Below are 144179 nucleotides of genomic sequence, written 5' to 3'. Positions count from 1 at the left end.
TAAGCAACCTTATTGAGAAGAATGTGGTAATTGCAGGGGACTTTAACACCCCACTTACAGAAATGGATAGATCATCTAGACACACGGTCAATCAAGAAACAAGGGCCCTGAATGAGACATTGGATCAGATGGACTTGACAGATCTATTTAGAACTCTGCATCCCAAAGCAACAGAATATACTTTCTTCTCGAGTGCACATGGAACATTCTCCAAGATAGATCATATACTGGGTCACAAAACAGCCCTTCATAAGTTTACAAGAATTGAAATTATACCATGCTTATTTTCAGACCACAATGCTATGAAGCTTGAAATCAACCACAGAAAAAAGTCTGGAAAACCTCCAAAAGCATGGAGGTTAAAGAACACCCTACTAACGAATGAGTGGGTCAACCAGGCAATTAGAGAAGAAATTAAAAAATATATGGAAACAAACGAAAATGAAAATACAACAATCCAAACGCTTTGGGACGCAGCGAAGGCAGTCCTGAGAGGAAAATACATTGCAATCCAGGCCTATCTCAAGAAACAAGAAAAATCCCAAATACGAAATCTAACAGCACACCTAAAGGAACTAGAAGCAGAACAGCAAAGGCAGCCTAAGCCCAGCAGAAGAAGAGAAATAATAAAGATCAGAGCAGAAATAAACAATATAGAAACTAAAAAAACTGTAGAGCAGATCAACGAAACCAAGAGTTGGTTTTTTGAAAAAATAAACAAAATTGACAAACCTCTAGCCAGGCTTCTGAAAAAGAAAAGGGAGATGACCCAAATAGATAAAATCATGAATGAAAATGGAATTATTACAACCAATCCCTCAGAGATACAAACAATTATCAGGGAATACTATGAAAAATTATATGCCAACAAATTGGACAACCTGGAAGAAATGGACAAATTCCTGAACACCCACACTCTTCCAAAACTCAATCAGGAGGAAATAGAAAGCTTGAACAGACCCATAACCAGCAAAGAAATTGAATCCGTTATAAAAAATCTCCCAACAAATAAGAGTCCAGGACCAGATGGCTTCCCAGGGGAGTTCTACCAGACGTTTAAAGCAGAGATAATACCTATCCTTCTCAAGCTATTCCAAGAAATAGAAAGGGAAGGAAAACTTCCAGACTCATTCTATGAAGCCAGTATTACTTTGATTCCTAAACCAGACAGAGACCCAGTAAAAAAAGAGAACTACAGGCCAATATCCCTGATTAATATGGATGCAAAAATTCTCAATAAGATACTAGCAAGTCGAATTCAACGGCATATAAAAAGAATTATTCACCATGATCAAGTGGGATTCATTCCTGGGATGCAGGGCTGGTTCAACATTCGCAAATCAATCAACGTGATACATCACATTAACAAAAAAAAAGAGAAGAACCATATGATCCTGTCAATCGATGCAGAAAAGGTCTTCGACAAAATCCAGCACCCTTTCTTAATAAAAACCCTTGAGAAAGTCGGGATAGAAGGAACATACTTAAAGATCATAAAAGCTATTTTGAAAAGCCCACAGCTAACATCATCCTCAATGGGGAAAAACAGAGCTTTTTCCCTGAGATCAGGAACACGACAAGGATGCCCACTCTCACCGCTGCTGTTTAACATAGTGCTGGAAGTTCTAGCATCAGCAATCAGACAACAAAAGGAAATCAAAGGCATCAAAATTGGCAAAGATGAAGTCAAGCTTTCGCTTTTTGCAGATGACATGATATTATACATGGAAAATCCGATAGACTCCACCAAAAGTCTGCTAGAACTGATACAGGAATTCAGCAAAGTTGCAGGATACAAAATCAATGTACAGAAATCAGTTGCATTCTTATACACTAACAATGAAGCAACAGAAAGACAAATAAAGAAACTGATCCCATTCACAATTGCACCAAGAAGCATAAAATACCTAGGAATAAATCTAACCAAAGATGTAAAGGATCTGTATGCTGAAAACTATAGAAAGCTTATGAAGGAAATTGAAGAAGATTTAAAGAAATGGAAAGACATTCCCTGCTCATGGATTGGGAGAATAAATATTGTCAAAATGTCAATACTACCCAAAGCTATCTACACATTCAATGCAATCCCAATCAAAATTGCACCAGCATTCTTCTCGAAACTAGAACAAGCAATCCTAAAATTCATATGGAACCACAAAAGGCCCCGAATAGCCAAAGGAATTTTGAAGAAGAAGACCAAAGCAGGAGGCATCACAATCCCAGACTTTAGCCTCTACTACAAAGCTGTCATCATCAAGACAGCATGGTATTGGCACCAAAACAGACACATAGACCAATGGAATAGAATAGAAACCCCAGAACTAGACCCACAAACGTATGGCCAACTCATCTTTGACAAAGCAGGAAAGAACATCCAATGGAAAAAAGACAGCCTCTTTAACAAATGGTGCTGGGAGAACTGGACAGCAACATGCAGAAGGTTGAAACTAGACCACTTTCTCACACCATTCACAAAAATAAACTCAAAATGGATAAAGGACCTAAATGTGAGACAGGAAACCATCAAAACCTTAGAGGAGAAAGCAGGAAAAGACCTCTCTGACCTCAGCCGTAGCAATCTCTTACTCGACACATCCCCAAAGGCAAGGGAATTAAAAGCAAAAGTGAATTACTGGGACCTTATGAAGATAAAAAGCTTCTGCACAGCAAAGGAAACAACCAACAAAACTAAAAGGCAACCAACAGAATGGGAAAAGATATTCGCAAATGACATATCGGACAAAGGGCTAGTATCCAAAATCTATAAAGAGCTCACCAAACTCCACACCCGAAAAACAAATAACCCAGTGAAGAAATGGGCAGAAAACATGAATAGACACTTCTCTAAAGAAGACATCCGGATGGCTAACAGGCACATGAAAAGATGTTCAGCGTCGCTCCTTATCAGGGAAATACAAATCAAAACCACACTCAGGTATCACCTCACGCCAGTCAGAGTGGCCAAAATGAACAAATCAGGAGACTATAGATGCTGGAGAGGATGTGGAGAAACGGGAACCCTCTTGCACTGTTGGTGGGAATCCAAATTGGTGCAGCCGCTCTGGAAAGCAGTGTGGAGGTTCCTCAGAAAATTGAAAATAGACCTACCCTATGACCCAGCAATAGCACTGCTAGGAATTTATCCAAGGGATACAGGAGCACTGATGCATAGGGCCACTTGTACCCCAATGTTCATAGCAGCACTCTCAACAATAGCCAAATTATGGAAAGAGCCTAAATGTCCATCAACTGATGAATGGATAAAGAAATTGTGGTTTATATACACAATGGAATATTACGTGGCAATGAGAAAAAATGAAATATGGCCTTTTATAGCAACGTGGATGGAACTGGAGAGTGTGATGCTAAGTGAAATAAGGCATACAGAGAAAGACAGATACCATATGGTTTCACTCTTATGTGGATCCTGAGAAACTTAATAGGAACCCATGGGGGAGGGGAAGGAAAAAAAAAAAGAGGTTAGAATGGGAGAGAGCCAAAGCATAAGAGACTGTTAAAAACTGAGAACAAACTGAGGGTAGGGAGGGTAGGGTGGGTGATGGGTATTGAGGAGGGCACCTTTTGGGATGAGCACTGGGTGTTGTATGGAAACCAATTTGTCAATAAATTTCATAAAAAAATAAATAAATAAATAAACATTCAAAAAATTAAAAAAAAAATAAAATAAAGAAACTGAAAAAAAAAAAATAAACATTAAAAAAAATTATAGCAACAATTAGATACTACTACGCCCTTATCAGGATGGTCAAATCTGGAAAGCTGACAATACTAAATGCTGACAAGGATGCAAAGCAACAGGAAATCTCATTCTGCTGGTTGGAAAGCAAAATGGTGCAGCCACTTTGGAAGACACTTCAGAGGTTTTTTGCTTAAAAAAAACTGAACATAACTCTCACCATACTATCTACCAGTTGTGCTCTTTGGTTTTTACCCAAAAGATTTGAAAATGTATGTCAACACAAAATCCAGATGAAGATGTGTATAGTAGCTTTATTTTTAACTGCCAAAACTTAGAAGAAATCCAGAGATCCTTCAGTAGGGGAATGAATAAAGTGTGATATATCAGACAGTAGAATATTATTCAGCATTAAAAGTAAATACGCTATCAAGCCATGAAAAGACATGAAGGAACCTTAAATGCATATTACCAAGTGAAAAAAGCCACTATGAAAAGGCTATATATGGTATGATTTCCAGTATATGATATTCTGTAAAAGGCAAAACTATAAAAACAGCGAAAAATTCAATGGTTACCAAGGTTTGGTGAGATGAATAGGAGACAGAATGAATAGAAGAAGTACAGAGGATTCTTAGGGCAAAGAAAAACATGATACTGTAATGTTCAATGGACTTACATTTATACAAAACCATAGAATGTATAAAATCAAGAATGAACCTTAATGTAACTATGAACTGTGTGTGATAATGACATGTCAATGTAGGTTCATTACTGTTACAAATGTACCCTCTTGTGGGTAATGTTGATAATGGGGAAGATTATGCATGTGTGGTGGGTAGGGTGTATTTGCAAAATACCTGTAATTTTTTTTTCAATTTTGCTGCATACCTAAAATGGTTTTAAAAAATATTCCTTTAAAGAACACACCTATTTAATCTCTTATATTTCCAGAGGTCAGAAGTCTGAAATGTGTTTCATCATGGGGATAAAATCAAGGTGTTTTCAATACTGATTCCTTCTGGATATTCCAGGAGAAATTTGTTTCTTGACTTCTCTAGTTTCTAGAGACTACCCTTATTCCTTGCACTGTGGCTGAATCACTCCAACTCTGCCTCCGTCATCACGTTGCCTTCTTCTCTGACTCCAACTTTTCCTGCATCCATTTTGTATAGACACTTATGATTACACTGGACCCACTAGGCTCGTAGAGGATTATCTCCCCTATCTCAAGATCTTCTACTTAAACACATCTGCAAAGTCCTTCTTAATATAAGGTAACATTCACAGATTCCAGGGATTGAGACATTGGCATACTTGGGAACCCATTATTCTAAATACTAAAAACATTTTTTTAAAGTTAATGAAATAAATAAAGCACTACTAAACAAATTTGTCCAAATGATTGAGCTTTGGCATCATATTTTCCAGACTGACTCTTCTTGCTTCATAGACAAGCATCTCTTTTTATGGTGTTCACATTTAATTCAAAATAAGTCACAAAGAAAGCAGTAGGAATTACTGCAATAGCAGATGGAGAATAGTGAAAAACTATGTTACATATCATGCATCCAGATAGGAACGGATGACAGTGGAAGTCTGCTCTGTTTTCAGGTTGCTGGTTCACTGCCCCTACTTGTGTGGTAAATCACTCGGCTCCCAAATGTTACATTGGGTTTTTGGAGGAGCCACATACAAATAAGAGTAAAATATAGTTGACTTCTGGCAACTTCATGGTAAATATGGTTGGGGTGAAATGAAATTGGAAGCATGGAATAACATTTAGGATGAGAATAGAGAGTAATTTGAACTGACTTCTGTAAATCAATCATATGAGGTAATTAATTTAGACTGTTTGTTTCTAATAGTTACGTAGCATTATGTCTTCATATGTGCTACTTCTGATTTTAAAGTCTGAGACGGCTGTAGAAATTTTTTTCTAAGACATTTTGGCAATATTTATTTTTTTAACTTAAACTCATGTGAGTTTAATTCACCATTAAAAATAATAATTATTTTAGGTTTTATTGCTATAGGGAAATTTTCTAGGAGGTTTGGAATGCATCCTCTAAGTTATTTTGTGACACCAACATTAAAATGTCAAAGTCATTGATAAAATGTCAATATCTGCATCAGCAATAAAGCTCCCAGAGATCAAATTTTAATTTAGAAAATTGATCAATGTTATATCTCCTTAATAACTTGAGATCCATATGCATTTACTTCCAGCTTTAAAAACTAAAATTGTATTACCCAACATGAATATTTTCTTTTTGTAAGATGAAATAATAAAAGCACTCCTAGAATTATAGCTGTGGCTTCTTTATGAGATTAGACATTTAAGATTAAAAAAAAAAGGTTTTACAATACAGGATTTTTACGGGGTTCCTGGGTCACTCAGTAGGTTAAGCATCTGACTTCGGCTCAGGTCACGATCTTGCAGTTCATGAGTGCAAACCCTGCATCTGGCTCTGTGCTGACAGCTCAGAGCCTGGTGCCTGCTTCAGGTTCTGTTTCCCTCTCTCTCTGCCCCTCCCCTGCTCACACTCTGTTTCTCTCTCTTTTAAAAATAAATAAACATTAAAAAAATCTAAAAAAAATAAGATTCAGGTTTTTTTCTCTTTAAAACATTCTGCTCCCGTCAGAAAATAATGTTTTTATTTCATATTTCTCTTATCAGCCCAGACTAATTATAGTAATATGCTCTACACTATTATAGTAAATTACTGGAAGTAGCAGCTCTTCAATCTTTTCAACTTCTGTTTTGTGTTGGATGAACTCTCAAAGTTAAAGATCTATTACAAAAGTGGTCATATTATGTATGTATGTATGTATAAATGTATGTATGTATACACAAATCAAACAAAGGGAAAAAGGTATTAATGGAGAAATAGTGTTAACTATTTTTGATACTAATGTCATTTGGATATGCTGATCCTCTCAAACATTAGAGGTGTAACACAGAGAAGAAAGAATACACAACAGATTTGACCCTTATTTCAATTTCATAAATCCATTAGCTATCATTTTCTGGTAAGTTACACATGGATGGTTGACTTGGGGGAAAAAAAATCTAGGTTTGGAAATTAATATGACTGGGTCATAACTCAAGTACTGCCTCTCACTATGTTACCCTAGCTAAGATTTCAAACATTTTTGACACGAAGATGTAGAGAAAAGGGAACTCTCTTGCACTTTGGTGGGAATGTAAATTAGTACAGCCACTGTGGAAAACAGTATGGAGGTTCTTCAAAAAATTAAAAATAGAAATATCATACAATCCAATAATCCCACTAATGGGTATTTAACAAAGAAAACAAAAACATTAATTTGAAGAGACATATGCACCTGTATGTTTATTTCAGACTTATTTACAATAGCCAAGATATGAAATAAGTTTCCAGGACTAGAAATGAGTCCTAAAGAATGTGCCCTCATAACAAGGAGTTTTTGTTTTCTTTATTCTTTTATTATATCTTTATGAGAAGATAGATGTTTGCTGACCCTATTGTAGTAATCATTTCACAATATATATATAAATCACACCATCACACTATACACTTTAAACTTATTTAATAATGTATGTCAATTATTTCTCAATAGAACTTGGGGGGGGGGAGAATGTGGAGTTGTTATCTCATGGAATAGACAGGGTGTTTTAATTAAAAAAAAAACAGAATGTGTAAATAAACCCTCTGTCTTCCATACAAGCTATAACTATTATTTAAAATTTTCCTTCCATATTAAGTGTATTATGGTAATATGTGCCTCTCAGTGTGTCTACACATTGGACAAAATACAGGCATAAAGGTGCTTTCTAGTGGAAAACCCCATACAGAATAATTGGGAGAATCCCTATGAAATGACTTTTACTTTTGATTTATTGATAGTGGTTATACAGAATTCTTCTCAGCTATATTATATTTCATTCACCATCTTACCACAGCATTTTAATGTCACCCACTAAGTCTTGGTTTCTGCATCTGAAAAATAAGATTTGTTTGAATGGTGACAGCAGTTTCTCTAAGATTCAGTATCTTGTGAATCTACTTTAAATCCACAAAAGAGAGGTCCTGCACTTCTCTTTCCATGTAACAGGATTTGTTTTGGGTCTCTTCTGCAGCATTCTAGGCAACTGACATGACTATAATAATGTAAAACCATGGATTGAACAACCCCCTAGGATGTATTTGAGTATGTGTCATTTGATTGCCCACAAGACAACTTTGATAACTGTTTTAAAACAGGCTGTTTCTTCCTTCCTTCCTTTCTTCCTCCTTCCTTCCTTCCTTTGAAAGAGCAAGGAATCACAAGCAGGGAGGGATGGAGTGGGAGAGAGAAAGACAGAGAGAAAGAAAGAGAGAGAGAGAATATCTCAATCAAGCCCCTGCTTAGCCCAGAGCCCAAAGCAGGGCTCAATCTCACAGCCATAAGGTCATGACCTGAGCCAAAATCAAGAGCAAGACATTTAACCAACTGAGTCACCCAGGTGTCCCCAGGCTGTTTCTAGTCAAAGGCCTTGTCCTCTATTTTCATCTTCCAGCAACTGCAAGGAAATTTTTGTGTCAATGAATTTTGTTGCATTCATGGCCCCACAAAATGGTTCTTTGAATTTATACAAGTGATTAGCAGAGCAAAGTCTGTATACCAACATCCTATATGATCTATTTAATGACCTATATGAGGAAGGAAGGAAAGAAAGAAGGATGAAAAAGGAAACGGGGGAGGAAGAGGGGGGACTGATGAGCAAAGATATGAGTTTAGCAAAAGTTGGTTTCATTTCTGAATGCTTGCATACATTTTAGAAGTAGCATCAGTTATGTTGAATTTTAAATATTTAAATATGGCTCAACAGGAAACATTTATTAACACACCCCCTTAATATATCCCAACTTGGCTATTTTAACCATTAATTGATTTTTTGAAAGCTGTATTTGCATAGATTTGTTGAATCAACATATCTTAAGTCAAAATTAATAAGCTAAATGGATTCATTATATTTGGGCAAGGTCCAATTAAACATTTCTGGATGGGAGAAACTCTCCCCAAACTAATAGGATTTATAGAAGATTTTAACATTAATGTGTATTTTGGTCTATTTTCAATAAAGAGCTATAACTAGAATTCAGAGGCCTAATACATGTATACCACTTTTATTTCTAATATACTATGATATGTTCAATTAGACAATAGTGTAGCTTCTAACATCATCTTTAACCAACTCAATTAGTCTTCTTCCAATCCACTATTAAACATTTGTTAGACAATGGAAAAACAAAGCTTTTTTTGACAAAGCTTCAGGTTGAGTTGGAAAGATAATACAGATAAGGAGTTTCATATATGGACAGAATGTTTTGCCTGTTAATCAAATATCTTGTAAATGGTTATTAATTCTTGACCAGGTATCCTCACTGCAGAATTATTCATTCTAATTTGCTCCGTTGTAACATAACACAAACTGCTTATATGCTCACATTAAAATACATTTGTAATTTATAAGCCAAATGCACACATCTTGATCCCACCCACCCAAGCATTGTTCAAGCTTAAATCATACAGATGCCTGTACTTTTTTCTCAATGTCCAAGAGATTTACCAGTGAAGTGAGAGGCCCTGAGATCTGTCTTCAGATCCAGAGTTCAAGACTATGCTAAGAATTTAAGAATGTGCATCATTTAATGTGGCAAAGCAATAGAATTTCTTAGCCTCTTTGCTGTTTCAAATAAAGAGACATCTTTCAGTGTTTCTTCACAGACCATTTGTCATAAAAATAATAATAACTATACAGTCGAGAAGCATGCAACAATTTTTCCAGGTGATCAAAATTAACATCTCCAGTGAGGGACAGATATTCCTCATGTGCTCTTAAAAGAAATACCCCAAGAAAGATACACTGTCACTGAGGTGCTATTATAGCTGGGAATTCACAACTTAAATGTAATTGTGAGGAAACATCAAATAAAACTAAAATGAGGAGCATTCAAATAGTAGTAGTAGTAGTAATAATAATAATAATAATAATAAACTACTATATCCTGCAAAAACTGTCAATGTCTTAAAGACAAAAAATAGCATTAGTTTTCAGTGTTAGTTGTCTACACTGAAAAAGCCTAAAGAGAGGGACAATTAATTCAGTATTTCACCTTTGACTGGCTCCTGTACTAAGGATTAAGAAACATTATAAATAAACTTCTAATTAAAAAAATAAATTAGAATGATAAACTGGATAAAAGTATTGCATCAATCTTAAATTTACTGAGGGATAACTGCACTGTGTTAACATCAGAGAATATTCTTACTTATAAGAAATGTCCATGAAGGTGTTTATTGGTAAAGGATCGTGATAGATGCAAGTGACTCTCAAAAGGTTAAGTAAACACATGCAAACACACACACACACACACACACACACACACACACACACACACACACACCCCATGCAGGGAATCAGAAAGACTGAATGAGAGAGTTGAAGAATAAAAGAGAAATGGTAGAGCAAATGGGGCAAAATGTTAAGAATACATGAAACTGGGTAAAGGATATCAGTGTTCTTTGTACTATTCTTATTCTTGCATCTTTTCTGTAATTTAAAAATCATTTAATAAAAAAATCTTTAAAAATTAAAAATAATAAAAATCTTAAGACTTATTTATTAAAGGTACACATAGGGCTTTGCTGAAATTTTTAAAATAATAATTAAAGAAAAAGCCACTGAGCTGTTGAAACAGAACTCAGAATGAAATAAGTGAGATATTCTATATGTTCAAAATTATGCTTGAGAATTAAATATATGTCACAGGAAGTAATTGCACTTTCCTCACCACCACCACTCCTCCACACACAAATCGCTAACCTCTTGTTAGAGATGAAGAAGGTAATATATGGGAAGTTTACCTAACTATCTACACAACTATGTTAAGATGAAGGCCAGGATTTAAAAACATTCTTTTGAGTAATTATAACTCATGATTTATACTCTACAGAGTGATTTTTTTCACTAAAATACAGTATACACACAGAAAAGTGCATAAAACATAAGTGTAAATCTCAGTTAATTTCCTTTAAGTGAATGGCCCAAGTCATCAACCCCCAGATTAGAGATCAAAGGAATACTATCAGCTTCCCAGAAGCCTCCAGTCTCTCTCACCAAAGGAAACTACTACTCTGATTCATTGAAATTACTTTTGCTTGCCTTTGAACATGCTATAAATTATATCATGATACATCAACTCTTTTGTTTCTGTCTTCTTTGCTCAGCTTTTGTGAAATGTAATTATGGTGGTGTTTCTTGATGTAATTTATTCATTTTTGTTTTTGTGCAGTATTTCTTTGTGACTGTACCACCATATATCTATCCATTTTGTTGTTGATGGGTACTTTGATAGTTATAAGTAATACAGAGGGTTTTTCTGGTAAACACATATATGTGTTTTGGTAAGGATCATGCCTAGAACTAGAGTAGGCAGGATAGTTAGCTTGGACAGATACTACTCAATGATTTTCCAAAGTGCATGTATCAATTTATACTCCCTCAGCAGAGGAAAGTTCTAGTTGCTCTAAAATCCTTATCCTTGCTGACACTTAGAACTGTCTCTCTTTTTCATTTTATTTTAGTTATATGAATAGGTATGTAGTGGGATTGCACTGAGATTTTATAGGTTATATAGATTTATATAAATTATACATTTATATAGATTACATGTATATATTTTATAGATTATAGAAGGTTAAGTGCATTCTCATATATTAATTAACCATTTAGATATCCTGAGGTAATTTTTAATGTTTTCACCCATATTTTGTTTAATCTTTGTTTTACTGAGTAAGAAGAGTAGAACTCATATTATGTATATGAGTCTTTACAGAAATATGTATTGTAAGTATCTTCTATTATGTTGTTTTCCTTTTCTCTCCCTTAAAGATATAATTTTAATGAATACAAGAATGAATTACCTCTGATTTATCCATCTGTTCCTTTATGGCTACTGAATTTGTGTCCTATTATGTGCCAATTCCCAAGACCATGAAATATCCTCCCTTTTTTTTTCCTTCTAAAATTGGTAATTCTTTTACCTCTAGGTCTATAGGCCACATGTAAATGGTTTTGGGAAATGGTGTGAAGTAAGGGAATGATTTCTCAGAACCGACTCCATTTTTACTCATTTTACTATTAGGACTCCATCTGATTTCTCCTCTGCATCAGTCTGTCCTATTAACATATTTCTTTCCAGCCTGGGTCATAGTGCAGCACAGGTCAAGCTTATCAACATCCTTTGAATATCAAGGGGTAGAAAATGTGAACCATAGCAAAAATGACACCTCCCTGCCTACGCCTAAAGTATAGAAAGAAAATGTTACAGCCTCTGGGTTGGGGCAATATTTTCTCCAAGACAAATTTAAACTTTGGACATAAAGTTAGTTTGAACCAAGGAATATAAATATGCATTGAATCAGATAGCAAGCCTGGGAGCTGAATAATGAGGTCAGAAAGAGGTTTGCAACAATAATGAGAATATAAATTCAAGAAATGCAGACTATTTGAAGGCAGTACTTGAGGCCCTCTCGGTGACTTTTGTGTAGAGTTTAATTTGACATAGTTATCTTTCATTCCAAGCATGGGTGTTACTCTGATATGGTTGGTTAGGCTTGTAATCAGACAAATTCCTGTGCTAAAATGGACACTTACTCTTCCTCCTTTATTGAAAATTTTGCAGTCTGTTCATTTACTGTCTACTTACACAGCATGCCTTCATCTAATAATTAATAGTTTCAGCTTTAAATTTTGCCTTTCTTAATACAATTAACATTACATTACTCCCTTCTTATTCAAACAATCCAAGTTCTTTATGCATGGACACAACATCTATTTATCTTTTCACTTAATGCACAGCCCCACAGACTCCAAATTCATGACTTGTCTAGAGTTTTAAATGAAGGTAAAAGTATGAGTATAGGTAAACGGAGTTGCCTTTTACCACCTCAACTCCCCTAAGCTCAAAGCAAGAATTCTTTTTCCCTGATTTTTTTTAGCCTCCTGAGTTCTTCTAAGGAGTCTCTTTATTAAATATTTTACATCCTTATTTCACTTCTCTGCTGCCTGAAAGCCAGAAGGAGCTCATAATCACATAAATGATTTCGGAGTAACATTAAATACCTACAAACTCTTCTTTTTTATCAAAAGTTGTTTAAACCAATGAACTTGTTCTGGTGATAGTAAAATACAACTTAAAGGGGCTCCTGGGTGGTTCAGTCGGTTAAGGTGCCAACTTCAGCTCATGTCATGATCTCACAGCTCCTGCGTTCAAGCCCTGCTTTAGGCTCTGTGCTGACAGCTCAGAGCCTGGAGCCTGCTTCCAATTCTGTGTCTCCACCTCTACCTCTCCCTTGCTTGCGCTCTGTCTCTGTCTCTCAAAAAAAAACGTTACAAAAAACATATAAAATACAACTTAAACACAAGACTTAAGCCTGTGTGAAAGCTCATATTTAGAGTGCTTTGAACTTCAAAATAAGCCTAAGCTCTGAAATAGTTTCTGCTCTTGGCCAGCAATAAATGTGTTAATTATTTATTTACTTAACTTATTTAGCAATATTTATGCAGCACATATATGCCATGTTCTTGACTAGGGATTTTACAAATTAACTAATTAAATCTCCTTAATAAATTAGCCTATGAAGTAGATACTTTTATGATTCACATTTTATAAACAAGGGAACTGAACTGATAGTCAAAAATTAAATAACTTTGCCCTTGGTTGTGCATGTGGAAAATGGTGTTCTGACCCAGAAAGTCTGCCTCCACAGTTCATGCCCTTAAATGGCTAGACTGATTTTAAAGAGGTCCATATTGCAGATTAAGGGACTCACTCTTCAAATAGACTTCATCCTTGCCTTGCTTTGACCTTTGGTGCCTTTTCTCTTATTTTAGGTCCAATTTTTTTTGAAAAGATTTATTTTTGCCTTGCTCCCTCTGATTGTTCTGACCCGTTCTATAATCTATCCTAGAAATTGAGTCTTACATTGTCTTTTTTTGTTTTTTTTTTCTACTGTCCCAATTAGGAAATTTAAAGACTTCTGTTTTCAGGTCATTCTTGTTTCCTCCTTTCTCTTTCCCAAAATACTAATTCACACATGGATGATCCTTCCTATGCTTACACTTCTCTGATCCTTGAACTCATCTTCAATAATCATATCATCCACGCTGCTTCAGATATAGCCCTGCACTTGGCATTATCAATACTAAAAATTGGTTTGTCACCTTAATTTTATACTTTCTATTCTGTCACTAGTGTCACTCTTATTTTTACCTTCTACCTTTAGGATCCTGATATCAACAACCCATGACTCCATCTGAATGATTTTTATAGTCCCTCATGTCCTTGATGTCCTCAATTTCATCTTTTATTAGCTCAAAATCCATGATAAATCATATTAATCACTCCATTACCTGTACCTTGAACATTTTTCCCCTCGCAACAAATCCAACTTTCTTGCCAAAACCACATTTTTATTAAATCCGGGAGGTTTTTACTCCATTCTTGTACCAAGATAGATACATGTGCAGAGGAAGAAAAAACAAAAAGAAAACACCTTGATTGGTCTCACTTTAAATTCAAGACCATAAGCCGCAAGATGGTGCTTTATTGCTACCACATGTTCATATTATATGTATCCAGTTCCTTCACTCTCCCACCTATATGAATATGTGTATATGTGTGTGCATGTATATATGTAATTAACTCCAGAAAAAGTTCATAATATATTGTTAAATGAAGAAAGCAGGCCACTCAGCTAAATAAGAAATTGTATTTGATGGGGGGGGGGGGTCATTTTCCTTGGTGTAAGAAATAAAGTTATTTTACCTTCTGCTTTCCTGAGTTTCCTTTTTAAGACATATACAGCAATTATTTGTTAATAATATGCACATAAAGAGATATATTTTAAAAGAAGTAACCAAATATCTCAAACTACTGATAATAAAATATGTAGAACTAAAGAAAATCACCCAAAGATTACCACTCTCAGAAACTGAATGGCTTGAGAGAAATAAAAATCTCAAAAGAATATTACAAATCTCTGGCCTATTAAAAAGATACACAAACTCTACAGGGGGGTATTTACTAAATATCAACTGGTGTCTCTGCTTACTAGGCAAGTACCACAGTTAACTGCAGCCTGCATCTCAGCTCTACCTTCTATAATGTAAGAGGTAACTGCTTACTCGGATTAGAGGGGTTTTGACAGAAACAGTAAATCATTTAATGTTGCTCTGATCTGAAAAATACAAAGGGAAAATGTTAAAACAGGATAAAACAGAGACTTTCAGACAATGGGCTCTCATCTTATCCTCATGACTTTAAATTAGCCCCCAAAGACTTCTTCCTGCTTCTCTAGACCTTTAAATTCTGAAAAAAAATCAAGATTTATGAATGTGTTTATGTCTAATAATGAGGTGAGGCATAATTTTCTCCTGAAACATTCCTTCAAATTTTATCAAAGACTTGCAATGACCATTTTGATCATGTTTTTCTTTCTTCTCCCCTTTTTCTCTATATACTCCCTGAATTCTAAAAACACTATTGTGTTTTGTTTTGTTTTGCCATGGAGAAAGCAATCCAATAGCTATGCGTGCGCGTGCACACACACACACACACACACACACACACACACACGATAAAACACTGGACTCATACTATTATGTTTTAGAAATATTTGTATTTTAAAGAAGTTATAGAAATTCTAAAGTGGGGAAAAACTTGAAATTTCAGTTACTTTGGAACAAAGCTCTATCTCCAAGTATAAGTTTATGTTCTGAGCATTTTGCTTCTTAATATCAACAAGAGGTTGAGAACTGTAGATTTTTGGTAATCCAGAAATGAAATGTTCTGTATCCAATGCGTCTATTTGTTTACTTCATTATAGAATAAGCTGAATCAAAGTTATTACATCTTATTTGTAAACTACCACAGTTTTTTTTTTCAACGTTTATTTATTTTTGGGACAGAGAGAGACAGAGCATGAACGAGGGAGGGGCAGAGAGAAAGGGAGACACAGAATCGGAAACAGGCTCCAGGCTCTGAGCCATCAGCCCAGAGCCTGATGTGGGGCTCTAACTCACGGACCGCGAGATTGTGACCTGGCTGAAGTCGGAAGCTTAACCGACTGCGCCACCCAGGCGCCCCAAACTACCACAGTTTGAACCACGTGAACTTCAATGTTCTTAAGATGTTTTCATTTGGAAGTTGATTTATCCCCACACTATCTCTCCTTATATTATACCTCAAATAGGGTAGCCAATCATTCTGGTTTCTTAGAGTGTTCCAGGAACATGGGAATCTCAATGTTAAAACAGAAAGTCTCAGGCAAAAGGAGACAGTCCCAGGTAAACTGGGATAAATTGGATACCCTCATTTTCTGCTTGGAATAATATATCTGAATACAAGATTAGTCTATTAGCTTTAAAGGCCACACAAAGACAGTAATAAAGAAGAAAACAATAATGAAGGCAATTCTGCCTGGGGCTACTCTCTGACACAGCCCCAACAAAGGGCATTATTTGATGATCTTCTTTATTGGGATATTTTGTTCTCCACCAAAAAAAAAAAAAAATCAGAAGTTTGGGAATCATTTCTCATATCCCTAGTTGCTTGCTCTGGATTTTTCTCTGAGGATTTATACCAACCTTTTCTGAATCTGTACTTTTAATGTACACCTCAGCTGATCATGTGATATCACAGGACAAAATAAATAATCAAGAGTCTATGCTTTGGAGACACACAGACCTGGGAATGAATCCTGGAACAGCCATTTTCAAATATGATTCTAGATAAGTGATTCCACCTACTAAAACTTTAGTTCCCTCCCCTTTTAATTTGTTTTTCTATGAGAAGACAGAAAAGCATATAAAATTCCTAAAACATGAAGCGTTCCTAGTAAAAGGCAACTTTCATTACAAAGTTCGTTTTTATTACATAAATTAAATTTAAAAAAATAATGGCCAAATTTATATTATTTATTTATAGCTTCAAGATGTACACATAACGACTCATCTCAGATTTAATGAAGACATCAGGGCTTCCCATTTTAATGTAAAAATTTAACAATGCAGACTTAGGTGTCAAAGGGAGACAATTGTGGCAAAGCAGTGGGCTTGCCATTCATAAGCCTTATAAAGTACCTATCCGTAAAAAGGTTTGTGTAATTATATAGGTCAAGTAGTCCTAGGGTCATGAAGTCACTTTTAGAAACTGTGACTCACAAAAGTGATTCCCAATGATGGATGGCATTGGAATAATTATTTTGCCAATTTTCATGTCTATCACTCACACCATATTTGGCTTGTTTCATAAATCTTCTCTTTAATTCCCCTAATTTGACCCACTGGTTGATCTACTTTCCTGGCTTCCAACCTTCTTACCTCAATTAGTTCATTTTCCCTCCTGACCCAGTATTACTTTGACACTATGGTGACTGATTAGCCTAGTGATAGCCAAATGCCCCCGTTTTAGCCTCGTTGATCTCTCTCTCTCTCTCTCTCTCTCTCTCTCTCTCTCTCATTTTCTCTCTTTGTCTCTCATACACACACATACACATGCACATGTGCACTTTTTAGTGCCCTCATAGATATTACTGACCAAGCTTGGCCTGGTCCCTAGACTATTCAGGAACAAAGTTATCCTAATGACTGCTTCATTTCAGCTTTCTCTATGTCTTTCTAAATATATCTCATTGTTATAGTCCCACCTCACTATTTCCTGGCAATCTACCCCAACAAGAATGTATATCACATTTAAACTGCTATTAAAGAGAGTATTTAAAATATTAAATCACTGCATTGTTAATTAGGTACTTCTTCTACGCCTGTAAGTATTCATAGTGCTAAAGATTCTAAATTATATAGGCTACAGTTAATTTGAAATACGACTTATAGTCATGATCTTTCATGACCAAAATCACTAAAACTTTTTGCAATAGCTTTAAACCCTATAAGATGAATTACTTTATGATCAATTTTAATCACAGAAAAAGAAACCCATCGTGTTCATCTTGTGACCTACAGTCTTAATGTTGAAACAGTTTCTAATATTGTCCTGAAGCAACTCATTCATTTCCCAACATAATGTTCTTAGTCATGAAAAGAATGTGTTGGCAGAAGATGTACAGTGGTCTGCAATTCAACTGACTCTTCAATTTCACTTTTGAAAACCATTCACTTTTGGCTGTGAGCTATTTTGTGTATGAAGACCCTGACTGCTCAATTAACATGCACTCTTAGCCAATTTAGCCCTGAGCACTTTTCAATAATTCATAATTCCTTAAATGTGCAAATCCCTTGTCTATGTTTAAGAGGGTAATTTGTGACTATCACTACATTAAAATCACACGTTTGCTTATTACAGAAAAACTTTCAAACAACCATGTCTCATTATGATCAACTGAACATTATTATTTTTTAATTTGTAATAATCATTTCACAAATAATAGTTGCTCCTTTAAACTTACTGTGATGATATTTGTTAAAGTATCTACCTTCTTATGTTGCACAGCAGGAAATGAGACCAATGAATAGCAGTTATCATATTACTTAATACAGTCATGTTCATATAAGCAATGGTTTAGGGGTGAATGAATGATAGAGAAGGATGAATAATTTATTGTATCAAACAATCAGTTTTTCAGAAAAGAAGTTCGAAACTCTTAGGGTAAAATGGTGAGTAGTGGAGCTGCTGCCTACTTATGTTCCCTATTTGAAGATTTCCTTAAGAATATAAAAGATCTGATAAAAAATTCCAAGCCAAACATTAAGGCAATTGCAAAGTACATCAAAGATTTTTTTTAAAATTTTTTCCTCTTCAACTTTTCTGTATAATCTTTTGTGAAATTCTGTCCAGACTTTGTAGTTGCTTTTATACTAAATTATATGCATATAAGCCAGCTAATGCTTTTTCAATATTATTAATTTCTCCTTAACTTCTCGATTAATATGGAGGATTCATTTGTGGCTAGGACTCCTATTTCTATCAGAGAATAGCAATGCTTAAAAAAGCTAATAATATGTGACTATAAACATTTAAATTTTGATATAACTTAATCTATTCTGAAAAAAATATATAAATAATAGATTGCAATTAAATATTGGCAATGCATATGGCCAATAATTAGTGAATGATTGTAAGTTTAATAAAGAGATTGGGAAATTCATTAGGAAAAAAAAGACCAAAAAAGCACAACAGAAAAATAGGCAGAAAAGATATAAACAGGCAGTCACTAACGTAAAGAGAAAAATAACCACTAAAAGCTGTTCAAATTGTCTAGAAGCTAGGGAAATGCAAAGTGAATTAAAAGTCAGATGCCACTACCCATTATCTTATTGGCCAAAAATGATAATAAAAGCAGTAATAGGTTCATTGTTTCTGGAGACTACAGAGGAAAAAACTATATTTTTATTCAGTGCTAGTAAAATTCACATTAAGTATATTTTTAAAACTCTGTATTACATTATGGGCATAACTATTAGAATAGTTTTTACTTTGGGGAATTCCATAGGAAAAAAAAAAAAGAATGTAATAAGCATGTAGACTGTAGCATTGTCGAAGGGGGAGAACTCTAAAAACCTGAATGTTAAACATCAACAAGGGAAACAATAAATTATGCTAGAGCCAAACATGAATTACCACATAATCATTAAAACTAGTGAGTTAGAGCTTTAGCAGTTAACTGAAAGAGATTTCTAGAATGAGCCAAAAAATAGCATTATAACATGTTACGAATAATACTAACAAGATTGTCATGGAAAATTATGTTTTATTTCTGAGTATGTGGAAGTTGTGAATGTGGAAGTTCAAGAGATAGGAGAGAAGGAAGAGAGATGTAAGAATTAATAAATAAAAGCTAATAAACATTGTAGTGCTTGAAATAAAAAGATCATGAGTAATGTGACCTTATTCACGTGAAGTTATACATTTGACTATGTACTGGTGCATATACATATGCATTAAAGAATGAGTAGCGGATAAATGATACCCATGTTTATCTCAATCACTGAAATTTCCAGTGAAGTTTTACTTTCTTCCTTAATTTTCTGCATTGTTTTGAACTTTTATTATGATTAACATGTGTCATTCATATAATGAGAAAAAAATTGGAGTGCCTGGGTAGCTCAGTTGGTTAAGCATCTGACTATTAATTTCAGCTCAGGTCATGATCTCATGAACCGTGAGTGAGATGGAGCCCCACGTGGGGCTCTGCACTGACAACATGGAGCCTACGTGGGATTCTCTCTCTATTTCTCTCTCTCTTTTTCTCTCTTTCCCTTCATCCCACCCACTCTCAAAATACACTTAAAAAAAAAAGCTATTTTAATTTTATGAAAATATTGTTTGTTTCAAAGGCAACACTTCTTTTTGAATAACTCTGTGTTTGATTTGATCACAAAGGATGCATTCGGCAATTAGATGTGCAAACATAATTATATAGATGTAGAAACTATACCAAAATCTTAGTCTGACTCATAATTGTCTTTTTTTTTTTCTTTAAATGATGGTGAAGAGCTGAGTGCCCTCCAGAATGAAGAAAAACTCACTTCCATTTAACATCTCTTCCCTTAAAGATCAGCTACTTAACTTGATGTTTGATGTTCTGAGCAATATGCATACCTATGTAGTACTTTGGACTTGTTGTAAGTTTATGTATATATTTTTTTCTTTGAGCTTAATTGAGACCAAAAACTGAGGAATTTGGCCAAACCCCAAGTAGATAATTTAGTTCATTTTCATTTGAAAGTTAGTTCCCTTCCTGGCTGGAGTGCAAATTCCTGAGAATAGTAAACAGGTCTAAAGCAGCACTTAAGGAAAATGCCTTTTTAAAGAACAGAAAGAACAGTCTGGCAAGCCGGTCCATTTTTCCAAAAGGATCCTATGGAACCTAAGGAGTGATTAATTTGAAGGAGTAAGCAAAAATGTCCAGAGAGCAATTGTAGCCCCTTCTATTTTCTCAGCATTTTTCTTTTCTTATTGGTCTGAAGTCATTTTCACCTAAGGCAATAATAGTCATATTTCTTCCCATTCTTGGTGCCGGATACTGGGGCAGGTATTTGGTATTTGGTAGACATTAAATATACATCTATCACATGGAGTCATTTAGCCAAATTCATCCTTTGTTTCTGTAGGTTCTATTGTTTTAAAATACACGAGGATATCTGTTTGCAATTATTTTGTTAAATGTCACCACTTTGCTATCCTTGGGTTTGGATCAGGATAGGTTATATATATGGCAAACATATGGAGTGTATATGGAAATTTGAATGAGACAAATCGGCAGGCACAACACTATTCTCTTTTCCACCATCAAATAAGATATATTTGGCATATGGTGGACACCTCACATAGAATCATTTTCGATAACTTTGGGAAGTTCAAACAGATGGTAATTTTGATATTAAAGGGTAGTAGAACATGCCATTCCCACATCTGCCACTCTAGAATACTAACTGTTTCGAGTTAAAGGCACTGAAAAAACAGCAAATGCAAGAAAAACACTCTGACCTTCCTTCTTTTTCTTAAAAGCAGATGAAATTCCTATGTGAAAAACATCCATCCTATAGAAGGAAAGTAACATTCTTATCATGAAGTATGAGCAGTTAAGACCGAGAGAATTCTGTACAAACAGACCTTTGTGAAATGATTCTTATTTTTTGTTAATGCCCCCACATAGTTCAGTTATTTTTCCATAATGGCCTGTCTCTCTTCAATCTAATGAAAAAACCTATAGGTTTCACCATTCCTAGGGTCCTCCTTTCTTTATGAGGGCTCCTGTGTCAGGAACATCGTATAGGAATGTGTATATTTTCTGTTTATCTGTCTTATGTCAGTTTAATTCTCAGACCCAAATGAAAACTGCAAAGAGGGAAGAGGTAAAATTGTGCTTCCCCTACAATATCATAATGGAAATTGTGATAACCTGAATTTAAATCCAGCTACTTTTGGATAATGTCAGATGAAACAGGTGTGCCAATATTCCTTGAAAATAAATGGGTGCACCATAATTCAACACTAGCATTTGTGTTATCTAAATAGTTTTGTGCAGAAGAACCAACTCCAATTCCCAGTGTCAATCAGTTCTCTTTTCTAAGGCTTTAATGAAGATGTTAAATAACACCTGACTTCATAGCAACCCCAGCAGCACTGATTCCGCCTCATATTCTTTGACATTTTATCATGGTGATTGATTTATTCACTGCCCTCTAGTCTTTTTCTATAGCCTGGCAAGTTATTTTTCCCGCTTCAACAACATGTTCCAAATAAGCCCTTTCAAATTAATTTGTGGAAATCAAATTTCATGAAACATGTTTACTAAAGGTCACATATATAAAATGTTCTAGAATTCTTTCCTCTACTAATTTGGACTTCTACTGAGAAAAACTGGGTTATGATGATTTCTGCATAAAACAGACATGTGGCTTGTTGCTACACATTTAACTAGGCTCTATTTTACTATCTTCCAAATATTAGAACATCATATATACTAAAAGCTAATTTCAAAACATGTCATGTCCTTGGGGTTTTATGAAAATCTACCTTATATTTACTCTAATACCTGTGATATTAATAATATATGTAAATTTTCCAAGTAAATTTGGAAAGTCACCTAATGTTTTTTTGTTTTCATTTAAAATGGAAAAGAGGGGGGGCGCCTGGGTGGCGCAGTCGGTTAAGCGTCCGACTTCAGCCAGGTCACGATCTCGCACTCCGTGAGTTCGAGCCCCGCGTCAGGCTCTGGGCTGATGGCTCGGAGCCTGGAGCCTGCTTCCGATTCTGTGTCTCCCTCTCTCTCTGCCCCTCGCCCGTTCATGCTCTGTCTCTCTCTGTCCCAAAAATAAATAAACGTTGAAAAAAAAATTTAAAAAAAAATGGAAAAGAGGGGGCGCCTGGGTGGCTCAGTCCGTTAAGTGGCCGACCTCGGCTCAGGTCATGATCTCGTGGTCCGTGAGTTTGAGCCCCGCGTCGGGCTCTGTGCTGATAGCTCAGAGCCTGGAGCCTGTTTCAGATTCTGTTTCTCCCCCTCTCTAACCCTCCCCCATTCATGCTCTGTCTCTCTGTCTCAAACATAAATAAACGTTAAAAAAATAAAAAAAAATAAAAAAAAATAAAATGGAAAAGAGTGGATCATCTAAAGGTCACACTTAATATACCTGTCATTGCAGTTTGAATGCATTGTTTTTGTTTTTTTGTTTTAGATTCATTTGCTTTAATAATTCAAGGAAGATGTACTTGTTGGCCATCCAGAGGTGCCCTAGGTAAAGAGACACTGTCATTTGTTGGATTTCTCTATGTGTATAGTTTTTTTAGGACTTGAAGGAAAACTACACTTGTTGGGTATATCAGTCCCTTAGGTTAAACAAACAAACAAACAAACAATCTGAAGGACAATGTCAATTACATATAAAAAAAATACATATTATATGGGAGGTAGGTTTTGGAATGACTTCATCACCACTTACTTACTTTATTAACCACCCCCCCATTAATGCAGAAGATAACTTATTGGAGGTTAATTCAAAATTCAACAAGTAGACAGTAAGCTCTCAGTGTGAGCAGGCTTACTTTCAGAAACAAAATGCCTGGATAGGAAAATCAAGCACACTGATTTTGGGAAAAGGTAAGCTTGAGTTACAGTATTGTTCAGGGATTCCTAGGTAGTCAGATGACAGATGGACTGCAACCAGGAAATAACAGAGACCTGGAAGTGGATGACAGGGTAGTTTCTATGTAATTTTCTGTAAGGTTGATCAGAGCTTGTTTAACATAGCATAAAGTGAAGGGAAGTCAAGCCGAACATCAGGAAAGGCAGTGATATGGGTGCAAAAAAATGCAGATTTTAATATGAGGATCTAACTTTGACTCCCAAATTTACCATTTATATTACTCATGACACTTGGCCATTCTGAGCTTCCCTTCTTCAAAAGAAACAGAGAGATGGTAAAATCTCACTCACAAGGTGAGAATGAAGATTAAGTTGAACAATACACATGAAAAGTTCATGTAACTGATGCTAGTTCCTTAGAGCAAATGCAAATGTTGATTATAATCATATTTGCCTGAATAATTTAAGAAAAGGGCCGTTATTCTTTTTTTACAGTATCTGGAATAAGCTTCTTCTTGAATTACTCAAGATAGATATATACACAGATGTGTGTGTATATTTATGTTTTTCTCAATTCAAATATAAGTATATAATAGCTTAAAAACTGGCTTTAAGATTTGCATATAATTTTCTTTAACCCTCTTTCCATAGCTAGTGGTTTTCCAGAAAACCCCAGAGACTTGCATTCCCTGATTTTCATTTAACTCTTTTTGCTGACCTGCCATTCACACTTGAGTTTTACTTCCAGCGCCCAGACCAAGTTTGGACCATTGATCCAAAAGCACCTCAAAAGCACCAACTCAGCAAGGAGTGAGTAGTGTGTAGTGCGTTTGAATGAAATTGGGCTGCATTTAAAATCTACTTTAAAATTGTAACATTGGATATATGTGTTCTTCAAAATCTTTCAGCTATTGCTAGGATGATAATTTCTCTTTGAGCAAATTTTTCTCTAACAACTCTTAACCTACCACCACTCTAGCATGTGGCTTGATTCCCTTACATCTCCCTTCAAGAGAAAAAGAAATGTCTTAGGATCTCATGCTTTAGCATCTCATGTTTACCACTGAACCATGCCTTAGGATCTCATATTTACCATTGAAACTGGCACCATCACCACCAACAAGACTGAACCAGGAAACATGTATATGAATTACTTGAGCTAATGGTACTTTAGTTAGTTGTGAGTATAAATATCCTTTATTTAACTTTGGTACTTAAAATTATTAATCATGTGTTTTATGTACAAGACTGATAATACTTGCTTTGATCCTTGTTCTTTACTCTTCACAAATTTGTTAATTCTTGAGAAATAAAATATTAATCATGTTGTTTTATCTATATCCAGTTCATCTCCTCTGAATATTTTCAATATTCAAAGTCACCTCCAAGGATAATAATGAATGCCCTTTAAGAGTTAGTCAAAGAGGAGTGCCTGAGTGGCTCTGTTGGTTAAGTGTCTGACTTTGGCTCAGGTCATGATCTCATGGTTTGTGAGTTCAACCCTACATCAGACACTGTGCTGATAGCTCAGAGCCTGGAGCCTGCTTCAGATTCTGTCTCTGTCTCTGTCTCTGTCTCTCTCTCCACCCCTCCCCAACTTGTGCTCTATCTCTCAAAAATAAAATAAACATTAAAAAAAATTAATTAAAAAATAGTCAAATGAATTGGCCTTAGTGTATAGAATCCCTAGAAAAGGTCCTCTAAGAATCTGAAAATCAAGTAAAGTCATTTTATATAACAATATATTAGAGCCATCTTACTACAAGGAGACATTTGTTTTCTTGTTTGTTTCTTGCTCTTGTTAGTTTCATAATCTTATAACTTCTGATCATAAAGAATTTTCTTCTTCATAAAATTCTTTCACCAGTATATAGTCATTGTCTCGCTACTTGCTTTTCTTAGGCTAAAAATTTATGGTACAGTGGTTTTAGTTATGTCCTTTATTGTTTTCTCTGTGTACATATTTATAAAGTTGATATATGCAATGATTGTTATTTTTATCATACTAAATTCATATCTCAATCTATCATCTATCTCTATATTTATGTATTTTGTTGTAAAGCGGGCACAAGTTTACTGAATTCCTACTGCAACCATCAATAATAAGTTGGTTTATTTAAATAACTTTGAGACATAGTGCTATGTGAGCTTGAAAGTATACTGTATTCATACTCACCCGAACTAACTTTCCTCTTTGCACCTTAGTGTAATGAGTAGTAAAAAGAGCTTTGTGGTCCTACTTCAGTTCCTGCCTTAATCATTGACGAGCCATATAACTTTTGACAGTTTACTTAATCCAACAAAGCTCAAAATCATAATATCTACATTGAAGACTTGAGGCTGTGGGGCACCTGGTGCTGACAACTTAGTTTCCGTTGCATGCTTTCTTATCCATCCTTACTCCTTGACCTCATTTGGCTCTTCCTTTCCTTTCCCTACCACGTTTTCAACTTCTATTCTTCTATTCTTCTATTCTTGAGAATTTTCTCAAGATCACTCCTTCTATATAGTCTACCTTGATAACCCAAACCATCTGAAAAGTGCTTGCTGAAACTCATGCTCTGCCTAAATCTTGATTCCAAAATAGGATTTAGTGTCTTCATTGTTCCATATGTGTGAATTCCTTCTTCACAGTAAGATATATTTACTCACTAAAGTCAGATAATCTGTTGATACAGGCTTGTCATAGATGTCTTTACAATGGTAAACTTATGTAAAGGGAAATATGTTAACATACTAAAAATATTACAGTAAGTGTTTTTCCTTGTTTTTGATTGTACTTATAATGAAAGTATGCCAGAATGGCATCACTCAATGTTACACGATGAAACTCATTAATACTGCTCACCAAAAAGTTGTGTCAGATCACTGGCCCAAGTATATGGAATATTTCTTAAATCTGAAACAGCTTTGCAAATACATATCATTTTGTTCATCAGACTGACTTGAGAAAAATAAATTATGTCATAGGGCATATGTCTTCCCCAAATTAAAGGACAGCTCAATGTACTGGATAGCAATAATCATAAACCTTGTAGATTTTGAAGTATTATATGATCCCTTGAAATTATGGCAGTCTGGTCCACCACCTGCCAGTCAAATAACTATATCATGACATATGGTAAACTCCAGAGACAAAATAAACATGATAATTGAGATAATTATTCCAACGTTTCTCTTACACAAAAGCATGACAAAATTACTATTGCAAAAATTAAACTTGTTAAGCCTGAACTTGAACCATTGACTTTGAGTACTTAAACGAACCAGTTCCCCTGTGCTCAACTTTCAAGTCTATGCAGCATCACACAGATAATTTTATATGCAAAGAAATGATGAATTTTGATCATTATTGGGATAAATTATCCCAATTACTTAATGTTTCTTCCTCACCATTCAATTATTATCATTATTATTATTTTCCACTGGCACAAAGTAAAATTTACTAAAATGCAACCTGGATCATGTTTAAATTCCTAGGGAACGACTTGCTGCCTAACTAACCCTTATAAGTAATTATCTCCAAATTTTTTGCAACTTACCTTTATAAACATAACTCCCATCTTAATTTATACCAAACAGACCAGTCCTGCTCTGAACACTCACAACATTCTGTATCTTTCCTTTTTCTACAATTTTAAACCACAGAATATACACTGCATTAGTTAGGTCTGAATGAGTATCTTCTCTAGTAAATAGCAGGTTCCTTAGTATTTATGTTCTTCAATACAATGGCCAAAAGCAAGCCTTACATAAAGAAAGTCTAGGTGTGGTCCAGGCTTTAAGCTAACAAGTGTTTCATTCACAGATTCCCGGTGTTTCTAGGAGCTATTTGCTTATACTGATCAGCAATAGAATTTGTTGTTGTTGTGTGTTACTTCAGGGGTGAAATAACCACAGTAAAGTTTGACAGAGAGAGTGCAACTGTCTTGAGAAATGAAGAAGATAGCAAACATCTTGTGAGATCAGAAAGCAGTTGTTCAAGAGCGCGAGAACATACAAATGCTCAAAGGCAATTGCTGTTTGCTGAAAGCTGAGTTTCAGTGTTCTAAGGTAGAAACTAAATGTAAGGAAACCACGGTGGATTCTGCCCCTCTACCCATAGGAAGACCAGACTCTGTGGAAAACCAGACTTTTGATTTAAAATGACTATTTTCCCAAATTGAACCTCTGTTCTAGTCAGCTGTTCTCCCCTACTTCCCAAAAAAGCACATATTTCTACACTTTTATTAGTTTTCATTTTCCTTTGGAATCTCATCTCTGTCCCTTCCTACAATCAAATGTCACTCATACTTCAGGCTCAGCTCCAGCCTGAACTTTATAACAAGCTTTCCTTTAAAATCTTTTTCAGCTTATAATCATCAACCCTTACTCATTATTGTTTCAAGAATATTCTATTTAATTGCATTGGTCTTTGAATTGTTCATTTTGAATAGGTTCCATGTTTCTCTCCAGTTAGGCCTTCAGATAATTTAGAGAATGGTTTTGCTATCACAGTGCTCATGTGGCAAGTCAGTGCTCCATAATGCTTCAGATAGAGTGCAAAACCTACATTAAATTGTCCTTGTTGAACCCTGGATCCATGAAATGCTAGCCTGCAATATGAAGCTGGACAGGGTTTTATTCTTTCTGCACCTCATCTGCACAGTGAAGATAATGTTACCTTACTTGTAGGTTTCTGCAAATATTGCATAAGTTATTCCAGATAAACATTTAAACGGTGCTTGGCATATAGTAAGAAAGGTCTAAATGTTAGCTATTCTTATTAAATATTGATTTTGCATATATTATTTTACCTATAAACAAAGTTAACTGCTGTCATTGCACACAGAGGGAAAAATACATGCTGTGCAAGAACTTACATAACTGAAGGGACAACCTAAAGAATCACAAATTCTGGAAAGGAATGTGTGGCTTACTTTTTACATTTGTTAACAGTACAAAGAAGTTTGTAGTGTAAAGAGGAGATCAGACAGAATGGGCTCAAGTATCAGCTTTGTTAATGACTTTTTGTCCAGAGAAGCAACCTGTGGAGAATTTCAATAATACACAGAAGTAGATGGAATAGTACAATAACTCCCATCTACGAAATTGAACTCATGTTTAACTTCTGTTTAGCTTTTTTAGTCTATGAAATAATACCCATCATGGAAAGTGCTAGATAACAGTACGTTAAAAATTAGAGGACTACAACCTGGGTAAAAAAAGAGCCAAAGACCTTATAGGTGCAACCCACAAAAGATAAACAGATGAAAAATAAGGATATGAAAAGATGTTCCACATCAAATGTCATCAAGCAAATGCAAATTAAAACAGCAATGAGATATTACTACATACTTAACAGAATAGCTAAAATCCAGAACACTGAATACATCAAATGTTAGCAAGGATGTAGAGCAACAGAAATCCTTATGTATTACTAGTGGGAATGTAGAATGGTAGAGCCACTTTGGAAGATGGTTTGGCATTTTCTTACAAAATTAAAGATACTCTTATCATATGATCAAACAAATATTCTTCTTTGTATTTACTCAAAGGAATGGAAAATTTATGTCCATACAGAAACCTGCACACGGATATTTATAGTGGCTTTATTTGTAACTGCTAAAACTTGGAAGAAGCTAAGATGCCCTGCAGAAAGTGAACATGCAAATAAAGTGTAATATATCCAGAAAAAGGAATATTATTCATTGCTAAAAAGAAATGAGTAATCAAGTCTTGAAAAGAGATGGAAGCACCATAAATGCACATTACTAAGTGATCAAAACCAATCTAAAAAAGCTACATACTACATGGTTCCAACTATGTGACATTCTGGAAAAAGTAAAACTATGGAGACAATAATAGCAGTGGTTGCCAGGGGTTGGGGAAGAGGAAGAATGAATAATTAGAGCACAAGGGATTTTAGGGCAGTAAAAATACTCTGTTTGATACCATAATAATGGATGCATCCTATTAAACATTTGTCTAAACCATCAGAAAATACAACACTAACAGTAAACCATAATGTAAACTGGGACTGGAGGTGATTATGATGTATATCAGTGTAGGATCAGTGTCGGTTCATCAGTTGTAGCAAATGTACCACTCTGGTGGAGGAGGATGGGGGAGGCTATATATGTGTGGTCACAGGGGAGATACATGATAAATATATATCATATATAAATATATATATGATATATATACTTATATATATTATATATATAAATATATATGATATGTATATATACTTATATATATACTTATATATATAAATATATATATGATTATATTGTATATACATATATATGTATATACATATATGTATATATGTATATGTATGTATATACATATATACGTATATATGTATATATATGTATGTATATATATGTATGTATGTATATATGTATGTATATATGTATATATGTATATATGTATATACATATATGTATATACATATGTGTATATACATATATACATATGTATATACACACATATATATGTATATATACACATATGCATATATACATATGTATACACATATGCATATATACATATGCATATATGCATGTATGTATATATGCATGTATGTATATATGTATGTATGTATATATGTATGTATATATGTATATATATGTATATACATATATGAATATACACACATATATACACACATGTATATTTGTATATATGTATGTATATATGTATGTATATATGTATATGTATGTATATACATATATGTATATGTATGTATATATATGTATGTATATATGTAGATGTGTGTATATACATATATGTATATATGTATGTATATATATGTATGTATATATGTATATATGTATGTATATATATGTATATACATATATATGTATATGTATGTATACATGTATATACATATATGTATGTATCTATGTATATACATATATACATATATGTACATATATATGTATATACATACATAAAAATATATATGATATATATGTATATACATATGTATATGTGTATATATGATATATATGATATACTTATATATATATATATGATATATATACTTTTCTCAATTTTTCTATATACCTAAAATTGCTCTAAAAACCAAACTTAATAGAAAACGAAACTGGATGACTATATGGATTTAGAGCAAAGTCTGGAGCAAGTCTCTTAAAATAGAATCCTCAAAGTATCATACACCTCCATTGGGTAGAATGATTCAGCCATTATTTGTTTTTGGAGAAAAGGGGAAAAGATAAACCAGTTAAGAAGAGTAAATGATGCAGATAAAAATATCTGCATCGTTTTCTAGTTTCAAGTTTCATTCTTTTCAATCTTTTATACCTTCTGCATTTCCAGCTACAATCTTTACCAAGAAAATATTTGAGTGAAATTGTGACCTCGAAATTCATAATATTTTGGCTAGATCAAGGCATAAAAATGAGCTCAGAAAATGTAAAATATTTTTAAGCATGAAAATTATAGATGTCCTTTGGTATCAAAATATTTAATTAGCTAGAACTCCCCATTCTTTGATCATTTTCACTCAAGAAATAGTTACAAACATTCTAACATTTCAAGTGGCTCCTGTGCCCTTGAAAAGTGAATCTATGTTTGCAATGATAAATTTCATGGAGTCAAATATGGATCATAAAATTTAATGTCTAGATTAGTATTTATGATATGTAAAATGTTATTCATAATTGTTATTTAATTGTATATTAGAATAATATTTTGAATACCTTGTTTTAAACTTAAAACATGTTCAAATATCTTGTTTTATTATCTTATAAGATATTATAATAACATGGCCTGTTTATTTTTGCCTTTTTAAATGTTGCTATCAGAAAATTTAAAACGATCTGTGTATCTCACGTAGCATTTCTATTGGGTGGTGTTGCCCTAAATATGATGCAATATAATTGCAAATAGGATGTGCTACTTTCTCTTCTTACCCTTCTTGCTGGGGTTTTTCTACTAGAGATAAATTTTCCTTGGTTTTCCAAAGCAAATAATTTGTCCACGAAAGCCTTATGACATCATACCCAACGAGTGGCTGAAATAGCCAGTTTACTTAAAGCCACCAAAGGCAGGCACATCAGGTATATTTTTAATTCAGAACCTTGATATTTTAGGAGCAGACTTTAATTATTGTTGAGATTCAATATGATGAAAAATTGGGTGCTGGTCTTTTCCTTCTGCATTAGTTCCCTCCCTCTGGAAGCCAACCTACCTCCCTTTTGAGGTATCCAGTATCTCAAAGATCACCTCTCAGTAATGTCCACTTTAAGGCATTCAATTTAGGCAGGAGGTTAAAGATCACAGTGTCTAATGAGACATTCAAAAGTGTGATTTAAAAAAAACACCTCCATTTATTTGGAGTATATTCATACATTTATTCCTTTAACAGCAGTAGAATCCATTCTGCCCCTAATTCTTTTCTTCCCAACTGGAATTTTAAGTGGAAATCCAGTATGTAAAAAATCAGACAAAAGTGGAACTTTGAAGAGGCTCTACAGAAGTGCTGAAAAATTAAAAAGCCCCCACTCACTCGGTGTCCTTTTCAGCTGCTGAAAGGGCCCCTGGGACACCACGTGGGAAATGGGGAAAACGTTTTATTAAAAACAGGTCTTAATGTGTGAGGATTTTGGATTCAAAGTCAGTCTTGGCCACAGACTAGCTACGCAAATTTAGTCTGCCACCACAACTATCATAGGCTTTCATCATGTATAAAACAGAATATATATATTTATTTCCTGGAATATGTAAATCACTGTTCTTATTTGAGCTTATTATATACCTTGACCTAACCTGTTCCCCTTTATATTTGTCAATCTCTTCACTAGTGTCTCTAGTGTTACCAGAATAATCTATCTAAAAAAAAAAATCAAACTTAGCAGAGTAATAAGACCATCTATGAGCTATTCCTTACCTCCCATTAGTTCCCATGGCTTCCTGCTTTGCACTGTTTGCTCTAATAATATTGAACAGAGTGGTAAACGTTTCATACCTCAGTGTTTTATCTCAAGCCATTTCCTTTACCCACAACACCACTGACTTTCCATATATGTGCAACTATTGAAATATGATGTAGAATAAGTTACCTTCATCAGAAACAATTTTTTTGTAAATAAATGAAACAAATGGATCAAAAGCTCACTCAAGGTGATTTCAGATATGGATGATTTATTTTAGGATGTAGTAGTGTTTCACAAACCTGAGGGGGAGGAAAAAAGTCTAACTGAAATTCATCAAAGCTTATTTCTCACTCTTTTTTTTTTTTACTGTGCCTGTCATTTTTTTTTTCTGTTCTTTTTTCTGATTTCAAAAAGCCCATCATATTGTCAATAGCTCCTGGGCCTACAATGACACAGAGGCCCTGCTATTAACTTTTTAGGTCTCTTTGGGTCCCAACTCAAAAAGACAAAATCTGTTTTGGCTAGCTGGGCTAAGGCATCCATTCGTTGTTTTTGCTGATAAAGTAGGAAAATTCTCTACATATGGAATTTTACTAGCATGTGAAAAATCACTAGCATGTCTAGTATATTATGCCGTCATTACAGAAAAGAGTAATGGCTTAAATATCGATTATGGGTATCGCTCTCCACTAATCGTGGATCTGCTCATTAGAACCTTGGAAACATACACAATTCATAATCAGTATTGTAAATGTGTAAGCACTTTAATTATTGTGACAGCCTCACGCTTAATAAATAACACTGAAGTTAAAAACAAACAAAACAAACAAACATAAGTAACTACTGTATCCAGAAATGGGCAAGTAGCTATTATACGTGCGTTCAATCTGTAAAACAACATGAACAGATAGTCCGACGGCATTTTCAGGTAAACAAAATGAGATTCAGAGAAGTTAAATACTTTCTCCAGGTACTCACATTTAGTAGACAGCACAGCTGGAAGTCAAACATCAATCTGACTGTAAGATCTGTGCTTTCTCTGAATGGTGGAATTGGTCTCCTTGTCAGCAAGGGAGGAGAACAGCCTGGGATCTGTATCAGCATGACTGTTCTACAATGTTACATCCCTGGAGATTTAAGAAAAATAAAATGACAATAATAATACAGAATAGTAAACATTTACATAGTGCTTACCACTTGCCAGGCAATGTTCTAAGCATTTTAAATCTATAAACTCATTTAATCTCCAAATAAGTCAATAAGCCAGCCTCCATTACTGTCCCCTGAGAGGGAAACTAAATCAACTCATAGTGAATCACAGCCAAGAAATGGAAAATCATATTAAATATCCAAGTAATCCACAGGCCAGATGGTCTTAACTGTTAACATTTTTTTAATATATTATGAAATATAAAGTTGTGTCCATCAGCCAAAGTGATGTCAGTGGCATCCACAACCATGGGAGTAGAGAATAAGAGTACTTAAGAGACATATTAGCATTGCTATTCTAAAAGTTCTCCTCCCCTGCCCCCCAAAGAATGTTTTCTTTCTGCCACAAAGATCTATTGGTGTAAGTATAAAGATAACTGTAAAGGTAGATTTGTCACTCAATTTTAGCTTCATGTCAATAAACATTCAAATCATATAATTAACCCCCCTTGCTTAGATTCTGTGTTCACCTGGCAAGTTTTAATTACATTGCATTTTTCCTTTCAGATTTCTCAGCACTAAGAGATTATGATGTTAAGAGAGTTAAATGCTCTCAGAAGTTCTATTTACAATTTCAGATTAACAAATTATCATTAGCCCGGTACAACAATAATGTCAATTGGTTAATGGAATTCTCATTCTTCAAGTATTGTGAAATTGGACTTTAATATTCCAATGACAGAGACTGGTCACAGTACTTTATGAGAGACACTTCACCCAAAGACCTCCTTAGCAGTGTGAGAAATTTCACCAGATGCCTTACACTATCACTACACTACACTACACTACATTACCACTACCATATTTGAGTCATTGTCCTTGGTACTAGAACGAATCACTAAACTTTGCCCAACATTCTTCAGAAATCTTACGTGCTCTCATTGCTCCTTCCAAGTTTCCATTGTCATTTTAATGACTGCAAACCCTCAATAACAAATATCACAGCCATTAAAATAAGACCTTTTCTCTCTTGAAATCAGCCTTCCTATCATTCTAGCATGCCATTTTGAAATTAGACTTCTTGAAATATTCATCGGCCCCTTATCCTTTAACTCCCTATTTCCATTATGATAAAATATAAAAGCTTACACAGTAGGTATCCAATCACTAAACCTAGTGTGCAGACCACAGCTTGCAACTCTGAATCTGTGTATATTTTAGTAAAACAGAATATTTTTATTATTCTCTTAGTTCACACAAAAAAATAGAGAGAAAATATAAAGGAAATAAACAATTTTCTGTGATGCCAATACTTAGGCAAAAAAGACTTCTATTTTTTTTAATGATACTGAACTTTTAATCTTATTAATGGTTTGTATTTATCTCTTGGCAATTTTATCTTCAGACCCTTTACTCATTTTATCTTGAGCTGTAAATTTTTATTGATTTATAAAATTGCTTTATATACTAAATATATTATGTTTCCCATATACGTGACATCATTTTACCAGTATAACAATCTTTTTTAATATGTAGATTTTATATATACATATATAAGTTAACTTTAAGATATAATTAATGTTATACACACACACACACACACTTTATATATGTACATACAGTTTCAAGAGCACTGGATCTGAAAACAAAATTTCTGAGTTCAAATCCTCACTTCTCCTTTTATTATTTGAAGGTCCTTAATCATCAATATTGACTTGTGAAAAGATTAAATGAATTTACATATGTTAAACCTTTAGAAGAATGCCTGGTACAGGGGTGCAGGTGGCTCAGTTAGTTAAGTATCCAATCTTGATTTCAGCTCAGGTCATGATCTCAAGGTTTTGAGATTGACCTCTGCATCAAGGCGTGTGCTGAGCAAGGAGCCTGTTTGAAATCCTCTCCCTCCCTTTCCCTCTGCCCCTTCCCTGCTTGCCCGTGCATGCACACATGTGTGCTCTCTCTGTAAATAAATAAATAAATAAATAAATAAATAAATAAATAAATAAATAAATAAGAAGAATGCTTGGTATAATGTAAAGATTCAGTCAATGCTACTGTTACCATGATAATAAAGATTATAACAAGGACAATTAATGGCAATGGTGATTGTAGTAGAGGTAATGATAATGGTGTTAATGATATTCTAAAAATCAACAACTGGTTTTTACTATAATTTAAATTAAAAAAAATTAACATTCATTTATTTTTGAGGGAGAGAGAGACAGAGTATGAGCAGGTGAGGAGCAGAGAGAGAGGGAGACAGAATCCGAAGATGCCTCCAGGATCTGAACTGTCAGCACAGAGCCTGATGAGGGCTTGAACTCAAGAACCGTAAGATCATGACCTGAGCCGAAGTCGAACACTTGACTGAGCCACCCAGGCATTGCAATCTTTTAAAAAATTTGCTCAAGTCAATATTCTTTCAATGTGACGTTTCAATTACTTGGGAGCAGAAATTCATTATTCATGTCATTGAAAATGCCTAAAATAGTTTCTTCCATTGAATAGGTAATTGTAATAATGGTAATAAAATGAAATATTAAGGTTTTATGCACTATTCATTATGCAAAATGTTTTGTACACATTAGGCTATTTAAGTATCAAAAACAACCCAATGAAGTAAGTATAATCATTCTCCCAGTTTTAGAGATCAAGATGTTAAGACACCAAATATTTAAGTAACTTGGCTAAACTCCATGAACTACTTAGTGGCAAAACTCTATAGAGTCTAAGCCTTTAACCAGAATAATACTATCTCTTGGTAAAGAAGCATTTGAAAGTTGCTTAGCTGATCTTCTATTTTGTATATAGTAATCTATTTTATTAACATGGATGACTATTAAAGTATATAGAATACACACACACACACATACACACACGCACACACACACACATGTTGTTTATTATTGTTAACAATTTCAACTGGTTAAATAAATTTTCTTACTGCTCTCCAAGATACAGATTTTAAAGAAAATAAATCAATTTTCATTACTACAGATTTTTTTTTGCTTCTATCAAATGAATACCTGCAGTTCTAATACTTTTAAAAAGAAAATAAAGAACATCATGGCTAATCAAGTGATCTACTGATTACATAATGACATCAGTGATCCAGAGGTGCCTAGGTGGCTCAGTAGGTTGGGCGCCTGATTCTTGGTTTTAGCTCAGGTCATGATCTCCTGGTTCATAGGATTGAGCCCCGCATCAGGCTCTGCACCAACAGCATGGGGCCTATGTGGGATTCTCTCTGTCTCTCTCTCCTCCTCCCCCACTCACACACATGTGTGTACTCCCTCTCAAAAATAAATAAACATCTTTTTTAAGTTTTTTTAAATGTTTATTTTTGAGAGAGAGAGAGACAGAGTGTGAACAGGGGAGGAACAGAGACATAGGGAGACACAGAATCAGAAACAGGCTCCAGGTTCCAAGCAGAGAGCCTGACACGGGGCTTGAACTCACAAACCGCAAGATCATGACCTGGGCAGAAGTCCGACGCTCAACTGACTGAGCCACCCAGGCACCCCCAAAATAAATAAACATCTGAAAAAAGTGTCAAAAAAAAAGGACATCAGTGATCCAAATATAGAATACTTAATCCAAGTTTAGTTTTGTTTTGCTTTTTCCTTTTAACTAAAGTAATAAAATTCACCCTGGCATTGATGTATCTTGCCCATGTGAACAAAAGACTCCACTTACCAGATACTGAAGAGATGTGTGCCACAAATGTTTCAGTGAGAAGAGAAACTAATTATTCCAGCAATTTACACAGCAACAATTTCACACACACACACACACACACACACACACACACACACACACACAAAACAAAACAAAAAACATTGGAAATTTTGTTTCCTAAATTACTCTTAAAGCCCTGCTTCTGTCTACAGTGTATCTAAATATTATTTATCCTTTCATGGTTCCTCAATCTTCCATGATGCTTTTCATAAGTAGGGCTAAACACACCTAGACAACTTCACTTTATAAATCTGTAACCTTTCTCTACTTTCCTATTTACCTTGTTCCGAGAATTCAGATAAAGTTTTCTAGTTCATTAAGGGATTTATTTTTCTTTTGTTATTTAACATTTATTGAGTATCTACTTTTTTGCCATTTAAGTATAATTGGCATAAAATATCCTATTACTTTCAGACATACATCATAGTGATTTGTTAGTTTTATTCAATATTATTAAATAATCTCCACAAGAAGTCTAGTTACCATCTGTCACCATACAAAGTTATTACAATATTACTGATTTTATCCCCTATTCTATATATATGTCCCTGTGGCTTATTTATTTTATAACTGGAAGTCTGTACCTACTAATCTTCTTCACCTATTTTGCCCATCTTACAACCCCTACCTACCCTTTCTGGTAGCTAACAATTTGTGGTATCTATGAGTCTGTTTCTATATTGTTTTACTTGTTTTGTTGTTTTATTTTTTTAGATTCCACATAGAACTGAAAACATAGTTATCTGCCTTTCTCTGCCTGACTTAATTTACTTAGCGTTATATCCTTTAAGTCTATCCATGTTGTTGTAAGTGGCAAGATTCCATTATTTCTTATGGTTGAGTAATATTTCATTGCACATATATACCACCTTTCTCTATCCATTCATCTATTGATGAACACTTAGATTGCTTCCATATTTTGGCTATTGTAAATAATTGTTCATCTATCTCCTCAAATTGGTGATTTTGTTTTCCTCAGATAAAAGCCCAGAAATGGAGTTAATGGATCATATGGTAGTTCTATGTTAGCTTTTTGAGGAACTACCTACTGTTTTCCATAGTGACTATACCAAGTTACATTTCCACCAACAGTGTATGAGGAGTTCCCTTTCTCCACATCCTGGCGAACAGTTGCTATTTCCTGTCTTTTTGATAACAGCCATTCTAACAGGTATGAGGTAAAATTTCATTGTGGTTTAGAGTTGTATTTCCCTAATGATTAACAATGTTGAGCATCTTTTCTTGTGCCTGTTGGCCATTGTATATCTTCTTTGGAAAAAGTTCTATTCAAGTCCTTTACCCATTTTTAAGTGGGTTGGTTTTTTGATACTAAGTTGTGTAACTGCTTTATATATTTAGAATATTAACATTTTATTGAATATATGCCTCTCCTATTCAGTAGGTTGCCTATTCCTGTTTTTGATAGCTTCTTACATGGTGCATATTTTTTATTTGATGCAATTCCACTTGTTTATTTTGGCTTTGTTGCCCTTGCCTGAGGAGACTGATTTATATATATATATATATATATATATATATATATATATATATATATTGCTAAGACTATGTCAAAGAGCTTACCACATACATGCTAAACGATTTGTTTATAATGTTCTTTCAGCTTATAGTGGGTTGAATAATATCTACCAAAATTTCACGTGTCTCCAGAGCCTAAAATGTGACCTCATATAAAAATAGGATACTGCAGGGCCACCTAGGTGGCTCAGTCAGTTAAGCGTCCGACTTCAGCTCAGGTCATGATCTAATAGTTCATGAGTTTGAGCCCCACATCCACCTCTGTGCTGACAGCTCAGAGCCTGGAGTCTGCTTCAGATTCTGTGTTTCCCTCTCCTCTGCCCTTCCCCTGCTCACGCTTTGTCTCTCAACAATGAGTAAACATTAAAAAATAAACAAATAAAAAATAGGATTCTGAAAATATAATATAAAGCAGAGGTAGAAGACATACAGAGGAAGAGATCTTGTGGAGATGGAGACAGACATGGCCACGAGCCAAGGAACTCCAAGGATTGCCAGAAAATACGAGAATCTGAGCGAGAGGCATAGAAAAAAATCTCTCACCATGTTCCCAGAAGGAACTAACCTTGATGACACTGACTTGTGTCAGTCAATTCTCGTAGTCTCCAGAATTGTGAGGAAAAAAAAAAGAAAGAAAGAAAAATGTGTATTGCTTTAAGCTACCCAGTTTGTGGTAATTCATAAAGGCAGTACCAGGAAATTAACCCACTGATAATTTTTCATGTTCCTTTATGAAAATGTTCCCTTCCTGGAGTTAATAATTGAACCCAGAATAATTGAATAATAGAATATCTAGCTGTTTTCAGCTTTAAGGTTATCAGTTTATGCTGAGACTTAGTTGATTTTTGTTCTATTGCTCTTTGAAATGTTCAAATGAGTGACATGATAATGGAGCTATGCCTCATATTTTTCTTTTCATTTTGCATATTAATTCACTTATTTATAGCTTAAAGATAATCACAAAATGTGAGGGACATAACTATAATCAAAACTGCCACTCCTGAAGGCTATCTTAAGGCGTTAAGGAGTCTATCAATGATTTTTTTTTTCAATTAATCCAGACTTTCTTTTTTCTCACTACTGGATTATATTCTAATCATTTTCATAATAAATTACAAATACTTTAGAAATAGGCTCTGGGGCACCTGGGTGGCTGAGTTGATTAAGCATCCGACTTCAGACCAGGTCATCATCTCATGGTTCCTGGGTCCGAGTCCCATGTCAGGCTCTGCAATGACAGCTCAGAACCTGGAGCCTACTTTGGATTCTGTGTCTCCCTCTTTCTCTGCCCCTCCCCTGCTTACATTCTGTTTTTCTCCATCTCTCAAAAATAAATAAACATTAAAAAATTAAAAAAAAGAAAGACTCTAAAATTCTTGGTCTAACATCTATCATTTTTTGAAGCTCTTTTGGTTTCTACACCTTCATGATTTCTTAAGTATTTTATGTTTGTTTGTTTTTTCATCAAATCATTTCCAATGACTGTCCTTCCAACATATGAAACAAATAACACTGATTAGGACTACTAGATTATGTGCTGCTAGAGAGATTGTAAACTTCTTTGTAAATTTCTGTCTAAATTGTGTAGCCACTAGAACATTTTTAACAATGGCTCTCAATTTACATCAAAACTATGGTTAAAAATCAACCTCAAATACCTTATTCCCTTCAGAACAGGGTTATTCACTAAGAGGCAGTAGAGAACTGGGGTTTCTTACTAGCCGGAAGGGAAGAAAAGAAGGCTAAAAGAAGGCAATAGAGGAAACAGGACAGGAGCAGAGGAATCACGAAATAAAGTCAATGAAACTGAAATTCTGGTTTTAGAGAATCTAAAAGAGAAACAGGTTTAGATTCTAAAATGGTTTCTTTGTGGGGCACCAGGGTGGCCCAGTCAGTTGAGCGTCTGACTCTTGATTTCAACTCAGGTCATGATCTCATGGTTGTAGTGCAGAGCCTGATTGGAATTCTCTCTCTCTCCCTCTCTCTCTGTCCCTCCCCTGGTCTGTCTGTCTGTCTCTCTCTTAATATAAGTAAACATTTAAAAATAAATAAATAGGGGCGCTTGGGAGGCTCAGTTGGTTGAGCTTCCAATTTCGGCTCAGGTCATGATCTCACAATTTGTGGTTTCAAGCCCCACATCAGGCTCTATGCTGACAACTCAGAGCCTGGAACCCTTCTCAGATTCTCTGTCTTCCTCTTTCTCTGCTTCCCCTCCACTTGCACTTTGTCTCTATGTCTCCGAAAAATAAATAAACTTAAAAAATCATAATAAAATAAAAATAAAAATAAAATTACTTATATGCTTTGTGTAAGGGATTTATTGAAGAATAAATTTTGAATCTAAATCATTTTGGAAGCATCTTTATTCCAATAAATATAGACGGTTAGATATTTGAAGTTTTTTTTTAATGTTACTCCTTTTTCATTATAATGATCTTCATAAATGATTATGTGCATATCAAAATTTCCCCAAATGACTACTCTAATACTAAATTATTCTTCTATTATGACATTAAATGTAAGCATATGAATCATAATTTTAGTACAAAATTAGTACAAAAAGTACAAAAGTATTTAAGTCAGGGTAGTCTGGCCCAATTTGAGCATGGACCTAGACCAAGATAAATCTAAGACTGTAGGGTAATAGTTTGCTGAAGTTTTGCTTTTCCTGTTTAGACCCCTAAGATAAGTCAACCTTCTACCACTGCAGACCCATAAAATCTGCAATTTTTAATAGAAGGGAAGTTTGTGGTAGATCTCTGATTCAAAGACCTTCATGAATGAATGAGATGACTGAGGATATGGTTCTCAATTAGGATTAGATTTATCAAGTATCAGTTCACCAAAAGATTACCAGAAAAGCCCATTTGGTCAAGCAAATATAAGTTTATTAGGCATTTACATAACCTGAACAGATCTCAGAAGAAGAAAGTCAGGGAAGTTCATAGTATTTTTAGGCACTGAGTCAGATGGGTTTAAGGTAGGTCTTGTGTGGTGGGGAATTGGTTGAGATTGGGCAAATTTTATTACATACGAATTTAGAGTTTTGGGGCACAGTGAGGGGAGTGTCTTACGGAAAGCCTTGAAGAACAGCTATTATTATTGATAGTCAATTTATTTGGTTCCCAGTCTTATCTTCCATTAGCAAGTATTCCTTGGATGAAGTATCTAAGTTCTTTTTGCTGTTTCTCTATATTATTTAACATAGGAACAGAAAATATACCCAGTCACAGAATTCTTAAACTTAGGGACAGGAAGGAATCTAAGTTTCAGTTCTCACACAAGTGGATCTCTTCTTTTTTACTCAATACTACACATTGCAAACCAAAGTATTTTCAATTTTCTCCTGAGTCATACTTCTTTTCCTTCAAGTGAAGCCATCATAATCCTATAGATTGTTTTTCTAATTTTTCACTATCCAGTTTCTTGGTAGAATAGTATATGCTAGGTATGGAAAATCTTAGCAAGGTATTGGAAATGGAGAGGAATTTCCTATATATTATATATGTGGATCCAATTTAGTGCATATTGATTGAAATAAATTAGTCGCTCTTATGCTCAAAGTCACTAGCTTAGCATATAGTCTGAGAATAGCCTGTTGCCATGTTTACGGTGCTGTGATGGTGTTAGCTGTGGCAATGGTACTGGTGGGGAGTTTTTGTTGGTTTTGATAGGAGAGGGTAAAGGATGATTTTCAGAATCCTGCAAAGTAGGATGTCACATATCCAAAGTAATACATTTCTCTAGCTCTCAATAGGTGGCGTCTAAATTGCCAGAGAATAGTCAGTCATTCAGCTTGATGTCAGTGCATGGAAAGAGGACTTTTGTTGAGAGGAAGAGAACATATCATCCACATTCACAAAGATGTCAAGTTTAGAAACTAAATAGTTCTAATAAATCCCTGTGGAGTATGCTTTTGTATTTTTATCATCTGTCTAAACATATACTTTTTCTTTCAACAAAGCCAGCATTCATAATTTAGAACCTAGATCCTTTCAACTTCATGAAAGAGTCTGATTCATATACCCACTCAGAAATACTTTTTTGGGTCCATGCTTCTGTGGCATTATGTGTTGCTTAGTTGAAAGAAAAAAGACAGTTTGCATGCACTGAGATTCAATAAATTCTTCTTAAAGGTTTCATCAAATAGAGGGAAGATAAGAGAAGGGATTTCTGGAATTGAGCTAGGATTACTCTTCATTTTCTCAGCTACCTGAGTACTTTAACTGCTTTTGCATAAGTGATAAATGATTTGTAAAGGAGAATTAGAGTAATGGTGAAAATCCCTTGCTCTGAAATGCATCAGTGGAATGAACCTGCAGAGGTGGTTAGGTGACACGAATACTTTTGAAGTATCTTATTTTAGGTAAAATAAATTATCTAGATTATTTATTCTTTCTTACATGTACATATATATAATTAATGATGAGGGAGAGTGGGGCAAGCTGAGGGCAAAAGTACAGGCTAACAGCACACTCCATCCCCACCACCCCAACGCCAATGGGATATGTATGATATTTATTTGATACTCCTGGCTACCCAAGAACAAAGGAAAGGGGTTTAAGTGCTTGCCATGGTGATGTGGAAAACAAAGGCAAATTAAAAATTAAATTCCCTTACTGCCTACAGCCCCTTGACAAGTCTTTGAAACAGGCAGAGTGACCTCCCTCTAGGAGCCCAGTTGCCTGGATGATGACATTTTGCTAGGGGCAAAAGGGATTCTTGGCTTAACATTATCCTGACACCCCAGGATCCTACAAGTCTACTTTAACATACAAAAATTCCTTGGGGCACCTGGTTAGCTCAGTCAGTTAAGCATCTGACTTTGGCCCAGGTCATAATCTCACAGTATGTGAGTTTGAGCCCCCATGTAGGGCTCTGTGCTGACAGCTAGGAACCTGGAGCCTGATTCAGATTCTGTGTCTTCCTCTTCTGCTCTGCTCCTCCCCTGTGCTCTGTCTCTCTCTCTCAAAAAAAAAAAAAATATATATATATATATAAACATTACAAAAATTAAATATCAACCCTTTGAAACAAACTAAAAAACAAACAAAACCCTGCATATTGAGTGGGGGCATTTGCTTTCTCACTTTATGATTCAGTTACATTTAAAGCTTTGGGAGTGGCTCCATCTATAAAAGATAGAGAATGCTTGAAATAAGAAAAAAAAAATCACCTCCTAAATGAACTGCTATTCAACAAGAAAGTTATCAACCACAGCATGGTTTGAAAAATAGCTTCAAAATATTATTGAAAAGGCATACACAAAGATATTAACTAGCAAAAAATTTAAAATTTTACAAACATGATATCAGGCCACGTTTATATGTCTCTAGTCAAAATGAGATCATGTTAACTATATCTTCCTAAATAAGCACATAATTGCAGATGACCAATATGCCATTTACATACTGAAGTATTATTTTGTCTTTGGGCAAAATATGGAACACCTCTTGTATCTGATCTCTGAATCACTAAAATGATATTAAAATAGGAGACAGGTGTGAGATAAATTAACAAATAATTGAGTTACCTCTTTATAAAAATGATTTTCTAATGTTGTCCATCATGGAAGAACAAAGGCTTATATTGAAATTGTTAACTATTAGGTAAACTATTTTTCTAAATTTAATAATATGGGCCTGAAAGTTCAATGGAACATTTTGATTTATGGAGTTGCAAAGATACTGAAATAAGGGATTCAGATAAGCAAGATGTAGAAAAAATCCAATCCAGTTTTCTAGCTTCCGCTAATAATTCTGTTATATTCTGGATGAAATGTTTGGCATTAATACATGTTCAATTACTAGCTGAATCAAACTGAAATCCTAAACTAAGTAGGGCTTTCAAATTCTAAACCAAGTAAGCTTTCCAAAATGTGTGGGACTGGCAAATAGGAAAGACCTTAGGTCTTCTTTCTAGGTGCTTCCCTCTTGCTGTGATTCGATATTCAAGACTGACAGAGAAGGGGAAAAGGAAAACAAACAAACAAACAAACAAACAGACAAACAAAAAAAAACAAGAAAAAAATTCCTCCTAAATGAGAAGAGATCCCTCCCAGATATATTTAGTAAAGATGAGAGAGAAAAGGCAAAAAACAAAAACCTCTAGCAAATAAGAGAACAAGGGCAAGTATGGAAAGCAGCCCTTTCTGTGAGGTAAATTAGAACCTCCTTCTCACTACCTGGGTGGTCCACATGAAAGGCAGCACGTCTAAATACATTATCCACTATGGTCTCCCTTTAATTCCTTTGCTGTACTTGCAAAAAGGCCAAGCTACTGTGATCATGGCCTATTAAAATATCCTTAACTTGATCAATCAATTTGATAGAAGGAGGAAGTGGTGGACTCCTTCCTAGTCAATGGAGATTGATAATTTCATCCCGTGTTGGAGACTGATTTACATACTTGTAAAATCATGGCCATGACCTAAGAAGGAATTCCTTATTATTGCTTTTTTTTCTTTCCATCCTTCCTTCCTTTGTTTTTCTTTCTTCCTTTCTTTCTTCCTGTTTTCTTTCTGTTGGTTATTCATCTAGCTCTTTTGAAACTTCAAATATGCATCTGGTAACTTATTCTGTTTGTTAATAATAATAAGGCAAGCTGATGCCCTGCAGACACACTCCCTCCCCCTCAGGTGGGATATGTGTAATATTCCTTGGATACTCCTGGCTGCCCAAGAACAAAGGAAAGGAAAGAAAACAAATGATTAATTGATACAGATCACAGTTATGCAGGACATGAGTCTCCATCAGTTTACAAATATCAGTAAAGTACAAGAAAAAGAGATCTTATCAACAGCCTAATCTCCAGAAAACTATAGACTCAGTTTCCTGGAGTCCCAACATCCCATAGGGAACAAAGACAAAAAGGAAATGGCAAGTAAAGTTAAATTTCCTCATAACCTGCAGCTCATTGACAAATACTTAAGGCAGACAGAGTGTAACGGTTCTCCAGGAACTCCTTACTGTCTGAATGTTAACGTTTTGCTAGTGGGAAAAACAACCTTCCTTCACAACAGCTAGGCCTCTGGTATCTTGGGAGTCCACTTTAGCATATGAAAGTCCTTCTGGAGGCCTTCATTGTACCTTTACCTCCCCCAACAAAAATAGTGTCTAACCCATCACTCTTCACAACCCCAATGCAGCTCTTTCTGCCCATGGGTCATGCCAACCTGCTTTAATAAAACTACCTTTGGCTATTCGGGGTCTTTTGTGGCTCCATACAAATTTTAGGATTGCTTGTTCTAGCTTCGAGAAGGATGATGGTGCAATTTTGATTGGGATTGAATTGAATGTGTAGACTGCTTTGGGTAGTATTGATATTTTAACAATATTTATTCTTCTTCCAATCCATGAGCACAGAATGTTTTTCCATTTCTTTGTATCTTCTTCAATTTCCTTCATAAGCTTTCTATAGTTTCCAGCATACAGATCTTTTACATTTTTGGTTAGGTTTATTCCTAGGTATTTTATGATTCTTGGTGCAATTGTGAATGGGATCAGTTTCTTTATTTGTCTTTCTGTTGCTTCATTATTAGTGTATAAGAATGCAACTGATTTCTGTACATTAATTTTGTATCCTGTGACTTTGATGAATTCATGTATCAGTTCTAGCAGACTTTTGGTGAACTCTATTGGGTTTTCCATGTATATCATCATGTCATCTGCAAAAAGTGAAAGCTTGACTTCATCTTTGCTAATTTTGGTGACTTTGATCTCCTTTTGTTGTCTGATTGCTGATGCTAGAACTTCCAACACTATGTTATACAATAGCGGTGAGAGTGGACATCCCTGTCATGTTGCTAATCTCAGGGGGAAAGCTCTCAGTTTTTCCCCATTGAGGATGATATTAGCTGTGTGCTTTTCATAAATGGCTTTTATGATGTTTAAGTATGTTCCTTCTGTCCCAACTTTCTCGAGGTTTTTTATTAAGAAAGGATGCTGAATTTTGTCAAATGCCCCAAATAGCCAAAGTAATATTGAATAAGAAGACCAAAGCAGGAGGCATCACAATCCCAGACTTTAGCCTCTACTACAAAGCTGTCATCATCAAGACAGCATGGTATTGGCACAAAAGCAGACACACAGACCAATGGAATAGAATAGAAACCCCAGAACTAGACCCACAAAAGTATGGCCAACTCATCTTTGACAAAGCAGGAAAGAACATCCAATGGATAAAAGACAGGCTCTTTAACAAATGGTTAAGAGAACTGGACAGCAACATGCAGAAGAATTAAACTAGACAACTTTCTTACACCATTCACAAAAATAAACTCAAAATGGATAAAGGACCTGAATATGAGACAGGAAACCATCAAAACCCTAGAGGAAAAAGCAGGAAAAAACTTCTCTGACCTCAGCCACAGCAATTTTTTACTTGACACATCTCCAAAGGCAAGGGAATTAAAAGCAAAAATGAACTATTGGGACCTCATGAAGATAAAAAGCTTCTGCACTGTAAAGGAAACAATCAACAAAACTAAAAGGCAACCATTGGAATGAGAAAAGATATTTGCAAATGACATATCGGACAAAGGGCTACTATCCAAAATCTATAAAGAACTCACCAAACTCCACACCTGAAAAAAAAATCCAGTGAAGAAATGGGCAGAAAACATGAATGGACACTTTTCTAAAGAAGACACTCAGATGGCCAACAGGCATGTGAAAAGATGTTCAATGTCACTCCTCATCAGGGAAATACAAATCAAAACCACACTAGATATCACCTCACGCCAGTCAGAGTGACTAAAATGAACAAATCAAGAGACTGTAGATGCTGGAGAGGATGTGGAGAAACGGGAACCCTCTTGCACTGTTGGTGGGAATGCAAACTGGTGCAGCCACTCTGGAAAACAGTGTGGAGGTTCCTCAGAAAATTAAAAATAGATCTACCCTATGACCCAGCGATAGCACTGCTAGGAATTTACCCAAAGGATACAGGAGTGCTGATGCATAGGGGCACTTGTACCCCAATGTTTATAGCAGCACTTTCAACAATAGCCCAATTATAGGAAGAGCCTAAATGTCCATCAACTGATGAATGGATAAAGAAATTGTAGTTTATATACACAATGGAATACTATATGGCAATGAGAAAGAATGAAATATGGCCTTTTGTAGCAACGTGGATGGAACTGGAGAGTGTTATGCTAAGTGAAATAAGTCATACAGAGAAAGACAGATACCATATGTTTTCACTCTTATGTGGATCCTGAGAAACTTACCAGAAGACCATGGGGGAGGGGAAGAAAAAAAAAGAAACGTTAGAGAGGGAGGGAGCCAAAGAGACTCTTAGAAACTGAGAACAAACTGAGGGTTGATGGGGGGTGGGAGGGAGGGGAAAGTGGGTGATGGGCATTGAGGTGGGTACCTGTTGGGATGAGCACTGGGTGTTGTATGGAAGCCAATTTGAGAATAAATTTCATATTAAAAAATAAAAAAAATAAAATTCAGATTACCAATCTAATAATAATAAGAAGAAGAATAACAAAACTACCTTTTTTTGCACCAAAGACTTCTCATGAATTCTCTCTTGGCCATGAGCTCTGAATCCCCATCACTCCAAAACCCCACTATAAAGAAAATTCTTCATATACAAGATTGTCAAACTTTCTTAGCTCAGGAGCACTAACACATAACAAAATATTTTATCTTTTCTTTTTTAACATTTATTTATTATTGAAAGACAGAAAGAGTCAGAGTGTGAGCAGGGGAGGGGCAGAGGGAGAGGGAGACAGAATCCAAAGCAGACTCCGAGCTGTCAGCACAGAGCCCAACATGGGGCTCAAACTCACAAACCGCGAGATCATGACATGAGCCAAAGTCGGACACTTAACCGACTGAGCCACCCAGGCGCCCCTATCTGTTTTTTAAAGAAAACATCTTGTAAGCTTCTGTCCTGCCTATATTTTGGCTCATACAAAAGAAATACTAATATAAATGTAAGTTGCTTTCTAGATTTTGTACAGCTGGAACTTTAAGGATAAAACTTAAAGGTGAAAATTTAATGAAAATATCTTACTCATTTTTACTTAGTATTCTTATGTTTCATGCAATTTTCCATAAAACTGCACCCTAAAAACATATTGTTTCAAATGGGCCTCCCGCACACTGAGGGTATCATTTTCTTTGTTTAAGTGGTTTGTGAAAGCAGCATCAATTGTGCACCAGTTCATTAAACAAACCAAACATCAGCACTATATTATACATGACAGACTACTCACAAAGAGAGATAAATCAAGTACCGAATCCCTGGAAACAGAGGACTTGAAACACCTCCAGAGAGTGCCAGGAACTGCTAACTATTCCAAAACTAGCTCATATGCAAAAGGAAGGAGGGAATGTGGGTCAAGCTGAGGACAAAGTACAGGCTAACAGCACCCCCTCCCAGGTGGGATATATGTGATATTCCTCAGACACACCTGGCTACCAAGAACCAGGGGAAAGGAAAGGAAGCAAATGGTTGACTGACAGAGATCATAGTCATGCAGGAGAGGAGTCTCCTTCAGTTTATGGATAATTTAGTAAACTGCAAGAAAAAGGCAATCTTATCTATAGCCTAATCTCCAGAAACCTATAGACTCTGTTTCCTGGAGCCCTAATATCACCCTCATCAAGAGGTAAGGGGGTTTAAGTGCTTGCCATGGTGATGTGGGAAACTAAAGAAAATGAAAAATTAAATTCCCTTACTGCCTACAGCCCATTGACAAGTCCTTGAAACAGGCAGGGTAACCTTTCTCTAGGAGCTCAGCTGCCTCCTTGAACACACTTTGCTAGGGGCAAGAGGGAATCTTGGCTTAACATTATCCAGACCCTCCAGGATCCTGTAAGTCTACTTTAACATATAAACATTTCTTTGGAAACTTCCTTTATCTGAACTCCCCCAAGATATATGCTGGGAGTCATACTCCAAGCTTATGGCCCTCTGATATACATCTAAAAGGTCCCATGACTGAGGTTTTACTAAACAGTCAAAAATGGCTTGTTTTCCTAACATAATACCTAGCCCCTCGTGGTCCTGGAAAACTTGCTTCCAAAATACCTTAGAGAATTTATCCCTAACCCCTTCCCAACCTGAGGGTATATAATGAGTTTCCTATCAAAACCCTAGTGCAGCGATTTCTGCCAGTTACACTTGAATGTAATTTCTATACATCCACAATTACAAATGATGTTTGAAACCTAACACACACACACACACACACACACACACACACACACACACACACACAAAAGTGTTCTGTTTTAGAAATTTAGATTTTGGAAACTGGAGTATAGCATATTATCTGAACATATGTAACCATACACTGAAGAGATGTGTTTAGCAGACCCATCCTTTTCAATGTGCTTCTATTCTAAGTGATGTTCAAAGATATCATATTTTTCAACTGTGTTTACTTTTTTCCAAGATAATTCCTCCTTAAATAATTATTAGTAGTTGATGTGTACTTATAACTTGCTAAGTGAATTACTGCTTTTATCTCTTCGAAATTGAGCCATTTTTTTTAAAGGGGGGAAATACTGTCCTGCAAATAGTTTGGGTCTTTGGAGACATAGGCTGTGAGAGGCTATCAAATGACTGGCTTAGGTAGAATGCCTTTGTTTCTATGCAGAGAGGAAAGTTACATGCTTAATAAAGGCTCTCAAATGTTCATTAACACTCCCCCCTATAATTGTATCCTGCTATACATACTACGTCTGTCTGCAAAAATTAATCCCTTTCTGGTTCTCCCTTGTGAGCCAGCATTTCACTGACTGATTAGCTACTTCGGGGTAGATCAAGTATCAAGATGCCACTATCCAAACATTAAGACTACCTTAGACTCTCTCAGGGTCTATGAATATGGAACATACAGTCACAAGCTTTAAAAGGAATTATAGTGGCAAGAAACAAATCATATAGGAAGAGATTGTTCTATGAGATGAGTTCTACTCAGCTGTATGTAAATCATTAAGATCCAATACAGTATTTAGTATGCCACTGAGATAATACCTGAGAAAAAGTTTAAAACTTTTCATATACGCTTCAGGATATGTCAATAAAGTAACACTCCAATGTCATGTCATGGTATCAACCACTCCTATCATATTATGCATTTGTTTTTTATTCATTAGCTTATGTATATATTATTAGGAATCCAAAGAAAACCTTGTTATTTTAGTTTAAAATATTGATTATTCATTGACCAACTCATTTAGTTACTTCACAATTATTTTGAGATGTTTTCTGTATGCATGCTAAACCCTACTGGATATTGAGATAAAACTAATAAGATACTTTATACAAAATTAACAAGATATTTTGCTTACCATGAAGAATACAAAACCTACTATAAAGAATACAGATATAGGTATATCAGTTACATAGATATGTGTAATATATATATATATTATATATATAATATATGTATGTAAAAACATGTTTATGTATATGTAAAGGATATGTATATATTCTCTAAACACATTTATGTCTATAAATATACATGCAATTTGTATATAAATACAATGAAAATAATATATGATATTGCAGAGTCTTATTAAATTACTGAAACAATTTTCTAGTCTGTCTTAGATAAAACACTGTTGAATATAGCTTTCTGTAATGATGGAAATGTCCTATAATTAGTCCTATACAGTATGATAGCCACTATCTTCATGTGGCTATGAGCTACTTGAAATGTGGCTAGCATGGCTGAAGAACTAGAGTGTTACTTAAGTTTAATTTTGATTAATTTAAATTTAAATAGCCAAATATGCTTAGCAGCCACAGCACTGAACATCAAAGAAAATAGATAATGCTTTGAAATACCAGAGCATATTTGATTTGAGCCTTGATGAATGAGTGAGGAGTTTCCCAAGCAGAATGATTTGACAGGGGTGAGATATATTCCAGAAAAATAGAAGAGTATTCTCATTTATATTGTTTATGCATTCATTCGTTAAAAAAAATCGGCCACAATACCAAATACATGTTAAACTTTTGTGATGTATTAATTAATTTTATTTTTACAATTACCCTAACCAGCTGGCATTGCTAGTATATAATTTATAAGTGAGGAAACTGAGGCATGAAGAGATAATTAACTCAAAACACATCAGGTTGCAGTGGAGCCAGAATTTAAACTTAGGGAATGTGGCTCTAAAGCCCATGTCCTAAACTTTGTGCCACACAGTATGTCAGCCATGCATGACAGCCCTTTCACTTTAAGTGGCTCCATTGCTGTCTATTGGGAACTGGGGCATTGAACTGATTAATGAAGAAATATATATTCATGTTTTCTAATTTCAGGCCATATTTAAGTTCCTTGAGAGAAAAAGGCAAAATACATAAATTTGTCCCCCAAGGTTTTAGTCTTACTGAGGTAGGATTCAGGCAATACTGAGAGGAAATTTTAGCTATCTGGGGGGATTGTGAAGTATCCCAAGTGACCACTGAGCAAAACTGTAGCAGCTTACTGTTCAGAGAATTAGGAAAGGAGAAATTCTATATGAAATAGATCATCTACACAAAGGAAAAGATGAATGAATATACTGGAGATGAGTGGGATTGGAAAGTCATAAGGAGAGTAAATGGACTATCCCCAATGAATATTGGAACTTGTGGGTGGAAGAAATTTGAGGTATGAAACCAGGTGGGATAATTAGGACAAGATAATATGAGGATGCTATATGCTGGGAAGAAAAAGACCAGATAATTTTAAGCAGAGAAAATATATGACAAAACATATTTTGGATCCTAAAAAAAAACACTGAAAAAATGTTAAGTTTTTATTCCATGCCAGAATATGAAACAAAAATGTCAGGTCCTAAGATGTGGTACCCTCAATTAGCTTGGTGACAAACGCATACTCTTCTCTCTGAGGGCCCTGTTGCAGGAAGGCATATTCTTAGTTTTCTACCTCTACTCATTCGATGAGATGATGTGGAGATTAGATGGCCTCCTCCTCCCTCAGAGATGCATATGGTTCATGGTGATAGTACATTCAAGTGCATTATTAAGGATTATATAATTATAGGGGGCAAACATCTGTGCTAATATCACAAACACCATAAACTCATAAGGAAAAAAGACTTAGGTTAGTATTTATTCTTAGTAGACTCAATGCTGAACTGATAGTTCAGCATTATTTACTGTCTAAGACAGTAAGATAAACAACAGTCTTAATTTTGTGCTGCCCATTTTATGCACAGTAAAGTGGTAGAAAGAGCCCACTGTATTAGGAATCACATATTTATCTTGGCTTAGAAACCCACTTATTTGTAATGATAACTTGAGGAGGCAACTTAACTCTTGGTTCTGTCTTCTAACATATTAAATAGGACAAATGAACTTTGATCTACCTCATGCAACAGCTCTGAATATCAAATGAACTAATGGAAGTGTTTCACTGTATGAAACTATAACATGAAACTGTGATTGAAGATTGTAATTGTGGTAGGAAAACCCCCTCATTGGATTCTGATTGCTTAACATATCTCAAATATAGTAGCAATATTAGGCTCAGAAATAAATAAAATTGTACTCACCTACAGACAATGGAATTTTTAGCAGATAATGAAATAAATAAATAAATAAATATAAACATAGTAAATAAACATTCACAAAATCAGCATAAACTCAGCATTGGTAACAGAGGAGGGAAGTTAAGAAAGATTTCATAGTAGAGATGGTTTTTGGCTGTTATTTATAAAAATGTGGTACAGGGGCACCTAGGTGGCTCAATCCGTTAAGCTTTGGATTTTAGCTCAGGTCATGATCTTGTGGTCCCTGAGTTCAAGCCCTGTGTTGGGCTCTGTGCTGACAGCTCAGAGCCTGAAGCCTGCTTCCAATTCTGTGTCTCCCTCTCTCTGCCTATCCCCCGCTTGCACTCTGTCTCTCTTGCTCTCTCTCTCAAAAATAAATAAAATATTTAAAAAATTAAAAAAAAAAGAAAATATGGTACAGTGTACACCTCAGTACTGGGTCAACTTCCCTTTGTATCCAATGGCACCAAATTGTAATCATTGTTGAAGACTGGATGAGATTTATGGCTCTGTATGGATCCATAAATGCATTTATCGAGGAATATTCTAACTTATTGTAATAACTAGTAAGACCATGTATTTTTAACATTAATTTTAAATTTTGTTTTTATGGGGAATATTCTGATGGAAAAACATTATAATATTCTCAAATATCTAAATGTTAGACTACTTGTACATACAGCTATAACCAACGCAATCAGGGAGAGGTTTTTCTTATTTCAGATTAGTTTCATAATGGGCTCTTTCATTTTGGTTTGGTTTGCAACTTATTTTTCTTTTTAGTCTGTCTGATCAATTTCAATTTTTTTATGGAGAAACACAATTGCTGGACAATATGTTGGGCATATCATGGGTGTATTTACTTTAACTCCTCATCTTTCTCAAAGATTAGTAAAGATATTCCTTCACTAGGAACCTAGTGGGAAGCACTCTCAGGTGAGGTATTTTACCTACTATTTATGGAGCTAGGAAATATTTCAGTGTGCTTTAAGTTTTATTTCAAACAGAACTGCGTACTCTTGCAGAATTAAAATATGTTATGGTACTAGCCTTTATGTTATATCTCAACCCAAGGGTGAATCTAGTCCATAAGAAGGGATGGATGAACAGGATTCAGGTGGGAGGGGCGGGGGGGGGGGAGAAGGGAGAGGGGGAGAAAAGGAAGCATACAAGTTAGAAATACAACAACATATATAATATACTATAATATGATTTATTGTAAACTTAGATCTTGTCCCATAACCCCAATAAGATACTCTCATAATTATCAGCGGCTGCCAATTTGCCACAACAAATAGTGGTCATTGGAATAGTTCTCTACTATTCACATTATATTATCACTGTCTTCTTTTTAATACATGAAAGGCCTGTATTGGAGATTAGTTTCCTCTTAAAACAACATTTATAGGGGCACCTGGGTGGCGCAGTCGGTTAAGCGTCCGACTTCAGCCAGGTCACGATCTCGCAGTCCGTGAGTTCAAGCCCCGCGTCGGGCTCTGGGCGATGGCTCAGAGCCTGGAACCTGTTTCCGATTCTGTGTCTCCCTCTCTCTCTGCCCCTCCCCCGTTCATGCTCTGTCTCTCTCTGTCCCAAAAATAAATAAACGTTGAAAAAAAAATTAAAAAAAAAAAAAAAAAAAAACAACATTTATATAAAACATTTATCTATCCAACATCTACTCCACATTGGATTTGAATATGGTTTAGTTAACACATATATTTTCAGGATGAGGTGAGGCAACTTCCTTGAGAAAGGGCTACAGTTCCTGCAATCACTTTTAGCTGCTTAATTTTTGTTTGCAACCTGGGGCATCCCAACTTTTATATCACGTATTGAGGCTCACACTTTATGGGAACCATTATAAAGGGACTTTGTAAGGCATTACCCCTTAGTCATAAACTGCATTGGCCTTACATTCATAATCTTCTGGAAATAATGTAAAGACCAATAGCATCTTAATTAAAATTAGCAAAAGTTTCAAAAACCCTTGAGCTCCTTTGGCCAAAGGTACTCCAGGCTAGCTCTTATGGCCATATAGTCCACTCCTTTGTAAATACAGGAAAGGCCTGCTTCCACTATGAATTGGTAACAGGAAGGCCTCTGTATCTTGGGATATCACCTCTGATCTTAGACCTTGACTTACTTTATGCAGACATAGCAAAATATTGCAAGGGATTCATGTTCTATATCCATTCCTATCACTAAGAAGTTAAGACCACCTTCCTAAATATCCTCATAACAGTCTCTTCATGATCTTCCATCAAAAGATTTTGTCTACTGGAAAAGACATCAGATAAAAAATAAACTGTTCTGAAATTCATTGGAAGGGATAAAGATCAGGTATTGTTAATAACTAACACTGCAGAGAAACTTCAGAGACTCAATCCTTGCATTCATATTTCACAACTAAGAAGAAATTCAGAATTCCACACAATCAAAAAGCCACCCACTAGGGAACCCCAAACTGAAGATTCTCAGAAATTCTCCAGAAACATATGATCTCCAAAAGCATACAGCTGACCCAAGACCTTTGGAAAAAGCAGATGATAATGAACAGTGGATGGCTTCCATCCATGACGTCAGACCAACATCCCTACCTATTTCCCTTTTTAATTTTTTTAATGTTTATTTATTTTGAGAGAAAGAGGAGAGAGAGCGCGCGCGCAAGCAGGGGAAGGGCTGAAAGAGAGGGAGACACAGAATCCAAAGTACGCTCCTGGCCCTGAGTTGTTAGCACAGAGTCTGATGCAGGGCTCAAACCCAAGGACCATGAGATCATGACCTGAACTGAAGTTGGATGCTTAACCACTGAGCCACCCAAGTGCCCCTTTATTTCCTTTTAAAAAAATTAAAATATGGGGGTGCCTGGGTATCTCAGTCAGTTAAGTGTCTGACTTTGGCTCAGAATCTCACAGTTTATGGGTTCGATCCCCACGTTGGGCTCTGGAGCCTGCTTCAGATTCTGGGTCTCCCTCTGTCTCTGCCCCTTGCCCTGCTCAGGCGTTCTCTCTCTCTCTCTCTCTCTCTCTCTCTCTCTCTCTCTCTCTCTCAAACATTAAATTATTTTTAAAAATTAAAATATGTTTGCTTACAATCATTCTTCTCATTCTCTACAGATGCCTTGTTGTTGTTCATCCACAATGGCTCTTTTTATTTTTTATTCCCTTCTTACAGTAACCATTAGGTCAGAACATACTTATTCTAATACCATCATTAAATTATTCCAAAAGTACCTACATTTCTCAATCTTACCAACTTTTGGATATGACATTTTTCACCTGATCCATATGATAGAAAACTGGACAATTTCAGTTTCATCAAATGAGATCACAGTGAGTCATAGTTGATGGTATTTCCATTTTTACCTACATGGATGATTGATCTCAAGTAAATCAACTTATGACAAAGAATTGTCTCTCTCTCCTAGGAAAAGAACCAATTTTTACAATCTATTAATCAGACTCTAGATAATTCTAAATTTGAATTCAACAACCTTCATAGCAGGATGGGCCAAATACTGCCTGTAAGAGTCTGATAGGGAACCAACTATGTAACCCAGCTAACCAAGGGTCTTATTCTGTGTTGTCAACAACTTTTTTTTTCTTTCTTTTTTTTTTCTGGCTCTCCATCAACCCCTACTGGATATAACTTATTTTGTGGCCAGATGTCTGGTCATCTTTACCTCAGACTAACATGTCATATGTGGTTTTTTTTTAAATATTTATTTATTTATTCTGAGAGAAAGAAAAAGAGAAAGAGAGGGAGAATAGAGCACCAGTGGAAGAGAGGCAGAGAGAAAGAATTCTAAGCAGGCTCCACATTGTCAGTGCAAAGTCCAATGCAGGGCATGATCCAATGAACTGTGAGATCATCACCTGAGCTGAAATTAAGAGTCAGACACTTAACTGACCGAGCCACCTAGGTGCCCCATGTCATATATTTTAATAAAAATATTCTGTGACTTGTTCATAGAAAAGATCTTAATTCTAATTCTATAAATCACAAACACTGGAAAGTCAAATTTATACATGAGCTGCAAAATGAGGCTACTCTTCGTTATTCACAGACACTACCAAGAGGAATTACTGACATTGTTTATGCAAACAATCAGAGTAGTATTTGCATTGGGAAGAATCATACAAACAGAAAAAGTTTAAAATACGTATCACTAACTCTGGCAGTAGATATTAATGACACCAATTCTGACATGAATGGAATATAGATCAATCTCAACTCACAGGCACAAGTAGTAATGAACCATCACATTCCTCTATGTTTCTTGTTGACTATTCAAGGTGGTGTCTGCGCCTTTGCTAATACTTCTGTTGTACTTGGATCAATTAGACAGGCAAGATGAGAAAGGCTTAAGGAAAAGCTACTTGGCTTTACAAAGCTAATCCTCACAGCCTATGAGATTTGTTCTTTTGATCTGGGTTGGGCGAATGGCATTTGAAGAACCTTACAGAGACTATTCATTGCTCTTCTTTCTGTCATAGAGTCATAATACTGGTCTGTGGAATTCTATCCAATGTCTCAAATGTTACCACATAGTCACTCTCTCATTAGATGATCATCATGATATTATGATAGCTAGAAAAAGGGTCAAGAAGATCTTCTAATACAGTTGACTATAAAGATGACTGAGTAACCTCTAAGATGTAAAGATATATCTCCAGCTCTCCCTATAGTGGCCAAACTCTTCCAAGTAAGAGATAAAAAGGGAGGCCTAAAAGACTGAATATAAAAACACTTAACATAAAAACCAGAACTTTGTGCATAAACTGCAGGAATCAGCCCAGGATGCCAACCTACTATCTACAGTAATAAATGCTAGGAAATTAGACTACTATCTGCAGCAACCAGTTCATGAAGCCAAACAATAACCCATAAGTACATCAATCAGCCCCAAATGTCCGGGACTTGATTAATAACTGACAGCTTTCCTAATATTTGTCCCATTTCTGATTTAGAACCAACTGTAGAAAGGCAAATGTACACTCCTAACTAATCACATAGAATGCCCTACTTCTAAATAGCCTGCCTTTGGCTTCCCCATGTTAATAATCTCCATCCATACCTAAAATCTTCCCTTTTTTCCACTACAAAGCTTTCTCCTTCCTCTAATTTTGAGTCTCTGCTAAAATGTGAGATGGTGACTGACTTCTTTGCTATAGTAAGCTCTGAATAGCTTTTGCTTCTCATTTATGTACTCTTCATTCATTTCCACAATAAATTATTTCTGAGTTAATTAATCAATTAATTCACCCATTGAATGCCACAGGTTGGCAGTATTATTTGTTCTAATGATTTTGGAGGATTCTCTGAAGGAATGGCATCTAAGGGCAGCATACAAAAAGAAAAGGAACAGAAATCAGAATTCCAGTCCTATTTCTGCCCATGGCATGTCTTCAATTTCTCTTTGTTGTCCTTTCCTTCTGTGGTCTTTGGCTTCATTATGAGTACATTCATATGAGTACATTCTTCATTGAGAACATTAGAATGAGCAATCTTAAAGGATCATTCCACCACTGGAGTGGTGCCAGTTGCAAGTATAATTCTCCCTTGATTTCTTAATTTAAGCCTCTCTTTCTCTCTCTCTTCTCTCTCTCTCTCTCAATCTGTCTCTCTCTCTCTCTCTCTCAATCTCTCATACAGTTTTCTAGTTTATCTGCAGTTATTGCCAGGTAATGCTGTCATTAATATATTTTAAACAGTCATAGTTGGTATTAATTAGAATTTAGAAATTGCCTCACCATGTATAATTTTTAATTAATTTATTTGACCTCTAATGTTACTTCCAGGCCTACCTTCCAAATTACATGGCAAAGAGTAAGTGTTCATAAAAAGCATGTGGATTGTTATCAAAGGGTAATTTGTATTATGACACTGTGTGTTTAATTTGTTTGTTCTCTTTTCCCTGAGAAACTTGAAGCAAACAGGTTTGGGTTTGTTTGTTTGTTTGTTTGTTTGTTTGTTTTTTGCCTTAAATGATTTTCTTATCTCCTGACAAAGAGCTTTGATTTATTCAGAAATGCCAAAATCCCAGTCTATGAACTTATGCTGTTATCAATCATCATATTTTTTAATTCTTCATATTTCTCAATTGTAGAAATATAAGCCAGAGTAAGATGGGCAGAAGGTGGATGTAACAGAGACCAGTTTTTTTTTTTTTTTTTTTTTTTTTTTAAGATCATAGTGCTGGTGATCCAGGAGGATGCATGTTGTAGTAAAAAGAGCACCAGGCCAGAGGCTAAAACTCTTGAGCTGGAGTTTTATCTCTGCTGCTTCTTGGCTGACTGACCTTGAACAAATCAATTTACATCTCTGAGTTTCAATGTTCTTACAATAAAATGAGGTAAAAAATGGTTAACAATAGCTACCCTTCTTGCTTCACAGCATTCTTTGAAGCTGAAATGAGATAATATGGTATATAGATAGAGAAAGCAATTTTCAGAATGTGATATGCATGTTAAGTGGCAGTTGCATTTTTACTTTAATACAAAAAGAGTAAATTAGATTATTTCCACCATGCTAATGGTAGGTACACATTACTATATCAAACAATTCCTTTAATGATACAAAATTAGACGCTTTGGAGAGCCAGAAGACCTGATCTAACAAAAACAAATATACAGGATGAAATCCAACACCAAATTGGTTGCAAGGCTTTTCGTTCATCACAGACTTCAGATAAAATATAAGCCAGTATTTACTGGCAGGCTCCTATGTTCTAGGCATGAAGCCCATCAAGACTTCACATGTGTAAACCTACAAGGAGAAAAACCTGTTAAGCGTTAAGAATATCTAACCAAGAAAAGGTGAATGAAATTTGAAAGTAGCTCAAAAATAAAAATATAAAATTAAAAGAACTGTGATCAATATCCATGAATTGTAGCATTTTTATATCAATAATAGAGCTGGACACTGTAGACTTAAACAGGAGAGAACACTTATGAACACTTATAACAGAAGCACTGAGGAAGGCCTAAAACTGGATTTAATTTCAAGAACAGCACCTACAGATAAAAACTCTCTCACTAGCCAAGAAATATATGAATTTCATAATTGGAACCTGTTTGTGTGTCACGTGTGTATCTGCTGTCTTCTTAGCAGCCAAAATGCAATCATAATTAAGTATAATTTAACTGAAATTCAAAATTGAGGAACTTCAAGACCTTGGTTGAATAAGCAGTATATAAGATTCAAATCACAAAGTTGAATGATTGAACAGTAATGGAATGAAATGGTAGTAAAAAAAAAACAAAACAATTTACTGCTAAAAAATATTTCTGAAACGTTTTTCCATTTTTAGTGGTTTTAAAATTTTTGTTGCATTTTTGACTATGCCAGAGACAGCAGCATTATAGTTTAAGTTAACTAACATTTGTTTTGGTATTTTCATGTTTTATCCATTCTTTATCCCTTTCAGTAGGTCATTATTTATTATTCTTTTGTCATGTGATCATAAAATCTCAAGATCTTGTATTTTTAGAGCTGTATAGATTAAATTTGAAACCACTTCTGCTATGCCACAAGACTGAGAATTTTGTTAGATCCCCCAGATCCTCAGTTCAATTTCCACTTATTTGCTGTGAAAAGATAATAATTTGTTCCACAAGGCAAGATTAGAAAGAATTTCTTATCATGGCTTCTTCAAGAGACAGAAAAAAAATAAGCAGCAAGTAATACCCCAGAATACAGTTCTTTTATTCTATGGTTGTCGACTTTTTTAGTGTGACTCAACAGAACTCTTGGTAGATATGGACAATAAATTTTTAGAAGGCCCACCAATTTACTTCAAATTTTATCAGGAACAAGGACACATTTCCCTTTCCTCTTCTCACTTTAATATGCATATTAGTTTCAGAAAAGAAATACCTAAAAGCATCAAAGAAAATTGCCTCCTTTCCAAGATGAAAACTCAACCTTTTTGGAGCTCAGATATGCTCTGGCCTGGCCATTTTATTTTTCTTTTTAAATGACTTATCCAAAATAGGAACCCAAATCACTTCCAGGATATTTTTAAACACTGGCTGACTTCAGGAAGAATGTTTGGTTTTGGTTTTCATTTTGGGGGTTGTAATGAAAACAAACAAAAAAGAATTCTCATACATTCACTTGGTGTGTTAAATATGTAACTCAAAGCCCAACATTGAACTCCTGTGATCTAATAAGTAGAACCTCTCAATCCTGTATCCTAGAAGACTCTGGATCACTTCATTGTAAAGAGACTAAATAAGACAGGCTTCATCAATGGGTAGGGTGCTCATAGGAATTAATGTCACTTATTACAAATCTCTAAAAACATTTATTTGGTCTTATAAAATTAATATCAGACTGACATGAGCCAATTTTCATAACATGTCACTTTTCTAGGTATCAAAAGAAATCACCTCTTCTGTAGCCACTAAATGGGTAGTAGATTCACAATGATCTGAACTGACCATGTGCAAACATAGAAATGTCTGTTGCATGCAAACTGCTTTTGGGCCTGCCATTTCTCATGAGTTTCTCTGTGAGAGTCCCTGGGTAACTTTCTCCTCTGACTTTATGTATATCTAGGTCTTTCAATCAACAGAGCTTTGTAAAAGGAAAATGGATCCTGCCTCATTCTCCAGTCATATTATTGAAACCTACATTCTCATTTATATATTACTAGTTTCTAGACCTCAAAGAAACCTTTCCTTATTTATTCTTACATAACGTCCGTATTTCTACCTTGATTCAAGGATTGGCAATTTCTTGACCTACAAAGGTATAAATTAAATATGTTTTTCTCTTAAGACTTGGCTTAAAATTTTTGATCCCCTACCTAAAGTCCAACTTGTATCCTCACCCTCATCCACTAACTCTAGTACCCTTCCAGAAGGTATACATTGTGGCATTTTCTTCACGCACTTGGTGTTAAGTTGGGGGACATAGCTCTCATTTTGGAGGGAGGCAGGTGCTAATATCTTAGCTTTAGAAAATAAAAAAAATCCTTCTTATCTGATGCATACATTTTCTCTATTGTTCTATATTTTATATACTGTAAATTGGGTAAACAGTTGATAGAATATGAAGCCTACAAAGTGAGATATGAATAACGTATCAATGCCTGTGAAATGTAAAAAGCAGTAGAGCCTTGTGATTCAATATTTGGTCTTAAGCACAAAGCCATCTGGGTTTACACTCTGAGTTCTTTTCTATCAGTCACATCACCTAAGGTCACCTATTTAATGTCTCTGTCCCAGAGTTCATACTAAATTAAATAGAAGAACAGAGCCTAGAGCACAATACTCAATAATACTCATAATATCACAGACATGTCATATTTATTAATTCATGCATTACTCAATGAATAATTATATTTTTTAAATACAAATTGCCATAAAACTACTCCAGAAGTTCCATGTTCAAGTACGGCATCGCCAGTGGTTGGCCAGTGAACATAAAGCAGAGGCCAATTTTTCAAACAGAATATGAATCTGACCAAGATTCTCTATCCACTCTCAATTTACAGGAAATACAAAAGACAGGAGGACTTGTTGAACTCCACCATTGGGATGAAATCTTTGAAATCCAACTATGAACATGTTTATAAGACTATCCATTTTCCTCTAAAAAAAAAAACTACAAGTAAAAAGAGAAAGAGAGATATAAAGAGGTATATCCATACCCACAAGCATTTCTTGAGTAATCTGCTAGAGGGAGAGCTTTATCTACCAAAGTAACAGCTGAGAAGACCTTAGCAAATGAACTGAGGGTGAGATTTTTAAAATACCATCAAATGTGCATGTAATACTAAAAGAAGGGTGGAAAAGAGAAAGGAAGACTAATGCACAAATGTTATGTGTAGTAACAAAGTTAGAAATAATATAACTAAAAAAATAAGGACAGGGGAGCCTGGGTAGCTCAGTTGGTTGTGTCTGACTCTTGATTGAAGCTCAGGTCATGATCCCAGGGTCGTGGGATAGAGCCCTGCATTGGGCTCCACCATGGTGACCATGGAGCCTGTTTAAGATTCTCATTCTCTCTCCCTCCCTCTGCCTCTCCCTTGCTCTCTCTCAAGTAAAAAAAAAAAAAAAAAAAAAAAAAAAAGAGGAGTAGACCATAGAAAATAAGTACATTATATTGGAAAAAAGGGGTGTCAAAAGACACTGATAAAAACTGATAAGCCAGATAGTAAAATGTTAAATAAGAAAACAGGGGTCTGAGGTAATCTAAAAATTTAAGTGTATATAGACAGATAGGTATTCATATATGTACTCATATCTTCATATACTTATGTGAAATAATGCATATCTCATAGAAAATAAAGCAGAGCAAAAACTAAAATATGTATAATTATAAAATATTATAGCAGACCTGAGATCAAACATATGAATCAAATCAACATATTAAATTCACTTACACATCTATTAAAAGAAATTGTTTTCAATTTGTCTTAGAAAGCAAGTATCCTCTATATGATGTATGTAGGAGACACATTTAAAACACATTGAGTAATTTGGAATGACTAAAAATAAAAGGAAGAACAAAAATATTACATGAAAACAGGAACACAGAGCAGCGAGTAATGCTCATTTCAGACAAAACAGAACACCGGTCCAAAAACAAGAAATGTGACAAAGAACACTTTTCAGTACTAAAAGCCACAAGTCAAAATGAATCTATAATATTTATGAATATTCACACACCCAATAACCCACTACTTTTGTGAGAAAAATCTATAGGATGTGTAAGTAGACACAGAACCACATTAACAATAGAACATTTTAATACAACACTCTAACTCCAAGACAGATCAGATGGAGAATAAAAGGTAATAAAAAAGGTAGAAAATATATATAATAAATCTTTTTTTTTAATTTTTTTTCAACGTTTATTTATTTATTTGGGACAGAGAGAGACAGAGCATGAGCGGGGGAGGGGCAGAGAGAGAGGGAGACACAGAATCGGAAACTGGCTCCAGGCTCTGAGCCATCAGCCCAGAGCCTGACGCGGGGCTCGAACTCCCGGACCGCGAGATCGTGACCTGGCTGAAGTCGGACGCTTAACCGACTGCGCCACCCAGGCGCCCCATAATAAATCTTATTGATATCATCACAACTCTATACGCTGATTATAGAGATCACTCATTCTTCTCAAGTGCCCAGGGCACACTTACAACAATTGATTGTATTTTAGGCAACAAATAAAACATCAAGAATTTCCATAACAGAGAAAGACAAATGCCATATGATTTCACTCATATGTGGAATTTAAGAAACAAAACAAATGGACATGTTGGGGGAGGGGGGTGGAAAAGGAGAGAAAAAACAAGAAACAGAGTCTTAATTATAGAAAACAAACTGATGGTTACTAGAGGGGAAGTAGGGAGGGGGGTGGGTTAAATAGGTGATGGGGATTAAGGAAGGGATTGAAATGAGCACTGGATATTGTTTATAAGTGATGAATCACTAAATTCTACACTGAAACTAATACTGCACTGTATGTTAACTAACTGGTATTTAAATAAAAAATTCTTCCATAACAAAGAAAAGAGTGAAAAACATTTCCATAACAAAACATTTACAAATAAACTGGAAATTACTAATAAAAAGAAAAGGCAGAAAAGCCCTTTCACCTGGAAATTAAAAACTCTTCAATGAAACTGCTCTTGAGTTAAAGAAGTTATATCAGATTCTCAGAAACATAATGACCATAAAAATACTACATATCAGACTCCATAGAATATATTTACAGCAGTAATTAGCACTAAACATTAACAGCAGATTGAATATTATAAAGTTACAAAGAAAAAGTGAACTGAAACATAGGTCAGTAGAAATTATTTAAAGTGAAGCAGACATAAATACTTTGGAGAAAAATATAAATACAGCCTAAGTGACTCTGAGATAAATACCATATGTTCTGAAATACATGTTATTGTGGAAACAGATGGAAAAGAGAATGAGAATGAAGAAAAATACATAGAGGATTATGGCCAATAGTTTTCAAATATAATAAAAAAGCTCTTAACTTACAGACTGAAAAATATCAACAATCCCCAAGCTGGAAAAAAAAGATAAATAAGATTTTCATGAGTGAGAGCAAGATCAAGAAATATCTAGACAGTGAGAGAGAACCCATGCTTCAGTATTACATCAAAGAGAAATTTCTGATAAACAATAACAAAGATAAATCTTTAATGTGATCCTAGGGGGGGAAACATCAGATATAACCTATAGGGAGACAATATTTTTTAAGTTTATTTATTTTGAGAGAGAGCACGAGTGAAGAAGTGTCAAACAGAGAGAAAAAGGGAGAAACAGAACCCTAAACAGAGCCTGACAAAGTGCAACAGGTAGCTCAGTCTCCTGAACCATGAGATCATGACCTGAGGCAAAGTCAAGAGTCAGATGCTTAACTGGCTGAGCAGCCCAGGTGACCACTATAGAGAAAAAAAACTAATGACAGCTCTCTTCTTAATGAAACAGATAAGATGCAGAAGATGATGGACAGACATCAATAATGTACTGATAGAAACAATAAACAAGGGGTGCCTGGGTGGCTCAGTCAGCTGAGCATCCAACTTCAGCTCAGGTCATGATCTCATGGTCCGTCCGTGAGTTCAAGCCCCGCGTCGGGCTCTGTGCCGACAGCTCAGAGCCCAGAGCCTGCTTTGGATTCTGTGTCTCCCTCTCTCTCTGACCCTCCCCCATTCATGCTCTGTCTCTCTCTGTCTCAAAAATAAACAAACATTAAAAAAAAACAATAAACAAACATGTCAATTTAGGAGTCTATGTCCAGCAAAATCTTCCTTTCAAAATGAAGGACAGTGAAAACATTTTCAGAAAAATAAAAGATTTGTGGTTCCGTGAATGACAAATACTTTCTAAGAAAAATGCATAAGGATGTACTGCAGGTCAAAGATAAATATTACAAATTAAAAACTCAGCTCTTTAGAGAATGCAATTAATGGTAAATATGTATGCAAACACAAGGTATTGTTTCTCTTAATTTCTATAGAAGACAAATGACTCTTGGGGAATAAGTTAAAGCAGCTTTTCTGCAATCTACTTATTCATTTTTTTTCATTTTTTCACTTTAATTGGGGGAGGGGTGCATCCAGCAGCAAATGACAGAAATCAGGTGACTTAATATAATCTTGTCATTGCTTGACATGTTAGACTAAAGATATTTGTTAGGAGACAACTTACTTATCAGATGACCTTAGGAAGATGTCCCTAGGTAAGGATTACTTTTGTTAAGAAAGAAAATATGGGGGTGGGAAGGAAGGAGTAAAGAAAGAAGGAAGAAAAAAAGGAAAGGAGAAATAGAGGAATGTATTTCTAGGGAACATTGCATAAAATATACAAGCCTCTGAGTTGTGACTGAAAATCGCATCAATTAACTGTCCTTGCTGAAACTGCACTTTAGAACCTGACACATGATTTGAACACATGTCCAACATGAGGAGGAAGAATGCACTGGGCCGTGTAAGACAGTCTCTGAACTGTGCTATAAGTCAAGGATTGACTAACCTTGAAATTATTAGTAAAGCTTGGTACTGGCATAGTTCTTTACTTAGCTTGAATGATTTGACAATTCAATCAGTTATGATAGCACAACTACGTAAAACAAAATATTCGTGTTTATATACATCAGAAATAAAATATTTGAAGAAAATCACAAGAACAATAAAGGGTGGTAAAATGACAATACTGCTATGTTCCTTTTATTATATGTGAAGTGATATTAATTCAAAGTATACTGTGATAAATTAGGAATTCTTAAAGTAATACAAAAGCAGTAAGTAGAAATGAAACAAAGAGAAACAGGTAAAAAAGATAACATGTCATACTTAAAAATTCTCATTTAACTTAAACAGGATGGAAAGAAAAGAAGATATACAAACAGATGTATACAAACATGAGAGAAAGTAAGTCATCAAATAAATAATATAGGCTAAACATGCCATTTATAAGGCAGAGATTGTCAAATTGGATGAACAAGTAAGACCCAACCATACATCCTATGTAAGATACAGTTTAATGTAAAGATACAGAGCTTTATGAAATGTTTTTTTAAGTGTTTTATTTTCGAGAGTAAGAGTGCAAGCAGGGGAGGGACAGAGAGAGGGGAACAGGCGATCTGAAGCAGGCTCTGAGCTGACAGCAGCAATCCCAATGCAGGGGAGGCTTGACTCACAAAGCATGAGATCATGACCTGAGCCAATGCTGGACATTCAACCAACTGAGCCACCCAGGTTTTTGTGTTGAAAATCCAAAAAAAAAAAAAATAAATAAAATTGTCAGAGAAAAAAAATGAACACCAATAAGTACATTTGCAAATTGGTTGCACCAAGTTCAATACAAAAATTAAGATGCATTTATATCTAAGCTAGCAATGAACAATTGGAAAACTACAATAGGGATATCATTTACAATAGGATGAGAAATTAGAAATGCATTTAAAAGACATAAGAAATCTACATTTAAAAGTATGAAATATTCCTGCCAGAAAGAAGATATGAATAAACAAAGAGATATGTAATTTTCTTGGATTGGTAGAATTGACATTGTTTGAAAAGTCCATTATCCACATATTTATCTTCAGAATCAAGAAAATCCCACAAAATAACCAATGTTGTTTTTTTTTCAAATATATTTGGAAAATGACATGCTGGTTCTAAAACTGATATGGAAATACAAACGATAGCAAAACAATCTTGCAGACAAATTCAAAGATCTTACTGCCTAATTTTATACTTTATTCTAATATTAACATTGATTCTCTTGATAGAGAATGTGTTCTTCGTTTAGGTTGAAAAATATAATCAATAGAATACAACAGAGAATTCAGAAATAGAATGACACTTATCAAGTTAATTGACTTTTGACAGACCCCAAAACAATTCAATGTGGAAATGTAAAGCTCTTTTACAAATATGTCTGTATTAACTAGATAATCCATTGAATAAAATTAAGCTCCCACCTCACACTATAGACATAAAGTCTGATATACACCCAAATCTTTTTTTATTTTTAATTTTATTTAAATCCAAGCTAGTTTATAACATAGAGTGTAATAATGATTTCAGGAGAATTTACTGATTCATCACTTACATATAACACTCAATGCTCACCCCAAAAACTGTCCTCCTTAGTGCCCATCCCCCATTTAGTCCATCCCCCCACCGAACACCCCTCCAGCAACCCTCAGTTTATTCTCTGTTTTTCAGTCTCTTAAGGTTTGCCTGTTTTTAATCTTACATTTCCTACCCTTCCCCTATGTTCATCTGTTTTGTTTCTTAAATTCCACCTATGAGTGAAAACATATGATATTTATCTTTCTCTGATTTCACTCAGCATGATAGACTCTAGTTCTATCCACATTGTTGTAAATGGCAAGATTTCATCCCAGCTCTTAAAATTTTTAATCTGTGTTCAAGCAGTGAAGGCATTTTTCTTTCCATCTCTTTTCTTTTCTATCCTTCTTTTTCTTTTCTTCCTTTCCGTTTTCTCTACCTCCTTTTACTTTCTTCCTTCTTCTCTTTTGTTTTTTTCTCTCTTCCTTCCCTCCAATTCTTCCCCATTCCTTCCTACTGCCTTCCTTTCTTTTTTTCTTCCTTTTTAAAATTCTGTGTTTCTGATTTTCAACCATTTGTAATGATCATTATCATCAATTTAAATCTACTTTATACTATGAAAATAACGTGCATTTTGTATCTTATGCCTTACACTGATCATTCTTCAAAATTACTATAGAACTGAAGCATACAGAATGATATGTGAGATTTGCTATTAGAATATTATATACTATTACTGTTTTTCTAGGGTTTTGTTAATTTTTTAATGTTTATTTATTTTTGAGTGAGAAAGAGAGATAGAGAGAGAGCATGCGAGTGGGAGAGGGGCAGAGAGAGAGGGAGACACAGAATCCAAAGCAGGCTCCGACAGCTCAGAGCCTGATGCAGGGCTGGAACACACAAACCAGGACATCATGACCTGAGCCAAAGTCAGACGCTTAACCAACTGAGCCACTCAGGTGCCCCTTTCTGTTTGTTTTTAACCAAGTTTTCAATCTAGGACAAAATTTAAAGATGACCAAATAAAGTAGCTAATATTTATCCAATTTGATATTTATTTCTATAATTCCAATTAGATAGTTTGATTAGTAACTATTCCTTTGCAAAGCCTAACAGTATTAATACAGTCATACACAAGTCATGAATTAGATCAGCATCATTACTTAAAGAGATACAACTTAACAACTAGTATTGTTTTATTGACATGATATGAACATAGTATTGTTTTACTGACATGACAAGAATAATGCATCTTCTCTGGCTTTTATTTATTTTCCTCTGTCCTTAAGTGTGTTATCTGGCAAAATAAATTGACATTATTAGTGACTTGGTTTACTCTGTACTGTTTGAACAAAGATTAAAGATATTCAACTAAATATGAAATATTCAAGAATATACTAATGTGCCTATTTCTATTTTCCTCTTACATTTAGAAAATCTTTGTTGTTTGGGCACAAACACATTTCAGGTAATTGCTGTCAATTTAAATCTATGTTATATCAGCTCTTAGAACTTAAATATCACTTTAAAATGCTATGAATTTGATAGAAAATTACCAAGCCAAAAAAAAATCATTCTTATATTCTATATGCTCCCTACTTAGTTCACATTCTTGTATTTTAAATGGTTTTCTTATGCTTTGCAGACCTCTCTGGTAAAAACCTATAATCTGATTTCCAATTGGGTTTGACATGCTAACAATGAGAGTACCACAGGATTTTAAAATCAACAACTTCATAAAGACTATTTCTCCCAGTATGGTGACATTTGACTTTCAGATATTAGAATAAAAAAGGATTTATTAGCTATTAAATTGATCCATCTCTGCTGCCAATGCAAAACAGAAATCAGGTTTTTCAGCATGCCTTTTATGTGTGCCTTGATATAGACAAGCATATTTTTACATACGAGAAATCAGAGAAATACATTCTTATCCAAGTTTGGTAACAGACTAATTGCATGATCCTCGGTTTTATTACAAAGCTAGAATTTTGTTTCATTAAAATAGAATCGCTATCTTTTCTAAAGCACATGCTTTTTTATTATTAAATGAAATCTCACAATCCCGTCAACTTATCTGCTACAATCATTTGCATTAATATGTACCTTCCCAATAATCACTCTCTGGGTATTAGCACTGTCCTTGACTCCTTGTTTCCCATGAGGCAAACTCAACTCCACCCCAGCCCAGGACCTCATCAAATAGGATGGAGGTAGAAGTACCATGCACACAAATATAATGAAGCAGTCCCTTTGGGTGCCCATGATCCTGATAGAATCACTAATAATGCCCCCTCTGAATCTTGAAGACAACTATATCAATAGCCATATCCAAACATTAAATAATACTTACTACAAGCCTGGATTTGGCTCTATTTTCCTCATCTGAGCAACCTAATTAGATCTTTCCATAAAGACCCAGAATTATCCCTTAAGCGTGGTTTAAAACACACACACACACACACACACACACACACACACACACACACATATCCTATTCCTACTGCTAAACCTTTGGTTATACATTGGCTACTGCTTCCCAGCAACTGGGTTGCAACCCTTGAAACTTAAATCCATGGACCTGAAACTCACACTGTGGCAGCTGTCTTTCCTGATACATACTTGCCCAGCTTGTTTTTATATTCTGCTTTTGGGAGGCTCAGTTTTGTATTAAGAAAGCCGTATGTATCACAGGTCAACACCTCCTGGTGTTGCAATAGCAAAGTTGTTGCAGTGTTTTAACTGATACACTGGAATCTTTTCAGAAAATTGCCATTTAGTCTACATCTCCAGCATTTACCTCCCCTCCATTCATGTGTATCCTTTTAGGTTCTAGCACTTTTAATCTGTCTGTCCCACAACTGTGAATCCCTGGAATAGAAAAACGTTTCTTCTTAAAATAAGAAAATAGTTGACTGAGAAAAGTTTTACTTTAGTTGGGACTATCTTTTTATAAAAAATAGTCATAGGAACTGAATATGTGTTTTGAATTTCTTCCCAGGATATAATTGCTGTTGGAGTATCTATTATTTGCTATGACATTGCTCGGTCTTTTACCAACATTATTTCTTTTTCTTTCTCTTTTTTTTTTTTTTTTCTCATAACACTGCTATATAGATATACTATACTAAATTTTTATATGATGAAATCAAATTGTAGAAAGATTAAAGTCACCTACCTTTTAAGTGGGAAAAGTGGCATTTGAAAACCAGTCATCCTACTACTCTGTGATGTTGCCTCTAAGCAGAGAATAAAAGGCCTTTCTATCCCTCAACACCTCTAAGCAGTTGCCTCTGACTTCAACTTAAATGGTCTCACTTTTCCAATATTTCCCTATCAATCCCCACATGCTATATCTAATATAATATTTAATCAGATATTGGTTTTGGTTGGTAACTATTTCGCATGTATATATAATTTCTCAATAATATTACTGTAAGCTCTGTGATAGAAAAAATACTATTTCACTGATTTTATTTTAATTTTTGTACTTTATATAGCAACTAGTACAATGCAAACACATCTAGCAAATTCCTGCTGAACTGAACTTGGAAAAATAACTTTGTGTGAGTTCCTTGTGGGGAAATCTCTTTCTAAACCAAAAGTACTTTTATAAATATTTAAAACTATTTCCAATGTGAGTGTCAGGTACTTCTTGTATTTCTTGATAATTGTGGCATAGTGCAGACAACATAACCAACCTCCCTTCCTTCTTTCCTTCTTTCCTTCCTTCCTTCCTTCCTTCCTTCCTTCCTTCCTTTCCTTCCTTCTTGCCTTCCTGCCTTCCTGCCTTCCTGCCTTTCTGACTTCCTTGCTTCTTCCTTTCTTCCTTCCTCCCTTCCTCCCTCCCTCCCTATCTCCCTTTCTCCATCCCTCCCTCCCTCCGTCCCCTCTCTCCCCCCCTTCTCTATTTCTCACTTTCTTTCTGTTACTGGGATTAAACATGAAATCAATTTATGGAAATGTTTTGATTTATTTTCAAACCCTTGTGCCCATTTCCATTAATTCAAAATATATTGATATAATATAGGATGCAATGGCTTTAAACACTATAGTAACTAAATCAATGTTAAAACATGACCAAGTTGAATTCTTGATTTCTTTTCTAAAATCAAACAGTACATCTTGCTTCAACTACAATGTTTTACCCACAGATTATAGAACATATTATTCAGTAAAATTCACAAATAGGAGTCAATATACTTAAAATTATTTAAAACTTTACAGATGAATATTTTCTTTAAAATTTTTTTTTCAACGTTTTATTTATTTTGGGGACAGAGAGAGACAGAGCATGAACGGGGGAGGGGCAGAGAGAGAGGGAGACACAGAATCGGAAACAGGCTCCAGGCTCTGAGCCATCAGCCCAGAGCCCGACGCGGGGCTCGAACTCCCGGACCGCGAGATCGTGACCTGGCTGAAGTCGGACGCTTAACCGACTGCGCCACCCAGGCGCCCCCAGATGAATATTTTCATAATAGCCACTTAACTCTTTAAAAATAAGCCTCTACATTATTTTTCTAATTCTAGTATGTCCATAACAATAGATGAAAATATGTAGCAAATGTAATATAGGACAAAAATTATACTTACTCATACCTTTGCTATTAAGACCCCCTGAGATCACCAGAGATATTAGTGACAGTGATAAAAAGAAAAAAAACCACCTAAAATGTTCACAAAAATTCAACACAAGTTTGCATAATATACAAATATTCCCTTTAAAACATTCATGGGACATATACAAAGTGGCTTCTGTATATTCATGGCACTGGTAATAATAAGGGGCATGAAGGGGCATGATCTAAACATCCGCTCATCTTTTGGGAACTCCAGAACCTAGTTCTCAAACTTCTATAACTATCCACACTCTCTTGCTTTTTGGACATTGCCAGAGAGTTAAGGAGTTAATGGAAACTTAATCCTCCTTGTAACATTAGCCGTCGGTAATAGAAATGACAAGACAACAAAATGCTTTGTCTAATTTCCTAGCTAAATTTAATAAATTGGAAGGCAGCCTTTAATCGCCTAAGGGATGCTCCGGCTTTACTCACTCTCCTTTGGCTTTAACTTTGATTGTAATTAAAATTTTGATATGTCATCTTCAATTTAAATCACCAGAGATGGGTGTTGTTTCAAGATTACTAGGCTTTTGCCTCATCAGCCATTAGTGATTAGGCATATTTGACTGGTTATCATTCTCTCTATATTCCCTTTGAAAATATACTGACAGGTGCTATTCAGAGGGTAACCACTTCACTCTTGGTCTTAGGAATTTGTGAATCAACCTAATTAGAAAGCTTGTTAATCTGTGAAATGAGTTTGACAGATATGATCCAAGCAATTGTAAATATTGCCATTTTCTTCACCTGTTTTCTGTATGCTTTTCTCTAGTGGTGGTGGGGTGGACATTAAAATGAACATTAACATTTGACTGAAAGACCCAGAGAGTAAGAGAGGCCGATATTACATTCAACATGATAATTTTCCCAAAGAGAAAACAGAGATTATTCTCCCTGTAAGAACCAGAGAGATTTTCCAAAACCTTAATTATTCAATATGTACTCTCCAGGTCAAAAATTTTTATAAATTCCCACCACAATTAGAAAGAAAATGAAACTCTAATCCTTGGTAGAAACTCCAGTTGATAAGACCCTATACTATATCTGGTCCTTGACTCTTTTTCTGATCTTATTTCCTAACCATTCTTGACCTTTCTTTTGTTTATTTCTTTATTTTTGAGAGAGAGGGAAAGAGGGAGCAGGAGAGGGAGAGGGAGAGACAAAGACAGAGACATAGAGGAGGGGCAGAAAGAAAGGAAGAGAGAGAATCCCAAGCAGGCTCTATGCTGTAGGTGCAGAGCCCTACATGGAGCTCAATCTCATGAATTGTGAGATCATAACCAGAGCTAAAGGGATGATCACTTAACTGACTGAGCCACCCAGATACCCCCATTTGTCACCTTTCTAACTCATTTTTGGCCAAACTGGCTTTCTTGATAATCCTTGAATAAAACAAGCACATTCCAAACTTTGAGGGTTTTGCTTCCACTTTCTAATGTCACATGTTCTTTGCTAGCATGCATCTCTAGGTATTCTCATGGCTGGCTTCCGTATGTATTACTCTGTGGGAGGAATCAATCACCGCTAACAACAACAACAAATAGAGAAATATTTCCTGTCAACAAAACTCTACTGGAAGCGATCCCTGGTTTGAGCCTGCACATCCTCTACTGGACTTCTTATGCCTACCATACCATCTTATATTATATAATTATATTATATTATAAATAAAATTCTAAAATAAAAAAGAAGTCAGTGTTTGTCATTTCAAGGCATTGAGGTTTTGATCCTGTTTGTTAGCAGTAGCTTCCAAGCACATCTTAAATAGGTCAGGGTTAATTTCATTTTTTTTCTTTTTTTAAATATTATTTCTATTAAGAAAATTTTAATGTTTGTTTATTTTTGAGAAAGACAGAGATAGAGCACAAGCAGGGGAGAGGCAGAGAAAGAGGCAGACACAGAATCCAAAGTGGGCTTCAGGCTCTGAGCTGTCAGCACAGCACCCAACATGGGACTCGGACCCTCAAACTGAGAGATTATGATCTGAGCCTAAGACAGACCCTTAAACAACAGAGCCATCCAGGTGCTCCTAATTTCATTTTATTGTTTATGGGTGAGTAATGGTCACAGTATAACTTATGAAAATGTTCATCTTTTTCTGTTCTAACAATGCTAGTTCTAAAGTACTCTCCATACTCATATCCGTGTGTGGTTGGATTTGTAATCCCCTTTGCTTCTCCTACATACCTAGAAGGTAACAATCTTCCTTATAGTAGATGGCAACACAGAATTTAACACAGATTGAACTTTTACCAAGGTTATCTTGTAAGGGGTAGAACCAAGAATGAAACCAAAACTGAGATTAAGATTCAAACCACTGCTCTTATTTTTACATTATATTCTGGCAAATGTAGATGTCTGCAGGGTTAATAAGGTGCTGTAAAGTGTTATTAGTAAAGTACGCTCTGGTATATTTTAAGATTTTTACTCTCCTCCTCCCATTTCCAACAAGCATGAGGGGATTTTTCTCTGATATTAACTGTGGGAATCTGATCAGGCTCCCAAAAGTAAATCTCACAATACTGTGGGGCTTCCTGATGATTCAGTCCTCCCTAAGTTGGTAACATCTCTGTTTTTCACAGGGAGCCTCTGGCAATTTGTCAATTCTAGTTCAGGATTTCCTACCCTGGCATTGTTTGTCACAGCTATTTCTACTACTGATTCTCTGCTCTGGTAAGCTATTAATCTCTGTATTCACCTGTCTCTCCAGTATCAGGGGTAGCAGTTTGCGCTATGTCTATCCTTCTCTTAGGGATCCAACAAGAGTTGTTGAATTTTCAGTCTGTTCAACTATTTACTTGTTGTTAAATGGAGCGGCAGCTTCCAAGTTCCTTATAGGTAAAACCAAAATCCAGAATTCTGTTCACTTTTTTTTCAGTTTATTTTCTGTTTTCCAGATTGGGTTAATTTTATTTTCTGTCCTTAAATTCACTAATCCTATCCTCTGTCATCTACATTTTATTATTAAACCTGTCCAGAGAGGGTGTTTTTTTCCCTTAAATTATAATCTTTATATCATATTTTTCAGTTCTATAATTTTCAAGTTTCTGTTTATAAATTCTGTTTTATGCTGAGATTTTCTTTATTTAAATCAAAGTTGTATTTAACTGTTGAAGAATTTTTATAACAGTTGCTTTGAAAATCCTTGTCATATAATTCCAGTATCTGGTTCACCTTAGTGTTTCTGTCAGTTGATTATCATTTTGTTCAAGTTGTGATTCTCTTGATTCATGGTATGAAAGGTGACATGAGTGCACCCTGGAGCATAAGAGGTATCCCAAGGCCAGGTGACTTTTGGTAAAGGAAAGGTGTGGCAGGTTCTCCCTACTGGTGGCCTCGGGCTGCCGTCCCTATGGAGGGGAAGATGGTCTCAGCCAGGAGGACTATGAGGCTTGAGGTGGTCTCAACCATAGTAGGACTATGAGGCTTCCCAGATGGGGTCACTTAATGATTTTTATACCATTTTACTGATTCTACACACTGCTTGCTGTGAGTGAATCATTTTTTCTAGTCCTCCCAGCTTGTCCTGATTTCTCTGAGGACAAGAGGAGAATCTTAGATCCATGAGTATGAAGAGCTTTCCTGCACCAGGCCACTTACTAGAGCTGGGTCTCTCCTGGTGCCCAGCCATCTCAGTTCTCAGTTTGTTTGGTAGAAAAGGAGAGTCTCAGGCCTGGCAGAGAATGGGAGTGCTTCCCTATCTGCTTATTTTGGAAAAGGCTCCCAATCTATCTCCCAATGTTTTCAGAGGGATTTCCATTCAATCCAGGGCCAGAATGAATGTGCCTGGGCTATATTCTATTTTTTTTCCTTGGAAATCAAGAAATAAGAGGGCTGAGGAGCCATCCTCCGTTGGGTGGGGTGGATACAAGACACTGCTACTGCACTATTCCTCCAATGCCAGGTCTCAAACCGATTCTCCTCCTTACCACATGTCAGCTGTCACCATTTTTAGGGTTTATAGTTTTATTTGCTAGGGAGGATTAGGAAAAGGCGGGTGTTCTGCCATCTTGTCTACACTGAAAGCGACCTGTGGAATTCTTCCTGAAATGTAAATATGAAGATTCGTAACAACTGTATCGAGTCACAACCTACAAGCAGAGCTTGCAAATTTAAATATTTAGGAAAATTCTCAGGTGATTCTGATAGGCAATAAATAAACTGCAGATAAATTGCAAATCTGACACACAGAATATCTAAACATGGCATGATTATTCAACCTGAATTGTTTTAACTATTATTTGAATTTTAATAAATATTTGGCTTGCATGTGTAGTTTTCAATACATGTTACAGGTTGTATTTTTGTATTTATTTTTTTTTAATTTTTTACTATTTATTTTTTTTTCTTGAGAGAGAGAGAGAGAGAAAGAGAGCGAGCGAACAGGGGAGGGGCAGAATGAGAGGGAGAGAGAGGATCTGTCAGCACAGAGCCCAACATGGGGCTCGAACCCAGGAACAATGACATCATGAACTGAGCCAAATTCAGATGCTTAACTGACAACCACCCAGATGTCCCTGTCACAGGTTTTAAAGAAAAGATATATGCCAATAGTAATTATGCTATTCCCAGGAATTTATTAATTCTTTAGAGATAAATATTCTAAATACATCTCTATAAATTTCAAAGCAATTAAGGACTGGTGATAAGCCTCCCTCTGAGGCTAGTTTCATTAAATACTGTCTGAAAAGAGAAGAGAATGAATAAAACTTTAGGTTTAAATTACCAAGTTAGCACAAATAGACTTGAGATTTAACTGTGTTCATTATACAACGCTGTGAAGAGATATTCTCTTGATTATGAGAAGTAAATTCACAGACCTATGGTCCTGAGTTCAGTAGAGATAAACAATGAATGTGTAATTTGTCTCCATAAGGAGTTTCTATGCTGTGATCTGGTGGGCTTTTACCTAATTTTATGATGCTAAAACTAACATGGAAACATATCTCAACACATTTTGTCCTTGATTAAGAACAATTTTATGTTGCTGTAATTACTCTGAAAGAATTCAGGATTGTGTTCATTATAATTGTGCTTTTATTCTGCATGCCTCTATATTTCATTGGGAATAAAAGGAAAAATCAATTCCCTATTTTCTAACAAAAGGATCTTTTGTAGGAAGTAGCGATGATTGCCCTCTAAAAAAATGAAAGAAAGAAAGAAAGGGGGAAAAAAAAGAAAGGAAAAAAAAGGCTTCAGTCCAAAGGAAGAAATAACAACTTGCTTGCTAATTTTTATTCTATTCCTCAGTGTGGTTTTCTTAATTGGAGAAACACAGAATCACAGCATAAATATTCAGAAGCTAGCACCCCATTTCTCACCTGGGTTGATTTTCTGTTCTTTTCAAAGTTAAGTAATAACAGCTAGAACTTTTACATTAGTAAAATCTACTTCTTATAAAATAATAGATCAATCCGCCTCTTGCTCCCTAAATATTTCAGCTAATATAGATTACAAAGGAAAAATTTTGTTTTAGAAAAAAGAAATATTAACCAAATTCTGGAAAGATGGGTTAAAGTAATTTAAAAGTAAAACAAAGAAGTAAAGCATAATAAAGCAAAGATCAATAGTGTTTAATAAATGAGAGTTTGTAAATAGAAAACAATAAAACTCTTATCCTGAGCTCATATAATATATTGAAACAAAATTCAAACATTGAGCATTGACCTTGATCCAAAAAGCCAAGCTATCTCTTTCCTGATTTAGGTATGGCATCTCACAAATAGTTTTCAAAAATCAGCGTTCCACACAATATATGCTTAGCCAATCAAATTCATATGCACCTCACATGTGACACTTCTCTTCATCTCTACTCTGATTGACACCATCCTGATTGACAATCCATAGCTGTATTGCTTTCATTTGTTTTTTTTTCCATCACACTTGAAACACACACACACGCACACACACACGCACACACACACACACATACACACACACACACACACGAGGCACACACCATTTCAATAATCCTTAAGTGGGAACTCATAGAACTGGACAGTATGAGAAAGCCTTGACATGACACTCACTCTCCTCCCCCCTCATCCTAGTTGTACACACAGTACAGCCCCAATTTCATCCCAGGTTGAAAACCACAGATGTGAGCCAAAAGAAAACAAGTCTCCCTCTTGTTCAAAAACATTGATCATTTTTAAAGGGTCTAATTTAGATATGATTCAGACATTACTTTGTAGTTTTGTGTCTCAAAGACAGGACAGCTCATGCTGTTTCTATGTCCTCTAATACCAAACACACATACATAAACAACACACAAACACACACATACACACACAGATGAGAGAGAGAGAAGGGGGCAGTGGGGAGAGAGAAAGAGGGAATCTTTATAAATCCTGGCTTGGATTTGGCTTGTTGGGATTTTAGGATTGGTTAACCTGATTCTGAAGATGAAGAGAAAAAAACTACCCTATAAGAGCTAGTTCTAAACAACTGCATCGGAGATCTGTTTCCTCCATTTTCACAATTCATTCCTTCAATAAATATTTATTGAGAGCTTTATAGACACTAGACATTATTCTCTGTGTTAGCACCCATATAAACAAAGTAGAATTTGATGGTAACTAATTAAGAAGGTGCTAGGAGCTCCATGAAAGCCACAAGTTAGACTGTAGAACAGCTAGTTTACAGAAAGAACAAGGGGAAATACAGCTAAGAAGAGCACTTCTGGTGTCAGAATAAATCTCACATATGAACCTTAAAAATGATCTTCTGAAATTTTAATTGGATCAGACTGTGCAGCAATTTATGCCCCAGGACACTGTCAAAATCAGTAAGCAATCAACCAGCATTTAGCAGAAACTTGGAGCCGGTGTGATAACTAACAGAGTCAAACAGTTTGACACAGAGATCAAGAAAGGGACTCTCAAAAAGTCCTGCTAAAATCACTGTTGTCCCAGGGTGACAGTGAGCATGCTTAAGACTGTACACTCTGTAAGGAGGGACATGAGAGGCTTCACACTGCATAGGAAGTAGACCTCGCTAAAACCATCCAGCCAGGCTGCTAAACAAGAAAAGAACAAACAAAAAACCAATAATGAACCTTGAAGATTAGAGGAAAGTAAACTGGCTATAATATATTGTCTAAAATGTCTAGTTTTCAGCGACAAAAAATAAATGAGAATTTGAAGAACCAGGAAGCATGACTTACACACAGGGGGGAAAAAAAAGTAGGTACTTATAACAAGTCTGTGAGAGAACCTAGATGTTAGACTTAAGGACTTTAACTTATTCATTATCAATATGCTCAGAAAACTAAAAGAACTAAATGATTAAAGAAGTAAAGGAAGGACTGACGAGAATGACTCATCAAAGAGATGATACAGAATATAAATATTGGGACTATTGAAAAAAGGACGGAATGAAAATTCTAGGGATTTTTTAATCCCTAGTATAGTAACTAAAGTGAAAAACTAAAGGGGTCAACAATAGATAGGAACGGCAGAAGAATCAGTGTACTTGAATAAAGATTGATAGAGGTTATACAATCCAATGAAGAGGGGAAAAAATGAAGAATGAAAAGGTCCTGAAGAAAACACAGAACAGCTTTAAGCGTTCAAGCATATGCAGGATGGGCATAAGTAAAAGGAAAAGAGAGAAAAAGAGGCAGAAAAAATTTTCCAAGGAAGAATAGCTGAAAACTTCCCCAATTGAAATAAAAACATTAACCTATGTATCCAAGAAACGCAACAAACTCTAGGAGCATAAACACAAAGAGGTCCATATACAGACACATCTTAGTAGAAACTGTCAAGAAACAAAGAGAAAGTTAAAAGTAGAGAACACACACAAAAAACCCTCCAAAAACTCATCACATAAAAGGAAGCTCAATACAATTAGATTCTGATTTTTCACCAGAAACAATGTTGGCTGAAGGGCATACTCAAAGCACTAGAGGACTAAAAGAAAACTGTTGCCCACATTATGCCTGGCAAAAATACTTTTCAAAAATGAAAGTAAAATAAATATTTTTACATGTGAACAAAAACTGAAAGTATTTGTTGCTAGCAGGCCCACCTTGCAAAAAATACTAAAGAAAGTTGATAGCAAGTGATGTAAGTAATTCAAATCCACAACACAAAACACTGGTAAATTTCTTCTCCATTCTTCTCTTAATTGATTTTAAAGCAATAGGATAAGTCAATATGTGTGTATGCATGTGTATTGTTGGGACTATAATACATAGAAATATATCTGACAATTAAAACACAAAGGAGGTAAACGAGAGCAGAAGTCAGTTGCAATAAGGAATTTACACCAGTTGATAATTCAAATCCACAGAAACAAATGGAAAAAAAAAACAGAAATGGTAAACAAGAATGTCAACATAACAAAACATATAAATATATATTGTTCTTTCTCTTCTCATGTTAAAAATATGCTATATTATATACAGTAATAGTTAAAACAATGTACCATTGGTTTTTATCATATATAGATATAATATGCATTACAGTGATAGCACACAAGTGGGGGAGAGGAAACAGAGCTATACAGAAATAACTCTGGGAGGCTGCTGGGCATTGGAGGACCAACACTATAATGTTATTCAGGTTGTTATTTATAACATTATTGTGCTATGAGTATAAAACAAAATCTGGCTCTGACACAAAGACCTCATGTGTACATTCAGGACTGAGTTAACAAAGAAAAATATAAAAAACCTAACATTAGTTGTAGGAGTTCAGAGAACAAGAATCATAGTAAGTGGAGAAATAGAAAACAGGGTTGTACTGTATTCAATTGAACTGTATAGAGGGAAGAAGGCATTAAAGTCCATTAAAGACTATAAACCATTTTGTAAACTTTTTACTTCTTACCAAGAATAATGGGAAAAAAATTTTAAGTGGCAAAGATTTGTGAGTTTGAGCCCCATGTCGGGCTCTTTGCTGACAGCTCAGAGCCTGGAGCCTGCTTTGGATTCTGTGTCTCCCTCTCTCTCTGCCTCTCCCCTGCTCATGCTCTGTCTCTCTCTGTCTCAAAAATAAATAAAACATTAACTTTTTTAAAAATTATTTAACTGACATAATGAAGATAACCAGGGATGGATACAGGGAGAATGATTAGGAGACTATAATGGGAGTAAAGAAGAAGGAAGAGGAAGAGAAGAAATGCATTCAAATTAATAAAAGTTAAAAACAAAGAAGGTTAACATTCCCAGAACTTTATAATGTATGTGAAATGAGGGTTAAGTATAAGAAGCTTATTCCAGATAACTCCTGGTTTTCTCCTTTGTGTCACTGGACTAAAAATTGTACCAGTCATTAATAAAGAACATCAGAAAAAGATGAACTTTGGAGTCAATGCTTGAAGGTATCTAAGACTAGTCTGCAGCTCAGAGGGGAGGTCTGAATTTGTCATTTATATTTGTATTGTGATGATTTATATTTGTAAACCATCTTTTATTGTTTCAATGTAAAATCACTCGGGATATTTTTATATGCTAAATTTAAGAAAATACTTAAAATGAACTAATTATCCACCAAAGCAATAAAAAAAAAAATCAACTGGCAAATTGTTAGGACTAGGAAAGACTTCAGCAATTGTCACATGAAAGATAAAGTTTAAAAATTCAGCAGCATTTACTGAAGCTGACAATAACAAACTAATCATAAAATTAAATATAAGACTCCATTAAGAATAGTAAGAGGGGCACCTAGGTGGCTCAGTCAGGTGAGCTTCCAATTCTTGATTTTGGCTCAGGTCATGATCTCATACTTTGTGAGTTTGAACCCCACATTGGGCTCTACAATGACAGTGCAGAGCTTGCTTGGGATTTTCTGTCTCCTTCTTTCTCTGCCCCTCCCCTGTGCCCTCTCACCCATCCTCTCTCTCTCAGTAATAAACATCAAAAAAAAAAGTATAGCAAGAACCATAAAGTATATAGTATATTAACTAAGAAAATATAAGACCACTTTGGAGAAAAGTTTAAAATTCTAATTAAGGACATTGAAAATAATCTAAAAAACTGGAACATTCTCTACGGTTTTTCATGGTGGCTAACATTGTTGCAAGGTCAATTCTTCTCTGTTTTGTTTGTTAAACTTTAGTATGTATCTGGAAAGTTAAAAAACAGTAAGTACAGTTCTATAACTCAAGTAGGATGGGACAGATTGTTTAATAATGGCATCTCAATGTGATGCCAGATGACAGATTGGGAGAAGGTATCTGTAAAATCTAATATGGAATTAATATCTAAGGAGAAACACACAAAAACAGCTATAACCCCCCTAGAAAGCCTATGACCCTAATTGAAAAAAATGGGCAATGCAATATCAGAATAATTAGAAGATCTAGATATCCCAAAGGTTAACTAATATATGGAGAAACTGTGAGACTAGTAATTGGATAAATACTCATTAAAACAAGAATGTGATGTCACTTTAGAAACACTGTATTGGCAAATATTTGAAGCTTAGATAATGCCAAAGGTGGGTAGGAATATGTTATAAAAAAAGAAAAAAAGAAAGAAAAACAAAAACAACAACAACAACAACAACAAAAACCGAACAAACAAAACCCCCCACAAAACTTTTCTACACAGGAGCAGAGAATAATGCATCCATTCTGGAGATCAGTTTTGGAACACTTAGTCCAGTTAAGTGTAGGAATACCCTATGACTTGACACTTCTTCTCCCAGTGTATATAAAAAAAGGAAATGCACCCACAGGTACATGGGTGGCCTATGTGAAGATGATCATTGTTGGTCATATGTAGTTTCCAGGAGACAGAGGCAATCTGGAGCTCATTGTTGGGATAGTCGTTAATGTGAAAAACTAACAAATACACTGGAGGTCAAAGGGTGATGGAGCACCATGATACAGTCAGAGGGAAAGGTCCAGATGTGCATATATAGGGACTGAATACATGCAGACACATCATTTTTACCAAAGGAAAAAAAAATGAGGTCTAAACCCCAATATCATTTGGTTAAAATAAAATACATGGACATATGCCAACACTTTAAAACATACAAACAAAAAAATACACATTAAACACTTCAACGGATGTGTATGAGGAAGGTAGGAAACAGGGGATATGGGATTAAGATGAAGGAAATAAATAAATTGATAAATTGAGAAAAAGGTTCTTCAGGCCATGATAATGATAATGTGCCATGGAAGAGACAGTACGATATAATCTAATCCTCCGCATGTGGAGGGAAGGGAGGAAAAGATAGGTGAACCCAATACTCTGGAAGAATTTTATGTCAAAATTTTTAAGTTCCCTGTCTTACTCTTTTAGAACTTTATCACAGGAATAAATGACTGCTAATATGATAAATTAAAATATTACTACTAAATGTAGCAAAATTACATATTTAAAAATATATAAATCAATGTAAAATTAAAAATATATAAATGCATATATAATAAAATATGCATATTTATAAAATATTTGTAACATATTGCACTTTACATAGCATGTTTTTCATGTGTTGTCTTGCCTGTAATTTTGTCAGTTTTGAGACAAGTTCTCTCCCATCAATGAAAAATGTGGCACTTAGAAAGATTGAGTGACTTCCTTAATAAGGTGCCTCAGCTAGGAGAGGTGGAGCCGAGGCTAAATCTAGGCCTTCTGCCTACATCTTTGAATTATATACCATGGTGGGAATGAGCACTGAGGTTTTAACCTATTATAGCTTCCACTTAACATCAGGCAAGGATCCCTGGGGCTTTACTAAAAGGAAGAAAAGAGTTGGAGAGTGGAGAAGCAATTCTGCTAAGGTTCTGAGATAATACAAAACTTTTTTTTTATGTCTTAATTTATTTGGTGCCAGAAGGATTTTGGAATAATCAAAGTTGCCTTATTTTTCCTGTTCCTAGAGTTGGTCCTCCTAAAAGTCATCTGCTAAAGCAGGTCTTCACACAAAATCTAGACTAATCAGGTTTCATAACTTGTGTAAGACAAAAGGATGTTTAAAGAGGCAGGACACAATGATTTGGTAATACTTGTTAGAATATAAAATAAATATTGACCAACAGGAAGAATCGTTTGGGAACTGCTTCCCCAAGTCAGTACAAACACAATCAACTGCTGGTCTTTTTCAGTTTCAAAAAGTCACATTGATGTGGCTCTAACACAGTGTTGAAAAAAGGGGAGAAGTGAGCCCCGGGATTTTGCTAGTTATGGTATTCATTTTTGTGGGTACAATGGTGGGCAAAATTAACATGGTTCTTTCCATGATGGGACCTATAGTCTAGAATGAAAAACAAACAAAAGCAATAGGATATGTTAGTTTTTGCTAGGAGTACAAAGTGCTGTGGAGTACGAGAAGGAAATGCTAAATTGATGGATCTTTATAGGTAATATTTTCCATTTCTGATTATGAGGAACCTTGAACATACCTAAAAAGTAGACAGGATAGAATACCCCATCCATACCTCCACCCATTTCTCTTTTGCCTTTATTATTTGAAGCAATTTTTTTTAATTTCAAAAATTAATGTGTTCCTATATACTTATAAAAATAGGGAATCATTTTTAAATTAACTATCAGTATAAATTTAGGAGGATCCAAAAATTCTGAAAATGTCTAAACTCTCTTGGGTAGCTAGTGGCACATTTTTGCATTAGATAGCTAGACTACCTATTTTTGCCTTGCATTTAATAAACTTGTTACACTATTCCGTGCATTCAAATATCTATAACTAGATGAAAAAGTCCTAGTTTTCATTGGTGGTTTATTATTTTATTAACTCATTGGTTAGGCATAACTTTCTCCTACTTGAAATATAAATTAAAAAAAATTCAGTTGAATAAACAGTTACTATAATACTTGCTGGAGGAGAAAAACTTCAGTTGAAAATGGAGGATATATATGCAGAGCCCTATTCAATAAAGAGAATGTAGAGTTGCCTTAGACTATTTGGGCTCTTATAGCAAAAGTATCACAGACTGGGTTATTTAAACAACAAACATTTCTTAATAGTTCTGGATCCTGAGAAATTCAAGATCAGTACACTTGCAGGTTTGGTACCTGGTAGGATCTGTTTCCTGGTTCACCAACTGCCATCCTCTTGCTGTGTTCTCTCATAGAAGAAAAGGGCAAGGAAGCTCTCCAGGGCCTCTTTTACAAGGGCACTAGTTCCATTAACTAAAACGCCTCCCAGAGGTCCTACCTCCAAATATCATTATATTGGAGATTAGGTTCAACATATAAATTTGGGAGGGGGGCACAAACAATATATAGCAAGGGGGTGATGTTACTATGATATATGTATATTATCGAGGATTAGACATTATGACTGCCCCTATCAACTTGTATTTCTTTATTAAAGAGTGTCATTTTTTAATAGTGAAAACTCATACCTAACTTGTATATAGAACTTGTCACTGATCTTCATCCACTTGATGCATGGGTAGTATAAATGGTATCAACATAGTAGAGGATGCGATGCTCAACTCCATTAGAAATCCTGAAGTCTTACTGTTGATGTAAGTCTATCACAGGCTGCTGAAAATTTGCCAGAAGACAAAAACTACAAAATTAAATTTAGAGTAAATTTATTTTTCCAATATCTCCTGATAATGTTCCTGCTGTTTGTCGTGGCATTACTGGTAAGAGTAGAAAATGTAAAAGGATTCTGCAAAATTATTCTGAGGAATGTATTTTGTTGCTTATATAAGGTTTGGTCAAAATGCATCCCTTTGAGTATGTTGAAGGGATCATTAGCCTTATATGGCAGATATAATATTTGGGAAGTCCCCTATGAGCCTATGGCATTTGTATTATATATTTCAGTACAAGACCCAAAGGCTCTTGCTATTGAAGAAGTAGTTCCAGAATTGAGAACAATAGTAGTAACAATAAAATTATAAAGAAGCAAAACAAAAATAACATAACTTGCTCCCATCCTGAGAAATCCAACATCTCTCACATACCTTTTGAGTATTTTTACATAGCAATACAATTTTATTTATAGAACATTATATTCTGTCTTTTGTTATTTTTGGTATTAACAGGAAAACAATGCCACATCGTGTTTTTTTGAAAACTTAGCCACATATTCATTATTTATTGGTTACTACAAACATCTATCCATGGCAAATATTGTGGTTAAACAATAATTATGTTGCTATAACACACTGCATTGTACCTTTCTCACATCATTTCTCTAGTGTTGTCTATCAGGGACTTGCACTATCTGATCTGATCTTACTATTGCTCGCTTTCTTTGTTTTAAACTCCTGACCCAAACCTTCATCCTTTTTATCAAAACTTTCTATGATTCCCTCAATTCACACTGATAACATGATATTCTAAAGTTGTTTTAATATTTATTCTCTTTGATAACTGGATATCACATACTTTTTCAATTTTCATATCTTTTTGTGTTAATATGGTTTACCTTTTTACCTAGACCACAAACTCCTTAAGAGTGAGGTTATAATATAATTATAGATAATTGATCTTTACCAGAGGAGAGAGGGCTAGGGGAATGGGTGAAATAGGTGGTCGGGAATAAGCAGAGCACTTGTCATGATGAGCACTGGATGATGTATGGAATTGTTGAATCACTATTTTGTACACCTGAAAATAATATAACACTGTATGTTAACTAACTGGAATTAAAAATAAAAAAGAATGAGGTTTATGGATTAGAGTTTTTTGTTGTAGCCTATTATACCTCTGGTACTGAAAATTTCATTCTAGAGCCAGCTAATAAGCATCCCTTAGTACCTTCTTAGAACATGCTATCTCAGGACAGTCCAGAGACCTAATGAGCCAGAATATGCAGGTAACAAAGCCAGGTTATTCATGTGAACATTATAGTCTGAAGCACTGCCCTAACATGTAACAGCCTTCTGAATATGCTAAATGAATGACTGCTTGTTTATTAGTTGTATATTCGTTTCCTAGGACCACCTTAATAAATGACCACAAACTGGGTATCTTAAAACAACAGAAATCTTGTTGTTTTAAGATTCCCTTACAGTATAAGTGGTCAGACACGAAAATCAAGTTGTCTGATGGGTGGGTTCTTTCTGGAAGCTCTGAGCAAGAAGCCATCCCATGTCTCTCTCTTAATGTCTGGTGTTTGTTGGCAATCCATGACAAGCCTAGACTTACAGATGCATCATTCCAAACTTTACCTCCATCTTCACATTGCCTTCTTCTATCTCTATGTTCTCTCTTCTTCTTATAAGAATACCAGTCATTGAATTTAGGTTACACCCTAAATCCTAGTGATTTTGTCTCAAGATACTGAACAATTACATCCACACAGACTCTACTTCCAAATAAGGTCACACTCTGAGATTCTAGGTGGACATGAAATTTTGGGAGGGAGTGTAAGAACAGTACTCAACTCGATACAGCCTTGTAAAAGAAAGGTGTAATCCATTACCTTCATCACTATTACGATATTTTTCGTTGTGGATGAGATGATGACACTCTTCTATCCCGGGGATCAGGCATGGCATGAGATCATTGTTGATAGAGATAAGCATGTGTTAATGTGCATTGTGGCTACCATTCCCCATTTATAAAATCCAAAGCCTAAAATGAGCATGCTCATACTCGCTCCTGCTCACTCCCTCTCTCTCCCTTTCTCTCTCTCTCTTGCGCGCACACACACACACAAGCACACACAGAGGCCTTTCTAACTCTAAAACTTGGTATATGGAATCCCCATATGCCTCTTTTCATATTTATCCTTCCCACTAAATACTATGAAGTCAATAAACTTCCTTATACGCATCTCCTTATAGTCACTTTAAGAAAATGTAATGGTGCCGCTTGCATTCTCTGCACCTACTGTATTCATTTTTCATGGCTATCATAGAAGTAACTGAATATTTATAATGATTTTTTTCTTTCTTAAAGTCCATTTTCCTTACAGCTTAAAGTTAAATGATAAGCCAATGGCATTTACTGTGAGCTGTTTACAGATGTTTCCCCTTAATTTTGTTCAATTAACATCTCTACAACATGCTTTTTCTCTCTTGGAATGTTATTGCATGGTATATGTTAATGAATTCATACACAGAAGCTTTTAAATTAACAGGAGCAATTGTGTAAAAAAAAAGAAGAAGAACAAGAAGAAGAAGTAGAAGAAATAAACATATGCAAATAAATAGGCTTTTCTCTATAAGTGATGATCTTGGGATTTTTAAATGTCACTTTTCTTCTCCATTTGCTAAAAATGTTTCATATGTAAACAACTCACAATCATATTGCTGACTCTGTTCAAAATACATTATAGAGTAGTAAGAGAGCTGATTAAACGTTAGGAGGGATTCATTTAATATCTGAGTTGTTCAAAACAATGTTGGGTGTAACAACAAGGTTAGAAACATTTTTGCTTCATCCTCAAAACAGAGCAAAAATTACTTTCAAACATTTTTGTATGTTTGCATTTCTTAAAATACATCTTTTCCATACAAATATTTTTATATTTATTTGACCCCCTGTTAGTCAGCTAAAACCAGGAGTGACTTGCTCATTTCAGTATTGTAAAATAAGCAAAATTTGCCTTTAGGCAACTAGCTGGTAGTCTTAATGTCCCCTTGCTGTCAAGAAGTCCTTATCTCGTTATTCTACTTGTAGCTGTTTTATGGACAGCATTGTATATCGTAAAAAGGGAGGGGATAAGTACTCTCCTTAGGTACAAAGTTTAGGGGGTTACAAAACTAAAGTGTGCCAAAAACTGATAATAAAGATGAACAGTATATTGGAGTTGCCCACATAAAACACAAAGTAAGCAGTACAATTTGAATTCTAGATATGCAAATGTTGTTACAGATCATTTTTAAAAAATTTTAAGTATACTTCACATAATAGTTCATCTAATATTCAAATACTGCATGAAGTATACTTCCAGAATTATTTTTCTTATTGTTCTAATATTAAAATTGAAATGTCCAATATATTTATTTGCTAAATCTGGCAATTCTAACTTTAATGCACTATTTTTAAAAAGTCAAAATTAATGTAAAAATTCCATGATGATAACAATATCAATTTTTAAATAGAGCCAGTATCAGTCTTACCGATTTTTCCTTTTTTTCTATGGCTCTAATATGGCTCAGTACAGCACAGTGACTGATTCTAAGTTTTCAAAAATCACACTAAAACATAATTTATCTTGGAGCATCTGGGTGGCTCAATCGGTTATGTACTGGACTTCAGCTCAGGTCATGATCTCACAGTTTGTGGGTTCAAGCCCCACGTTGAGCTCTGCACCGATAGCAGGGAGGCTGCTTGGGATTCTCTCTTTCTCTCTCTCTCTCTCTCTCTCTCTCTCTCTCTCTCTCTCTCTCTTCCTCTCTCTGTGGCCCACCCCCACTCTCTTTCTCTCCCAAAATAAGTAAATAAACTTTAATAAAACAAAACATAATTTATCTTAATTACTGATTAAGGAGTGCCCTCTAATTTTTCCCCCATGGCAAATGTTTCATTTGCTTTTTCACAATCTGAGCACTGCCTGGAATCTTCCTTAGCTCCTTATAATTTGCTCTCACTGCAGGCCCTGGTTTTAGTGAGAAACAATGTGGGTAGTGACCAGGTAGTCAGAAAGTTTATAAAGAAAGGATTCCTAAACATTAGCTGATCTGATCATCACATTTGACTGAAGAATAAGTTGAGGTCCTGGAAGGTGATCTGATTTGAATTTTAGTCACAAGGGAAATCATTGGCAAATTTGAAAATAGCAAACAAATCTCCCAACAGTCCAATACTACTGAGCTATTTACACACACAGACACACAAACACACAATTTTAGATTAATCTACAAAATGAGGTCATGGGGCACTTGACTGGTTCAGTTAGTAGAGCATGCGACTCTTGATCTCAGGGTTGTAGGTTCACTATACCCCATGGTGAGTATAGTGATCACTTTAAAGTAAAATCTTGAAAAAGTAAAGCACAACAAAATGAGTTCATAACCAGCCTGTTCAGTTCTACCTAAAGTCACAATTACGGGTACTAAGAGAGAAAAATAATTGTATCCTTTATTTATTCTTCAAATACATATTGAGCTCCTTGTATGTACTAAGCATTATCCTCAGCATGAAGCATATAGTGATGAAAATGAAATACCAGGTCCCTTTTCTCTTGGACTTTCCATCACAGTGGAGCAAGGATAGTAGTAAACAAATAGAACCAACAAACAATGTAAGACAGATGTTGTAAAGTGCTAGTAACAAAGTAAAGCAGGATTATAATAAATGTGTCCCTCAGTGTGAAGGACTATAGTGGATAGTATGGAAACAAAAGATTTCTTTGAAAAAATGACAATGGAGAAGAGAGATGAATGTTGAAAGAGGCAATCAAGATCTAGATGAAGAACATTCCAGACAAAGGGAACAAAGAGAAAACCTGGAGAAGGGATGCAGTGTGGCCTAAATCAGAGGCAGTAGTCCATAAATTCTGGCATTGTGCAATATCCTTTTGCCTTTAGTTAACAATATATTTTTAAAAGCAGCTGGAAAAACTTTTTCAGGGCTATTTAAATTTTATGCTAGTGTTTGTAGAACCATATATTAGTTCTCAATCTGGAAACTGCAAGTAACAAAAATAAGTGGTAACTAGTCACATATGGCTATTAAAATTTAAGTTAATAAAATTAAATAAAATAAGAAATCCAGTCTCTCAGGGACACTAACCACATTCAAGTGCTCAATTAACCATATATATATATATATATATATATATATATATATATATATATATATATATATAATTTATAGAAGGAATTCAGCCCTTTGTATGCATCCATGTATTCATAATATTGAGTGACTGCCTACTACATGACAGATGATAGGAACTATTATAAGCAATGGATTTAGTAATGAAACCCAGAGGCAAAAATCCCTATACTCATGGAGCTTATATTTTGGTGATGGATAGATAGTGAGTTCATTATTGATAAATGCTGAAGAGGAAAAATAAAGTAGGAAAGAGGAATTGACACACTGGGGGATGTTGTAAGGAGCTGAAATAATAAAACCTCAGTAAGAACATGGTGTGGGGGAAATATGTAAAGGACGTAAAAGGAAGGAGATACCGCTCCTCAGGAAAAAGAGCAGCCAAGTATGGCCAAGAAAAGGAGTTCAGCACAACCAAAGCAAAGTACAGAAAGATTAGCGGAGAAGGAGGAGCTAAAGACAAGGAGTTCTTGGGAACAGACCATTTAAGAACTTGTAGATCAGGGTAAGGAATTTGTATTCTAAGAACTTTTGGACAGGAACTTGTATGTCTATGAAAAAAGCTTAATATTTTCTTTTTGCAAAGTATCAAAAAAAGGAACAAACTATTATTATAGATGCATTATGAAAATTGTTTGAGAGGTACTTGGGTGACTCAGTCAGCACAAACATCTGACTCTTGATTTTAGCTCAGGTCATGATCTCAAAGTTTGTGAGATCAAGGCCCATGATTACAGATCATGGAACCTCTATCCATGGATTCTCTCTTCTTTTCTCTCTCTTCCCCACCCTTGCTCATGCTCTCTCTCTCTCTCAAAATAAATAAACATTTAAAAATAATAAATAGAATATAAATTTAAAAAAAAGCATTTCTTGAAATGCTGTATTAATATAGCATAATGGTAAAACATAAGTCTCTATAAGTGACACCTAGCTTTGAATTGTAGCTTAAAATCTTTCCCAATAACTATATAGAATTGGTCAGGTGACTTCCCCTCTTTAAGAGAGGAAACAGTTGACATGTATGGAATTCAATCATTGTACTGGATATAGGACTTAGGACTTAGAATCATGTCATTTAATCATGACAACAATCCCAAGAGATGGTACTTTATGTATTCTAATCTTACAGATTGAGAAAAGGAATCAGAGTGTGGTTACTTAACACTCCATATAGCTAATATTGACAATCTCATACACTTGATGTGAGATTTAGAGTAATTCACGTAAAGCACTTAGCAAGTATATGTTGCACAATAATTATTATTACTATTATTATTATGCTATAATTATCTGTGTAGCAGGACTATTTCTGAAGCAGACACTGAAACACAAATATTCCAAAGCAAAATCATTGCAGATGGAAGCCTGACATTTACTTCAGTTGAGATCTTTTAAAATGGGCAAAATATAGTACTATTTGACCAGTCATTTCATAGAAATACGTTTTGTTATGTTTCTCATTAATTAATATAGCATTCTGTATTCTCAGAAGTATAGAAATACCAATCAAGTGTCAATTCAAGAATTACGTTAACCATCTCCCTCACACTAAGAAAGAGAAAAACCAATGGGAAAATAAAATGATATCCATACCTTATTATCCACAGTTCATGCAACAAACATTTGACTGTTTGAATTTTGAAAAACAAAAATGGACTGCCCACCTTGACACTAATGAAAGGATCCTTTGTCATAGAGTACAGCACCAGATGTAATTTAATCACCATTAGTGTAAAAAAAAATGCATTCTTATTTTTGTAGCCGCATACTTAGCATAGGGTGTGAGACATAAGAAGTGATCAAGAGTTGTTTTCTTCTCTGAATTAAATTCATGAGCTGCCTGTACCTTATGAAACAATAGGAAACATGTGTACCAGAATGAGACATCTTCATGCATCAAATTAGACTTGTTCCATTTCTTTCACAGAGGTGTAGATAAAATCACAGTGACAGGGTAAGTTTCATTCACATACATAGAATGATAAAAGGTGGAATGTGTCAAATGGAAGCTGAGAGAAACTAACAATAGGTGCTCTAGGACAGTGAGTGACTCTCACATCTCATCACTGAGACATCCACACATATGACACAACAGGAACAGCAATGCTAGACCCAACAGTTGACAGCAGCCTGGGATGAATGCATGATTTTTGATGCCTCTGCTGTAACCTCAATTATTCCCTATTTTGTGCTATTAAAGAAAGAGTTTGGGAAGAAAAGTGACAGGGAGTGACCTGATTACAGTAGCAGGACTAGGGACTATGGTGAGAAAATGAGGCACCCAGGCTACAGAATGTAGGGAAGCACTCATTCCCCTGTGCAGGCACTTGCATGACCGCGAGAGTGAGTGCCCCCCCAAGACTTTGTATCCTAGGAGCCTGGCTTGCCTCACATGGTCAATGACCATGTGTTCTGCTTTGCTCAGGGCAGTCTGGGTTTACAATCTATTTTTCTGGCTTAATTAATGTTAGTGCTTCCTTTCACTTTCAAGTTTTCACTGATTTAGATAAATTGTATGTTCATCATACTTATAAGGGTATTTCTAAATCCAGATTAAGGTAAATAATTTGAAAACATTCAATCATGTTTTCCTTTTATAAATGTCTTCTTTACAAATTCAGAACCGATTGAAATATCTATGAAATATCTATGAAATATCTATGCTTTGAAATATCATAGTTGAAAACTGCTCTAGACACATAGCCGAAGGGAAAGACTCACTCTGGGCTAATATAGACCTGAAAACCTTTACAGAAGATATGAGCACTAAATTGATACATGATATAAAATTATATATGATTAAAAAAGTGAATATACTTCCAGGTTGGAAAAATAATTGATAAATACTATGTTGTACAGGAAACCGCTTATGTGTGGGGTTATGTGGGGCAAATATATTCCTATTTTACATTGCTTTCCTTCCCCCCCCCCCCATTTCATAGGACATGTCCATGGGATAATATCCATTTAAGAAATTTGTTACTTAGATTTGGCCTACTTTTAACATACTCCTGACAATAAATAAGAAAATATTTATGTCAATATTTTAACAAAGAGCCTGCCTGATTGTCAGGCAGTTTTTACATTTGACCTCTGACTCCCCCATTTGGTCACAGCGTCTTCTTTTGGGAAAGCCTTTAAGTTATTTGTGCATAAGCAATTAAATCAATAGATGTTATTGTTAATAGGAGTAAAAAATATTTACTTCTGGGATTTCCCATACATGGATCAATTCTTCAGACACATGGAAAGAGGAGTTTGCTCTTGTAACCTTATACTTTGGAGTTAAGGTAAAGAATGGTGGCATAACTGATCTTCCATAGCTCTGTGGGGCTTGCCTTTGTAATTCCTAGAGGCTCAAATAGCGGTTGTATCAATCCCCTGGGTGTGTTCCGTTGGCTAGCACTGTAATTAGCTGGTACAAGCTGCCTATACTAGCAGTTCTCAGATTAGAAGAAACAAAGCCAAGCACAGTGTCCACAGGTGGTATCTGGGAACAGAATGGGGGTCAGTGTTGACTGATCTCCATGGCATGTTAGGCCCTGTGCACTGACTCCACATCCAATTCTGGCTTTGTAGACCTTCATGGCAATATCTAAACAGAACCCTTGCTATATACTTGTATCCCATACACACACTTATCACTGACTATCAGTTTTGCCTTTTCTTATCTTAATGCCTATGGGGAAACATCTAGAGTCTAGATCAGATGGCAAAATAACAGGTGTGACTGTGTGAACAGGAAAGAGAGAGTAGGACTTTATTATATAAGTTCACATGTACGTTGTCATTGCAGCTATCTGGTGAAAATGGGGAGACACCAAGGCATGCTCTAAGATGTTATTGCTTTTGAAGACAATAATTGGAAATTGTACACAGAAATGTGCTGCTCTTAGGTATATGATTTATAAGGGATCTGAGGTATACTGTATCTGACATGCAATTGAGACATCTATTTTACCTAATGAATACTGCTCACTGGCAGCCAGTCACAGTGCCAGGAATAATTCAATTAACTTTTATAACAGAATGGATTTTAAACAAGGTAGAAAGCTAAGGCAGCTAGCAGGAATAGAGGAATGTATAGTATAGAGGTTTAGGTTTGTGGAATCAGTTCAGAATTATGACTTTGCCATTCATTCCTTGTATACTATGTTCAGGTCATTTAATACCTTTGAACATGTATCCTCTTATCTGTAAAAAGAGGCAAAAAATGCCTCACTTAAGTTCTTGATTAAATGGGATTAATATCTATAAAGGGCTTAGCCTAGTGCATTGCATAATTTAATAAATGTTAGCTATTATTATTATTATTAGTTATAGAAAAGTGAAGAGTGAGAGATGTGAGATCCAGATGAAGACTGGCATATGCCTGTATATCATCGTGTGTGGTTAACCAGCTCATCTATCTCAGGGTACTGCCAGTTTTGAGTGAGAAATGGAGAGGGTTCCACATTACTTGGGAATACTGTTACCCTGCCACTTGCTCTGCAGTAAGCCTGTTAAAATCATCCTGAAATGATTTCTGACTTTTAAGCCACTTGGGAATGGACTATATCCAGAATCAGGACCAGAACTCGAAATACTATTCCTGAACTATTTTTGCTACTCCACATTTAAAATATTAATGTAATGGGGCAATTTTCAGCAATTATCAGTAAGAAGCTTTTAGTTCTAAGGCACAAGGTCTCTGACCATCTCCAAGGAATATAAATAAAAGATCTGCCTAATTCCCCTTGTCCTTGTACCCTAGGTATGTGAGCTGTTTTACTGAGGACAGTGAAGTAATGTCCACATGAACAATCCTTGGGCTAAATTCTTGGAGGAAACTCTGGCTGTTGTACATTTAACAGACTTTTTAAAAATGATTATTTATTTGTTTTTGAGAGACAGACAGATACAGAGCAAGCAGGGAAGGGACAGAATCCCAATCAGGCTCCGTGCCCTCGGCACAGAGCCCAATGTGGGGCTTGAACCCATGAACCATGAGATCGTGACCTGAGCTGAAATGAAGAGTTGGATGCTTAACCAACTGAGCCACCTAGGCGCCCCATCTGGGTGTTGTGCATTTTTGCCATACATTGTGTGCTTCCCTAGACTCTAAGAGTAGAGAGTTTTTTTTTTCTTTTTTTAATCTGAAGTATATTTAAACTGACTAAATATTTGTTGTATGTGAATTTCAGACACTTGAGCAACCCCACCATCCCATGTTGCCTCCAGTGCTACAACTATTATGAAGTGAGACACAATTATTTGAAGGCCAACATCTTTAATCAACATTTAGATATTCCTTTATGTGCTGCATTTTATGTGTGGTTATCATAAAATTTTGTATTTTACACTCCTTCCTCATCCAAATTTAAAAAAGAGGGGTGTTGACTGGTTTGCTTGGTTATTTATTATCATATTGTATCACTGTCAGTGAAATCGACCATGAAAATGTGCATTAAATGGTTGATCATAAAATAAAGCATTCTTGGCATGTGGAACAATGACAAAATAATACTGTGTTGAGCTTATTTTAATTAAAATAGCCCCTCTCTGGCTGGTGAACTGAACTGTTCTGAATGCTAGTAAGAAACTAATAAGAACTAAAAAAGTCTGAGTAAGGCGCTCAAGGTATCCAATTAAAAAATTTTTAATGTTTATTTATTTTTGAGAGTGAGAGATCCAGAGCACAAGCAGGGGGAGTGGCAGAAAGGAGAGAGAGACACACAAAACCTGAAGCAGTCTTCAGGCTCCAAGCTGTCAGCACAGAGCCCAATGCAGGGCTCATAATCACGAACTATGAGATCATGACCTGAATTGGTCAGACATTCAACTGACTGAGCCACCCAGGTGCCCCAACGATATCCAATTTAATTCATTCCAATTATCTGACCACCTATGTACAAGATCCAGAAGTGAAAATGTTTAGCCTGGCCTTCATAGTGACCAGCATAGAGTAGATTTTGTGACTTTATCTTGGAAAAATTTCTAACAGAAGTGTTTAGATATGGGACACCATGGTTCAGTGCCAATCACTAACCAGCACTGCTACATACTTTCCGTTCTTCCCTTCCCATGGGTCCAAGTAATAGAATTCAAAGTAGAAGTAGTCAGACAGGTAAGGATATTTGTATCTAAATCTATGATTCTAGTGGATGTTGTTTGTGTCCTGTCTTTATCCTCATTACTAGCCAGGTATGTACACCTACCCCAGCTGTCCTGAGTGTGAGATAGTAATTCACAATTGTTCCTTCTCTGAAGAACTGCTTCTGGACAAATGCTACCGAGACTGGTCCTGCCACTACCAAAATGTCTGTAGACATCAGCCAATAGCTGCCTGCAAGAAAGTACAAAAGACCAGTCTCTAAACTCAAGACTAACTCTCTGGAGCACACACACAAAACAACTGTAAACACCCAAGGAAATTTTTGGAGTGATGGATACATTTAATGCCTTGGTTGTGGTGATGGCATCAAGGGTATATGCACAAGTCCAAATTCATTAAGGTGTACACATTAAGTCATTATGTTACTTTTTGTATATAAATTGTACCTCAATAAATCTAATTTAAAGTAACAAAAAAAATCTCTGACCAGAGGTACCTTGGTGGCTCAGTCAGTTAAGTGTCTGATTCTTGATTTCAGCTCAGGTCATGATCTCATGGTTCATTAGATCGAGTCCTGTATTGGACTTGGAATCCTGCTTGGGATTCTCTCTCTCCCTCTGTCTCTGCCCCTCCCATGCTCTCGCTCTCTCGCTCTCTCTCTCTCTCTCTCTCTCTCTCTCTCTCTTTTAAATAATATTAAAAAATAAAAATAAAAAATATATATATAACCAGAAAAATAAAAGGACTAACTCTATGGTATAATTTGTGTTTCATAGTTTGTTCAAAGACTCTATGTCTATTTACCTATTTTTTACCTTCTTTATCATGCATATCCTGATTAAAAGAAATCATTTATGTCTTAGGCTCTGCTTCCAAAAATTCTTACCTAAATCATAGTAGGCCAGGTAATTTTAAGAGAGGCTGAATCACCCTGAGCATACTATACTATCTTCTTACCTAAGTTTTTCCTGTCCCGCCAAAGTATCCTTTATTATTCTATGGAAAAATTTGTATATGTGCATTTGCATGTGTGTGTACGCATCTGTGTATAAGCATATTTAAGTGAAATATCTCAGGATACACAATTCAGAAATTATGGAAATATCTCAATTGCTACTTTCAGCATATTCATAAATATAAAAAACTATCGTAAGTGAGAATAGTTATACCCAAATCTGATAGTATGGGCATTATTATCTCCTTTATTTACTCAACTTGTTTTATTATTATATTTCCATTAGTTTTTTCTGTTAAAAATAAAAAAAAATTAAATAAGAATGCAACAAATCAATAAAAGAAACATAATAATACAGAGGTGATTCCCTTTATTTTCTTAACATTTTACTAAAGAATTACATCTACATTAAAGGGTGATGATATATATTGACATGGTTGCTTCATAGGCAGGAAGTGAGGGGTGCCTGGGTGGTTCAGTTAAGTATCCAACTCTTGACTTTGGCTTAGGTCACAATCTCACAGTTCATGAGATGGAGCCCCACATCAGGCTCTACACTGATAGCTTGAAGCCTGCTTGGTATTCTCTCTCTCCCTCCCTCTCTCTCTGCCCTGCCCCTGCTTGTGCCCTCTCTCTCTCTCTCTCTCTCTCAAAATAAATAAAGAAACATAAAAAAATATAGGCAGGAAGTACCCCATTAGAATGTAGAACGAAGAAGTAATAGAAATGTGGAAGAACTGTGGTTTTGAGGACGTTGGCTATTTTTTTATTGAGAATAACTTATTTTTTTAAGTAATTAAATCCTGTTCACCAGAGAAACCCCTCATGTATCTTTTTATATAAATGCACACTGTGTTCTCCAGTTTCAATGGGTAACATAGAGAGAGTCACTCTAAGGCGACTGTATGCATAAAACATAATCATTGTACTCCTTCTATGCAGTGAGATTATCACCTCCATCATTGATGTCTTCCAAAGTTACTGTCCATTATGGAGAGTGAAAAGCCTAACATCCAGGCCCATGTAGAATTTTCTTCTCACCACAGGATACTGTTTACTTGCTTACTGGCAATGCCATTTGCCCATATCTGGGATATGATACTAGAATTGTGTGTTGGCAATAAGGCTGCTCTACACTGTAACATACTTTTAAGGACATAAATGGACTGTTTCTGTACTAATATAAATTATTAGCCTTTCAAAACTGCACATGGACTTTACGAAGCCTCATATCATCTACACTGATATCACTGACACACCAAAATCATCTCCTATGGTAATATGAAAGAGAGGTAATCAGTGTACATTCTGTCGAATGAGAAAAAAAAAATTAAAGTAAGAGATGCACTTCTTAATGATTTAAAAAATACTTCTGTGACTTGACTGAAACATTTTTAAATATTAAAAGGATAAAGAATAAAGTACAATCAATGTCCATTTTGTGTCATTAATAAGTCCAAAGGAGAAGGCCCAAGGTCTCATCTTTTTTGTATAATAATTCTGATATTCCAATTTTCATCCATGCTGTGATCATAGAATATGTTGAATTTATTTTAATGGCAAAAACTCTGTAGCTTCTACCGTCCCTAGAATGATTGTTTAACACAGTTCATAACACTTTCCTTCCCCAGATACACACATGCACTTATGTCTGGCAGTCACCACCAAGAGGGATCACGTGGGTTCCAGCAACAACCCATGACCAGCAGTCACCAGAGAACACTGTCAGTATTCTTCCTGTCCACCTCAACTTTGGCCACCCTTAATTCCACTTTGGGTCAAGTCTCAGTACTGTCACTGACAGTCATGAGAATTTATTTATAAGGGTATGCCAGAGAAATGCTGGATTCTGTTCAGACTCAGGAAGAATGACCTTCAGCTACACTATCATCTGATCCCAGAATCTGCTGTACTAGATTCACTTGAATTGCAAGCCTCTCAGAAAAAATGTGACTTTCTGTAAGCCCTCTGGGCAGAAGAATCCTTCCTCACTCTAACAGTCTGAAGCAAGAATAAACACCAAAACACAAATTCCATTCATTGGAAAATCTCAGCAATAACTGTGAGAAGGGGGAATATTTTTACTGGGATCCTGGCATATCAAAATTTAATAAATTCATGAAAATGTAAGCACAGGTCTTATTATCTTGGCATATTTTAGTTGCTCCGCTAATTTAAATTGTGCCCTGTAGCATACCGCAGTATTTTTTTCCTTATCTTCACTTTCCTCCTCCTCCAGATAGCTCAAATTGGCATCCATTCTATGACCATCTCCCAATATTGTCCCTGGAAAAATTACAAAATTGGTAAGAGTTGGCTTTGGTATTCTCACTCAGTCCCATATTTGCTACCTTCCATTGACCTTTGCTATATCTAGCTTCTACAAAAACTGATCTCATTTGTTGATACATATTTAAATTATTAAAATTAATTAAATAATGTCTAGAATAATTAATTGAAAATGTTTATGGGTGACTCATATCTTCGAATTTTACTAGGCTCAGGAGTAGAAAAATTAGAATGCTATTACCTCTTTTTCAAGGAGTTTATGGCTGCCTGGGGAAAGTGGACAAATACATAAATAAAAAATAGCCAGACAACCTCACATTCATTACTATGCTCGCTATGCTCAGTATAAGAAATGGATATTATGGATGCAAAATGGAAAGGCATGAAGAAAAACTGTCTATCAATAGGATGGTTTGGAAAATAAGTACAGGTTTTAGAAGAAAAGGGAAGGTACAACTTGATTTTAAGTATAGACAATACTATGTTCAAAGGTGGAGATGTGTAAAATATCACTGGACAGCTATGGCTATCATTCGTTGGGAGGCAGGGGAGAGGGTGGGGTAAGAGAGCAGTTGGCAGGATTTTAGGCGAGAGAAGTAAAAATTTTATGTGCTAACATAAGAGGTTTGATTTTTTTTTGAAAGCTACTGAGAACAACAGAAAACTTTTAAGAGTCTATCAACATGATCAGATTTGACAAGATGAGATCTTATCTAAAAACTAAAGCAATAACTTGATAATCAGTTTAAGACTTCCTGGAAATATATGCATTTAACCAAAGACAGGCAATGTCTTTGGTGACATAATCAAAGGCATAATTTTATTGAACAAGTTTTCATATTAGGTCTGCACGATTCAATTTATTAATCCCTACACAAAAATGCTTTTAACAAAGAAAGAAGAAGGTGAATAGTTTTCTAATAAGAGTTCAATACACTCAGTCAACTTTTCAACTACTTCATAGTGTTCCTCCCCTTGAGATTCATCCCCAGGAGATTAAGTTGCCTTTCAGCTCCCGAAATAAGGAAGAGAGGTGTCAGAGACCACTCTCAGGGGAGAAGGGTGTTGTCAAGATGCTATCTAGATGCACTGTAGAATGAGCATACAGAACAACATGAAAACTCCAGAAGCACACAATTTATTCTCATCCTCTGGGCTACTTAAAACTTCTGATTTTGGTCTAAAATCATATTTGAAAACAAACTTCACCAACGTTAATAAGTTCAATGGCCTAGAGTTCCAAGTTTGTTTGCATTTACACTATCTATAGGCTTTCTCTGATAAGCCTTGTAAATCCCTGTCAACCTACTTTTCTCTAAACATCCATCTCTGTTTCTGTCTCTCTGTCTATGTATGTATGTATGTATGTGTGTATTACTCCGATTAGAATCCTTCAATGGCTTCACAGTGGATTGTGGTCTGAAAATCTGACCTCCACACTCTGACTTATCTTATATTTGTAGTTCCCTATCCCATGATTACTTATAAATATTAGGTTAAATTCCAATACAAATTCAAATTACTTTTTTTATGAATGAGTCAGAAGGCAGAAAATGGTACTCATGCACCTAAAAACTGTAAAATTCTGAAAGAATAGAAAATTGCTCAGGCTTGTTCTTTCTTCATTGTTTGTCTATTTTCTCATAGTGAGTTCCCTTAGAATTCTTTAAATAAGTTATACCTCTGTGGTTGACTTTAAATAGAATCAAGGTCCAGAACCTGAGTGCATATTAGAATTATCTAGGGATATTTTTTAAAAAAATATTGGTACTTGAGTGCCATCCCCAGAGTCACTGGTCTAGGGTGCAGACTGGCATCAGTATTATTTAACATCCCTGTGGGTGATTCTGTTATAGTCAATGAAGGTAGAAACCCATTGAAGTAGAGAGTGGAAGGGTCACTGTAAGTGCATAACTGTGAGTTCTGTGCCCTCTTCCAAAGTTAGTCTTGGTTAGAACCAAAGAGAAGTAACTCAAAAGAGAAAAAGTACCTACTAATTACATCAGAATTGACAATGTGTTCAAAATACCTATAGAGTACTTAATATGTGTGCCTGTCACTAAATATTCACTTAGTATTTAGTTCTAAGACAAGGAATCCACTCTTGGAGAGCATAGAATAAAGATCATGGTTACTAACAATCTGGTATTCTTAGAGATGGAAAGTGAGTACTGTATTTCACTTTATGTAAATTATTCTTCAGTTAAAATTATCAAGTATTGAGAAATAAATCTAATGAAAGTTGTGAAAAATATTTATACATAAATATGTAAAATATTACTAAGTGTGAATTCCATCCCTGGTATGGCAAACAAAGTTGGCAGAAGCTGACTCACCCACACATATAAATTTAAACTCAATACAAATTTAAAAGACACCATGTAAAGGATCTAGAGAATATCTAATTATAGGCATATTTGGAGAAGGGCAGAGTCTTGTAAGAAGGGGCTCATGCAGTTAAATTCTTTGTCCTTATGGTCTGATGGCCTGGAGTTAAGTATGGTGTGGGGTGGCTGAAACTCCAATAGAAACACATGGTCTTTCTAGCCTGAGGAAGGTAGGGCATAGGGAAGTCATTGCTGCTAGAAAGTGAGGGGAATTCCAGAAAAAAGAGAGGCCTGGATTCTATGTGAAACCTCTGCCTAAGCCTCTTGCTCTTCCTGAACTATGTCTACCTGGGAGTATTGTGCCCACAACACACAACATCAAAAAGAACCAAACAAACCTAAATAGCTATTTACGCCCAACAAGGGAGAGTTTGCAGGTAGGTTGAGTTAACTGTGGGCTGACAAAACTAAAGGCATTATTTAGAGAAATGTAAGGGGATCCAGAGACCACATAGCATATCATTCACAGGCTCACACATTCTAGAATGAAATCCAAAGATACTCAACATAATAAAAACAGGAAAATATTATCCATTCACATAAAGAAAAAAGAAGTCAACTCTAAGAGGATCCACATGTTGGAATTGTCAGTTCTAAACTTTAAAGCAATGAGCCCAAGTAAATTAGAATAACAAGACAGAAAAATATCAGCGGATAGATTATATATATAATATATATATGTTATCTTAATAGATATAATTTATACAATGATTATATAGGTAATAACAGAGTGGACAAGTGAGGATGAAAAAAATTAAATTAAATAAAAATTCTCAAAATAACTTTTCTGGCAAAATAAACACAATAGAGAAAAAAAGTTAATGCATACCAGGAAGGGAGTTTTTTATGTTTCTGCATGGTTCAGGTTTTTGGGGAAACTTTTACTGGGAGGTGCATCAATGGATAAGATTTAAACCTTCAGGGATGATTGAAATGCTAAGGCACTATCCAAAAATTATGAGTTTACATTTCAAAGAGGAATGAGAATAGGAGCCATGGAGATATTCTAAGGGCTGTAAACTAGGGTGGCTTATTTTATCCTCCTCACCTCATCAGATACTTATTTACATTCCATAAAATAAGAAACTAGCATTCTTCCCCTTGCATTTCTGAGGAGAAATGAGGAGATTAAGTTTATCTCTCTCAGAGGGAAAGAGGACTGTGTGTGTGTGTGTGTGTGTGTGTGTGTGTGTGTGTGTATTCTTAGACATAAGGATGATGTCCATCTGGCTTTCCTCACATCTCCTCAGAGGGGAGAGACTGGCTAAGGGGAAGCAATGTAGTTCCTGTTGCATTGCTAGAAGTGACCGATAGCACTAGAAAGAACTAGAGAGAACTGATCGAACTAATACTCAATCTGTACCTGTCCCAGAAACCTCATATCTACTTTTAGGATAGTACAAATATCAATAGATATTAAAAATTTATTCTGAATTTGAAAAAAAGATAAATGCAGATTATCCAAACTGAATTACAAGGAGAAAAAGAGATTTAAAACAATAAAAAAGCATCAAAAACATATGGGAAAGTATTGAGGAATTCTAGAAAGAGAGAGAGGTGGACCAGAAGCAGAAAGAGATGATGAAAACAGAGAAAGTGGGGAAAAAAATGAAGAGATAATGACAAAAAATTTTCAAAATTTCATGAAACACATATATTTGCCAGTGAATTCAGCTCAGCAAACCCCAAGAGGACAAATATGAAGAAAGTAATGCCTTAGCACTTCAAAGTCAAACTATTTAGACGCAAAGGGAGAGAATATGGTGAATGCCGCCAAAGAAAAATAACGTATCAAAAACAGGGGACTATTACATTAGAAACAATTGAGTCCAGAAGATAAATGAGGTGGCATGTTTCAAGTTATGAAAAAAAATCAAATCAGAATTCAATATTTGGTAAAAACATTCTTCAAGAATATAGGTAAAGATTTCCGGATAAAAGAAAATGAAAAGAATCATCACCTTTTGACCTGCCACTACAAGAAATACCAAAGGAAGTTTATCATGCTGAAAAAAATCAATAGTACAGAGAAACTTGTACTTTCAAGTAGGAATGTGGAATATTGAAAGTGGCTTATAGATGGGTACATAATAAATACTGTCCTTTTGATTAATTTATTTAAATATGAATGATTATTAATAATAAAATATATGACATCATCTTGATGGATTTGTATTCTACGTAGATGCAGTGCATCTGATAATTTTAGTAAAAAGGATGGCTGATGGGGACAAAAATGAATCTATACAGCTGCAGATTTATACATTTTCTGTAAAGTGGTACAATACGAACTTTAAACACACTGTAAAAAAGTTGTAAGTTGTAATACTCACCATAAGCACTAAAAAATATATAGATAAAAAAATTAAAAATTGAAATAGAATTGAAAACCATGCAAATAATCCAAAAGAAGGTAAGATAGAAAAGATATACAAAGAGGGGAAAATAAAGGAAATTATAAAACTATATACCTAACTATATCAATAATTGAATTAAATGTTAATGGACTAAACACTCTATTTAAAAGGTACAGATAATCGAATGAACAAAAAAGCACAACTGAAATGGGATGTTGTCTCCAAGAAATGCACTTTTATATATAAAGACACAGACCAAACTGGGCTAAAGTAAACTGGTGGAAAACATATTTCATTTGAACAGTACATATAAAAAGCCCAAAGAGAACTTACTAATATCGGATAAGATAAATTTCAAGACAAAGAATATCACTAGGGATAAACAGGGAAATTTCATAAAGAAAAGTGGTGTAAGAGATATAACAATCATAAATATGTTATTTGCCTCATAACATAGGTACAAAACACATGAAGAAAAATAGACAGAATTAAAGAGAAGCGTAAATAATTAGAAAGTCACCATAAGAGTTTAACATCATTTCTACAAATGATAAAGTTAGACAGAAACAATGGATGGATGAGAACAATACTATCAAATACTTTGTCCTAACTGATATTAAAAAAGCAACTGGGAGTGAAGTTTCATTTCTTATGAAGACAGCTCACCAAGACGGATTTTAGGCACTGGGGCTCGTTAAATTTAAAACAATTAAAATCATAAAGTGTATGTTTCAAAACATAACAGAAATAAATAAGAAATCTATAACAATAACACATTTAGGTAACCCAAAATATTTGGAAATTAAACAACACACCTCTAAATAATCCACAGATCAAAGATTATTATTTTTTTTTTAAACATTTATTTATTTTTGGGACAGAGAGAGACAGAGCATGAACGGGGGAGGGGCAGAGAGAGAGGGAGACACAGAATCGGAAACAGGCTCCAGGCTCTGAGCCATCAGCCCAGAGCCTGACGCGGGGCTCGAACTCACGGGCCGCGAAATCGTGACCTGGCTGAAGTCGGACGCTTAACCGACTGCGCCACCCAGGCGCCCCAAGATTATTTTTTTAATGGAAGGCATTTTAACTAAAGAAAAACTCAAATACAACCTTTCAAAACCTCAAAACCTATGAGGTATAGCTAAAAGAGTGGTTAAATAAAACATAGATTTTACTGTTTCCCAGAGAGGAAAATGGATTTAATTTCAATGAGCTAAGGTTCTACATTAAGAAGCTGAAAAAAAGAGAAGCATAGTTAAAGCAAGGTAAGTAGAAAAATAATAATGAGCAGTAATTGAGGAAGTACAAAACAAAGAAGACAGGAAAAAAAGTCAAAAGTTTTTTTTTTTTAATAGATCAAAACAATAAACTCCTACCTAGGATGACAAGGAAGAGAGCAGAGAAAATAATCAATATCAAGAATGAGATACTAATTTCACTATATACCTAAGAATGCCACTTTTCTGCATCGCTTCTCTCTCAAGAAGTGTCCCAGTATCTACTTGGGTGAATATTTTAAGGCTGATACTAACTGTATATCCTAAGTTCTTTGTGCTCTTTAATTCCCTTTTATTTATCTTCATGTTGAATCAAATGTCAAATGATATTGTAAAATCTATCAACATATGTACCATATCATAGTTTCTTTTTTTCTTAGGTAGTCTTTCAAAATCAAAGCACTGTCTCCATTAAGTTAGTCCGGGACCCAATTACCAACAGTAAAATGGCTTTTCTTGTAAGGAGGAATTCAGAGAATTTGGTTTCTGATCAAACAAAGGGAACCAGAAGCGGTCCCATTAGATGGAGGGCCTACTCCACATACAGAAAGAGTTACACAAAGGTTCTTCACCAGACTTATGTATAGCTTTGATAGTTTTGCCTCTTTCCAACATATACTAAATCAGAATTTCTGGAGAATATGGCTAGATACTTGCATATTTAAAAAAGCATTGCAAATAATTTTGCTATTCATCCCTAGCTATTAAATGCTCAAAAATAAGATTAAGAGGATCATGGAAAAGTATATAGACAGAAAAAATTAAGAGCTGAGGAGTAATTATTATTTTCTACAGACAAACTTTTATCCACAAAAAGTTATAGCTATAGTTTTCTCTCACACAGATTAAATATGAATATTTCAGAGGAATGTAAAATTAGTATTAAAATAATAAAAGTTATGGGAAATTAATTTCTTATTTGATGATGTTTAACAAGCTATGTATGTGGCTTCTGCATATGTTTATCAGACTCTTTGAAAACTAACAGAAAAGAACCTGCCATGTGAATGCAGAAGACCCAATAGGCACAGGAGGTGTCAGTCTAGAATGATGGAGAGGCAATACAGAGAGGGGAAAGACAACATATTTACTGTCATTTAAATAATGATGTATGTTTTTTTTTCAAAATAACACTAGACATTCAAGAATGATAGAAAGGGGTAATATGAAATTTAGATAAAAGTAAACTCACTAAAGAATGTCTAGACTCTTCAAAGACTCAGTGCATGAAGTGGAGTTCTGGGAAATTAGTTGTAAAACATGGGAGTAAGTATTGTATAGATCTTCCTATAGAACCGAGGGACATGACTAAATTATCAAGAGAACCCACAGAACCTATATGTATCCAGTTAATGCATGATTGTTGCATTATACAGTATGTATCATTAATTAACTTCTTAATATAAAAACACAGAAAATGAATTTATAGGATTATTTTGTCAGACATCTCTCCAGTGACAGGAAATCTAAACAAGACATGAAACAAATTACAAATATAAGATGATTAAATTATACACAAACAGTGGGTCTGCTATAATAGTCCTATTATTGTTATTTTCTTTGGCCGTAACCTCTACTACCTGAGGAGAGGGTTCAGGGTTGTACAGATAAGCCAGTGTACTTGTTCATGAAGTCATTTCATGCTTTGTCCTCAATGCTGCTGTACTATCAGAAAAGAATTAGTGACTTGTACAAGGTATCTCTTCCTAATATCATACCAGATTCATAGTTTTCTGCCTAAAACGGGCATGGTCTAAAGGTTTTACATGTTTGTGTCTCTCACAGCCATTGCCATATTATACATGTGGCAAGTCTCAGATGTGATAAACAGATTTCATTATGCATTTGAGCATGTATTACTATATTAGTTAACTAATACCCTCTGTTATGTAGGAATCTGAGGTGTCTTCTGACTACTATGGAATTATACCTGCTGTGGCAAGAGATGGTAGAGCAGTTGCTCACATTTAGAAGAGTTACACATTTTCCAATCCCAAAAAGAAAATATTTTTTTTGTACATAAGATATCATCAACTTAAAATTGTATTTTATGGCTTAAAAATATTACAGTGAGTGCTCAATAACATATGTGTTATTCTCGTGAATTTTCAGGAGAAATAGAGATTTTTGCCATTTGCCACCAAGTGGATGCCAATTAATGCAAGGCAAAGCCATAAAATCTAGCAGAAAATTACGCAAATGCAATAGCACTTATGGGCAGTTATATTTAAAAAGCACTTTGTTTTCCGATATTTAGTGGATGTTGGCTATTTTTGACCACTTATCATCCATTCCCACTTCTGCTTAATCATAATAATTTACTATTCCTTTGGTGACTTACACTTCCGTCATTATGACTGCATGCCATGACTAACCCATTCTCTGGGAAGGATGCTAATTAACTTCAGGAAACAGCCACTTGATTTTGACCTACCCATTAGTGTAGTCTCTGAAAGGACAAACCCCTTTGCTATTCAGAAAAGACTCTGGGAAAAAAGAAAGCATGTAAAGTTTGTAACTCCCAGAAGGTGATGGCAGATGACTCTCAAGGTGATCTAGCCAGCCTTCTGATAAAGCAAACACCACATAAGTCAGAGATAAGGACCAGAAAAAAGAGGAAGGGAGGGAGAGAGAAAGACAGAGGGGTGTGTAAAGAGAGAGGGAAAGGGAGGAAGGGAGGGGAGAGAGAGAAAAGGTAACATTTTGAATGTTGCCTCAACTCAGCATCAAATGAGTCCTACAACTGGACTTTTCAGTTACAAAAGCCAGCATTATTGCCTGAACCAGTTTGGAAAAGTTTTCTATTGTTTATATCCAAAGGATTCCTCACTTATGCATCTCTAACTCTGCTAATAGTGTCTTTTGTTTTGTCTTTGCTAAGTATTATTTTAGTAGTTGCAGGACAAATTACAATCGAAGAGAAGTAGATGGTTTGAGAATAGATATTAAGGAAAGAGGTAGAAGGACTTTTCAACAGCAGTCCATAGGCAGTGAAAGTTCCCAAACCACTAGTGTCTACTACAGTCTACACTCACCTGAGACAGCACCAAATAAGACTTCAATTCTCTCCTGCCCAGAATTATGGTCTGAATGCTTGGGCATCAGGCAGGCTCATTAATTTTTATGGCTTTTTCCTTTTACCCTAGTCTCACATAACCACTGGCTTAGGTGATTGCTTTTGGGCAGAGAAAACTGATTTGCAATCCATGATCCCAGCGGGAAAGAGAAAGTTCACTCTCTGGTTAGTTAAGTTCTTGAAGAACAGGGCAGGTATTTTTATTAAATCATGAGAGGGTCTGAGTAGGATATTCCAGCCCCCACCAAAGCTGAGCTGACAGGATAAAATACACTTTATTAGTTCAGTTAGTGCGTTGCTTATGCAGTGATCTAATGCCCCTACATACTTGCTATAAAGTTTCTTAGCACCAGTGAGGGATTTTCATTAGACAAACCATAACCTCTTTCCATTTATTTTTTCCCCTTAGGTTTGCCTTTTAAAAATGTATAGATAATTAAGACCTGAGAAGAAATAGCATCAATTCCTAAAGTCTTGTTCTAAGTAAAATATTTGACTTCTCCCTCCTACCATCAAGAAAATAGAAAAGATATAAATGGATGGGTGATGAATACTAAACAAACATGTTCATTGGTTTGGATTCCAACCTGAGGGACTGGGGTTAGGGAGTGCTACCAGAGGATGGTAGAAAAACCATGATTTACAAATAAATGAGGAAGCACAGTGGTTACTGTTGAGGAGTTGCAACTTAGGTAAGAGAGTACGCTTTGGATGAAGTATTGCTGTATAAATGGTGACTGTTATTAGTGTTATTATCACCTATTTACTTAATATCTATTCTCATACTATCTATTTCTCTTTGATTGTAATTTTTTCTGCTTTTCATGATATGTATTCTAAATGGAATCATAGAATCAAAACGTTTGAAACTTTGGTTAGGTCATGCTTAAATTCTTAACTCTTAAGAATGGGAAAATCTGGGAAAAATCTCCTGACATTACTCAGCATGAGAATAGTGATCAAAAGAGGAGACAAATATGCCTTCAATTATCTTCTCTGATTCCCTTTATCTGGACTTTGACAGTGATAAGCAGGGCCATAAACAGCACCATTCACCTATGTCTTCATCCTTTAAATCTTAGTAGAAGGAACAAAGAACTGGACTGGGAAATGGACAATTCAGCAAAATGTGGCAAATACGCACACACATAACATAGTTAAATAAGACTATTAACCTCTATAATTTCTTCAAATATAAAACTACTTTCTTATAGTACTATTTATGCATTCAAATAAAGGATTTAAATGATTTGGGAGCAACCTTTATGTAAAAGTTATGAAGAATAGTAATGATCTAATACATCAAGCTCTGTTACATCACTTTATTAAAATTAGAATAAAAACTAAAATAATAAAAAGTAAAAATCAAGAAGTAATCGTTTAAAGAGATCATGATGGTTTCGATGTATCTGACTTTCTTTCTAGGTTAGGGTCAAACTATAATAACTGATTTTAAAATTTCACTTATGAAAAGAAAAGCAAAAATTTTAAGGGTTAATGCTTTTTTTGTAAATTTTTAATTCAATAAAATATTAATTTTAATGTAAATCTTAATTTTTAAAGTTTACAAGATGATGGTATCTTAGATACTTCTAAAGAAGCAATAATGTATATATATTTTAATTTTGTGCATCAATGCTTCACAAGATTCACCAGCCCAAGAGGTGAAAATACTTCCTGGAAATACACTGATGATAAAAAAAATGATCTGTCAAAACTGTTTTACAGGTTAGACAGGCAAAGAACCCCAAACACTGGCAATTCAAAAAATATATAATAATCCATAGTTAAGGAGGAAATAGAGATATATATTTTTCATTTCTACTCCTTGGGAACACATGGAAGAGAAGCTGGGGAATGGACACAGGAAAAACAAAAGTGAAAAACAAGATTATGCAAGAAAATATTTTTAAAAGTTCAAGATGATAAAAAATTTTATATATACCCCAAAAATTAAAATATAAAAATAAAAACACAAAAGTCAAATGACTTAAATTAATTAATAATTTCAATGACAAAATATTATTCAGATACTTTCAGTTATTCTTTTAAGAACTGAATAATTAAAAAAAAAGAAACTGCAGAGAGCAAAAGGATTAAAAACTTTGGAGATTTATGTATCTTGATGCTCAACAGCCTTTATCATTTTGTATAATGTCTTTTTGCAAATTGGAAAGGAAAAGGCTCAGAAAGAGAGATAAGAGAGAAGGAATGGTGATGGATGTCATCTCTATGTACTCCTCAGCAGAAAAACATAATCTCACTATTCTTTATATCATTTATCCTTTATATTAGATTCCTTTACCACTCCTCATACACTGTTATATACCGTTCCAGAGAGGGAAGACAATACCAGTTTTCTTCAAAGTGATTGCTCCTGTCCCCCTACTTAATTCCTCACTCCATGACCCAAAAGAAACTATCAATAGTGGCAGTCCTCAACCTCTAAAAGGCATAAAAAATGACATTTAAATGGCCTTTGACATTTTACTACTCCAATTAGGCTGCCTTAATCAGTGTGTTCCTGACAACATGGTATGCTAGGAGAATTCCAGCAAAAAGGTTGGAAGGAGCCAGAGCCAGATAGGATTAAGGCTGGAGGAAACTAATTCTGCAGCCCAAAATTTTGGTACCAACTGCCAGGAGCCTTAGTAACTGAGCCTGCTTGGAGTAGTTACCCAAGGGTTATGACTGAAACACTCATAAATACTTTCTACATGTAAAATGCATTTTCAAGTTCATTTCCTCCCTATTGGTGTTTAATCCACTCTTCATTTTCTACCTGAGAAAGTATATTACCATACACGTAAATTAATGAGAATGGAGTTATTACAGAAAAGATCTTAAATATATGCTAAATTTACCAAAAAAAAAAAAAGTGCGCTTTATTATTCAGTGTCCCATTGCTGAGAACTTAAACTGCTCTGGCTATTTTTACAAAAAGAGATTTATAGTATGATGAACTGAATTATGTTCTCAGCCATTCACTCCTGCTTTGTAAATGGATTATGCAGTCTCAATTTCTACCATGATAACTGCAGTAATTTCACATTCTTTGATGTTGGGATCATCATGTGACTTGCTTTAGCCAATGGGATGTTATCAGATATAACACAAGCATTGACTACAATTATGCTTGTGTGATTAGGGTCATCTCTTACCCCTCTGTCATTGCCATGAAAAAACATGTCTCAGCTACCCAGCCATGACTACAGGTATGTGCTTCATCCAGAGAAAAGCTGCTAAGCTAAGCCCAGTTCAAATCAGCAGACCCCCAACTTACCCACAGACATATGAAAAATAAATGTTATCATTTAATGTCACTGAGAAGCTTTCATTGTTTGTTATATATCCTTATTTCACCATTAGTTGGTTGAAAGCCATAGGGTATTAGGTACTGACATGATTATTTGAAGGGTTAAAGAGCTAACTCTAGACCAAACTTCTAGGAATGACTTCAAAACCAATTAGCTAGCCTACACGGACAATGTCCCTTCTGATATAATTGCTGAGTTGCTATAGGAACCACTAATTCAAATATCACTTGAATTGTCCTACATAGCACGTATGGGAGCAGTTGGCTAATATAATACCTATCCGTGGTTGGGGAAAAAGCAGTAATATACTAGCAAGCCTTAATTACCACATGCATATTAATTGGCCTTTTTCTCATTCATCTTTTCCCACCCCTCCAGGACCTTTAATGTAGCAACAGCAGAGCAGAGAAACAAAAACAAACACAGCCCACCCCCCAAAAAAAAAAGCTGGGGGAAAAAGTACCTATGGAGAATGAATACAGCTTTTATGCCCATGGAAGAGTGGGAAGTTACATCTCAAAGTTTCAAATAGACATGAAAAACTGCTTTCAATGTCTTAACCCTTCTAACATAATTTAGTAATATCAGTAGCACCCAAACTCAGTAGGGACTGAATCCATATGCTGGATTCATGGGTACTGACTTCTGGATGGGTAAACAGTGACCTATACTGTTTACTTGATCTAACAGAATTTCATGGGAGAACTGAAGAATCACCACACTCCTATGCATTTCATTGCCACAGTCCTATAGAGACATCATTATTATAAAATATGAATCTCTTTAAGTCATTTGCAGGTTGATTTAATATAATTTTACAATGTTCATAGAAATATACCATGATAACCCATAACCTCAGTCTAATTATGAGAAAAACACCAGACAAATTTTATTAATCTGATGGGTACAAGTACCTGCAATTCTCTACAAATATCCATAATTCTCAAAAATTTTAATGCCATCAAAAACAAGCAACGTCTAAGAAACTGTCATGGCCAAGAGTAGCCTAAGGGGAAAGGAAATAAATGTAATTTGGTAACCTGAATGGGATCCTAGAATAGAAAAATGTTTTTTGGTATCAAAAACTAGAGAAATCTAAATAAATTATAGGATTTGGTTAGTAATACCGTATCAATATTAATTCATTAATTGTGATAAATATACCATACCAGTGTCAGATGTGAACAGAGAAAACTCGGTGTGGTATATATACACTCTGTTTTATCTTCACAATTTTTTTCATAAATTTAAAAACATCCTAAACTGTAAAAGTTTATTAGAAAAACAAAATAACAAAAAAGAATTCTGTCAGGAAGTCAAGCAGTAAAATACAAATGCCTTTCAGTACAAAGGAAATTTCCTACATAAAAATGCTACATGCATTACAAACTTCCATTTTGAAGAAAGGGCTTGAAAGTCACATGATCCAAATATAATATTCAAGGATCTCAAGTTAAGCTCACCTATGACAGGGAAAAATTGAAAGTGTTCTTTCTCCTGGAGGCAGGAACTGCATATTAAGCATAAATTCTAGTAACAAAATAGTTTTAAAGAACTGCTGTCACCTTTATTCTTAATAAGGCTTAGAGGGAAAAAAGTCGAAGAGCTGTAAAGTTTCTATATGAAGAGCAACAGGTGAAAACTAGAAGAGCTAGCATAGCAAATATTGTGAAAATCTGAACATAATTACATCTTAAGTTTTTTGTTTTTGTTTTTGTTTTGCCACTGGATTCCTATACCTTTAATTTTTTCCCTGAGATATGACTTTGTTTATAGGTAGAAAGAAATTAAAATAAAACATTTAAACGTGCCTTTTGAGAGTTCTGAAAGTAATATAAAGAATGACTTTCGTTGTAGTGGGTGGGAAAGAAAGAGAACATGAAAAGTCAGACTGAAGAATTTTGGTTTTTTTTTTTGCTTCTTTTGACATTCTTTAAAAATGCATAGTTATTAGAATTAAGATCTTGCTTTTTAAGTGTGGCTCAAGGACAGACAAAGAGCTTGCTAGAAACGTGAAATCTCACATCTCATTCCAGAACTAGGGAACAAATTACTCATTTTAACAAAACCCCTAAGTGATCTGCATGCTCATTAAAATTTTCAAAATACTAAATTAATCTACTTAATAAGTACCTCATGGCAACTACCTAACACACACACATATACACACAAACATACGCACATTCTTATACATTCATTTATATAACCAAGCAGAAATTGATGAATTCTCACATATGTATCTTCAAAAAGCTACAAGATTAATGAAGTCAGGACTAGAGAAAAGAGATGGAATGATGCCATATCTGTCATTTATCTGTGTCGCACTGGGATGCTGATTCATTTTCTGATCCTCATTTACTTCATCTGTAAACTGGGAAAGCACCATGAGTTTTGACTGCTTCACAGGAATTTGTATGAGAATAACAACTGGTAATTCATGTGTCCACTTTGCAGTTCAAGGTACTATAACCATATGAATTTTGCCAGGATGATTACTATTAGCATCATTTGATGAAGAGAAAGATCACAGTTGTAAATATTTCTAAGACTACAAGCCAATAATAGACAAATTCATAGCTAGGTTCATTTGTTGCTATGGTTATACATAACAACTAGATGAACTGGATATAGAATTTTCATCAGCAGACTTTCTCTTGCCAAGGATACTTTGCATAATGTACACCTCATCATGGGATTCTATCTACAATAAAGGTTTTAATTTTCAATATAGCAAAATCTGTCAAGAAAAAAAGGTTAATAGTAACACTATTAGATCTCCAGTTAAATATTCCCTGTACTAAATTTTACACAAACATCAATATGATTAATTTTTATCATTAATTTATAGTTAATACATAAGAATACCATTAATATCAAGGTTCACTGTTAGTCCTACATATGTATAACTTATCTTTCTATCCTCACTTTTCTTTCTGAATTAAAAGTTAATTTTACTGTGACATATTCTAAAAAGTAAATTTGAAAACCTCACTGATAACCTTCTCCATCAATATTATCGCTTATTCCCTTACACATAAACTCTCCCACAGATATATCATAAATAGCTATTCAAACCCTTATACATCAAACACTGAGGTTGTTTCCTATTTCTACATGTTAGAAATAAACACTGAATAAATACTCATACATAAGATATGTCTTGCAGATTAGGTTAAAATTCTTAAGTCAGAATTACTGGCTCAAAGTCATCATATATAAATTTGCATTCTTCCCTGAAAGCTTGTACCAAAAGAGTCTCCCAAACAGAAGATGACAATGGCCATTGCTAACTTTCATTCCAACATTGATGATTACCTTTAATAACTGACCAAGTTAAACTGCCATTTTTTTTAAACTACCATTTTTTTAAATGTGTAGTCATCAAGCTTACTGGCAAAGATAAAATTTTATTTTATAAGTAAAAAGTCATCTGCCTTCTTTTCTTCCTTCCATTTTCCTTTCCTAACTTCCCAACCCTTTTCCAAAAAAAAAGTTGAAATTGTTTCTTTATATTGTTCCTACACTGACATGCTCTTTTGACAAAGTTTACCATAAATGCACACAAAAATAAACCTGCCTTTTATTATTAAAAATAATTGGTTGTCAAATGCGTGGCAAACATATTTTTAATCATTTTGTTTTAATCATATTTTTGATTAAATGTTTGAATTTTGCTACTTTTGATGTAAGATATTTACATTTTTATGTTGTATTAATCCTACCCTTTATTTTCATTTGTTATTTTCTTATCAATTTATAGTGGTCTACTTTTATACTTGCTTCTTATATTTTACTCTAATTTTTTAATTCCTTAATTTACTTCAAATTAATGTTATTCCATACTGTGATACCAAAATTTACATTTTGGTATATCTAAATAACTAACTCTGCCTTCATACCATGTGAGATATTTAGGCTTTTACCTGCTGTTTTTAAATGTTACCATTATACTGCTCATTGTAATGTATACCAGATTGTCTTTCTGTTTTAACCTGTTCCAATAATGTGTTTATTCCTGTACCAGCAAGAGAGTGTTTTCATAAATACTACAGCTTCTAAAACATTTTACTATCTGATACAGCATTTCCCCTCACGATTCTTCTTTTTTCATTTTTCATAGGTGTATATTTGTTTTTCCTAAAAGTTAACTCACTACCATATCTGAAAGTTCCCATTAAGATTTTTATTGACATATTATTGAAATATTACCTTATATGGAAGTCAGATATCTATGCAATTCACCCAAGAGTATGATATATCCTTTTAAAAAAAATCTGTTCTTTTTTGCCCTTCTAGAACAAATTTCTCCTTAAGAATATTCTATTACCAATGGTAGTGTAAATATCTGTGTGTAAGGAAACTGAAACACACAGCCTATCCTACTCTGAGTTCAATTATACAGAATTTGGAATTGGCACGTTTAGAAACTCCCATTATTTAGGACTGCTCTAAAAAAAAATAAATCCTTTTCTATAAAGAGAAGAAAAGAAAGTGGTCCCACATGTTAAAGCTCTCCACTGGGCATGCAGTTTGCCCATCTGTCTTCATATATTCTGTACCACTTTAGCTTATGCCTAAATGAAACCTTCCATACAATGAATAAAAAACCCATCCATAAAAATCTACGTGAATAGTGGTTTAATTTTTATAACACTATTTTATGTAAATTATTTTATTTAATTGCAAAGTCAGAATCAGATGAGAAATTTGATGGGAAGCTTGAGGCACAACAAGGTGAAATGAAATAATTTAGGTTGCACTGCCAATAAGGAACAAAGATGGGATTGGATACCAGGAATTGCAGAGCACTGTTGCCTTTCAAACACACACACACACACACACACACACACACACACACACACCACACACACACACACACACACACACACACACACACAGTCTCATCTAACACAAGCACCAGGATATTTTTAAAGTACTATATGCTTTACACTATCTCATAATTAATCATATGGAGAACTGTCATCTATTAAGATTAGCCACCGTTATACACATATTTTTAAGTAGTTGTTTTTAGTTTCTTATGTCATGCATAAGATTTAGATTACATGTAATTTAGATTACATTTTAATATTTATTCAGAGCTGCACATACATTAGGTGGCTTCACTGACAGGAGAGTTCCAATCAACCTAAAAATAAGCTCCTTCCATAAACAATTGCTCACCACTTTCAAGACCAAAGTTAATCTGAAAAGGAAAAGATTCCTTGGCTTTTACAACTGGATTTGGAAAAGGAATATTTCTTTTTTTTAAGTTTTTATTTAAATTCTAGTTAGTTAAGATATAGTGCATATCGGTTTCAGGAGTAGAATTTAGTGATTCCTCACTTCCATACACACCCAGTGCTTATCACCACATGTACTTCTTAAACATTTTTTTGGACTGCAGTCTCATGACAATTAAGTTAAAACAAAGAAAATAAAAGTTTTTCTAAAATGCTTAGTCCACATATAGACAGACATATAAAAATGGAATTTGGCACATCTACTTCAAGGCAATCAATAATCAAATGCTCTCTTTGATAGTTCAAAAAGCACCACAGTTTCTAAGAGGCAGAGGTAAGATTTGAACTCAAAATCCTCCTGTACTCCTAGCTATGTTCTCCTCTATATACAAGAGTAAAACACAAAACAAAGTCATTCAAAATATATAGGAATATATATATATATATATATATATATATATATATATACTGACTAACTTGAAAACAACTACAAAATGAAACAAGAGGAATATGTAAGACTTCCATTTTGTATAAAAGGTATTGATAAAGGTTTCATTTGGGCAATGAGAATTAATACTGTCACATTCCTGAATTCTTAAATTCAAACTTTCTAGTCTCTAACCACAACCAGTATCCTTTGAATTTTGTCACTTGATCACTCCCACTAAAACTGCCCTCTGACTACATCAGGGTTTTACTTAGTCCATGTTTGGACTTGTCTTATTTTGTCCTTTAGAAGATGTCATCCAAGATTCACAAGGGGAAGCACCATCCTTCTATCAGTGTTTAGGGCCATGTAAGGAACCTCCTTAAAACACCTGTCTTGAATAAATACTAAATGTGATTTGTATTTATTACATTAAATTATAAACTCTCTTGGGGCGCCTGGGTGGCTCAGTCGGTTAAGCAGCTGACTTCGGCTCAGGTCATGATCTCATGGTCCATGAGTTCAAGTCCCACATCAGGCTCTGTGCTGACAGCTCAGAGCCTGGAGCCTGTTTCAGATTCTGTGTCTCCCTCTCTCTCTAACCCTCCCCCATTCATGCTCTGTCTCTCTCTGTCTCAAAAATAAATAAACGTTAAAAAAAAATTATAAACTCTCTTGGTGTAGAATAATCATTTTTCCTAATTTTTCTTATACAGCTATATACATAGTATTTCAATAACTGCCTTAATTGTAACACAGCTTCCATTTTTCATCCACTTTGTACACATTCTAGTTTGTCAGTTATTCTTAGCATATGACACATAGATGGTCCCAGTGCATACTATATAAATATTCTATTCATATTTATTAAATTAAAATTAAACAAGCCATTGAGTTGGCATTGACAATGCAAATGCATAGTATATTTTTTGTTTGAATTTGCAGTACATAACAGAAGACTTTAATTTCTGTTCCTAATGCATCTTTCCTACTTTTCTTTTCTTTTTTTTTTTTTAACGTTTATTCATTTTTGAGACAGAGAGAGACAGAGCATGAACGGGGGAAGGTCAGAGAGAGAGGGAGACACAGAATCTGAAACAGGCTCCAGGCTCTGAGCTGTCAGCACAGAGCCCGACGCGGGGCTCGAACTCACGGACCGCGAGATCATGTCCTGAGCCGAAGTCAGACGCCCAACAGACTGAGCCACCCAGGCGCCCCTCCTACTTCTCTAATAAACATTCTCATTTCAAAAGTGTTAAAGAGCAACCCCCAAGACTTCAACAAATGGTAAGATAAAGAGTATTTCATAATCACATATCAGAATGAATAATGGTAACATTTTGAATTTTTCTTCAACTTCTACTAACTAAATGAATGGTACTTAAGAAAAGTAATGCAGACTTCTGGAGGAAATGAGGAAAGATATCATATAATTAATTATATCATAGTTTTTTTTTTCTAAAAACAGGGTACCATCTCAAAAGTAACTTAGAAAATTGAAATAGGAATTCAGTTTATAACTTCTGCATTTTTTTTTTATTTAAAAAAAATTTTTTTTCAACGTTTATTTATTTTTGGGACAGAGAGACACAGTATGAACTGGGGAGGGGCAGAGAGAGAGGGAGACACAGAATCTGAAACAGGCTCCAGCCTCTAAGCCATCAGCCCAGAGCCTGACGCGGGACTCGAACTCACGGACCTCGAGATCGTGACCTGGCTGAAGTCGGACGCTTAACCGACTGCGCCACCCAGGCGCCCCTATAACTTCTGCTTTAAAGGAACCAGAGTCATTTACAGATAGTGGGAGTCATCTAACAATATTTAAATCAAAAATGACTGGGCACCTGGGTGGCTCAGTTGGTTGGGCATCAGGTTTCAGTTCAGGTCATGATCTCACAGCTTGTGAGTTTGAGCCCCGCATTGAGCTCTGTGCTAACAGCCCAGAGCCTGGAGCCTGCTTTGGATTCTGTGTCTCCCTCTCTCTCTCTCTGCCCCTCCCCTGCTCATGCTCTGTCTCTCTCTCCTTCAAAAATAAACATTAAAAATTTTGAAAAATCAAAAATTATATTTTTCTGCCCTTACAGAATTCTTATTTCAAAATTTTCTGAGTTAGAATTTAGAAAAGAAGACATAATGTAGTACTTTTTTGGCCTCCCCTCAGGGCAATAGATATATACTTCAATTACATTATCCCAAAAAAGTGTAAGTTTCATATTCATCTTTGTGTTCTCTCTTGCTTGCTTCTAAAACTTTTGGCTGCATTTACTCTATTTTTATAAATTTGGTAACTTGGGGAGTTCCTGATACTCCACTTTAGGGGCTCAGTGCAAAGAAAGATAATGCTGTGTTTTTAGGGTGGGATTTAGGCTTCAAGGGAAAGAATGAGGAGAAAGGGCCTTAGGACAGTTGTATTATTTGAAATTCACCAGATTAAAAAAGCTGGCAGGAATTCAGTGGAAAGGACTGGAGTCAAGACAGTATGTTAATGTGGGTAGTTCCTAATCATCCTTATTGTTAGTATTGTTATTATTCACTTTCCTGTTTTATTAAAGAATAATTATCCAAAAAGATAAAGTCATGAGACTTACACACGTATTAAACAAATATGTGTTAAAAGTGCTATTTAACTTACTATTAAAGAAGATACCAGTAAGGTGTCACAACCAGTTAAAAGAACAATCCAAACAAAGTCACATTTTTAGATCATAAATATTTAAATAAATGTAGAAAAAGAAGCATGGGTGTTGTATGCAAGTGATAAGTCACTAAATTAGACACCTGAAACTAGTATTACACTGTATATTAACTAGCTGGAATTTAAAGAAAAACTGGGGGGAAAAAGAAAAGAAGCAAAACTGGATTCTTCTATTTTAGAGGAGGGAACTCAACAGAACCTCCACTGGAAATAACTCATTTGCATGTCTGTACAATAATTTTTTATTTCTATCGGTTATTTATAATTTGATAAGTAGTAAAACAGCTCAAAAACAATGAAATACCAAAATTAAAGAACCTAGAAAAGGATGATACACAGTCCAGTTTTCCACTGATGGCATCCAGGAATTTCTTTGCTTAGTTTCGTGCAACTTGCTTTATCCCTCAGGATAAAAATTTAACCATTTTGGGATCTCCACAATTTGAATAAAATAACTCAAGTCAAGTACTATCCCAAGCAGTCCATAACTTTTCCTTCTTTTCTGTAGTACTAAAACCACTGAGTGTCTCATCTATACATACTGCCAACATTAAGTTCACACCAAATTATACCTTAGTTCTTTAGAGAATTCTCTCAATAGGGTAAGACAAAATAATTTGTTTCTATAAAGAAACTCTTCTGATAAAATGCATATAACACAAAATTTACTATATTAACCATATTTAAGTATACGGTTCAATAGTATTAAGTGCATTCATGATGTGGTGCAACTATTACCACTATCCATCTCCAGATCTCTTTTCATCTGTAAGATTGAAACTATATCCTTGAAACAATAACTCTCATTTCACCCTACCTCTCAGCCCCTGGTAACCACAACTCTACTTTCTGTCTATATGATTCTGACTACTCTAAGTACCTCATTTAAGTGGAATCATACAGTATTTTTCTTTTAGTGATTGGCTTATTTCACTTAACCTAATGTCCTCAAGGTTTATCTATGTTGTAGCATATGTCAGAATTTCCTTTCTTTTAAAGGCTAAATGATAATCCATTCTATGTATGTATCACATTTTGCTTATCTATTCATCCATAAATGGACACCTGGGTTGCTTCCACATTTTAGCTATTACGAAGAATGCTACTATAAACAAGGCTGTACAAATATCTCTTCAGTTCTTCTGGATTATAACTTCTGGATCATATGGTAATTTTATTTTTTTTCCAGGAACCCCTATACTCTTTTTCACAATGGTTATACCAGTTTACATTCCCATGAAAAGTTCACAAGTAGTTTAATTTCTTCATATCCTTGCCAATATTTGTGAAATAACTTGTTTTTTTTTAAATTGTTTTAAGTTTATTTATTTATTTTAAGAGACACAGAAATAGCACAAGAGGGGGGAGGGGCAGAGAGAGGGAGACAGAAAATCCCAAGCAGGCTCCACACTGTCAGCTTGGAGCCTAATGGAGGGCTCGAACTCACGAAACCGTGAGATCATGACCTGAGCTGAAACCAAGAGTCGGATTAGCTACCCAGGTGCCCCAAGAAATAACTTGTTTCTTGAACCTGTCCCCAACATCTGAGCTTTCTATTGACATCTGTTTATTTCTACTATATTTGAAGTCCTTGCTACTGGTTTCTGTGCATCATATATCATTAGTTCTATTTATTGATGTTAATCATACTTGCCTCTTTTGTCCCTGATCCCTCAGCATCCCTCAAATATCTAGTTACAACTCAAATAAATTGTTTTTTTTTATTTATCCTGCATTATTCTTGAACCAAATGCTTGGTCTTAAAATCTAACCACTACTAATAACTAATAGCTGCACGTATTTGTACAGATCCTTCTATGTGACAAACCCCCTCAATTTTTTTTAGAATATCCTTTAAATGAGATATACTACAAAATTCAAGAACATCATATAGACACTCATTCTAGAGTTCTATCTTGAAAATACTGTCATTCAATTCCATGCAAAAGTACAGTAAAATAACTGATGTTAGAAAGGCAATCACTAAGGGATTACTAATATTCCACTTACAAATGTGTTTACAGTTTATAATCGTGAAAATAGATTGTGCAATACAGATTCTGGATAGCTATAGCTGAGGTTTCATTCCAAAGTGACTTTAATTAATTTAATGTATGCTCTAGAGAATCAAGAGCAATTCTGTATATAATACAGATATCATGTAAATAAGTAAAGCAATGTTAACTGATGATACTATTGACAATAATAGAAGTCATTTGTTGTACTTGCATGATACAGAAACACTGAACTAAATTAAAGGTTCTATAAATATTCTGATTAACATTATGCAACAAAAACTAGAAGTATGTTTTATATTTTGTAAATGTAAACAAAGAATGAAGCTGTTTCCTGATTTGGCCAATTCAAAATGCTAAGAATGACAGGGCTAGGGAATCGATGCTGGGTCTATAACACCTCAACTACTACTAGTGTAGTTATTAGCCAATACCCTATATTTTAACCTTACAAAGAGAAATTGGCAAAAAAAAAAAAACAAATGAGAGTGTCTCATACCAATTCCATTTTGATAGATCATATAAAAACAAACAAAAACAAAAAGGTCACAGAGCATGCAAATAATAGGTAAGGATATACTGCTGTGACATGTTTTTTGTTTGGGTAGCATGTCTCTGGTTAATGGTATCAGGGACTCCTTTCCTACTGGGGAAGTAAATCTAGGTTCATGACCTTATGTATCTGTTTGAGGGATAATTGGTCACTATTGTCTCATGGGCTGACTACAGATGTTTGTTTCATATTTCCCATTTGCCTAAATTCAAGTCCTGGAGTTCTTAAACTGTTCTATGAATGACTAATTCTCAATTATACATTACCTTGGCCCTGGTGACCAAAGACATATAATTTACTAATTTAAGACAGAGGTCTTTATTATAGGGTTTTAATAGTAATATGCATAGAATTATTTAGTGGTCCACTCTTTCTCTTCATCATTGCCAACATGAAGTTTCTCAACCTCCATATGATATTTTTCTGAACTTCTGACTAGTATGCCTGGTTATCATGTCTGGTTTTCAGGGTAGGTGAGTACAGATTTGAACCACACAGAATCACAGCTGTTTAATTATCTCTAACGCCTCTTCTGCTGTGACTCATATTTATTAGCTTTTGCTTTAACTCTTATAATTTGGCAGTTCTTTTTCAAATTACTGCCATGTAATAAAAAGTTTCAAAAATTAATTATTCTTATCTTCTGTTGGTAACTGTCAAATAGTTTTCTTAAGGGAAAAAACGTGGCATTTATCTGAATGAAAGTAACAATAAATACCTTAGCACTTGCTTTTACAAAGCAAAATCAAAATTCCAGAAAACTTCTGTGTTTCCATTACTTCTGGATCAAGACCCAGTGATGTACCCAGATGGGTTATAAAGTCCAGAGCCAATACTGAAACTCAAAGAAATAGATTTACTTAGGAAAGAGGAATGAAAACCTAAACTCTCTACAAAGACACTATAGATGGTTTTATTGAGAGAATACTGAATTATTTCAACTCTAAGAGAAACTCAGAGTTTATATAATTATATCATGGAAAGTTTATCAGTTTGGGTCCAAAGAGGAGAAGGAAACCACAGAAGAATTTGAACAGAAGAAATTTAATATAAGGAAGTATTAATTACAATAAGATGTTGGAGTAATGAAGGACTGGCTAATAAGAAGGGAAGAGAACTTTAAAATATTCAAGAATATCAGATATAAGGATCAACTATTACCCTGAGGTCTGGGATTCAGACCTTGTTGAGAAAGCCCAGAAGTAGCCTACAAAATGGTAGAGAAATCTCTGAGTGCTATACCAGTGGAATTTGCTGGAAATCATCTCCCTAGGATGCTGAGAAAGTTCATGGAGTAATGTCTTACAGAAAGTGTTACACTACAAGTCTACCCAAAGGACATTTTTGGGAGAAGCCACTGACCACAGGGTAGTGGTGAACACCATACACAACAAAGGTTGGGTGCTGAGGAAGCTCACAAGCAGTGCAGGAACATGGTAAGGGAGCACCAAAACCAGGAAGCAAAACTTTTGCTCCTGTAACATTAACCCATTAACATCTACTAACAAAACTTAATATCATGCCATTTGGCAAAGGAAAAAATATTTAAAGGGCCCAGATCCATTTTTCCAAAGCAGAAAAAAAAATTATGAATTAGGAGCACTGAGACAATAAATCAAAAGCCAGAAGAGAGATATATAATTTGTGTCAATAAATTTATTGTTTGCTAACTGAAATACCATGATTTCCTGTTGCACTTATTAGGTTTTCCTTAACTGAAGTAAGTTTGTCTAAAACTCAAGGACACTTTATTTTTTTTTTTAACTTCAATTTTAGTTGAAGTATTTCTGTCTTAATTAAGCCATTATAATAGGAAAGAACATTTGTTTTAACTTACTGCATAGTTAACAAAACGTTTTATTGAACTTCATGCCTATTTCAAATACTAATGAAGTTTTCTAATGACGGTAAAAATTTTGTTAGAATATATTTTGGAGGAAAGAGGGAAATACTCAAAGACAGATATAAAGTAATCATAACTGTATATAGAAAAACTTAGATGAGTAATGCCACACAGGGAGAGATGAAGGTTTTCTACTTATGAATGCACCCATCGATTTTTCCAATATTTTCTCTCTCCCAAACAAATCTAAACTGTAAAAGAAAAATCTTCATACATACCTCTGCTTATGGCTAGAAAGCATTAATATTCTTTGGATGCATTTATAATCCACTAAAATGAGCCTCAGGAACATGATTGCTGAAGCTTTAAACCTCTCCACTGAATTTGGATTAAAACCATTTTACTACAGTGGGGCAGGGGGCAATTGAGACAATTCTGAATTATTTCAGAATTATTTGTGGGTCTAAAGGTATTTGTACACTATGAAATCATAGTTATTTTCTCTCTAGAATTAGCAAAAGTACACATAGCATAAAGATGAGCTCCAGCCAAGGAAAAGGTTAATATCAATGCTAATGGTCCAAGCAATTAAGCATGTGAGAGACTGCTGAATTTTGCAGTCTTTAAGTAGGTTATAAACAAAGCACAGAGAAAAATAGGACATAACATAGAAATGGGTTTTACTGTGAGGATGACTTCCCAATTTCCACTTGAAATCAAACCTATGTGTTTGTTTTGTTTTATTTAAATTACTTCCACTTCCATTTCCCTCCTCTACTTAGCATGTCTTCTTTTCCTAACCATATACTTGTAGGAAGATAACTGCTAGAGATGAGTCTGTTTCCTTGAAGCCACCCTCACCTTCCTTATATTGATGTTTCCTTCTGCTGCTTTCATACTCATTGCATTATGGCTATTGTTCTAACACTTCCTTAAAACTTTTCATTCCAAGGTCACACTTCTCTCTTCTATTTCCCTTGACTTCTTATGAAATACTCATACCTATTTGAAATACTCTCTTCCCACAGATTTGTAACACCATGGTAGCTTTTTTTTCCAACTTCTCTAGCTCCATTATGAGCCCATCAAAACCTAACCAATATCTTTTTTTTTTTTAATTTTTTTAACGTTTATTTATTTTTGAAGGAAAGAGACAGAGCGTGACTGGGGGAGGGGCAGAGAGAGAGGGAGACACAGAATCTGAAGCAGGCTCCAGGCTCTGAGCTGTCAGCACAGAGCCCAATGTGGGGCTTGAACTCACGGACTGTGAGATCATGACCTGAGCCGAAGTTGGATGCTCAACTGACTGAGCCACCCAGGCGCCCCTTTAACCAATATCTTGAAGGCAAGCATTCCCCATTCAAATTTCCATCCTTAATCTAGGTTTGCTCTATATTCTGTATGGGGTATTTTAGCTACTCCCAGTTATACTATCTTTTATGGCTGGTGACTTCCACATTTATATATTCAACCCAGATCTCTCCCCTAATCTTTGGATAGATACATCCATTTGCTTACTCATGCATTCTTCCTTGGGGCCATTATTATATAACAGAGAAAAAGGATCAAAGTAGATAAGATTTCTAATAAGATTAACTTAATACACCATTTTCTACCATGCTACAGGAAATCTTAAAGCAGGAAAGTTGCACGGGTTTTAACATAGGGCTGAACAGAAAACAAGAAATCTGAATACTATTACCATTCTGTGGGATGCAGAAATATTTGAATCAGTTCTTGAAACAGGAGATCACTGGGTCAAAATCAGTGGTTCCCTGTAAGCTTTGGCAAAAACTAAATTCCATGAAGGGACTTGAACCTTAGAGTTACTTTTTTACTGTAACTTGTTCCCAGTGTTTGTCTTATATTTCTTTATTCCCTACTGGTCTAACATGTCATGTATCCTCGCAAAAGTATTTTTGCACCCTTGAGATTCTGTTACTAGATATACTGTGCTAATTAATTTATCACCTACACAATTATATTACCTTACACTTAAAATAAATGTGATGACTAAATATATCTTTATAACCATCAGTAAATTTACTAATCAACTCACAATTATAGGTATTATTTACTAACCAGTGATTTGGGGCCTAATTTCTTAACACCCATTCTAGTAAGTATAGTCATCAGTTACTATTATAATGACAACAACCAATTTTAGTTTTCAGATTTGCAAAAAGCCTTCTTAACCTATTAGTGTCTGCAGATAATTTCAGAAGTACTCAATGTAAATTCAAGTCTAGGTAAAAAAACACTGCATTTATCCAAAGGTTTACATAGGCTTTATTCCTAGGAAAGAGACATAAACATATGTACAAAACAGGTAAGTTCATATCACTATTGTTTCCTTCTTCCCATTTCTTTATAATGATTTGCTTAGACTACTATTATTTTTACTGTTTGTAAACTTCCTAAAGTCAAAACTTTTGCCTTATTCATATTTTTATTTTCAAATCTTCCATGATCTGGAGATAAATTAATCAATGCACAGAATAATCAAGTATTGAATGAATATGCAAAAAGCATATAAAGTATTCTGGAAGATCACCAAAGGAGACAGGATTTTTAGCAATTAAAAAGAAGGTTGCTGGGGCACCTAGGTGCCTTAGTTGGTTAAGCGTCCAACTTCAGCTCAAGTCATAATCTGTCTGTGAGTTTGAGTCCCATGTCAGTCTCTGTGCTAACAGCTCAGAGCCTGGAGCCTGCTTTGGATTCTGTGTCTACCTCTCCTTCTACCCCTCCCCCACTTGCACTCTCTTTCTCACTCTCTCTCTCTCTCTTTCTCAAAAATAAATAAACATTAAGAAAAAAAAAAAAAGAAGAAGAAGGAGGTTGCTAAGTCCAAAAAGGGATTTGAAGGAAAGATAGGATTTAAAAAGAAAAGGTAAGTAGAGCCATTTCAGAGAGAATTCCCTGTATAATAAATGGACTGAGAAAGGGACAAGCGATGCATAATTGAAGTATCACCTGTGAACAATGAGACACTTGCTCTGAGGTTCTAGGAATTTTATGTATTATCAGTGGGAAGAAATCATGGGTAAAATATTTCTATTCACAGTAGAAATATTCCTTAATATTAAAATAATTTTTTTTCAAATTACAAATTCATTAGAAGAGATAACATTACTTAAATCTTTTTGTAAAATAAATAATGCTATTTAGTTGAATTCAACAAGATTATTGGGCAACTAGATATTGGAGCTATAGATATAAAGATGCAAAGATTGCCATCCTCAGTAACCATAACACAAGTAACAAAATGGCAATAGGTATACATATCAGTAATCACCTTGAATGTTAATGGTCTAAATGTTACAACCAAAAGGGTGATGGAACAGATAAAAAAAGCAAGACTAATCTATATGCTGCCTATAAGAAACTCATGTCAAACCTAAAGACACATTCAGATTGAAAATGAAAGCACAGAAAAGAATTTATCATGCAAATGGATGTGAAAAGAAAGCTGGAGTAGCAATACTTAATATCAGACAAACTAGAACTTAAAATGAAGACTGTAATAAGAGACAAAGAAGGATACTATATAGTCATAAAGTGAACAATCCAACAAGAATATGTAACAATTGTAAAAATGTATGTACTCAACATGGGAAAACCAAAATATATAAAGCAACTAATAACAAACATAAAGGAATTAACTGATAGAAATACAATAACAATAGGGGACTTTAACAACCCAAGTACATCAATAGATAGGCCATCCATACAGAAAAATCAACAAGGAAACAGTGGATTTGAATGACAAATTGGACCAGATAAATCTAAAAGGTATATTCGGAACATTCCATCCTAAAATTGCAGAATACACACTCTTTAGAAGTGTGCATGGAACCTACTAGGCCACAAAAACAGTCTCAACAAATTCAAAAGATTGAAAGCTATTCAGTTGAACATGTCTTTTCCAACTACAACATTATGAAACTAAAGTAAACCAAAAGAAAAAAAATCTGTAAAGAACGCAAATACATGGAGGATTAATAACATTCCACTAAACAAGGAATGGGTCAACCAAGATCAAAGAAGAAAAAAAATATATGGTGACTAACAAAAATGAAAATGTCACGGTCCAAAATCTTTGGGATGAACCAAAAGCTGTTCTAGGAGGAAAGTATACAGCAATACAGGTCTTCCTAAAGAAGCAAAAATAAATCAATACAAAAAGAAAGAAAGAAAGAAAGAAAGAAAGAAAGAAAGAAAGAAAGAAATGAACTGACTCAAATAAACAACCTAGCCTTACTTCTAAAGAAGTGAGGGGGGGGGGGGGAGAACAAACAAAACCCCAAACCAGTAGAAGGAAGGAAATAATAAAAATTGGAGCAGAAAGAAACAAAAAAGAAACCAAAAAAAAAAAAAAAAAGACCACTGAAACCAGGAGTTAGTTTTTTGAAAAGATCAATCAAATTGATAAACCTTTAGACTCATTGAAAAGAGAGACAGAGACAGAGAAGACTCAAAAGCAGAAATGAAAGAGTAGAAGTAACAACAACCACCACATAAATACAAAGGACTATAAGAGAATATTATGAAAAATTATGTGCCAACAAACTGAACTGAGAAGAAATGGATAAATTCCTGGAACTATGATCTACCAAAACCAAATCAGGAAGAAATAGAAAATTTGAACACACTGATTACAAACAATGAAATTAAATCCATAATCAAAAATCTAACAAACAAAAGTCCAGGACCAGTTGTTTCTGCAGGTGATTTCTATGAAATATTTAAAGAAGTGCTAATAACTATTCTTCTCAAGCTATTATGAAGAAGGAGAAGAAGGAGAAGAAGGAGAAGAAGGAGAAGAAGGAGAAAAAGAAGAAGAAGAAGAAGAAGAAGAAGAAGAAGAAGAAGAAGAAGAAGAAGAAGAAGGAGGAGGAGGAGGAGGAGGGCGACAAGGAGGAGGAGGGAAGGAGGAGAGGAGGAGGACAAGGAGGGGGAGGAAAGAAAGCTTCCAAATTCATTCTATGAGGCTGGCATTTCCCTGATACCAAAACCAAATAAAGACATAACTAAAAAAATGAACTACATGACAATATCTCTGATGAACACAGATGCAAAAATCCTCAACAAAATATTAGCAAACTGAATCCAGCAATACATTAAAAAAATCATTCACCACAATTACTCCTGGGATGCAAGCGTGAGTCAGCATACACAAATCTATCAATATGATATATCACATCAACAAGATAAAGGATTGAAACCTTTATGACCATTTCAATAGATGCACAAAAAGCATTTGACAAAGTACAACATAATTTTATTATTAAAACCTTCAACAAAGTAGGTTTAGAGAGAACATACCTCAACATAATAAAGGCTATATATGAAAACCCCACATCTAACCTCATACTTGATGGTGAAAAAATGAGAGCATTTCCCCTAAGATCAGGAATAAGACAACGATGTCCACTCTCACCACTTTTATTCATCATAATACTGGAAATTCTAGCCACAGAAATCAGACAAAAAAAATAAATAAAAGGCATCCAAATTGGTAAGGAAGAACTAAAATTTTCACTATTTGCAGATGACATGATACTCTATATAGAAAACTCAAAAACTCCACATAAAAATTATCAGAACTGACAAATGAATTCAGTAAGGTCTCAGGATACAAAATCAATATACATAAATCTGCTGCATTTCTACACACTAATAATGAAGTAGCAGAAAGAAAAATTAACAGAACAATCCCATTTATAATCGCACCAAAAATAATAAAGTAACCAGAAATAAACTTAACCAATGATTCAACATTGTCCTCTGAAAATTATAAACATTGATGTAACAAATTGAAGTCAATATAAGCAAATGAAAAGATATTCCATGCTTAGCAGTTGGAAGAACAAATATTGTTAGAATGTCCATATTATCTGAAGTAATCTACATATTTAATGCAATTCTTATCAAAATACTAATAGCATTTTTATAGAACTAGAGAAAATAATCCTAAAATTTATATGAGAGGACAAATGACCCCTAATAGTCAAAGCAATCTTGGAAAAGAAGAACAAAAACTAGAAGTATCACAATCCCAGACCTCAAGATATACTACACAGCTATACTAATTAAAAAAAAAAGTATGCTATGGGCACAAAAATAAACACATAGATCAGTAGAACAGAAAAAAGAGAACAGAAATAAGCTCATAATTATATGATCAGGTAATCTTTGAAAAAGGAGGCAAGAATTTACAATGGGAAAAAGCCTCTTCAACAAATGGTGTTGGGCAAACTAGACAGTTGTATGCAAAGACTAAAACTGTATGCCACTTTCTTACACTATACACCCCCCCCCCAAAAAAAAACACGTCAAAATAGATTAAGGACTTAAATGTAAGACCTGAAACCATAAAAATCCTAGAAGAGAGCACAGACATTAATTTATCTGACATTGGCCATACCAACACTCTTCTAGCTATGTCTCCAGACATAAGGGAAACAAAAGCAAAAATAAACTATTGGGACTACATCAAAATAAAAAGCTTCTGAACAGCAAAGGAAATAATAAAACTAAAAGATAACGTAGTATAAGATATTTGCAAATGACATATCAGATATAGGGTTAGGATCCAAAATATATAAAGAACTTATACAACTCAACACCAAAAATCCCCAAGTAATCCAAATAAAAATGGGCAGAAGACATAAGCAGACATTTCTCCAAAGAAGACCTACCGACAGCCTCCAAGATACATGAAAAGATGCTCAATATCACTCATCACCAGAAAAATGCAACTCAAAACCACAGTGAGATAACAACTCACACCTGTCAGAACAGCTAAAATCAAAAGTACAAGAAACAAGTGTTGGTAAGGATATGGAGAGAAAGGAACCCTAATAAACAAATTGGTGCTGCCACTGTGGAAAACACTATGAAGGTTTTGCAAAAAAAAATTCAGAATAGAACTACCATATGATCCAGTAATTCCACTACTGGATATTTACATTAAAACATGAAAACACTTATTTGAAAAGATGTATGTACCCCTGGGTTTATCACAGCATTAATTATAAAAGTCAAAATATGGAAGTGGCTCAAGTGTCCATCGATAGATGAATGGATAAAGATGTGTTGTATATAAATAGAAAATGGAATATGACTCAGAAATAGAAAAGAATGAAATTTTGCCATCTGCAGCAACATGGAAGGATCTAGAGACTATAATGCTAAGTAAAATAAGCCAGTCAGAGAAAGACAAATACCGTATGATTTCACTCATATGTAGAATTTAAGAAACAAATAAAAGAACAAAGGAAAAAAAAGAGATAGAACAAAAAAACAGGCTCTTAACTATAGAGAACTGACAGTTACCAGAGGGGATGTGGGTGGAGGGATGGGTGAAAAAGGTGAAAGATAGTAACAGCACACTCATCATGATGAGCACTGAGTAATGTACAGAACTGTTGAATCATTATTTTGTACACCTGAAACTAATATAACACTGTATGCTATATGGGAATTAAAAAAAAAAGTTGCCATACTCATCTGCAATAAGCAGGAAAACATTTGCTTTCTACAGATAAATTTTATGTATTTTTATAGAGATCGCCTGATTTTGTTCTCTTGACTGTATATTATAGGATCATCCTCCCACAAGTGTCAGGTGGTAAGTAGTGATTGTGGTAAGGGAATGGTATGAGAGAAGGGAAAACAGGGAGAAAAGGGTAAAACAATACTTTGCTTTCATACAGATTTGCAGACTAGAAGATAAAGGACTCCATTAAATAACAACAGAGATGAAATGGGAGTTTAGAGATTTGCTCAGTAAACCCCACATGGTGGAAACCAGATGTCTCCATTTGAAAAGTGGTGAGCCGGGTGGCTCAGTCGGTTAAGTGTCCAATTCTTGGTTTCGGCTCAGGTCATGATCTCATAGTTTGTGAGTCTGAGCCCCACATCAGTCTCTGTGCTAACAGCATAGAGCCGGCTAGGGATTCTGCATCTCCCTCTTTCTCTGTCCCTCCCCACCTCACGCTCACATGTTTCTCTCTTTCTCTCAAAATAAACAAACTTGAAAAGTGGTGATAATCAAAGATGGAGAGTTTAGCACAAATAAAAGTCTAATTTCTTACACTAGATAGTAAACTTTTAGTACTTATTTCCTTGAGACAGCATACAAATAAGATAGGCAAATGCCATTTCAAGAGGAAGTGAGATCATGTTTTGTGACACAAATATTTACACTTATTTATTTTCTAACAATCTGCTAACATGGAGTTTATATCCTATTTTCCTCAGGATCCAGTCCTTCAATCTTTTAATTAAAACTATATTCTCTTCATAATATAACTAGAAGAATGATCTCTCCGTAAGAGTAATCTCACATATTGCCATTTTTATTTTTGTTGCTACTGTACATAGAACACCTACTGGATTCAGTCTTGAATCAGATTTAGTAATAGGTAAAAGTTTGGGGTCTCCACTAGACTGAAAGCCCTGATGGGTCCTTGAGTCATGACTGTATCTTCGACAGTGCGCAGTATAGAGCAAGCATTCCATAAATGCTGATCAAACTACACAAAGGTCCACAGAAGGTAACTAACATGAGAAAAGCTTGAGGAACAGCCAGAGTTTTATAGTTGAAATATTAAACATGATCTCTCATGGTCATTTTCACAAATACATTCAGATGTTGGAAGTAGAATTTTTATGGTTAAAAAATATATTTGTTTTCCAGTGTTCTATGTTTCCAGTCTCATATTACTGAAAAGGTAGAAGAGTCACCAGTAGTTCACAAGTTCTATTATAAATTGAAGTGTAGTGTTTCTGTCTTTAAAGCACATTCCATCTGGAGATACATGATTTTTTTTTCTGGTATAACATGCTTATAATGTATGAAGATGAAATCAAGTATATCTAAGACCAGTGGAAAATCAAAGAACATTGATATGGCCCAAAATTATTATAACACTAGCAGCCAGAATAGGAAAAAAAAAACCATGAAGTTTTCTTGTTTCTATGACAATCACATATGGAAATTTCTCATTTCTAAACAGGAAAACAAGAGAACAGTGGATTTCATAAAATGAAGTTCAGCTCTATTTAATTATAGATTTTTACTTTCAAAAATATTTGTTGCTCAAACCTATAAATATTTATATTTATTTTTACCTAATCACATGAGGGACAAATCATCCTGGGCATTTTCAAGTTCCTACAGAAATTCTAAGAGGGACTATATTTTTGCTTCTTTTACCTCCTCTGATGAGAGGCCATTGTATATCGCAGTAAGGTGTCAAAAAAACTTAAGTGAAGAACAGCCTCCATCACTTATGCTCATATAAATTCCAGGAGCTTGTGGGTTGGTAGCAATCAGATACATCCTGAACACAATGCGTTGATTTATATCCCAATGCTTTAGATATATGTAAGTACATGTGAGGGTGTCATGCACAGATAGAATAAATTTCTAATCAAAACCTTCTCTGCTCCTTATTATGAATTTACATCATCCATTCCTACCAACTCTTTCTTCCCATACCTGTCATGATGGATTTTTTCAGCCCCATGCAATGACAATTTCTGTAATACCAAGACCTGCTTACAATACTCTGAAGTACACCAATTTCCTACTATAGGAATATTTCTAGAGCATTTAGTAGTTGTCAAGATTTTTTATCCATTTGTGTGTTTAATTAATAAAGCTTCAAAATTATTTTTTATTCATTTGTGTTAGATGGACCCAAGCAAACTTGGTTTGTCTAAGGACATATTATATAAAGTATCTATTACAGGTAGACATCCAAGGATCTGCCTAGCAAGCAACATGGATACATCAGAAACATGAAACAGAAACAATATAACTCCACCAATGTTGGAGATAATTATTCTTCATATAATCAAGATGGAGAGAAGACAAAGGAGGTATCCGTACCCCCTTTCCCCCCAATCATTAATTTAACCATATAGAAATGTTCCAAAGTGTTTATTCTATAAAAATGATAATTTCATGTGATCTGATGTAATATTATCCTTGGGTTATACTCTAAATGCTCAGAACATACTACTATGATGCTTCATGAATGTTCATCCTATTTTCTAGTGCTTTCCTTTTTCCTACCTTTTTCACAAACTTACTGTTCCTTCCTTCTCTTTCTCTGATAGAATGCTATCTCACCAAATTTCTCATGGTCAATAAAACACTATCCTGATTTCACCTCTGTGTGGCCCAGCTCTCACCCTCGGGTGAATCAGACTCAATTCACAGCTGTAAATATCTATTTCAAAATCTCATTTTTAAAATGCTCCAGTGCAAACAGCCTGAGCTTTTGTAAGTGAAGTTTAGTGACTATGCCTTTATAGTTGAGAGGCTTTTTATTTCACAAATGCCTAGCTCTATATGAAGGTCTTTTAACTGTGGAATAACAACTTAACTCACACCTCAGTTTTTGGCCTTCAGAAGGAGCCTTCTATGTGCCTTGTTATAGAAGTTGGTAGCAGCTTTCCTGCCTCCCAGTCAATATAATATTAGAAAGAAAAGTATCAGACTATATCATAGTTCAAGTCTTAGACTGGCGTTGATAATGTCCTAGTCTAGGATGTATCCCCAATAAGCTTTGTGAGTGTGAAAACTGTTAAGAGGCTTGTGTTTTCCAGAAAACTCCTTATACCTATTCTAGATGGCAATTTATAATCTGATTATCTCCTGGAAATCTCTGATCTTTATTCCATAATATGTTTAAGTTGCCAACACTAATTACATTCATTAAAAATTTCCAAATCCATAGCTACTCATAGGTTCAAAATGCCAGGAAATCCATGTTACTTAAACAGAAAAGAAACTGCATATGCAGTAACTGTGCCACATTTGATCTGGTGCCAGAGGCCATATGTCTTCACAATACATATTTCACATTGCAGAGCTCGTGACCAAGGCACTCTGCCATAATATAGATTTTGAGGTTGGTTGCTTTGATCTATGGGGCATTAGTAAGTGTGATACAAGCTGTGACTGAAAAAGGACCTATTCATTTAAGGCTTGCCCTCTTTCTCTGTACTTAGAATCATGAAACCAAATACAAATCAGTCTGAACTATCCTGATAAACCACTTTGAGTAGAATTGAAGCTTCCCAGTCAACAGCCTGCAAAGTGACACACATATGAATGAGGCCATCTGTTTTGGTCACTTCAGCTGCATTGAAAACAAAACAAAACAAAACAAAAACCAAAGTGGCTTAAAACCAGATACACTTTTCTCCGAAACATAGTATTTGGGTGTTGCTTAGCAAGGTAGCTCAGCTGGAGTAGCTTAAAGGTTGCAAGCTAAAGTCATCTGAAGACATACTCTGGTAATTGATGCTGACTGATTGGGTATGTCCAGGTCCTTTCTGTGGGAGACTTTTAGTGTGGTCTCTCTGTATGGGCCATTTTGGACTTCTTGTCAGCACATTTGGTTGGTTGACGAATGGGTATCTCAAGAAACAAAACTGGATAGAAACTGTAAAAACTCAGAACATAGCCTCAGAAATCACACATCTTGGATGGAACCACTCAGATCCAAGGGGAGGAAATATGGACACCAGCTTTCGATGAAATGTCAATATCACAAGTTAAGAATAGCATAAGAAATGGGATATACGTTGGTGTGGCAATTTTTGGAAAATACCACCCACCTGATTATCCTAGACCATCTAAACCCTACTGATCTGCTAGCAAACCTCAAAGTCATGAATAAGCCCAGAAAAGACCTGTGTAAGAATCACCCAAGTTCCAACCCAGTATACTGTGAGATAGTAAATAATGGTTGTTTTAATCCTCTATGTTTTGGAATGTTTGGCTATGCACCAAATAATGATACCTAGAGACACAGTGCTTCTGTCACAAAATAAAAATAGGCGATACTGGCTTGGTACCAGTCTATGGGCAGATGATGGGGAGAAAAAAACAAAAACAAAACACAAAACACACACACACACACACACACACACACACACACACACACACACACACACACACAATGGGAAAGCTGTTAGAGATAACTAGAAAGCTAGAAAAGTAGCAAAGAAATTGTTAATATGGCTGGAAAACTGATGAGCAAACTCAGAAGAGACTGGAAAAGAGAGAAACTTTCCTTCAGGCCCTCCACAGAAACAACAACAGCTATCACCTTAACACGTTGCTAGAATTAGCATTGTTTCCATATTTTTAGCATCTCAAATATTACTTTTACCCTGACCTTAGTAACTGTCTTAATGGAGCGTATCTTCTAGGGCCCTGAAAATTCTATCTTCCAAAAGATAACCTTAAAGTTGTAGCTACTTTGGTCTGGAAACTCTACAATGCTCTTTCACCTCTGCTGCGGTGTAGCTGTTTTGTAATGTACTCCCATGAGCTGACACTGTAGTAGCTTCTAGTCTAGGGAGCCAAGGGTTTCCTCTTGTGCCCAAATCCTCAGAATTATTTTATGAAATGTATGTGCTTGAATTCTAAAATCCACATACTATTTCATCTAGGGTGTTCAAGAGATGAAAAATGGTTACTGAGGTGAGGGTCCTCATAATTCCACAAAATATGCGGCACTTCTTAGAATCTGCCTGTTTTACAGCATGCATACATCTAAGTACATGATACAAAAATGCATTCAAAACTAGTTTATGAAATGGCACATATGACTGACAGAATTCTGATAGGTATGTTTCCAGACAGCATTCCCTCTGGCTTTTATGATTTTGTTCCTCTATCTTAGCTCTTCTACTTCTATTTGTGCACTGGCATCAAAATTCTCTCACTACCTACCTAGTCCTTCTTAGTTTAGTATACTTCTTGAATATTAACACCATAAAAAAAAGAGGGTCAACTCTCCTGCTAGAAGGACGGGACTCTCTTTGGATCTGTTAGGATAACATGCCCATCCTTATACCACTCACTATCGCCAAGAGAGTTAAATACTCGGAAAGTATTCTCGATCACTTTCTTTTTATGCCTGTAGTGAGAAGGATCAGATTTGTCAGAGCATTCTAACTTGTGAATAAGGGAGACTTGGCTATTCAAAGAAATGCTGAACAGATATGCAATCCAATGTCTACCATAGCTTCATTTTTTTCTTTCTGTGTGCCTTTGTTGATATCCCAATTTGGTCTGGTAGCTATATAACTAGGTTTGCCTTCTCTTTTCACTATTTTCAAATTGACAATTCATTTAAGACACTTCATGTCCCTGAGACTACAGCTCATATCAGCCTTCAGTGCCCCAAATACAGTTAAACTACTGTGCCTAATAGGCTTTAAGGATGGTGAATCTTGGGGCGCCTGGGTGGCGCAGTCGGTTAAGCGTCCGACTTCAGCCAGGTCACGATCTCGCGGTCCGTGAGTTGGAGCCCCGCGTCAGGCTCTGGGCTGATGGCTCAGAGCCTGGAGCCTGTTTCCGATTCTGTGTCTCCCTCTCTCTCTGCCCCTCCCCCGTTCATGCTCTGTCTCTCTCTGTCCCAGAAATAAATAAAAACGTTGAGAAAAAAAAAAACATTTAAAAAAAAAAGGATGGTGAATCTTGGCCTGGCCCTTAGCCCTCTCTTTCTGTGCAAAGGTTTGAGAGATTATGGTTCTACAATCTCAAAAGTAAGGGAAACAAAGAAGAGGTTGTAGAGGTGGTGATGTTGAAATAAACAAAATATGTTTATTGATTTTCAACAATTCTAATTCTAATCTACTCTCATGAACTTCACTTTGAACATGCATTTGGATTTATTCATAAAAATGCCTTTATTAAGAATTTGTCCTCTGTAATGCTATGCAAAAACTTGCTTCCCAGGTCAATCCACATGAGTCTTATTCATGTGCTTGGGGAAGGATTGACGGACTGCAACATACACTAAATACATAACAAAAGCTATGATACAAAATCTGTTGTCTTTTGAAGTGATTGTTCATGATTTCAGAGTTTTAGAACAGGTGTAGCTGAATAGGTTTAAAAAATATTTTCATAGACTTTCCTTCTCAAGCAAAAATATTATTCTGAATCTCTGAAACCTAACTAGGACTTGGGCAATTTAAGTCGGGTAATGGATATACGTGTGTGTGTGTGTGTGTGTGTGTGTGTGTGCTTGCGTGTGTGTGTGTATGTGTGTCCTGAGTTGGAAAGAGAGGTAATATGTGAGAGAAAGAGAATCTCAATTTATTTTATAATCTTTATATATGAAAGTAATTTCTTTAAGTGGACAAGATAAAGTTGTATGAAGAAAAATATGATCTTGTTCAAACATATTAGCTAATTAATGTGCACTACTATTGATTATTCAGACACTAAAAGGGTCAGAGCAAGCCAGCTACAAATATTAACATGGCTTAATTAAAATTGATCATTAATTTTTAAAGAAATATCAAGAGAGATGCACAAAGATTCGTTTTATGTGCTTTCTACTAAAGCCTAAGAAAAAGGAGATTCAAGAGGTAAAAGGTAATTAAAAGGATAATACCTGCTTTGTCCATCCTTTATGCTTGATTTCTTACAGTCATGATTTAGATTTTTATCAGGCTTTTTTTCCAAATCTATCAATGTACAAACACTTTTTGATGAATATGCCCTTGATGTTTCATTTGCATTACTATTCCTGATAACACTAATAGGAAACAATTGCTACATATCCCAAACACAAGTATAATATAAAATTCTCTTTTCTTCTTATGCCAAATTCCATTACTCGGAGAAAGCAGTATATATATAAGGACAACTTTCAAGCTTTGGAACTCATTTTAATTTTCTTGCAATGACTTCAACAGTGCTTGCAAAATAAAATTCAATCTCCCTGCAAGATATAATCTCATAGACTGTTTCAAGTACCTCTCCCATCCATCTCCAAGCCCTATATACTATGGGTTCTGAAAACTAGAAAGGGGTCTTGCTTTATTCATCTTCCAAACTATTGTACTGAAAGCAAAAATTTTGGATCATAAGTTGCCCAGTATATTTTTATAGGTTTACAGAAAGTTTATTGATGAAAAATCAAATGGTTGTCCAAGTCCATCACAGATAATGAAGAGAACGTGCTAAAAATAAAGTGTTCTTCCATCTGGTTAAGTTGTATTTAGGATAACAGCATGCCAAAGTGCTTCCTTTCTACTAGTGTTTTCAAGTAAATAAAAACAGTCAGAAAAGTTTAAAAATTTTGAAATTTCAGAAACATTTTAAATCCAAGAAAGCTAGTGTGCACTGCCTCTTGTCTTCTCATTCAGTATCTTTTGCTAGACAGAATGCTTCTCTTTTTCTTTCCCATTAAGAATCCTATGACCAACATAGGCACTTCCCTGCCCAGTTTTTTTTCCATCAAAACTTATTTATTTAAATAAACACATATTGAATACCTTATGTTCCAAAGACTGTTACTAGGCATAAGAGATAAAAATCTGACCTAATAATATCTGCCATCTACTAGTAAACATATACCATTATTAAGGTATAATACTCGTTGGTCAATTTAATTTGTTTTACATCCCATATTTTATTTGTGCACCTTCAAAAACAAATCATTCCCTGTTATTGTGACTGATATTTGTTTTTGTAGAAACAGATGGAATCAGATATGGTTCTTAAAATACTTTTTTTTTCTCTAAGATAACACTGGATTAAGTAAGTTTGAGAGGTCCTACTTGGAACAGACTCTGAAAGAGATTAAAATGCATACATCATTTTCCTATCCCTTGCTTAATGTCACAAGCTTTCATGTGGTATGGAATAAGTACCAACAAGAGATTCTGCACCAGAATTCCTCAGCCTGGAATGCCTTGAGAATGTTTTTATCTATCTTTTCCCTTAGGACTATAGTAATGTTAAAAATTCCACATTACTTAAATTAACAACTTTATAAGGAGTTAAAATTGGCATCTATAATCAATGTCATCACTCAGTGGATGAAAATAATGTAAAATAAGAGCATTTTCTTGTTCAAAATATTTTTTACTGGGAAGTTTCAGAGTAAAAATATGAATTTTAAGTGTGCATTTTTTTCGCTCATTATTATGAGACAAGTGATTTATTTGAACTATATACAGAAGAGTAGAAATAGTACTTGAGATCAGAGGTAAAATTTGTTCCAATTTACAGAATATTTCTGGTCATTTGGATTAAAATAGAACAAAATCCAATGCTTCATTTGAAATTTAATTATTCTGATCAATAATTCAAGTAATTTAGGGATACCTATGATGTTTGTTTATAAAGTGAAATATTTTGCTTAAATCATTTGGCAAATTGGTTTTCATTTCATTATGTCAGAATGTGTCCCATTTAAAATTTTCCCACTGGATATTTATGAAGGATACCAAATTTACTCTGTAATTGTCAGGTTTTCCAAAGTGAATTTGGTACAAAATTATAGATTGACATTTATGAGCCCTATATAGAGGATTCTCAGTGTAGGTATTTATATTATTTTTAACGTATATTTTTGTCTCTCCTCCATGTAAGACTCATAGTTTTGGTCACTGCTCTATATCCAATGTCTAGAGAATTGGTTGCTATGAGTAAACATTCATGGTCTTTTATGAAAGAAACACAAGAAAGAGAAAGAGAGAGATGGAGAGATAGAGAGGGAGAGAGGGACAGCAGGACAGGGAGAGAAGGAGAGGGAGAAAGTGAGAGGGAGAGGAAGAAAAGAATAAATGGACAGATGAAATCTCTTTTCAGAGATCTGGGACTGAGAGAAGGCTTTTGTGTTTATTCAACACCCACACAGAGTACTCCACCAGTTCCATATTCTTCAATCTAAAAAATGTAGGGATGGCAATAAGGAAATGACCCTCAGAACTGGGAATTCTCTGCAAAGGAGTCATGACTTATATAGCATTATTTTTTCCTATTCTTTAGGGGTATTCAAGTATGGAAAATTAATTGAGACTTTTCTCCAAAAAGACCCCTATGAGCATATCATTCACAACTCTTGCTCTTGAGCTCACTTACCAAACATATATTCATAAAGTGCTTGTTATATACCCAGGAAGATAAATCTTAGAAGCAAATATTCCAAAAAATTCAGAATTTGTAGCAAATTTTGAGGTCCATCTACCAATCAAAAACTTCAATGACTTCTAGCACATGTTTCATACTTCTACTACTTAAGGCAACCTGTTCTATTTTAGAGAAAATAAGTCATTGACAATACCTTTCTTATAATAGGAAACAAGTAAAAAAAAAAGGGCATCCTCATAACTTCCACTGAGTTGGCTTACTAGAATGATACTATAAAAATAGCATCTACAGCTAAAGCTGGCTTTGCTATTTACAGCTTTCCACCTGATACTATGTGGAAAATTGCAAGAAGTAATTAAAACTTTGCCTTTTGTTATAAAAGAAAAATAAGAAAACAAGTTGCTTCAACCAGTAAGGCAATTAAAATAAAGAGGAAGTAAAGACATCCAAAGCAATTTTTTTTAATGGTGCAAAAAGATACTTTCATTATAGAATGGGGACAGGACCTGCAGCTAGAAAGAGCAGGACTGTGACACATTTTTAAATTGGAAGGGTAGGGTAGAGATCATGGATTTCTAAAGGGATTTCTGTATATTAAAGAAGACTTACAGGATCCTGGAGGTTTGTCTATTGTCTATTGCCTATTGTTTTAGTCTCTAGCAAACATTAGCATTAAGGCAGCCAGGTGTTCTTGAGGAATGTCACACTCTGCATGTTTCAGGTATTTATCACTAGGCTGCAAGTTGTAAGGAAATTCAATTTTATCTACATTCCTCTCGCCTTTGTTTTCCTCATCATTTCCTGCTCTTAACAATTTTGACCCTGAAATCTTTAAGGTTGCTGAGGGTGGAAGGTCTTATCTTCTCTAGCTTCTTCCTGCTGAATAGGGTGTAGAGATATTCCTACCTATGGGTCAACATTGGTTAGTTGGGGGATTTATACATGGCAGTTACAAAAGGCAGAGGCAGCAGAGTCCAAGGTAGAGAACATACATGAAGAAATAGAAAGGATCATCTATTGGCTTGAAGTTATGGCAGTGAAGGAGTCTCTGCACCAGGTGGAGAGACACCAGAAAAGACAACAAAAAAGGGTTAATATTATGAGAAAAAGAAGCCCAATAAAAAGACTTAATAGTTGTCCAAAATCCTCCTCCAGCCCAGGATTTTAACCAATTACTAATGGAAAGAGATTGTTTAAAGT

Source organism: Prionailurus viverrinus, chromosome A3, assembly GCF_022837055.1.
Source record: "Prionailurus viverrinus isolate Anna chromosome A3, UM_Priviv_1.0, whole genome shotgun sequence".
Classification (NCBI taxonomy): domain Eukaryota; kingdom Metazoa; phylum Chordata; class Mammalia; order Carnivora; family Felidae; genus Prionailurus; species Prionailurus viverrinus.
This window is presented reverse-complemented; position numbering follows the sequence as displayed.